This window comes from Platalea leucorodia (assembly GCF_965183815.1).
Source record: "Platalea leucorodia genome assembly, chromosome: 3".
NCBI classification, from domain to species: Eukaryota; Metazoa; Chordata; class Aves; order Pelecaniformes; family Threskiornithidae; genus Platalea; species Platalea leucorodia.
This window is the reverse complement of record NC_138825.1, coordinates 10,687,704-10,809,599: the sequence shown is the minus strand read 5'-3', so window position 1 is coordinate 10,809,599 and position 121,896 is coordinate 10,687,704. Positions and strand designations below refer to the sequence as shown.

The following is a 121,896-nucleotide window of genomic DNA, read 5'->3' as shown; positions in this document are numbered from 1 at the left end:
CTCTCAGTTAATCTTCGGACACAGTGACAGGAGAGATGACCTTTGGATGAAGATGGTGGTGGACTTGTGCTCAGGATACTTGTGTCACAAATTCCCCATGTGACATTATGCAAGTCATTCTAACTCTCTTGGACTTACTGATTTTCACAACAGGGATAAGTCAGTTTTGTCTATTTAAATTACAGCTCTCAGAGTGAGAAAAACTTTATTACTGAGCAATTAAAGGAGGCCAGGTGAACCCTCCTCATGCAAAATTTCTGCCCCTGAAGGTAACGTGGGCTGCTGCAGTCACTCCTGAGAAATGCTTGACATCATTGTTATCGTGGTGCCTTGCAGGAAAACGGGGCTGTTGTAGCTGAAGAGACCCACACTGGTTACCCCTCGCAGTTGCCCTTCCATTCCCCCTGCAATTCCTGACCCGATACTGCTTTTATGAGGAGAGGCTTCTTGGAAGTATTTGTAGGTTTCTTGAGTGAGCACTGCCAAGAAAATCCTCTCCTTGCCCTCTCTCTCTTCAGTTTCACAGGCTACAAGGAGAAAAGTTCACAAAGGTGGGACTGCTGTGGTAACATTTGTCTGAACGTAAGGATGCCTTCCCAGGAGAAAGGCCTACGGGTGAACTGGGCCAGCACTGCTCCTGCTGCCAAAGCAGGGAAAGGAGAGGCTGGGAGAGCCATTCTGACCCGGGCAATGGTAGCAGCACATTTGGTGTCAAGTCTCTTTGCTATAAAATGCCAAGCTGCATTTGTCAGGGCCTAAAACTCAGCCTGGGTGAAAGGACATTATTCTAAAATGCAATCTGCATTCCATTTACTAGTGAAAATTTCTTTTTTTTTTTTTTTTTTAAAGCCATAAAATATTCAACCTTGTTTCATATGGTTGTAAGCTTACAGTATCTATGTACTCTCCAAACTCAACCTCCTTGATTGGATCTTGCCAAGAGGACTGGATTGTACCCATTCCAGATGATCAGTGGCAGTAAGCCTGGGACCTCCACGTTGATTAGGCTGCAGAAGGTTGATTGCCTTCCATGGTGCCTTGTATCTTGGTGGTAGTTGGATTTTCCAGGGATCTGGGGTCCAAACGTACCATTTACTCATTCGATTTCAAAATCTCCAGGCATAAGCAACCCTTTTGATTCACAGACCAAAGCAAGAGGACATTGCAGGCTGCAAAAAGATACATGGCTTAGCCAGGCCTTCTGTGGGACAAGCTGAATTCGAATGGCCAGGGAACAGCGCTGAAGTCTTCCTGCCATAATGAGTCAGGAGAGCACGATGAACTGTAAGCAACAGGCCATCGGAGTCCCGTTGCCCTCGGCTTGGCCACGGATGGAGCGAACACCAGTGCAGACCGAAGGATTTTGTGCGCAGCAAGAGTCCTCCTGAACACAACACCTGACCCCCAGCGCATCTGCTGCTCACGAGGCCTGCAAAGTCTTCTTTAGGAAAAATTTATAACAAATACACACTTGTATCATAAATGTAATCAGCAATCTATGTTTATATGAGCATGTATTTCTAGAAATACACGAATACAAATACAAACCAATAAAAAGCGAACGTGGACTCAGGATCTCAGCAAAGCTGTGACAAATTCAACCACTGACGTTATTTATGCAGCTGGCATGTCCCACCGTGTGCCGGGTGGGTGCGAGCGATGCAAAGCGCTGCCGTTGCAGGGAGCAAACCTTTTACCCAAGGGCGTGTATATGTGCGTGTGCTTTGCCTCCCCTCTTACACGCCGCTCGAGCCAGCTTCGTTATTCAGCAGCAAAACAGGCAGCAGCACACAGGAAAAAAGGAGCAACAGCTTGGTTGTGTTATCACTTACCTACAGAAAAAGAAAACTGGGCTTTTCAGAAGCGCGTGTTGTTGGCCTGACTACCTCCCATTGGAAATAACTGCAAAAATTCAGATATACTCACTAGTTTTCCTCCAGTTTCCTCAGTCAATCGGCGGCAGCCTGGTGTCCATTGTAACTGGATTATTCCTCTTCCATCTTCCACATTAAACCTCTCCGAGCGGGGATGGCAGCGCCAGCCGCCCCAGGTGTCTCTCCTCAGCCGCGGCAGCATCCAGCCAGCCCTGCAAACTCGCACCGCGCGCCCTCAAAAAGCAAGGCGGCCCTCGCTCGGCAGCCATGTCTGCCGGCCTTTCTCTCTGCTTTCCCCTTTTCTTTGGGGCCACTCTGCTTGTGTGAAAGAAAATAAAATTAGAAACGTCCCCACGGCGTATTTGGCCCAGCTCAAAGCAGCGCACGGGATGAGGGCCTGGGGAGAAGAGAAGGGAGAGCAGGAGGGAAACCTCTGCTGCTGTCATGGCCGCCGGGGCCTCCTGAGGCACAGTGCCACCAGGCTGGGCCACCCTGGGGGCATCCACCCCAAACCATTCAAAACACCTGAAAACCTCCTAAAAAATACTTGAAAAAACACCTGCCCCCATGCTCCCCACTGCCTTTGGGTGAGTATGGCCCATGTCCAAGGCTAGCAGCCACTGAAAAACATAAAGTAAATCCATTTTTTTCCTCAGAAACCCTGACGTCTTGGGGAGGAGGCTCCAGTGATGGCCCCATGTTTCCTGGCACCATTTAGTTTTCCTCCTCATTTTCCAGCCAGCCGAATAACAATAAACAGTGTCATTTTGATATGATGTATTTATATTTACATGGTACATTTTAAAGCAATAGCTACACTGATCATACATATTAGAAACAATAAAAAAAAGAAGTTAAGAACTAAAATGTACATCATACACTTGTATATATATTTTTTTTTTACACAGAGGTAAAAAGGCTTATAAAAATCAATACAACAGGGTTTTAACTTTTAGTATATAGATACAATAATGATGAGGCTTCAGGCACTTTAATTTGTTAACGTGAGCAATAGCTTGGAAAAAAAACAAAATAAACTTTCCACAACAGAAAAAAAAATTTGGTTAATGTTTTGTTACCACAGATACAAAAATAAAATCTGAATAATTTCTCTCAAATGATTGATGTCAGTATTGCAAAGCTGACTGGGAGAACGCTACACACTGTTCAGCAGCAGTGTGGAAATTAAGGAGAAATATTTACAAAAAAACACCCATTTCTATCATTGTGCCCTTACACCACTGCCTTCACAAACCAAATAACACACGCAGCAAAATCTACAAGTATTACAAAAACCCAAGAGAAGAGGGAGGAAGGAGGAGGGGAAGAAAAAAATAAAAAAAAAAAAAAAGAGGGATTTTTTTTTTTTTTTTAAAACTTTTATTTCCAGACATACAGAAAGGCTTGGAGTATGTCTACTTTACTTAAATAAATAGGGGCACTTCAAGACCGGACAAAAAGCTGTAAGATCTTTTTGTAGTGTTGTGCTTTATAGAGAGAAGATCTTACAGATGTTTGTTTACATGAAATAACTTTGAGAACAGAAATAAAAGGAAAAGGTTGTTCCATTAATTTTTTTTTTTTTTTTGAGGCTGGCTTGATGTTTACTAGACACCATTGAGAGATTTGTCAACTGCTATTAGGCACAAAATATTTATATTTCATTCAGCAAACCCAGACACATCACCCAGAGTGTAACACTCCATCCCTTTTCCACTATCATTCATTTTTTTTTTTCCCAACCGAAAAAATCCCCAGCAACTGCTACGAATTAAGCCTACCAAACTCTATAGTGTATAAGCACATTGCATACTTAATTCATGGTTGACTGAAAAGCTGTGATTAACTCTCAGAGGAACCGTTGGGACATTCCACCAAGAAAGAATGGCAAGCGTTCCTTTTACATTTATTTGGCAAATTAATTTAAAAAAAAAAAAATTCCTCTCTTTTAAGACTGATGTCAATGTGCAATAGAGGGAGGGAAAGGACATGCGCCCACTGGCAATTTACTGCAGAAAGAAATTATGGCAGGAACAGCAGTGCCAGCTTTGACAAGCCAATCCCTAGCTGCCTCAAAGTATTCAGATTGTACTATGCTAGTTAGAGCTCACTGCGCTAAATCTTTTTTTTTTTTTTTTTTAATAAAAATTATTTGGCTATTCCTTGTAATATATTAGAAAAATACTCTTTTTCCAAGCTAATTACAAGCCTTGTACACAAGACAACATGACATTTAAAAAAAAAATAAAAAAATTAAAGTAATCTTATCCTGCTGTATGCACCTTATGCATCCACTTGATAAATCTGGGTGGTGAACTGGGGAGGGGAAAGCCAGGGAGACGCTTCGGTCTGGCTCCTGCAAAGACTCACATGCTTAATCCTACACACAGACTCACAGAAACCCCGGCTGCGCGCGCAGTATGTCGAGACATGTGTAAGCATCTGGAGGACCGGGACCGCAGGTCAGGAAAGGGAAGTGGTGGTTAACATCCTGGCTTTTGATTTTAAATACCTGTTTAGATTGCTAAATGTAGTTTCTACCGTGGACGCGTATGTTCTCATGCTCATGTATTATACAGAAAACACACAAACAAATACGATTTTCCATATAATCCACCACTTAATGCAGCATTTCCCCAGAATTGCCATAATAGTGCTTTTGACATTGCATTGTTAGTAATTCTTTGCATAACAACAATTTTCCTCATCCGGAACCTTAGTGTTTTATTCACAGATCATTACATGGCTGGCTAATAAAGAAGTTCCCTTTCTTTTGGGCAGAACTCTGAAAACACAGTTTTATTTTTCCAACGTTATTTAGGGAAAAAAGAAAACCCTAAAATTTAAGTTTCCCTTTCAAGTAGTGGTCTGAAATGATTACAGGTAAGGAGAACTACCAGATTCTCAATGGTTATGTGACTATGGTAACTGAGCCTTGCTTTCTGTTCACAGAGCTTTACGAACAGAGAAATAATTTAAGCTGTTTGCTGAAGGAAATGACGATGGACTCTAGAAGAGAAACTGCAGCTTAGATGGCTATTTTGGCTTTGGAAAACAGAACAAAAAACCCAAAGAAAACCAGTGACAGAAATACTGTGTTGTGGTACAAGTTTGTTACTAGCACACCTTCTATACACACACAATAACTTGACGGCAAGTTAAAATATCTTCCAAGTGAGATTTCATTCACTACACCACCCCGTTTCTAGAAATGCCAAAGCTTGCTAACACGCTGATGGTACCGCACAAGCGGAGGCAAGACGGACACAACCTGGAGATGTTCTACAATCCACCACCATTTAAAGCAGTTCTTTTCTCAAACTCATTTTAACTGAAAAAAAAAAATAATATAAACATGTACAAGACAGTCTGTTTTGATTACAGATTAATAATACAAAAGTCTATGCTGTAGGTTAGTTAGTTAGAACACTTGATGAGCAAATCAATGCAGTGTGAGCCCCAGACGACTGAATGTAAAGTGATCCGAACTGGTGGTTTCTGGATGCTGTTGGGCACAGTGGCTGCATCAAAATGAGTGATCCAATGCTCCAAAACCAACGTGTTCCTTGAACTACAGGAAAAACATCACACTTTGAATACCTCTGTAGTCATCCAGCAGCTTTGTGTTTTCCACCACAGCACCTGCACATGACCCCACAGTGGTAACAAGCCCGAAGCGGCAAGTAACAGCACATACATGGAGCAATGAAAGACAAGGCGATAAGGGCCATCCACCGGAGGCAAAACATTTCATCACTGGTGTCGCACGAGCAAGGATCTGTATAGTCTCCTTCTGGATCGGACATACAGTGATAGAGCATAGTGTCTGCGCACCACATACAGCTCACTCGATGGATGCAAGTCTTGACACGGTCTGGAGCATCCTGGCATTGACCCCGTTTGTTCTCCTCATGGTTGAACATGTCCCTGCAGTACACGCACCGTGACCTCTCACCATCTTCCTTCCGCCTGGGCTTGAATTTGACAGGTTGAGTCTTTATCACAGCACCCTTGATATCTTCACCCAGGTCAAAGTCCGAGTTGTCTACATAAGGATAAGTATATTCATGTTTTGAGGCCTCGCTTTTGGCAAAACGTACGTAGGAGTCCATGTCATCAGGATCAAAGTTCTTTCCTCGTGCTGGGGCATGGCGATAGTCCTCGTATCCAGTCATCCAAATCTTTTCCCGAGGATTGATACGCACTATCTCCTCATCATCATCTGGAAAGTTGACATGCCGATAGGATCGCGGTACTGACTGTGGAAGTAGGGATGGAGATGAAGATAAAAGATAAATAAGCTCACTTTGCTATCAGCAATCGCTGTCTCCTTGCTTAGTGAAAGGCCAATATTTAATAATTTTGTCTTTCCTTCTTTGCACACCCTTCACCGTGACCCATCACAGAGTTTCAGCCTTTGGCTCAAGAATGAGTACAACTGTCACAAACCTACAAGGGTCTGTGTGCACGTGGTACAACATAACAGAAACCCCTTTTTTTCCCCCTTTTTTTTTGTGTGTTGTTTTTTTTTTGTTTTTTTTTTTTTTTTTTTTAATAATTGGAAGCCATTTAAAGCTAACTGAGAAGGAAAGGGGGAGAAAGGAAGGGGGGGGTCCTTCAGGGATGTGGGGGGAAAACCAAACACCAGTCTTAGCTATGGCAGACACAGCCCTTTAGGTGGCAACACTGGGATGAAACCTTACTTGTTCTAGATGGTAGTGGTCAGAGCTATAATGGTCGTGAAGGTGTCCACGAGTGCAAATTCTTCGATGTTCGCAGGATGCAGGAGAAGCCAGAGTTCGCACAGGCTGTTCCCTTTTTTGAGAGGAGTTAGAGGAGCTATCTGTAGCATTCTGTTTTAAATAGAAAGGGGGGAAAAAATCGTCATACGTCCAGCTGTTACTGCATGTGGTATTAAGAGAGATGTTTTGCTACTCACTGACTTTGTGCACACCTGCAATATTGGCAACACCTGACAGCAGGCGGCTTCATAAAGTTTCACATAAAATACTTGAAAGAGGCGGATCTGTTGCCAGGCCATAAAAGCTGTCACCACACACATGGAAAAATAATATGCCATAGCCTACCCGTGACATATTCACCAACACCACTTGTATTCGCTTGGCATGTTATTTGTTATACTGGGCATTGCGGGACGATGAGCGTTCACACTGGAAGCTACCTCTGAAGAGCAAAGTCAAATGACGCAATTGCCTACGTCCTGCGGGCAGACTCCGACAGACCATCTGTGTGTCCAGGCTGTACCCCACTAGTAACCCAGGCTACAAAAATACTGGCAATTTTGTTAACCTGCAGGCATCCCATTAAGCCAAAAACTCCTTTACACATTCTTCTCCAAACACTCACCTAATTCCAGTGCATCACAGGCTACTTGAATAATCAGCTTTCCTTTAAAAACTCCAGTTGTTTTTTTTTTTTCTAGTTTTGTCACTGATCTCTAATGTGAAATGAACGTTACTTGTGTTTTTATACGTTCCTGGCTCACGGTGAGCACTTTCTTTAGGTTAATTAGTTACATCATCACACAACAACGATCATGAAAGGGTGAAATATCATGCAATAACATGCTGCTGCCAATACCTGCAGCTTCTTAATATATGTATTTCTCCTCCTGGAGAAATATACAGCGGGGGTACCAGTCTTAGCCATCCTCTCTCCATAGCCCTTCCTTGGTTAAAATAGTTTTCATACAATATCTAGACATTCAGAATTTTGCCCATTAATTCTTTTCATAGATTCATTGGGCTTTTTCATATTACCATGAATATCAGAGGACAGCTATTAAATGCACTAACAGATCAGAAGCAGGAAAAAGAGCCTCCACGTGCAACGATCAGAAGAGCTGTAACAGTGCACGTGCCTAAATATTGGCGCTTTGAACTAAGAAAAATCTCCATCCCCCTCCAACTAAAAAGCTGTGCTGCAGCTACGACAAGTCCAAGGGAAAGGTTTCCATTTGGCACAACGGTTAGCTAGACACACAACCTCAAGAGTGGAGAAAAGTTGCATCGGTAGTGGGAGAGGACTGGTTTTACCTGAAAAACCTTCTCTCCTTGTCAAGAATGTGCTCTCTAAATATTGTTTTCCAATGAATCGTACCAGACATGTCTCTTACTCCAAGAATACAAGAACGCTCATTGTGGATATTTGTTTATTCTGAAAACAACGCTCTGCAAGACTCTGTCCAAAGGTGAGCACACCTTAAAGCATTACAACACAAAATAGATGTTGATCCTCCTTAACCGGTATAACACTCAAAAGCACTGAACTCCCAACTTACTTTGGTGAAAGCAAATATACAGATCTGTTTGCAGTGTGATGTAAAGCCAGGCTGGGTTATCTGAGAGGTACAACAAGCAGGATGAGTTTTGAATGGCTGACCCACCCATTAGGAACAGACTTTTAATGCGTTTTTTTGTTTGTTTGCTTGCTTGTTTTTCTTTTAAACAAGTACCTAGAAGCAGAACAACTCTTAAGATAGTTAACAACACCTCTAAAATGTAACCGCGCTGATACTCAGGCTCTTTTTAAAAAGCCTAGGTTTCATCAGCCTAGTCTTCATAACTTAGTAGACAAAGGCACTTCAAATCTGGGGTGCCTGTAATTTTAGGTCCTACACTATCTAGCACATTTTGGGGACATTTCAAAAGAAAATGAGCAGCTTCTACAAGCAAGTACTTCATAATAACATTAAGCTTCCAACCTATTTGGAAAACCTGAGAAGAGTTAGGATTTAGTTACAACAGCCACCTCATGCAAGTACCTTTTTGCAGGGCTGTTTGCGGTGCAGACCCAGATGCCGAGCTGTAATTTAAGCTTCTCAGAACAACAACAGAAAGGCACACACCCCATAGTCCGGGCAGCCTCAGCCTGCAGCATGCTCTCAAAGTTAAATTTTGACTGGCATGAACCAAAAAGGAGGCAGGGCTTTAACACGGTGCCGTGCCAGCCAGCAAGACCCTTCACCTTCACTGGAACCGCGGCCGAGCCCTGCTGGGACAAGCCTTTCATGGATAGGCTCCGAAAACATCATGGGTGCGCATGGTCAAAATAACGAAGCCTGGGAAAATTACCCAACTGGAGGAGGTTGCACATACTGGCCTGCAACCCCCTCACCCTCCTAGATGAAAATAAAAATCCTAAACTGGATAAAACTGCTAGATAATCTCAGTGGGGCAGCTGGGAGCTATAACCAGCCCTCCGAGCAGCGTGCTATTTGCTGCCTCTCGGGGAAGGCAGTATTTCTGCAATAGGCAATTAGAAAAGAGGCTGTAGTGATTTTTATCTTGCCCGATTCTTATCTACCCTTGCTTTCCTCCACACCTTATTCTCCTTCAGACCCGGCAGGGCAACCAAGCCTCTCCTCCACATGTGTTGACATGGCTACAAAACCTGTCTGCAGCATACCACAGAGGCTGCGACTCTGGCCTCCGCTTTCACCTTATTAAAAATTGCTGCATTTCCACATTCAATGTCCTCAGATTAGAGGGGCAGTCTGCCAATACAAACACTTACTCGAAGCACCCAGAAAGGGAGAAAGCAAGCTATCCGAGACTAGGTCTCTGCTCACTCATCCGTAAAAAAGTTCATGCTGCCTCCTGGTTGGTGACGCTAAAGGCAACTGGTTGACAAAGGCAGTGTCTGCAGGGTTACCTTGCTGACCATCGGCTGGGATAAGCACTGTTACTTTCCAGCAAGGTCCCCCATCGAAGCTTCAAACTTCCGTAGGAGAAGAGAGAAGGCTCTCGACACATAGGAATGAATGGTTTGAAGACTGGGAAAAAAAGGTAGAAAATAACCCCCTCCCAAGCAGAAGGTCACCAATGAACCCCACAGGTTCCTCACGTGTGCCGGTGAGCATACTCATCAAGGACCTGAAGAGAGAGGTGAACAAGACGACACAGTTTTGTGATGAAACTGAAGCTATTCAAGGGAGTAAAAATGAAAGCTGACCCTGAAAACTTGCTTAAGAATCTCATAATGCTGAGAGACTGGGTGTTAAAAAAAAAAAAAAAAAAAATCACCCCTCAAGTGCAAAGTGATGGACACACCTTGATCTGACATGTACAGTGATGCACTCCGAGCCAGCTATTGCTGCTGAGGAAAGAGGTCTTGGGGTTAAAACAGACTGTCAGCTTGGTGGCTCAACAACAGATTAAAAAAAAAAAAAAGCAGCAGCAGCAAAGATGATCATCAAGGCATCGCAGGTATCTGCTGTGCTTCCCCAATCTGCGGTTCTGGCCCCCCTCACCCTGTGTCAATAAGGGTATTTCCACCATGGCAAGCTCACAGAGCCATGGTCAGGACAATCAGGGACACAGGACAGCTTCTCAACAACAGCTAACTAAATAGTCTGTCTTTCTCCAGCCTGGAAAAGAGATGATGGAAGGGACCAAGATGGGAAGAGAAGTCTACTGAATCGTGAGTCCCATAGGAATGTGAGCAGGAAGAAATTATCCTTCTGGTATCCTTCAGAAGAGAAGATCGTGAGGCATTCACTGGAACAGCCTCCGATAAGGTTCAAACAGAAGGATGTATTTCTGAGAGAGCCCAGAGTTAAAACGTGGTTCAAGAAGGCATATGGAAACCCTCAGAAGAAAATAAGTGACGGAGGATCAAAGGCATGATGATGCTCAGGCCTTCAAAAGCGTACTGTTCTCCTAGTACCACTCCGCTGGGACTGAACCTGGACCTGGTGACTGGTGAAAATCAGGCATGTTCTCAAAGAAAAGGCGCTCTCATCTTCAGCCAAGTGCCACCACGAACAAATGATGGCAAGACTTCGTCAGTGATGGAAGCAGGGAACAACTTCCATCCCCCACGATAAGACTGGGTCTTGGCTGGGATTTTCTACCACCAGCATAGCAGTGAAAATTTTGGAGAGGATGGTGGAGGGGGGAGACATGAGAGGTTTGTTGCAGTTCACCCAAATACAACTCACTCGCCTACAGGAACACACCTAGAAAGGACGTGGTCTCCAGAGCCAGGCTCTTTCACTGATGAAAAAACATATCCCAAACCATCGATCCACTGTCTGTCAGAGAAACACTGTCTTCCTCTAAAGCCTGTTGAAACCAATCCAGCTCCAGTATTTGTTTTTGAGAGGAAACTATTGAAAACATGCCTGGTAGCCACATAAGAGAAATGAACCCAAAACTAAAGTTGTTGGAACAGGGAGTCCGGTAAGGAACTCTGCTTCAACATGCCCTCAAATGCTCAATTACAGAAATTTGTGCTGCACGTACTAGAGCCTTGCGATTGCTATGGCGGTCGCGAAGTCTTGTGGTTTCACTGCTTGGATAACAAAATCATTAATCATGACCGTAATAGTAATTTTATAAAACCCGTGCAACACATTGCCTTTTGCAAGTGAGCTGTACATATCTGAGCGAGCACATGTACCGCACGTTTGATATGGCTGCTTTGAGAAACAACACCGGGCTTCTACATGTAAATGCTTGCACTGTGATCATGTTAAAAAAAAAAGTGTCCCTGTTTCCCCCTCAGATTTTCAGAAGTGATTCATTAAATTAAAAAACCCTAGTCATTAGTAAAGAAGATTATGTTAATCATTTACTGCTGTTTACTTCTCATTGAAATGGATTTGTTACACAAGAACGGCCGGCTAATCAGGTGCCTAAGTAATATTCTGAGATAAGCATCTATCATAAAAACCGATGAGAAAAAGAAGCCTTCTCCTGCTCCTGAACTGGACTGATCACCTTGCCTCTAATGGCTTTACAGAATAGTTTCACCCCGCGTGATGCAACATCCAAGGGTGACTACGAAAAAGAAGAAAGATTCCTCTCCAAATTATGAAGCAATACAATCTGTGGCAGCTTGTCAGACATCGATCGCCAGAGGGAAATTACGGAGCTCTGTCACTTGTAACTTCCAGAAGTGCTCTCAGCCAGCTAAAGCATTCGCAAGTAAGTTTGCTGTCAAAAATAATTGTGGGTCAAGCAAGACAAGATGGGTTTTTTTCCCTCTAGGATTTTAATGGTTACATGAGGTGGAGAGGACAAGGGGGAACAGACATACGATGTTGAACAAGTAGTTTCACAAGTAATGGTCCTAAAGGAATCAAAAACCTGTGCCAGCCTGGCCTTTGCAAAGCACAAGCCCTCTTTGAGCCGACCTGCTCTCTGTTGCCATGCTCCACTTTGCTCTTCTCCCACTGCTGTGCAAGCCTGCTCACTGCATCACCCGTATCTGAGGGGGACTGTCGAATTGCAGCATGGAAATGCAAAACTTGGTGGGGGCTCAAGGTCTCATCTTTACCAAGGCAGCCTTCTGCAACAGCCAAACCTCCTCGCAGCGGCTCCCATGTTCACTTTGGGAAGCCTGGACGCGTTAAAGAGGAGCCCATCGCCATCTTGTCGTCTGAAAAGACATCCCCGCCGTCCCCAGGACAAGAAACCCAGCTCCCTCACCAATTCATGGGTTCAGGATGAGCCTGGAAAAATGACAACCAGCAAGCTGCATCCTCCCCCTGGCCGTAGCCTGACCACCTCCGGCCGAGACCCGCGCGATGAGCTCCCCGCAGGCAGCCGGAGCCCTCTGTTTGTGTGCTCTGCCCAGGTGCAATCCCTTGGGAGCCTCGGCACAAGCCAGCTCTTCACTTGGCCCTTTTCATTCACTGGAATAAGGGAAAACACAGCTGTGCTATCAATAAAGAAAGGAAAAATGATAAAGTCGGAGAAACGGTACGGCAAGCAAGCAATACTGAGCTAAACACCAATCTGAAGTTTATCTGTAGAGCCTCCGCTGTTTATGAACTTCACAAAGAGGAAGTCTGAGAGTTATTTCAGATGCATAGCAAAGAAACTGCCACCTTTCCAAAGAAATTAAGATAAAATATAGTGTCCCAGAACTCCCTCAGCTCAATCTTGCCAGAACAAGTCCTTCCTTTCCCCTCCAGTTTTTTTTTTTTAAAGCCTAAAGCGATATAGCACTTCAGAATTTCACAGAGAGTGAAACAGCAAAAATCCTAATTTTTGTCTCAAAACACCTTTTTCTCTCTATTCAAGAAAATTAGAAAAGGAAACAGTTGACATTCGCCATCCACCCCTAAGTGTGCCCCATATACTCAGGACAGTCCATTTCAAAGGGGGCTTAGATTATCTAAGTATTAAGAAAACGGTTCGGTGTGAAAAATCTTTTAAGATTTGAGACTCCTGTCCCCTGAGCACAAGCTTTTAATTTGTCATGGCAAGATAAAGCCACAGAAGAAAATGCTTTTGTCAAATTTATGTTTTGTTTCCTATCACTGAAGACAAGACAAAAATCGTATTGAAGAAAATCGCTTCCATACATTTTTGAAATGTTTTGACACTCTCATCCACTGAGGACTGCTGGAGCTGAATCTAGTTCTCCCTAGCAAAGAGTCTGAAGGAAAAGCTTCATGTTAGATCATATTCCAGTACAGTTCAAAGACAAATTGGCTGTACACAACCATTACAATAAGCATGGATTCAGATTTTTCTAAAACCAGAACAGGACTATAATTTCTCAAATGCTTGGACTGTTTCCTAGTCACCACTTACACAAATACCAATATAAAGTGCAGAAAGCTAGCTAGTTTTACTGCTACCTTTTTTATTTTTAAGTTTTGTGGTTATAGCTTTTGGTGCCAGAAAGATGCTGGTGGCTGTGCTGTCTTAAGTCAGCAAAACTTAAGGAACATTTACAAGGATTCGGTGCACGGGATCATCTCCATTAAGCTAATGCTAAACCCGATTCTGGCATCATCGGTCAGTTCTGCATGGACCACAGATGTGACTTAATGGCTCACTTCAAGGATTAAAAAGAGTATATGAGAATCAGACACGGTTAAATGATATGGCAACCACTCAGATGTGGTAAGGGGGAAAACCTCAGTGAGATTTTCCTGTTTCACTTCTTCCCAGCAATACAAGGCACCAGACACATCTTTGCAAAAGCAGGCGTTTGACCAGATATAAAGAGAAATGCCTGTGAAAGTTCGGAGGACGGAAGCGACACATCACCCCATTTTGCTCGGACTCAGCCCAGGACCAGAGGCTGTGAGCAGGTCCACACAACATTTCCTACCCACACGATAACCCCTTGCCTTGCCCTTACCGCGCCACTGGGCTAGAGCACCGCCTCCATGGAAGGAAAAGCCTGTGCATTGGGTACTTACAAGGGAAAACCAGAATGTTTTAAGGGGAAAAAACCCCAAACCACAAGCCCCAGTTACTGGGGCTGCTCCCAGGCAGCACAGCAATCCCATGGTACAGTGGTGAGAGTGGGATGGCTCTGCCTACCCACGAGGCGCTCGTGTCCTCGTTGATCTGGAAAGCCTCTCCTTAATAGGACTCCTACGTTTCCTTCTTCACTCCTGTAACTCCTCCTTGCTGTGGCCCAACTGGATTTCTCCGTGCTGAGATGAGCTACATCGCTTCAGCAGGATCTTTTTACCTAAACCTGGGAACCAATTGCTGAAAACCATCTAGGGACAGAGGCAGGCTTTTCCTTTTTGCATAAAGGGCTCCGTTAATCTGTTTATGCCTTGGAAATGACATCTCGGTGTGGACTACAGCATTGTCGGGATGATCAGCTGCCCAATATTTGTGTTTGTACAGCTCCGTGAAGATTAGCAAAGCCTCCCTCATCTAACAAGTAACATTAGCCACGTTACCACAGCTGTCCTCTGCTAACGCCACGAGAGACGGCCACCGAGGTCCGTACCACCCTGGGGAGGTGACGGTCCCTGCTTCTCCCTCCCACCGGTTCCATCCCCTGCTCTGCGCGCGTGCTTAGGTGGAGAACCACAGGAATCCAGCCCCAAATCATTTTAGTATCAGCTCCCTGACCCCAGTTGACCACCTGTAGAGGCTTGCGCCCCAATGGCACAGGAGGGTCTCCAGGCGAAGCAAGAGGCAGAGATGGGGGGGGGTCTGGAGAGGGAGGTGGGTGCCAGCTCCTCTTTAAAGTCTTCCGTCTTTGACCCGCTTGTCATCAGCATAGCTGCAATTAATCTGGGAAGCACTAGCTCCTAATTTTAAGGCGCTAACAGGGAACTTAGCACATCCAATGCTGCTGAAAAGCTTTCCTTTTGGAAGACAGGTAGGGATGCCAGGAAATAAAGGAGCGAAGCTCAGCCAGGGGGTGTCTAACACTGGACGTGCACTGGGGATGGCAAGAGCCTGCGCTGCTGCTGAGCGCAGCCGGGAACAGATGGCTCCACATAGCTCAGCACTGAATCTCAGCTCTTCTATACAGAAGATTCCAAGGGAGGGGGGAAATAAGATTGCAGAGGAAGAAAAATGCTAATGAAAATTAGATTAGCTAAGCTAAAAGAATCAGTGCATCTAATCCATCATTAATGTCTTTGCTATGTACAAATTCAACACTTCAGCCTCTGGATTCAATAGTGCGCTCCTAATGTACCAGGTTACAAACGGAGGGGGAAAACCAGTTAAATGCAAACTTCCCACAACAGGCTGATACAACATTTTAAGAAGTCAGTTAGGGGTCATTTATTCACACAGTTACGAGCATCCACGTTATTTTAGCTGGAATTCATCACCAAAATAGTATCCAACAGCTGATGCAAACTTTTAAAATACCCTCTTCACATGCACTGCAAATATGTCAGGCTCCGCTTAAAAATGCAATGGTACTTATTTACTTCTGCCTTTCCTTCTCCTTTAGCAGACAGAACCAGAGACAGATGAACTGCTCCCTGTAATCACTTCTGATTTAATTTTCGTAAAATATTTACGAGATACAGGGCGAGCAGACCCTTGACAAAACACATTAGGCAGGTGAGGGAAGGAAGCAGGGCTATTTAGATGCAGTTGTTTATAATGCATTTCTGCACTGGGCAGAGGTCCATTTTGAGCTCTCCAGATTCATGTATTCTGTTGTTCGTCCTCAGTTACTACCAAACACATGCCTGGGAGCGGGAGGGGAGTACCACCCCTGCAGCATTTTGTCAGCCAGACGTTTGCTTTTTTTTCTTTCTTTAAAGGGGCAAAAGGGGGAGCCTACCACTTTAAAGGAAAATCATTCTCGAAGCCTCATGTAAAAGCACATTTCATTGTTTAGCTTTACCAAACTCCTCCTTTTCCTTTCCAAACTCTCCAAAAAAAGAAACCCCAAACAAAAAAAAAACCAACAAAAACATTTGAGAGGATGCAACCAAATTACAGTTAGACTAGCAAAACTCGGGCACGCACTCCAAGTGGCCTGAAGTCTCTGTGTTTTGGTTTTTTTCTTCTCTTTTCTACCTGTTACATGAGACAACCGACTCAAACCAGATTTGCCAGTGTTTAAACAGCACGTGGAAATTATAGGCTCCCTCATGAAGAGCAGGGCAACATAGTCATTTGCCCTGCGGTTCTGACTCAGCCCCCTTCATATCACTGCCAAGACGGATGCTCCAGCTTGGCACCAGGAGCCAAACGCTTTCCCCCCTCTAAATTATGCAGAGAGGCTGGGACGCCGGGGCCGAGCACGGCTCTGCCCGCTCACTCCAGACCTGCGTCCCTCCGGCCCCACCACCGCCGCTGGGTTATGTGCCGGGCAGTGATTCCCTAATCCTTTCTGCCGCGGTGCGGGAAGTTGTCAATCATCGCTCTGTCCCCCGGCCAAGGCTGCCTCTTTCCAACTGTATTTACACCCCGGGGTCTGCTCCGCCTGTCACCTTCAGAGGCAGCGCCCGGGGCCAGGCAAGACACCCTGAATCCAGCCGGCGTCCCCGGTGCCTCCTACTACAAGTGCCCCGGGACAAAGCATTTTATTTGAACACAGCATCAAGAGAGATTGCAGCTTACAAATATAGCTACTTGCTGAAAGCGACTTCCTTAGGTTGTACATTAAAATAATAGAAAAGGCCACTTTCTGTCTTTGCAAAGTTTTCAAGCACCCTGCAGCCGAAAAAGGCCTATACACTTCAAAGGCTAACTGCATAGCCCAGATTAAAGAAGGAACCTAATGGAAAACTACAGTAATATACACTATTTATTTTCAAGTAAGAGCATAACATTTGGCCATAACACACCCCCATCAACACCACCTCAGCTATCCTGTCGTCTCCTCCTTGCCTCAATCAAAGGATAAATTTGTCAGTGGCAACATGAAGGAGGAAAATGCCATAAATACTAAGCCAGGCTCAGCCATGTGTGCAAGAACCACCTTACTTGTACCACAGGCACAAGCACAGCAAAAGTCTGCAGTGAAGCTGTCTTGCAGAAGGCGGTGTATCCACGGCCAGGCAGTATGCAACAAATTTCAGGCGGCACGGTGAATATTAGTGGGGTGGCGGAGTTTTTTGCCGCCCGCTTAGCCCATCACTCTTACAGTTTCCCTTGAGCCAGCACTTCTGCTTCTCTGGCCCTACAGCGAGCTGGCTCGAGGAGCTAAACCACCAGAAAAGTATTCGCTTTCTTTTATAGGGCTAGTTTTTGGTTCACTTCCCCGGGCTGGCTCAGTGCAGGGTCAGTCGTGCTGGTGAAAGGGGGACGGCAGGAGCCCCTCTCCGCTCCACTGGCTCTCAGCAGCGCTGAGGCTGAGGATGCATCAGTCAAGTTGCATCCCTTGGCTGTGGTTTCACATTCGGTGCTAAAATAACCCCTGCAACCTCATTCCTGCTCCCCCACGCCGGCTCCGCTCTTGGCACGGCCAGGCTGCAAAAGCAAGGTGGGGGGAACCGAGTTGGAAAATAACTTGCTTTTCACAGGCGTCTTGCCTCAAATCAGGTCCCCCTTACATAATGCTTAAGAAATGCCTGGGGAACCACAGCTGAACAAAAAGCAAGGCCAAAACGAGAAGGCCACAAACCCAGTCTGCGAAGCTCCATTGACAAGCCGAGGTAGGCAAAACCGCCGCACTGCAAACACGGAAAAGACGAGCTGTACTTGCAAACGCTCCTCCTGGCTGAGGGCGAGGGATCAGAGCTATGCAAGGGAAATTGCAAGGGCCACGGTGGCTGCTTTTGGAGAGGAACAGCAAAGCCCACCTTCAGCAAGGGGTCCCAGGGATGGCTTCATCGGCAGCCAGCGATTCAGGCTCCAACTCTGGATGCTCACCCCCCCTGTATCCCCTCTTTATCTGGGCTGCTGCTTTCGCCCGCGGGGCCGTGCGCTAAGTCCAACTAGTAAGCTGATCCAGGTTAAAAAATAATCCTTTAAAAAAAAGTAAAAAAAAAAAAATCTCTTCCCCCTCCATTTTACTGTACATTAAGACAGGGCAATTTCATCTTGGCTATGTTTTGTTTCTGACACATTTGTGCCTTAAGCACACAAATGCACTAAAGCATTCAGCTCCAGATGAATTAAAAGGGAACACGCTCATAAACAGCTTCACACTTTAACTCATCACACAGTTTAAGTACATTACTACACAGCCAAATTATTTTTGCGGAAGACAAACATGCAGCTAGCTGATTTCAAGTGTGAAATGGGGCTACAATGCACGCAGATCACAAATTCATCAGCTAGAAACTACAGTTAGGAAGGCACCAGTCAATTCACCTCTGGACAAGGAATCCTACAGGCAGGTTTGCTGGTGACCCGTCTCATCCCAAAGCCTCAGGTGACTGCGTGTTACAAGAAAACAGGCTTTCAGTAATCTAAATATTGCTTAAATTAATGCAAGTCTGGTTATACATAACAAAAATAATTAAATCGAGTATAAAACTGAAAGAGCTGGCACATCAAAATAGGCCACCATATCATCATTTAAGCACAGGAAAGAGGAAAACGGGTGTTAAAAAGAAACAAAAAAAACCTGACAAAAATCTCCTTTGAACTGCTGGGGCAAACTGAACAAAACTCAATACTTAACTGGTGCACAAATTACAACACTGACAAGTTCTGGCAAGATATAGCTATAAGGAAACTTCCATCACAGCAGAAGATCAAATTTCAGTTTCCTGCAGGATATATCCCAATCCCAGTGCAGGACCAACTGTGTTTGTATGTGGGAACGGTACAGAGCCAGAAAATACACTACGAAAAGGGTTTTGAGAGGAAGAATTGTGACAAGAGGAATTGCTTACCCTCAGCAAATTAGCTCAACACATCCCAATTGCTGCTATAATTAGCTACGTAAAAAACTACACAACAGCAAGACTTGGAATATCTGATAACAATACAGATATTTTCTGCTTAATAATTTGTTACCAAACAGGAGATGCTCCTTGCCTTGTCTTCACACAGGCACCCCAAACACCCCAAGCTCTCAGTAGGCTGGTATTTGCAGGAAAGGACTGCTTCCCATACTTGGGCTGCTAACGTGGGGGGGGGGGGGGGGCGGAAATCACATCCTTTGTTTTGGGTCTGGTTTTGTGACAGTGAACACTTTTCTGCCTCCTCCACAAAGTACACGTGGGCGCCCGTGACTGACCGAATTTCTGACCGCATTCCCATCATCTCCCCGCCGGCGCGGCGGTGACTGCCGGACCCTAGGGAAGCACTGCAGCGCTGGTTGGGTGATCCCATCCTTGCCAGGGACTCAGGAGCCTGAAGACTGTGTGTGGTAAAACAACCAGACTAATACAGTTTGGTTTAAAAAAGAAAAAAAAAAAAAAAAAAAGGTTTTATTGTTTTAAAGCCCTAGACTAAAGTAGTGCCAAAGCAACTGAAGTTCAATGTAGCAAGAAAAGCCTGCTTTGCCCACCAGAGATTGACCTAAAAGCAAAATAATACAATAAATACAATAAAGCAATACATAAATTGTGCAAGACCTCGACTTCCCCCTCCTTTCTTTTAAAGCAAGCAAATAAAGCTTCAAATCTACCCCACAGTTCTCTCTCCTATCAGTTCCCCTTAGCTCTTCACTTGATTTACATCTCATGAATCTGTTCTATACGTAAGAATAAATAGATTTTATGTACTGCCTATCTCCACACCACAGTAATTTTCATATTTCCTTCTGTCCAGATGACAGGCTGCGAGTGAGCAAAGATAATCTATAGGCTGAAGTAGACAGGAATTGCCCCTACAGTTTTGAAGTACTTAAAGAAAAGAGTAGCTGCCACTCCAGATCACAGCAGCAATACCTCTGCCTCAGCGACAATCGTATTAAATTATCAGAGTGAGTATAGCTTGCTTGTAGTGGCAGAAAGAGTAAGAAAATAAATGGGTTAATTTCCAGCATCATTTAAAAGAAACAGGAGGTCCTGAAGGAAAGGGAGAAACACAACACTATATAAAAACCTGACAGCCAGAGAAAAACTTTCCACTTGACTTTCCCTGCCGAAAAATCTCTTTTAGCGTTGGCATCCATTCCCATTGGGTGACATGAATTTGTTGCAGGCAAAGATAACCTGAAGAAAGGCAGGAAAAAAAAGGAATAAAAAGAAGCTAGCATTAAAATAGCTGGATATTCAGGACCTTTTCACGTGTTAGTGGCATCTCTCCTGGCTCCTGACCCCTGGCATAAAAGCAGGAAGAATTCCACTGAGAAGCTGGTATACCCTGGTATTAATGGGAGGAAGAAAAAAACCAATTAAACTACAGATAAACCAATTACTTCAGACTCTGGGACTACCTTGGTAGTCAGTCTGCTGGAACAAATCAAGGCAGATTTCACAGCACTGAAGTGCGAAGAGTGAAAGCCGTGTTCAGACATGACGAGCGCTGGCTAAGTTGGTGTTGCGCTGACTGTTGAAGTGTGGGACGAGGACGCCCAGAGCACTGTCTATAACTTGAGACCCAACTATGAAAAATACGAATAAATCTTAGTCCAGTTCATTGCTCAAAGCCAGGAAAAGCTTCCCCCCCCCCCCTTTTTTTTTTTTGGAGGGAAGGATTTGAGCCTGCTGGTTTCTGTGTGTGAATTTCTCTCTTCTTGGCAAGTACTTTTTTTCCTTTTAAAATCTGAATTAGAATAGCTGTGGTTTACAATGCAAGCCCAAAATCCAGACATCAGAGGATGTGGCTAGCAGCAATGAACCCTTCGGCCGTACATGCACAGCACAGCTGGCTGCTGAGTGGGAAGAATAACATAGGTAAGGCCATCCAGTCCTATCGCTGTGACAATCCCCTCATCGCTTTGCTCAGGCTCACGGAGCAAAACAAGGTGGATTTGCTCACGGTGACAACCTAAGCACCGCACCCCACCACCCCCATAGAGAGCTCTGTTCCTCCAAAAGGCATTTTTCCTTTCTGTTACTCCAGCTTAGCCTTAAGAAAAAGGAAATTGCAGGCTCTTGCGGCTCCTCAGTCCCCGAGTGCAACTCGTGAAAGAAATAAATCTTGCAACTCAGTGCTCCTCTACTCTCGGCCATGTCATTTTCCATGGAGGGGTGGGACGAGAGATGCTCCAGCATCACACAGAACTTACAAACATATTCCAAAGTAATTGGACTGGGTTTCTACATGTCTACTGTAAAGAAAAAGAGCTACAGTGGCTCTTTAAAAGAACTATCTCAATGTGAAACAACCAAGCCAGCAAGAAAAATTAGATTTAGTGTTTATCTAACGAACACAAATCTTATAAATTTTAATAGTGAGGCTGTAACACGCTTGAGGCCCACATGGGAGATGAAAGTAGGGAAAAGGTTTCGTGGAAAGGCAGCAGGGAGAAATCTGGTTTTTTAATTAGGGAACCAGAAGAGATGCAAGGAGGACTGCAACGTTAACATCTGCCACAATCTGCACCACTGTGGTGGAGAACGGGTAATTGTGTCTGTCTCTTAAACGACTGTCAGCAGTGTCCAAGCCACATGACAAACTTCCCAACTCGAACATCCCCGAGCACAGGAGTACACGTTCATGCTGAGAAAAAGGCACGAGGGGCACAGGAGAGCTCCAAACATGCAACTTTGTGGTCAAAACATGCGTCTGAAGACTTCTGCTGGAAGCCCAGGAAGAAAAGTGGTGGCAGTGGTGGCAGCAAGATCTGTCCATGTCACCTTAGTGATGAGGAAGAATATTTTTCCCCCTTCTTGTAGTTGGGGAACCAAGGCAAACAAGCTTTTAGCTAGGAGTCAGCAAGAGAAGCAATGGATTGAGCCCAGGTGCCTTGAAATACAACCCTGTAGCTCAGCCGTGCACCTCCAGATCGTGCCTGCTCTACCTGCAAAATTCTGCAAGTCTCATTTTGAACAAACACTAGGATGTTTTAAAAATTATTATTGATTACATGAAACAGCTATGATTGTAACATGCATATCAAACTTTGTAAGGTTGAGTTTTGTTGTTTTTTTCCCATATGTTCCCATTAACCCAGAAGGGGAATGCAGTCGTTTTTAGGTTCGCAAACCAGGACTGACTTGGGAGATGTTGCTCCTCCTGCCAGTGGGTGTCTTGTCTTTAGCACTAAAGCAGGCACAAGGCTGTGGATTTATCTGAAAAACACATGAGCGGCGTTTCAGCTGAACTAGTCATAAGGTTTCGGAATAAACACCTCTGCTTTTTCAGATGGGTTGCTAAAAGAGACCATTTCAGGCACTCTGCAGACTCTGGAAGACATTGACCTTTCTTTCCTTGGACTCAATTCACATTTTTCACTTCATGGTCATGTGGGATTATTATCTGTAATTGAAAGTAAAAGTGTAGATTAAGGAAAAAAATTTGCACAAGAACTCAATTATATGGCAAATTCTGTGGCTGAGGAACTACAGAATATATTCAGTCCTTATTAAATGTTATTTCTGAAATGAATGTTAATTAAAGAAGGCTGAAGATGCAGGCTGGATGGATGAAGACAAACAGAACAATCTCAGACTGTTGCAATGACAATGTTTCCCCCAACGGAGACAGAACGGATGGCTAGTCTTACTCAGATTGCATCTCTTGAGAGGACGATTTATAATGTACAAGACAGGAGAAATTTATTTGCTAACATATGGAAAACATTTATGGGCTCTACTGAGGATCTGGAATTAAAGAAACACAACTATGTATTGTTAAAACTTCTAAATGGAGATTTCATTTTAGAAGTAAGCATTTTCCCCCTCAAGTCAGTGACATTTATTTCTATATACTTTTGCTTTCTGCGCTGTCGGGTATGAATTTCGGAACAGGGGTTTGTATCGATTCATCTAGTTGCTGTAGGTCTAATCCACAGAAAAATTATTAGATGGCAAAGTCCTGTTTTTAAAGATATAACCCATGCTTCAGAACAATGGATAGGGAGCATACGCCGTAGCAAGGCACTGCTGCCCAAGTTATCGTCTTGGCACTGCAAGTTACAGTGATGGGAAGAGAAAAGGCTACTGACACCAGCGATGCTTCTCAAGCAAACGCTCATGCAGCCACAGCTGCAGATAATTCACCCCCTTAAAAACAAAAAACCCCCCACCTTCTGGTACAAGAAAATGATCCTCCATTAAGCCACACAAGATCATAGCCTGAGGGAGAGCTCTACCTCTGGGGCAAACCTTCTCTTCCCCATGAAAATAACTTGCTGGATGCCTGGAAGGGTTGCGTGCTGGCTGACGAATAAATGAACCGCATGATGTACGAGCTGCACGCACAAAAATATGCACAAAGTCATCATCCCATGGAGCAGTATCGAAGCTAACAGGATCAGGGACAGTATAAAAGCCCTGTGTCAATCAATATCCAACAGCTGTATGAGGGTCAGTGCTTATATGTACCGAGGGTGGTTGTTTTAAAGCCGGTACCATTACATTGGTGCAAACACCAGTGCTGACATGCAAGATAAAGCTGGGGTGGCCATCTGTAAAGCAGCGTAAGAAATGTGAAGTTTTGGACCGCTGTGGTTGAACAGATTGAAACCTCTTCAAGGAGGAGCAGGACCTCGGGCCAAATATTGGAGGCAGCAGCACAGCAGCAACGGCTGGGATTTTCAGAGATGGGTAAATGACTGATTAAATGACTCAATCATGCAGATGCTTTTGAAAATTTTGCTGCACGCAGTTAAGTTTATTCATGCATGTGTGGGAGAGGGGGAGGACTGTGAAGATTTTAATAACTACCTTAGGAAATAAAAATGAACAAGTGTACTTTCTCTTTAAAACAACGCAAAAAAACCTCCAAACCTGAAAAATCCACTGCCGTGGCTGGGGAAAAGAGTTTACAGCAAAGTTGTAAAGAAGTTTGGTGTGCAAGGATGACCAAATGCACTACGATACACAAGTCAAAAAGAAGTGTAAAGAAAGGATGAAACAGAAGGGTAAAAATAAAACATATCACAGCCCTATCAATTTCTTCCAGCCTAAAACCCCTCCACGCTTCAGTCTGTTATTTCTGGCTTATGCAGACTTCATACTCCACCATCACCTACCAGATAAATGGGAAACTGAGAGCTTCAAAGAGCTTAAGGACTGCAGGAAAAGGAGAGATTTCATCCCAGGAAAGCAAAGAAGAAATACTAGGGTACAAGATGCTCCTAAAGCCTGATTTTTGGAGTATGACAACACACCTGCCCCGATGTGACAGCTTGACCAACGGCACCACGCGAGCTACCACCATTGGTGTGGTCCCTTCTCACTACTCTGGAGACCACGCAACGTGCAAAGAGAGCTGCCAGGCAGGGCACAACCCCAGTGTGAACGTCCCCCCTGGACCTCAACAAGGTGTCAACCGCAGCTGAGGTTTCCCTCCTTGCTAATGCTACCGAGTAGCTTGCTCCTCCTTCTCCGCCAAGCATCCTACCCATAAATATCTGCACGGTGGGGGGTTATCTGTCACCTCCCCGGGGTCAAGTAGGGGGGAAAATCTCTCACAGTTTTGGCTCTTCACTTTGAATGCAGGAGTTTGAGTGATTTTGATGCAGCTGGAGCACCGTTCATCCAACTTTCCCAATGTAAAGCAACACCTACTTAAAGGCAACAACTTCTTCCTCCCGGTAGAAAGCACCCTATGAGTTTAAAAATCAATACTCAACCGCAAGATTGAGCTTGTGGAGAAATACAGGAGCACTCCCAGGTCCCTAAACGTTAGCCAGTTGGATTTTAGCAAAAACATCCTTTCCTCTTTCCACAGGCTACTTTTCTCTGCTTTACCACTGAGTATTTCCACGTCTAACCCAGCGAGAGCTGGCACGCGCCCGCCCCAGGTACATTTCGACGGTCATCCCCTTTCCGACGAGCACAGAAGAGCTGCACGCAAGTCCAGCGCGACATCCAGCCCCAGCAGAGCACAGCTCAGCGGGCGAATTCGGGGACAAACAGCAAAAATTGGTAAACTGCTCTGGCTCCAGTGGTGCTTCCCCCCAACCCGTCCCATCCCAGCGCCTATAAATCACTTCTGGCAGGTAGTTGGGAAGCAGCTGCTAATGATAGTTTTGCTGCGGAGCGCAGGAAGTCACCTTTTAACCCTGCCTGCTGTTGTTTGTCTCCCGGAGCCGTGACAAAAGGACAGATGCAGACAACATGCCAGCCGTCGGGAGGATCTGGTCAAAACGCGGCAGGGAACCCGCCCTGGGCCCATACCAGTGAAACATCAGCCACCCTCAAAAACACCTTTTGGCTTCGGACGCTTCCCAGTGACCGTTTTCAAACAGCTTGATGCCGGTCCTCAGTTTTCCCTCATTCACCCTAAAGATGCAGGGAGGCACCTCAAAGATGACTTTAATTGAGTTTGCTGCTGCTGCGCTGAGGACGTCCCACCTTCCACCCTCCTGCCATCCAGTGCCCACCTGCACCACAGGACAAGGAGAGCATTTATAATATAACCGGTGCACGTACATGTGTGCATGGGGGTTCACGATTGGAGCTGAGCAAATAAATGTAATAGACAAAGTATTCGTTGTGAGTGTCTTGTTTTCAGCCCATGGAATATCCATGATCGGATTACAATTTCATGCGACAATTTTTTTATTTTTTTTTCCTCTTTTAAAGCGTTCAAGTGTAGCGGGGACAGTAGCTGCTTCTGTTTCAGAAAAGCTCCAAACACATTTTAGACATTACCACAAATTAAATACGAGCAACTCACTCCTACTTAAGTCACCGCTGATTCAGTAGATGGCACGCTACTGTTCCTCCAGCTGAAAAACACTTGTTTGAACTTTCTACATTTCATGCATAGGCAAAACACCTTTAAAGTTGGCTTTTGTTAACAACTACAATTCAAAATCTCATTTCCTTGAGTATGCACCTGAGTAGCAGCCATCTACTCTAGCTTGCGGGAAGCTTCTTAAGGACAGAGAGGTGTATTAAGAAGTATTAAGAGGTGTGTGCACCACTCAGACGAAGCCATAGGAAACCTGAGAGTTATTATTCGCTCACTTCTAGCCCTGACAGCATCTGCTCTGCCATGCTTTGCACGTGGCAACAGGAGGCCAACAGAAACTCAAGGCTTTACTATCAAATAAAACACACCCACCGGCCCAAACACGATGACAGCTCGAAGCCAATCTCGAGGCATAAAAAGAAAACCCCTTTCCAACCTGACCACATAAACCGGAGTGTAAAGGAGAATGACCTCAGGTGAGATGTACTTACAGTGAAGACATCATCATCGCCAACCTCGGCCTCGTTGTGAAGCGTTGACGAGGAAGTTGTAGACCCTAGAAAAAAAATAAACAGCTTTTTAAACACATGACATTTCTATGCAACTTTTTTTTTTTATTAGGCTGGTAAACATTTGGATTCTCGTTCGTATGTTGTAGATGTGTAAGAGAGTGGCTCAAATTAAGGAAGAAAAACCCATCTACTGGTAGCTGAGGTGGAAAGGTAAAATCTGAAAGTGTTTCTTGACATGCAACTGCATGGCTGCCAATGCTAATTAACTATGATAAAAATAGCAGTTATCATTTCCAACTACCGAAGACTTTCATTTCTGAAGAACGGTAAAGCTACATACTAATCAACACTCAAGACTAGATCCTCAGCTGTCAAGAAACCATATACAAGTTATTCTTCACGTATTCCCTGAATTTTTGTTTCAAAAAAAAAAAAATTAACCTCACTTTGACAACAAAGCGTTAAATTGGTTTTTTTTCTTCTTCTAATTTCAGAAGTTGTTATATGTTGTAAAGGTTTTCTCTGTTATCAGCTATTTCTCAGAGAACCACCTTGCCCCATGTAAACAAAGTATTCGAAAGGAGCTGAAATGCGTAAAACCATAGACAAGAGCAAAGTACTGGGGTGCAGTTCTCATGAATTACAGGGCAATCATTTGGAAAAGTGGGAAATCATATTTAAAAAAAAAAGCTTTCTCCAACTTCTTTCCCCATCCTGCGGGTGTCCCCCTTCGGAGCCGCTCGAGAGCCTGGTCAGCACCCGCATTGCAGAAGGGCAGCAGGAAGGGTGGCACACACCATCGCTGGACTTGGCAGTACATTTATGCTGTGGCTAAAAAGGGGTGACCCCTCTCCCTACCCCCAGCCAAGGATCCTGGCCCCCCTTCCCAGCTGGCTTCACCCCCCATAGGGCTGCTAAGGAGGGTGGGTGCAGCAAGATGCTCTCATGGGGGGAGAAACCCTAAGTCAAAGGCTTTTTTTTTTTTTTTTTTTTTAATGTAAGCCCACTGTTATACTGAGTTAGGGCCACATCACCTCCCTAACCAAAATAGTTGGAACGGTTTGTACCAACTTCATTCTGGAAATTTTTAAAAATAATGTGTTTTATATAATGCTATCCGCACCAGCCTTGGCTGCTCTCAGTTGCATCATCACGAAGATGTGCAGAGCTAAGTGCGAAAGCCCACTTAAAACACTAAGTAACATGAAAACATTTGTGCCGTTTGCGACATTAGCTTTGAAAGTAAAAATCCAGACGCTCTACAGAGCTGCACAGGAGTCCTGTACTTGTGCACAAAACTTCTATACTTCTGATGCTACAGGGAACAAACCATCGGTTAAATATTAATAACAGAGCAGCGATCTCACAAAGTGAAGTTTCAAATACACAGTTTGTTGTGCTTAATACAACTTGCTCAATTTGATCAATTACGTGAACAAAAAATGAACGATAAATGAAATCCACTGCCCGACACTATGTGTGCACGAGCCAGTTATTGTTTTTCATTCAGAAAGCCTTATTTGGAAGTTAAGGAGGAACACATTCATGAGGATCAGTCTGTGCTGTTAATGGGATAAATATAGATTTGCTGATTTTGAAGTATCTGAGATACAGCAGAACTTGATTTTAAATACTTCCACTGTAAAATGGATCAGAAGGAACAGAACAGGAATTGCCACGTACTGGCATCTCCAAAATAATACTCAATACAGCTGAGTTATCTCCTCGAAACTTTGCACAATCCCGTGCCACTTACATAAAACATCACTTTTATGACTCAAAATGCTTCCCAGTTTTAGCAAGCAAGAAAAAGAAAGCAGAAGGCCTAGCTGTGACTTCTTCAGGTTAGTGGCACAGGAAAAAGCAAACGAATAACTAGTTGAGAAGATCCTTCCTCTAACTGATGAGGTATTAACACTCTCCCAGTATCTACCATTTCCATGTTAAAGCAAGGACAGGGCATCCAGAACGTTAAGCTGTCTTATGGAGCGAATGTCCTCAAAAAGAACACACATCTCTATATATATTTGAACTAGTATCCTCAAAAAATAATACCATCTGTATATAAAAATATCCTGGTCACACTGGGTGAGAAGGAGAAAGGCTTTGGGCCACTAAGTCCCTACATAAAGTGGCATGGTTAAAAAAAAAAAAAAAAAAGGCAAAAACCCCATGAAGATTCAAATTTCATTAAAATAAAGTACTATTGAATTATAGCTGTATTATGATGGCCTGATTGCAATGAAATGTGAAAAGGAAAAATTTATGACAACTTCAAAGCACAGGCAATTCAAACGCATTTTTTACAGAATTAAAAAAAACCCTAAAACACAACAAAGTCTTCAAGAACTACCATTCAACTAAGAGGATGCAGACAAAACTAATTACTGCAAAAAAACCCAAAAACAAAACAAAGTTTTATTCAACGCCAGGCAGGAATTCATACGACGATTTAACAAAGACTCAGTAAGACGAGATTCGGCTGCATATAAAGAAGAGCCTGGGCTGTTTTGAGTTGCCATCGCTAGCGTGAAACCCAAGCCTATCAAAAAAAGGCAGTAATAACAGACTCAATGATAATTAAGGGTGGAAGTCTGGACAGACCAGGCCAGACAGGATTGGAAAATACTTGGACTGAAATCCCTTCTCTCCTTAAGGGATGAGAAAACTCAGCTCTTAAAAGTAAGCTGGGGCTTGCTCCGTGGAGGGTAAGCGCCCAGCTACATTCAGACACATGCACAAGAGACGTCCAAGCCCAAGAACTGATTTTAAACCCATCCCACTCTTCCACGGGTTGAAGTGGCCGCCGCCATGTGCCACGGTACCTTCAATGAGGTCCTCGATGGCTTTCCTCACTCCTCTGTCGAAGGCTCGAGCGTCGGCGGGGCTTTGAAAAGTGAGCCCGAACTTTCTGTTGTCAACTTTCCAGTGGTGGAAGGTGGGGTTCGCCTTCGTGTACACCAGGTCCTTCTTCACAAAGCACTCCAGCACCACCTGGGAGGGCGTGAGCCCCAAAAGAGGAGCAAAGTCACTTTTCCCACCCCAAGGACACAGCCACCACCGTCTCAGCCCAGACCCAAAAGCAAGCCAAGTCATGCCTCGCGTAGGGGAACATCCTTCCCTACCAAACGATGACTAATAAACACCAGACACTGTAATTGTTCTCATACCCATTGCACATTCATCTTTTGCTTGTGCTTTCAGTAGGCGCTTGCTCCCTACCCCAGGAGCCTATTTCGGACCCAGACCCAGCACGGCACAGGTTACAGCTGGTGGGGGCTCAAGTGGAGGGAGAATCTCTTCCCTCGATAATTTTGCTCAACAGAAATTTTATTCACCAGCAGATTTAGGAGGTGCTGTCACACTCCCCTCACTGTTTTTTCCTCCCTCACCCCCAGCCAGGCGCTCATCTCAAGCTTGGCTGTGCCGAAACCCATCGCTAGGGTGATGCTCATGGGGAACAGGAATGGCTTGCAAGTCTTACCCCATCCCCCAAAACCATAAGCATGGCTCCAAAATAGGGTCAAAAAAGCATCCTGAACAAAACAGTATTGCAAAAGACAAACTGTACTTGAAACAGCTTTAAAACACCAGAGTTTCTGAAAGCAAGATCATTTCTGACTGAAATAATGCAATTTTTGCCCAAACACTGAGTTCGCAGAGCCTGTGCAGGGAGCGTATTTTTAAGCTAGCCCATCTCTTCACAGGAGTGAATTTCAGAAGAATCAAATATATAGAAATGAGATAACCAACTGTAACATCTAAAACGGACCCTGGAAATAGGGAAAAGGCTTTATTAATTTGATTTGTGCAGGGAAAGAAGAGAGCTCCTTTTTAGATAAACAGCTACCAGGAGAAATGGAGTGCGTCAATTCATAAGAGACAACTTGTCTTCATATTCTCGCTCTGCTCATTCAAACCTTGAACGGCACGCAGCATAAATAATTCATGGCAGTTCTAAAGGCTTGCACTGCATTACTCAGTGCAATGTGACTGGCTTCATGGGTTCTTTACACTTCAATTCACTTCTCACTTACCCCTGCTAGGTCTTAGAAAAAAACCCACAGGCCCTTTTTCAATCATCAAAGGGGGCCTTTGCACATGGATGTCAAAAATTTACCTGCTCCTTCCAGGTGGCGGCATGCCAACCTACATAGCAAAAGATGGCAATTGTAGATGAGAATGGGTTTGTTTTGTCCAATCTGGTACTATTTGCACATGCCTGTTTTTTATGTTTTAAAAAAAACTTGCACAAGAATACAATAGCAATAGATTTGGGATAATTCTCATTATAAGAACAGAAAAAAGTTGAATTAGGGTCTATTACCAGTTTGTCTTTCTGCCTTTCACCATGGATTAGAAATCCACTTCTTCCATTGCCCTCCGGGTATGTGACCTTGCAGACGCCAACTCTACTGAGACCGCCTCCTTCTTGCGGCAACCATCCCCCACTGGAGTCATCTCGGGTCATAACCACAGCTTTGACTCGCACAATATAGCTGTCACTGCAATGGTAACAAAACAAAAACAAAATCTTTTGTGAGCATCACACAGTCTCATCAGAGCTTTTTTCTTGAGGGCAATATTTAGACAGCACTGGTCTGGCCCCAACACAGAGTTTCTACCCAGGATGGAAGTCCACCTCCATCATGGATGGCCCTGACCACTCAAGCCACCATACGAAAGAGACCCATCAAACAGCAAGGAATGAACCCACTGGGTTTCCAGATGTCAACAGACAGATCAAACAACCCATGGTCCCAGACACTCTTTCCCTCATGCAGCTGGGGACAGGGACCAAGAGAGTGGGGTGAGCCAGGCAGCATCCCAAGGCCACCACCCACAGCGGATGCATTGGGGCATCAGGTCTCCGAAGCGTTGGAAGAACATGTGAAGCTCAAATAACCCACGAACAAAGTGTTTAAGGTTTCTGTGATCAAGTTAGTGAAGTGGACTTGGGAAGATGACACTCAAATTTCTTTGCAACTGGGACAGCCTTATGGGGAAAAAACAAACAAACAAACAAACAAACCCAAACAATGCACAAGTGGGGCTCCAGCTGGTACCTCAGACGAAAGGAGATAGGAACCACCTCAGCTCAGGTCATCAGGACCACACCACGTCCCTAAAACAGCTCCACCAGCATTTCAAGGTGCTTTCAAAGGCGGCACATTATAACCTCACAAGAAGCTATTCTGGAAGCACCTGAGATTTGGGAATAATCCAGGTGCCCATCGCAAGGGCTCAAAAGAGCCCCCACAGTGGGAGGCTCAGCTCCCCCAAGCCTCCTCCCATACCCTTTCCACAGACCAGTTGCTCCAGCATCTCCTGGGGACATCACCAGGGAGGGGGTCATTTGGGAGCAGAAAGGCCACTACAGGACATAAGCAAAAGCCCTGCACCTTGCATGGGACACGCAACAGACTCCAAGCTAAAACGGGTTGTCCCCACCCCAGAGCTGCTGGGAAATACCCAAATTAGCTTTTCTGTCCTCACGCTGCCACTGAGTCCCAGCTCAGCACAACCCATCATGTGTTAGACATCAAATAACCCAGTGACTGCTCAGGAACAGCGCTGACGGCTGTGCCACCCTCACAGGGAGGTCACCACAGCATGGTTAGATGTCAACCACTCACAACCACGGCACTGTCGGCTGCAGAGCTGCCGAGACACCCACCAGCACCTGCAAAGGTGCTGCAGGGCACTCAAACCTGGGCAAAACTGGGAACATCACCAGGGGCCAAGAAAAAGGATGCACAAAGAAAACTGCCCAGAAATTGTCCATCTCCAGGCCACCAGGTGAGCTCACGAGAAGGAGGAAGCTCAACCCGTAGAGGGCTCCAAGAAGAGGCCTTTCAAAATGACAGGTGTCATCCTTTAGGGAAAGGCATTCCCCCTTGAGGAAAGCTCTGTATCCAGACATTTCCTCAGCATCCTGTACAACATGACAAGAGAACGGGCCCTTTCTATCCAAAATTACAAGCAGCAAGAGCTTTCTTCATCCTGCACCAAGTAAAACTGCCTCTTGTTTTCAGACATTATTTTTGCATCACTTTTGTAATCCAAGTGCTAATACTTGAAGTCTGAGTTCCCCTTTCTCTAACACAACCAGATTTTATTTAGTACCTAAGCAAGCAGCCTCACGGATCCTACTTGATGGCAGTTTTAAGGACAGACCAAGGGAGGCAGCGAGCATCTTCTGGGCAGAGGCGCCTGGGACCAGCTGATCTCTTCTGCAGCTAGACTGATTTCGCCAAACACAGGCTGCGATTTTCCCTTCACTGGCTTTATTTTATGGATACACCAACTTTCTCACCGACCCTACATGATGAAGGCAGTACACAGATGCTTATGGTTCATCCCGTATTGGTCTGAGGACTTTGCACTGGCTGATAGAAAGCTTTTCAGCATACTCAGACACACAGCCCATACCACAGCTGACACACACACGGCATTCACAGAACTTGGAAACAACATTTTTAAGAACATTTTTGCTCTTGAGTCCTTAAAGCAGCATCCTGGTACAGGAAACAGAGCAAGCACGTCTATAAACAGATCCAGTTACCTTTTTATTTTCTAATGAAAACCGGTTTCTAGGTTTTACCAGGGGCAACTTTAATCTCTTGGCTTCCTGACACTCAGAATTAAGCAAAATACTTCAGCTGATTTCCTACTGTGCAAAAATTGAGCTGCTTCCATCCAAGATAATTTTTGTTTTCTTCTCTGTACCTTTCCCATATGGTCTATAAGGATTAGCAATTAACAGATAAAGAAAAAAGAAAGGCAAATATATGTTTCTATATAGTTCTCCTGTTCCCCAAGGATCCTTTCTGGATTTATTTTTAACTATTCTCAGGTCTGGGGAACTCCCATTAAATTTCAAGCTCTCTCCTGAAGTCGGAGCCCACTCAATACGACTTTCCTTCCCATCCTCCCACAAAAGTCATCCATACAAACTGCTGCTGCTTCTTCCACACTTGAACATTGCCACTGGCAATACAGCTTCCTGCGGGATTTAGCATTCACTTTTACGGCAGCAGCCGGAGCCTTTGGCTGTCCGAAAAGTAATGTTGTCTTCAGTTACTTTGCTGTAGGAATCGTCCACTTAAAGGAAAATTAAGAAAGCAGCAGCTACTCAGTACTTTTTGATTTCTATTATTATTTGCATGTTTCCATCACCTCTTGGTGATTTCTCTAGGCTTCTAATTATGCCTGAATACTAGTGGATGCCTACACATTAAATTTAGGTCCCTTGACTACTGTCCCTGCCCATTATAATCACAATCTGGAGGGGCACAGAGCCATACGGTTTTCACCTTCATATCCACACTGATACCGTGACCTGTGGCTCCTACAACCTCTGGCACCAAGGCCACTTAATTCACCCACGTGCCAAGAGAACATCACATAAACTCATTTCTCCCATCTTGAAGAGCTACCTCCTTAAATACACCAAGCCAGAAAACCTAGTTTCCATCCCTCTCGCACGGCAAGAAGACCTCTGCTCCCCTATTAGAAAAGGATCTTGTCCAGCAGAAGGGTTCACCTTTGGCAAGGTAAGCAGAGCTCTGCCTCCGTTAACGTAAAACCTTGGCACACTTTCCTGCATGACCAAAAGTCAACGGTGACGTCCTCATCCCTGCTCCCTCGAGACTCCAACCACAGGCGTACGTTTCCCAACATGCAACCTACTCCAAGGGACTTAGGGGGGGGGGGGGGGAAAAAAAAAAGGAAAGAAAGAAAGGAAAGGTGTTTAAGGCTTCTTAGGTCTTGACATCTTGGTTTAGTCACTGGACTAGGACTCAGAAGCTGCACGCTGAGTTTTCAAGGCTACAAACCGCCTCCTTTGGTTTTATAGGTCAAAATCTTGCCTGCCATTCCCATCCACAAGCCTAGAATAGGCAATGCTTCTTTCTCTCATGCCAGTGTTGATAAATACTTGGGAGGTACTCGAATATTTCAGGTCCATATAAGGACCTTGCTTCCTTAGCGTAAAAGCTGTTTATTTTCTTTGCTATTTAATTTTATGTGACTGCACCAAGGCTCTGGCTGGCTGCAGGCTCAAAATCCTCCGGAGCAAAGGAGCAATCTGCAAATCCCACGTGCATGTCACTGCTGAAACCTTGGTGCACCGAAGCAGCGAAACAACCATGTTCAAGTCATCCATCTGCACTTTTATCATGGCAACTGTGCAATTTGGCTATTTCAGGAGAAATGGTTAATGAGGTACGTGAAAATATTTGGCCCGTTACCATTAATGAGATACCGACTGCCACTGAGATTAGATAACACAAGCCTTTCATATAGTTAAAAATGAAACAGCAAAAAAAAAAAAACCCGCAGCAGCCTTAGTTCTCCTCATTTTATTGGCTTCTTAAACTTTAAGACTGCTCTAATTGTCGAGTTTATGGCCTACGCGCAATGCGTTTCATGCAAACTATTCTTAATTATGCTCTTAAATGGAATGCTTTGCTATCTTAACCCTACAGATTTGTCTTCAACAGCTTTAAAAGCTCGGGAAGAAAGTATCTGCAGGGATTACCCAGCTGCATGGCAGCCGGCCAGCGTGTTCCAGGGCTGCTTCAGGTTGTACGCCTGCCCCACCCAGAGCAAAAAACCATAATGAACTTGGGGAGTAAAGGTAGCGCAGAAAACCACGTGCTGTTTTCATTGGAAGGAAAAGAGCTTTAAAAATTATAGCTCGTGGGTGTGCATATATATATATGTAAAAAAAAAAAAATTAAAAAAGAGTGCGTGTATAATTGCTACTCTGAAGGATATTGAGAATTTTCCTAAACAAGAAGTGACTGAATGATTACCTTTGCGATAACTGAACCACGGCTGCATTACCTATAGCCTAACTTTTACAAAGCATTTGTGTCTAAGAGACAGGCAACGTTTAAGCGGATAAAAAAGTGCTTTCTTCCAGCATGCATGAACTGCAGTGTAAAATGCAGCTGACACCATCCAGCGCTCTCCAACATGGGCCACGTCACTTACAGCAACCGCACTGCAGCGAAACCCATGGGGGACAAAGCCCTGAGCCTCGTTGTATGCCTGGCATGGGCTTACGGCTGCAATCCCGCATCCAGGACTAAACGGCAAATAATTCCTTCGTTTGTTAAGGCTTTCATTTTGCCAGTGTCTTTGTAAAAGCAGGGCTGCAGCTGAAGTCCACAGCTCCCTTCCGCCAGCCGCTCTTTTCCACTTTGCTTCAAATACAGCAACTGCAATTCCATGTTTGAGATGTCTTGCAGCTAAAAATCCCAAGGGGAGAAGAAGAAGGAGGGGAAAAAAAAAAAAGTCCAACCCACCACATTCACTACTTTCCTTTCAGTCACATTTAGCATCTAAAACACTCCCCAGACACCTTCCATAATTCAATAATATTTTTCCTCTAGCCAGGCTAGTTGACCAAAATATAAACTTATAAACTTCCATGCAAATGCAGCCATACAGCACTTCAGTATTTTCCTCTCTTCTCGACTTTCCAGCTTACAAGGCCAGGAGAAAGTCAGGCCTCAGACAGAAAGGTAATTGCATATAATGGGTTTCAAAAATATGGACTGCTGTCTTTAATGCCTTGACATTCCCAGATCGCAGATTTCAGGGAAGAGCCAAAATAACAGCAGGAGGCTGCTAATGCAACGGCGGCACAGGTCAGGCTGTTCAGCTGAACTGAACTGCAGACACCGAGTGCTTAAACACAATTTAAACTATTTGGATCCATGCAAATTTAACTTTACGATTACTGGGACATAACCTGTCTTTGGCTGAACTGGATGTATTTCACAGTGCTCCTACTTTGCCCTCCGCGCCCAGCAACTCCAACAGCTGGAGTTAAAGCCATCGGGTTCTGCCCTGGTGATGGCTGGAAATCATATTGCGGGGATCCTCTCTGGAGTTCATCCCCCAGCTGGAAAGCAGTGGCATTTTGATGGAAGTCACGAAAAACTGCTATTTCTGGAGTCCCGCTTTCTTGATCTGATGCTTGGTTGAGGAACCTTCTAGCAAGGGTGAAATATCTGCAGATTATAACCAGCATTTTCTTCTTCAAAACCCTAACTTATCGCTTTGTTAGAAAGAAAACTTCTGAGCGCACGGAGCCACAGCAAAATAAAGTTGATATTTCAATACCATTTAGATTTCTAGCAGGTTTGAAGCTTTTTCATTAAATACCAGCAAGGAAAAAAGCGCCATCTGCACCATTCTGGTCAGCCCCAACGTTAAAATAGAGCCTGTATAAAACCATGGAAAACCGCCCAAAAGTTTTTCTTGCCCTCACCTCTGCATCACACCAGGAACACAGAACCACCGTATCTGTAACCCATCTCTAGTATAGCAAATTTGCAACCTAGATTTTTCTGTCTTTCAGATCAAATACTGACAGAATAAAAAGGTGTTCTGGGAAATTTTGGGTTCCACCTGGCCAGAGTAAATACAAGACAGTTCAATCTCCACACACCTTGCTCCAGCGATGCTGGCTGCGTCCGGCAGTGTATCTGTCCTGGGGCACTTCACCTTAAACCAATATTAACCTTACAAGCTCAGTTTCAGGACATTTCTTTCTCTCAACAGAAAGAGAAAACTTTGCTAGCATTTAGCATTTCCTCCCAGCTTCCCTCTGAAAATGGAAAGGATTTTTCTCTTCCAACTCCCCAATTCACACCTGGCTACTGAACTGAGTTTGGCAGCATGTTTTCAGCTTGTACACTGACCATTTAATGAAAAAATGGGAAAAAAAAAATTCCATTAACTCCAAGAACACTGTTAGCTGCAGCAGCGCAGAAGGTGGAAGAGGAAAATCCTGCCCCGAAGGAAGCACTCGTGTAGGATTTGGAAATCACTGCCGGGAAGTTATAAGACACGCGCAGCCCTACCTGCACATCCCATAAAGCAACCCAGAGGAGTAGTTTTGCACGGAGGTTATTCAATGCTGGGGCTTTTCCTGCTGGCTGAGTGCTGCCCAAAATCTTGTTGTGTGCAGCAAAAGAACCCCAACCCAGCAGGGTGATCACTCCGAGGGACTGTGAGGGGCCCGGATGCGGCAGGGATGCTCGAAGGCTCAAGTGCCTTCGACCCTCAAAAGCTTGTCTTCTTATATGACACATGGCCTCATGCAAGCAGCACAGCTCTGGGAGGCTGGGGCAAACCCAAAGAAGTACCTTTTGACTTTATTTTTCATTCCTTGCTGCCTTTCTGGGTCTAAAGCATCCCCAAAGGCAGAAGAGAGGGGCCAGGTCCTCTGTGGCCAGGCTATGCCCCTTCCCCAGCAAGCCTGGGTTGGCTTCCAGCACTGCAGCCCATCCAAAAAGCCTCCATAATAAAGATTAATAGCAGTTTTGTTTGTTTGTTTTTTCAGAAGGAAAAGGTCTTCTCAAAAAACCAAGACACCTGCAACAATCCAGCCACCCGCCTCCACATCTCCCTTAAACTCCAAGGCAATGACAAACAAAGGAACCCTTTCACCAAAATGTTTGTTAAACGTTTAAGGCTGATTTTATTGAGTTTACGAGAAACAACTCTATCCTAAAACTTGCTCGAATGGGATTTCATAATCCCATAATTATTTCAGATCTTTCCACGAATTATATGGAAAACTCATTTTTAATATATATTTTTATATATAAAATATACACACATAATATATAATGTAGATATGAACATTTTCTTATATTAATTTTATATTTATATATATAAAATTTTCATACATATATATATAAGATTTTTCTGTTTTGTGTGTTTTTAAGTTTCTTTTAAATGACACACACAAAAACATCAGCTTCTGCCGTGAGAGTAACTCTCGCAGGGCATTTTTACAATGCAATGTCCCAACTAATTTGGATGCACCAAACTAGGGGATGAGAGCAATTTTCTTCTGCAGACGGGGCCCTCGGCCCTCGCTTCTTATGGATCTGGTGTTAAAAACCAGCAGGGTATGGCACAGGCAGGGCAACACGACGGCTATTCACACAGCTAGCTGTAGGGTTGGGTGTTTTAGTCCTGCATGGGCTAAACCTGTTTTTTCGGCCAGCATAACCTCTCCTCCTGCACCAGGCTTGCCCAGCAATCCCCACAAAGTGCTGCACGTGTGGGCAAAACCCCAAATGAACCGGCAAGCGGCTTTTTAGGGAAAAAAGCAGGCTTGCAAACACGCTGAGAGGCAAGCGAAGATCCACTGATGCAGCTTGAGCGCACAGATTTTAAGGGCTCTCCCCAGAAATTAGCTTACCACACAAACAATATTGAATTAAAATCAAAGTCTAACTGCATCAGGGGCAGATTAATTTACTACTTGTGGCCATATTGAAGCATCTATGTAACATATTGTTGAAACCGTGTTAGAGCTATAGAAACCCACAGCAAACCTTGCTACAAAAATACGCAAAAAGACAGCCATGACACCACTGGAACGCATACTAATGACAAAACTTTTAATGAGCTACCATTTAATGAAACCTCTTTAAAAAAAAAAAAAATACCACAGCAAACCTCTATCTCAATGGAGAATTGAGTTACCTCAGGGCCAGCCTCCTTGCAGCTTTGCATGGCGGCTGCTTTGTCAGTGATTGCAAATTACAGGTTTAGGGTCTATTAAAAAAAAGAAAAAAAAAAAGACAAAAAAAAAAAAAGACTTTTCTTCAAATTTGTTTAATGGATCAATTCTGCAATAAATCACTATAGCTGTACATGATGGTATGTCTTGGAAAGTTGTAAGGAGCAGCAAAACAAAAAAAACAGTTTAATAAGATAATGCATTTGAATAATTTACCCTGCAGCTCATGAAGCAGGCATGCAGTACAGGCAAGAGTTGCACACTCAAGTCCTCCTATTTTCGTGCAAGGGTACAAAATATTAACAGATTTCAAGGAAAGCTAATTAGTATTATCATTTACTGTAATGAGAAAGGAAGTTGTTACTGCATGACAGATGGTATTTGTTTTATATCACATGCAAGATAAGCAAAAGGCACATAAAAGCTTAGCCAGCCAAACAGGTAGTTGCATGAGATCTGCATCCTGAATTGATTTTTCCCCCCTTGAAAAAAAGCCACAACCAAGTTCCGATTTTTTTTCTAACATACACTGACCATAAACACTCCGTTACTGTTATCCTATGTTAGCTAATGAATGGCGACATTTAGCGAAAGTCAGAAATAAAACTAACAAGCACAGCAACTGCATTCCAGCTTCAGAAGCTTTATCGCCCTCCTTATTTTGTAAAATGAAACTAGAGTTTTGATACCGCTCGCCAAAAATTACAGAGGAATGTAATGGAGAAATCTATTCAATTCACAAGACGACGGGATTTCCACATGACCCTCTTCCCCATCCAATGAGTTTTTGTTGTCACACTGTAGACCGTCACGATGCCCATAATGCCACCAAACGTGCTGGCCAGACAAGGCACCCCAGTACCCCCATATAACACCACATTTTGCAGATTAAGTGCTACCCGTCCTAATGGAGCCTTATTACAACGCGAGAGAAGATAATGCAGGGTGTGCTTAAGTTCAGCTACAGAATCAACAATACTCTGGAACATAAAAATAATCATGTATGCACACACACATATACATAGTATTTCTGAAAAATTCAAAGTTTACAAAGAAAAGAAAAAAAAAAAAAAAAACAGAAATTGCTCACCCTAAGCAATTTGCATTTTCCCCCACTCTCCTCCATTTTGATGAGTAAAGAATACAACTATATTTAGACCCCTGTAAACATCCTCCCTGACATGTACCATACAACTACAAAGGATAGACAATATTTTGCAAATATAAAAAAATAAATTTCTGTGACTCAATTCCAGCTGAATCTATTTCAGAAGAGGGGGGAGGGAATAAGCACGATAACTGTGGTCTAAATATAAAGGCTTTTTATCTTTTGCCAGGTAAATACATTTAAAAAAAAAAAAAAAAGAAAAAAAGAAATCATTCTTAACTACATCAAAACCAGCATGCCCATTGAGCTTGCCTTCCACCTCTCTTTAATCCTCCCCAACCCCAATAAGCATCCGTGGAGAGGGACATCAAGGGAAGCAGCTTCCCAGGTAGCACCTATTTTCCTCTTGGTATTTAAAAGAGGGTGCACGTTAAACCATTACTTCTGAAAAAAAATTGTATGTAATCATAAAAGGAAGCCTGTGTTTCACAGAAGAAGTCATACATATTCACTGAAGAATTATATGCTGATTTAGAAAAGATTCAGAAGGGCTGTGGGGGCAGATGGGGGGAGGTGAAGAAAAAAAACAACCCAGAGTAAAAAAATATGAAATTATACACAGCGAGAGCACACACACATACCTGCTGGGGGATGCCATTTCCTCTACATTTTACACCCAGATTGCTCCGTTTTACCATCATTGCCACTACCAGCCTCCTGATAAAATGGACTGGCGTTGGCTGCGCCACGTCCCAGCTGGCAGCAGCCAGCGGCTTCCCCCCATGCGTGATTCAGTCTCCTTGAGGGATGTGCTGCATTGTACGGGTGAGTCATCCCAGAGGTATTCTGCATATTACAGCCCCGGCCGGACCATTACTCATTCGCAACATCCTCCCGGCTGGGAGAGCACAAGCGCACGCACTGACCAAAGATCCTTGCTTCCCCACCCCGGTTATAGGCTGGGGAAAAAAAAAAAAAATAATCACGATACAACCACCATAAACTAATAACGTGGGCGTTTAGCAGCGGCTGATGGAGCAAACACGCTGCCGAGAGGTTGCACCAGACCGGCCGGCGCGTCACCCACTCACCCAGGACTGCAAACAGGTCCAAAGTTGAAAGCAGGCGTCATCTCCTCCGGTAACCCCGGCTGCACTTTATTCCCCAAAAGCTGCTAACGCAGCGCTGGGACCAAGGGTCCGAACAACTCAACAGGCCTGGGGGAAGCACTCAGCCTTCCGACGTGCCTGTCTCCATCACAGCTTTTAACAGGATTTTAAACACTTCCAGCGTGCAACAAGTTAGCATTTATAAATATCAGCTATAGGTCCTTGTATACCATACCTTTGCAGGCAGCTCATGCAACCGAAGTACCAACACAGCAACATCCCTTCGCACGAGCTTTGTTTCAGCCAGTTGGTCTCAAGCGCTCCCTTGCTGCTCAAAAACCTGCAAAACCACTTTAACTCCTTGCTCAGCCAGTGTGTCTGTTGTGCCCCCCCCCCCCCCCCCAAGTTATATGATCATCCCTAAATGCCCTCTCATTTTTTTAAAGCAGAGATGTTGCTCAAGAACTGCCTCGGCACCAATGACATGAATAAAAATTGTGACACTGGGGCTCTGAAAGCAGCTTCTAAAAATACTTGCCCGGTTTCTGAACTAATCTACACTGATGATTAGGCAGGAGGGGGGGAGAAAGCTAATTTAAGTGTTTCCAGGCTCAGCTGCTTCTGCCTGCCTTAAATCCAAACTGTTTTAACCTCCATTTGTGACAAAAATCCCTTTTTCCCAGGATGGAGAACAGCAGCCGAGGTGATGCTGCCTGAAAGCATCCTTTAGGAAAGCTGCATCCTCATTTTACAGACATAATAACCTAAAATCACACATGCTCCTGAAAACTTCAAGCTTGGACCACGGAAGCACCGAGCTCGAGACTACCAAGGCTTGAACCCAGTTTCAGCGCGTGGACACCAGGCTGCATGGAGGATGCTGAGGACACCCCAAGCGCCAGGACAGAAGCGTTTGTTCGCTGCTTCTCGCCAGCGCCCAGCGAGCACGTGTGCAGGTGTAGCTGCAGGCACCCATTTGCAGCTTGGCTGGATTTTGTCATGACAGCAGAATCAAGCTACAGTCCAGAGCCACGCTGAAGGCAACGGGCAGCTTTTTAAGTTTGTTATAGTGGGATCGAGTGACAGCTGTGTTTACCCTATTTCAATATAAAACATAAAAAGGTCCTTAATTTAATGGGCAAAGGGTACTCCGTTTTGGTAGAAGTGCATTTGCGACCATGGGGCAACTCATTAGCCAGTCAGAGCATTGTGCTAGCCAAGTAATTTAAAAAGTTGGGTTTGTTTTTTTTTAATTGCACATCCCCAGTCCACAACTCGTCCTACCCAGATGTGCCAGGATTTGCTGCCTTGCTTTCCTCTTCAAGCTCTGCAGCAGCACTGCTTTTATCCTCAAGTGCTTAACACGGTGCCCATCAGCTCTGTCCTCAGCTGTCTCCAGCAAGAAATCAGCACACAAGTCCAAAGCAACGTCAGCCAGAAAAATTAAAGATGCCTGGCCCTTTCTGCTGCAAGTCCATTTTCTAAAGTTTTTCTCCCGAGGGATGGGGGAAGATTAAATTAGCCACCCAGTGTAAGACAAAACTATCTTTGAATAAGCTGTGTTGTAATCGTGTTTTTGAAACAACAGCTTGAGTGGTTACATCTCCCCAAAGCTTCCCTGTTTTCTTGCCTTCCCACTGGTCCTCTTAGAAACTCAAAGCACAGCACACGGTGAGACTCGGGACTGAGCACCAACATAAAGCAGCTTACGGGGGACCAGCATCAGCAAACGCGATTCCAGCATTGCACATCAGAAGATGGGTTTACAGGGAAAAGCCATCACGCTGTAAAGCCGACACAATCTCACAGCTGCCGCAGGGTACCTCTCTGCTCACGTGGCTGGGCTGAGCCGTGACTTGGGTATTTTCTGCAAAGTCACCTGTTTGGTGGTGTGCTGGTATCAGGGATATGTAGGGAGAAACGCTCGGCGTGTGAAAACGTAAGACACAGAAAAGCTCTCCATTATAAACGTTAGCGTGCTCTGTCCATATGGATGCAACTGAAGCAGGTCATGCCCTGGCTCTCCGTCTACACTGAGAAGCTGTTGCATCAGTCAAGAAGAACCACCACCACCTAATTCAGTTGGCTTCAAGCCCTGCTCCCAAGGGTTTTCTCCAAAGGGAAGCGGATATCAACTCACTGGAGAGTTGTGAGCATCAACTGAATCACTGGCTGAGTTCTCGCTTTTGCAAATGTTCTTTAAACTTAAGGCTAAGCTAACAAACCTCAGCTCCAGGGTTGGCAATGCTGCTGCACTTTTTTATTATTATTATTTTTCCCCTTAAATACTGCCCTGTCCAGTGTACACCTTAGCACACTCATCCCTACTAGCTTGGTGCTATAGTGAAATATCCTCCAAAGCTTTCATGCATTTCCTAGCTTGAACTGGTGAGCAGCTGCTCTAATACATGAACATTTTTCCCAGTTTCCAGCGGGATGCAGGCTGCTACAGGGTTTTTCTATTAGAAATCTAAAGTAAATATTGCAACTGGAGAGCCAACAAGGCAGTGGATCTGCTTTCCACTGCCTGCCAGCCAACTACAAGCACGGTTCAAAGAGCCGAGCCTGTGGTCAGAGCAAGAGGAGCCCATTTTCACTGCAGCTGCTGGAGTATTTGTGATTAAGAGAATGAAGCTCAGTCACCTCGTTAATGCCAGTCGTATTAATGGGCTGAACTTCTGTAGCACAACATTAACACAGCACACAGGACCAAGCCCTGACAGCTTGTGAACCAGGCAAAAAGATGTTTCAGCACGTAATTTCAGTGCAGTGTAGGCTTCCAAGTATCTGCAGCCCCAGGTCTGTATAGGATGCTCCGAAACTTGGAATGTCTCATCATCTGTACTATTCAAGATTTGCCATAGCAATAATGCCTAAACATTGCTTACTGTGCCTTGTGAGGAGTAAAGAAAGTTGCTTTTCTCCATTTTTTGTTTTAATAAAAAAAAAAAAAGCCAAACACCAAACCACAGAATTTATAGACATGGTCAGTGTAGCTTTTTGTCCAGCACTTCAGAGACACTCATTTCATTCATGCTGTCCTTGTTGCCCACAAAGTTTTCTTGAATACAGCGTTCATTCAAGTCACATTGTAGAATCATAGAATCACAGAATCGTTAAGGTTGGAAAAGACCTTTAAGATCATCGAGTCCAACCGTTAACCTAACACTGCCAAGTCCACCACTAAACCATGTCCTCAAGCACCACATCTACCCGTCTTTTAAATACCTCCAGGGATGGGGACTCAACCTGGGCAGCCTGTTCCAGTGCCTGACTACTCTTTCAGTGAAGAAGTTTTTCCTAATATCCAACCTAAACTGCCCCTGGCACAGCTTGAGGCCATTTCCTCTTGTCCTAGGGGAACAGAAGGGAAGAGCTGGAAGTATAGCAGAAATAGGAAAAAAGGCAGAAAAAGCTGATCCTTAGGAATGACTTCAAACTTTTTATGATGTGCTTGTGGCTGCTGAAGATTCAGGAGCACTGAAATGCTCCTCCCTACCTACCATTACCATATTTTCCCTATTTTCCATGAAACTGGAGTAAGGCTCTCCCATGCTGCACACCTCTGCCAGCACAAAAGCAAGGTATTATTAGGAGTATAGCTGAATAGCGCTTCAGCAGTTGAGGAGTCTGCCGGGGGATAGATGGTCCATAAAAGCCCACGTGGGAGCAGTCATGGTCACAGCACAGCTCGATTCTGCTTATGCATTTCTCAGTATAGACTTCACCCAGAGGTCGAGCATCAGAGAGCACGATGCTTTCTGAACACAAATGCACCCCGAGTACTCCACTAAAACTAAGGAAAGAGGAAAGCTGCAGTATTTAATCTCTTGGAGACATCATCTGATTGGAAATAGAGAGGATCCATCCCATTTTCTTTCTGCAGTTGGCTCCAGCAAGCTGCAAGCCACCAGCACGGTGGGAGCATCTTGCCATTAATGCCCGGCAGCAATTGCTTTGCAGCTCAGGGCCCAGGCTGGGAGGCCACTGTGCCAGCTGGACTAGTGCAGGCGTCCCTTTGGCACCAGATCATTACATATAGTACAATCCCAGATCCTAGCGAAGGCACAACCTATTTATAAATTACAGAGATGCTAAATGAGCATGGCAAGTCAGAGGCGGCATTTCTTTGCTGTTTCAAACCGTGCAAACCGAGGCAACTCTATATATCGGTTTAAAAAGTCCATCTGCGGGTGAATGACAGCTTGCAACAACCATTTTTCTATTCTGGGTGTTTTAAAGCTTAGCCTTGGACAGACACGTCATTCTCATAGATGAATGGACCTTTCTACATATGGATGACAATAAAAAACAACCCCAGCATCAATGGGTATTTCCATCCAGGATGCAGAAAGGTTCTGGGTGGAGGCCATGTGGATTTAATTTTCCTGCAGACAGATCAAAGGAAAGCTGCCGAGAGCATCTTACTCGACTTCAAATAAACATCCATGACCAGAAGAGAGGTTACACAAATGACATGCACTGAGCTCCTCCGCGCCGGAAAAGCCTCGTTTGCTTTTCTTCTAATTAAACCCTTCCTCCATAGCTCCTAATTGATACCTGGACAAACAGCTGTAATACGCTCCAGGAAATCTAACCCTGTACTTTGCACTCGTGTAACATGGACTTGATCATCACAGGGTGGGCCGCGAATTTTGATTTTCTTGATTAAAAAATGTTAAAAAAAGCTAGTAAAACCCTAAGACCTTCCTTTTTCCATGCGTAAATATGTAGTTCAAAGGAGAGGTGCTCTTGATGTCCTGCCTGTCCACAGTTTGCATCTGAATTTGCATTTTTCTTGCACCAGTATTGGTATCTCCTAGATTGGCCAGATGGCAGAGCTCAACCACCCGAAGAGCTCCTTGCCTCTACGAGCCGAGATCAATCACTGCCACGGATGGATTCATACCTCTGACCCCTTGAGAAAACCAATCGCTCATAACACAAGATGAAGAGCTTGACTTGGCTGGTCGTTCCTAAATGAAACTTTTGTTTCATTTCAGCTTTAATCTAGACTGTCTAATCTAACAGATGCTTTACTCCAGTTTATCTGCAACAGATCTCAACTGATGAAGAATCCACAACATTCCTAAGAAAAAAATTGCTTTTTTTTAAGTGTGAATCTTCTTAACTTCTAACCACTGCATCTTTGCTTTCCCTTTCTGTAGGATAAAAGTTTTTCCCATGCAAGTACTCCCAGACTAATTATGTGTACCCCAGACTGTGTATATCCAGTTTCTTGTCTTCTCCAGTATCTTCTTTCTAGATTTCAAATCCCTCTTGCTGCTCTTTCTGAGGGTTGGCGCTATCTTTCGCAAAGCCCTCCTGCCAGGACTCAATACTTCACGCTAAAAGCCCCTGCAAAGGCAGCAAGATACAGCAGACGACGAGGCAAGCACCATGATTAAGACAACCTTCATCCACCTACGTTTCTAAATCCACCGAAAACTTCCATAAAACTGTGCTGACCAGCTCCAAGCTCATACACTTGAGCTGATGGTGACTGCACCTCCTCTCAGCCAGCTCCCTGATTTGCTGGGGACTGACTTAATCTGACCAGTTTAAATTTTCAACATCATTCTGCCTCTCCTCTAACAGTTAGTAAAACATTATCTTGCCCTTAAAATGTACCTTGTCCAGGTCTTTCCACTGCTCTTGGGAACATACTGCTATTTTACAGCCTTAAAGGAAGATGTTTGATGCTTACGACTCTACCTTGATTTTTAGTAGTGTGGGAATTATTTTATTGTTAATTTAGGGTACTGATCCTTGCAGTCTGCCTCTTTTGGAGCACAGAAATGATACAGGGCATGTCTCCCCTTCTACACAGAGTATGCCGGCCCTGTATCGGGATGCCTGGCGTTAACCATTGCACAGCTTTCTGATGTTATTATTTAAATCCTATAGCGACCAGAGATTTCTCACCAATACCTTCCGTTTCCCGCAGCCCACTGTGCACATCTCCCAACCTCTACTTTGTTCTCCCTGCAGCCAGCTTTCCTGTTTACATCTCTGCCGCCGCTTCCCTTGCAAAGCAGAAGGGCTTTGGAAAAAGCACAAACAAACAAGCGTTTCCTCAAGCCGCAGGGAGTTGCGTGCATCTCTTCCTACCACCATCCGTCACCCGGTCACAACTGTCACTCCCATTTAACAGCTTCTATTTCCTGTGCTCTGTTTTAATAGGCAGATCTTTTAAATGCTAGAAGATAGGGTGGTGTGAAGTGCCCACTGAATATATCACTGGCAAGAGCAATTTTGTTCACATATAGCAGAAGTCAATCAGTGGAGATCACCTCGGGTTCATCCCATATTCTCATTTTGATGGGTAAGGATGAGTTGTTCAATTGCTGCGCGTTCATGTTTTCATGCCAATTCCTTCCAAAAAGGTTAAGTTTTAGGTGTGTCTGCCTACGGACAGGCGGTGTCCTCTGGCATATCTGAAGGTGACTGAAGCCTCCCATGGTCCTTCCCTTGAGGAGCATAGATGGTGAAGGAGCTTCTCATCCTGTTCCCATCAGGGTTTTCGGTGCACTCAGTATCAGCTGGGAGCTGCAATCTCAAATCTTCTGGGTTTAATCAGGGAATACCAGAACATCAATGCCCCACACAAGACCAAGAAAACGGCTAAGCTTAGAAAATACCCAGTAACAGCTTATGCAAGTCTATTCATTTAACAGGCCACAACACACTGTTTAAAAACATTAAAAAAATGAATACTGAAGAAAAGCACAATTATCTTCTTGCTGAAGATCTGCTAGAAGAAAATATTTACCTCTTATCTTTGGGCAAAGCCCCATCTATATGTTGCCCACCCCCAAGAAATTAAGGTAATGTCCAGGAGGGAGGAAGAAGATACACCCTGATTTTTTTTCCAACTTCCCACTTGTTTTTCACTGTCTCAAGCTGTGTTACAACCACTCTATGCGTGTTCAGCAGATGATAATCAAACCGCAAGTGTTTATCTCAATCCACAACAGCTTATTTTTTTTTCTCCCCTTAAACTCAGATTTAACTAGGGTTTTAACTCCTGTTTACCAAGGACGCAAAATTGACAGGAGGAGATGTTGAAGGATAAGCGTGCACTTCTAACTTGGTTTTCTTTTTCCTTGAGGTGGTTTCATCCAGTTATATTATGAGTCTCTGGCTTCCTTGCTTAGGATTTACCTGCCTCTGCCGCTATGTCCACTAATATCTTGGAGCAGGAGAAATTTTTGAAACTTGCTCTGAAGACGGGTCTCCACTGCATTCATGCAAAGGGAGGGCAGCTCCGCACCCAGCACTCCGGCGGGACGTTCTGGCTCCCAGACAAGACGGCAGCGGAAGCACAACGTGCCAAGACTGCCCTGCACAGCCTTGTTGTCCGGTAGAAATTAATATTCAGAGACAACAGTGACGGTGTTTCGGCATGCTAAGGGAGAGAAATATGCGCGCATTGCTGAAAAGCAAGCTCAATATCAGCTTTGCTAAACAATTCGCACCATGATGGGAAATCACAAGTTGTGTTAAAAAAAAAAAAAGCCAACCCCTTCACCCTCAGCTTTTCTAAGTGCTGTTTAGCACTTAGATCAAGTGCTAAATAGCACTGATCAAGTGCTATTTCCAATATTAATTCGCAAGGTGGGGCAAGAGGCAACTCAAAAAGTTACTCCCTGAAGGACCCGCAAGCTGCTTCTTCATCCAGGGATGCCTTTTTATTGATGTTAAGCACCATGATGAGGCAGGTGCCCAGCCCATGTTTCCTCCACTGTGGGGACAGCCCTAGAGGAGCCACCAGGCCAATGCTGTGAAGACGCTGGGGATATTGATGCAATCCAGCATGTGTCATGGAAACCCGAGGTGGTGCCAGCACGACTGCTGAGTTACAGGCAGCGTAACAGACCCAGCTTCAGCAGATGCAGTGATGGAGTTGGATGATGACAGCTCCATCCAAAATCAAAAGCCAAGGTGGAAAGCCAGCTACTTGCCCCAATCCAGTACTCTCTCTTGGAGATGCATGGATGATGCATACCATCAATTTTGAGGTAGAAGAGAGAAACCGCACCCTCGCTTCAGCCTGTCCAGATCTGCTCGAGCTATAACGAGTCCATGGAGAACTTGGGAGTTGAGTCCCAATCCACCACGTGCATGCATGCACGTTTTAGGAGGAATATATTTAATGCATGTATTTAAAAACTGAGCTGAGATTAGCTAAAAGTAACAAAAGTCAGTAGTGCAGTGGCTGAAAAGATTGCCTCCATCCCGTTATAACAAGGCAATGCAAGAGCTGGATGTAGAAAACAGGCACTTGTCTGTTGACTAATAGCCAACGTTGCTAATAAATTAGGTGGAAACCCGTGGCCGTCTCGAAACAAGCTCTAGATGTATCGGCATCCCCCTTCTAGGAGTCTAGGTAACACTTGGACAGGAGACCTCCAGATGCACTTAAAACAAAATAAATGAAGTTTAGCTGAAACAATGCTTCGCCAAAACCAACACAAAGACAGTGACCTCTGGAATTTGGGGCTACTTGCAGATGTCCTAAAGGATGCCATCGACTAAGTCATACAAAAGGTACTTTAACCCCTGGCAGTGATTCATCTTGATATTTTTTCTAGCAAAAAGCCTTATTACTGGGGGAGTTTCCTATTATTTGCAGGAAAATTCTGAAGAGAACAAGTAGATACTAATTTGTTAAAGAGACAGATAAACATGTACAGGAAATACTTCTATGAAGGTCCTGATCCTCTGAAGATTAATAATCTACAGTACTGGAGACAAAACCATGACACTGAGGAAATAAGCAAACTATAAAAACAGGAAGAAGTGGAAGTTTATTTTTTTTTTAATGTTATTTAGGGGGAATATTTGTTTTTCTGAAGCTTAAGATACCAGCAAAAGCCTCCATCTGCAGGTCACACTATTCTCTATACAAAAGCAGCTGCAGAGAGCTTCCTCACCCAGGTCCCCAGAGCTGACAGTCCGGGGAGGCCATCCTGCACGTTACGGATTAGCTGCCTCCCTAGCCAACATTGTTATTCGGCTTTCACCTCATTTAAAGTCATTACAAGTCACTGAAAGGGCTGTCGCTGCGTGGACAATGTTCTGTAGGCGATACCAATAAATCAAGTTATTTTGCTGTTGCGTTTCCCCCCACAGCCACAGGACAAAGGTGCTCCCTCCAGATACATATTTTGGTATATTTACTGTAATACTCCATGTTAAAGTAGTACTTGTTGGAAATGAAGGGTTCTGCCACAAATAGAAACAACCAAAAAAAAGCTGTTCTAGACTCTCCTCCTTGGTTTTTGTTCAAATCAAAATAAAACTACTGTCACCGTGAATTACAGTCCCTCCAAGGATGCAGCGGGGATGTGCTGAAGCCAGCCATCGCTTCTGCAGCGACTTGGTGGCACAATTATTTTTGGACCATTGCAAGTCACGTAAGCTGAGCAGACACAACCACTTCGTCCAGAGGCGCTAACCTTTTCTTCCATCTCAAATATCTCATGCTAGCTCACGGTGGCATCACAAGGAGCCCTTGGACTCACGTTGTGTCTTATGTATAAGTTATCTTACTTCAGTGAGCCCAGCTGAGGCACAGCGCTGCTCAGGGGTCTTCTGCTATTAAAGGAGGTGGAGAGCGTAGGAGACAAGAACACATCAATTTGTCCCCATCCAGGAACTTTTTGAAGCAACTTCTCCACCTCCTTCTTGCAAAAGCCTGCAAAAAATCTAGATCATTCCCATTGCAACCAATGCTACACAGATGTACTGAATGCCACTCTAAGACCAGAATTAAGCTCACATCTGTCCACAGAATTCCCAGAGCATGGAAAGCCATAACTACAGAAATGGAGTTTAACTTAAACTGAAAGAAAGCTTTGTTTAAATATTTATGCTTCTAAAATGTTCTCGTCACGTTGCTCTTTAGTACCGTATACTGTTAAATTGTTTTTGTCCACTGGAAGTGATCCCTTTTAACAAAGGCATTCATCACTTAGGAAATGTAATTAAATTTCCATGTTAGTTAGCAGATGTTAGTTAACTATGGAGGACAATGATCCACATCAAAAAAAATCAAGTGCAATACTATCAACCCAGCTTTCCACTTGGATTTGACCTCTACCACAACTGCACTGAAGAACTAGATGTTATTTGCATGCTTACTGTATGGAACATTTGTATAGATATATAAACATCAAATATTAAGCATTTGCTATTTGTCTGACACAGAATATACCAAACCACATGTTTTCTGGTTTTGTACGTATCAACTAGGACAGCAACCAACTATAACAACAGTACAGTCAACTAAATTGCAGTAAAATCAGAGAAGCAAAGATCTGACTCTGAAACAATTTAAAATTTCAGTTCACACAAATTATTCCTGTCTATAGAAATGCCGATGCTGCTGCAGTGTTGTAGAGCGCACTGACATGCTCCCCGATGACAAGGGATAAGCAAAGGTCTGTGCTCAAAAACCCACCTGAGCCAGCCAGGCTAGCTAGTGGGTAACTGCCTTATGCCAACCCACATTTCCTTTTCAAGCGATTACTTACATCAAAATCCTGCCGAATTGCTTCACATCCAAGTAGACCAGCTGTTAATCTTTTCTAATTTTTGTTTTCGTCTCCCACGTGTGTTAGCGTACCAGGGTTTTGCACAACAAAATGTTTTACACCACCTCGTAGCTCCTCGTGTTAACTGATGGTCTTGGTAATTAAACAACTCGCATCAATTACAAGCAGAAATTGGAATAATAATAACAGACGCAGACAGAGCCCTTGAGCACCGGCTTCTAGGAAATCGCTATCGAGAGCGCTGTTAAAGTTCACGCTCTCCGGCTAATTAAGTATTTGAGGTGGTGGTGAGAAGCTGCACCTGTATACAGCACTTACCAAGGTTCCCCGTGCCTCACACCCTGAAATGTCACTCAGATACATCATTTGAACCCTGAAATGACACCCAGATATTCTGGCTTCACCCCTTCCTTGCTCTAGATGAAGATCAAGGAATGAGCTACCCAAAAAAAATGGACAATACTTCCACAAAAATACCAAACTTTGACTCCTGCCATTAAGGCAGTTCATCAAGTGTGTGCCAATCAGCAAAATACAACAGTTTGTTCTTCTCCACTGTCTGCCAATACCCAGGAGATACTTTCAGAAGTCACAGATTGGCTCTTCAAGTCCCTTTCTTCAAGGCATATAAAAATAATATGAAGCAACAAACAAAGCACAATAAAATGGTGGGTGCCTTGTCCGAAGCAGCCTTCTGAGCTTTGGCAGCCCTGGTTACAGAACACGCGGTGCACAAGGACAGCTGTAAGCCAGCTGATGCTGAAAGCGACGGACGTTTCTTCTGGGGCATCTCATGGCTTCTTGGCTTTGCACAGCCCATGGGGCGTTTTTGTCTTATCCGTTAAATCAACCAGTGTTTGAGGTCCACGGGTGCTTCAGCAAGTCAGAGATGCATGCCAATGACAACAGAAAGAAAATAAATAATAATAAAAAAATCAAGCACCTTTAAAAATTTCCATGGAACTTACAGACTGTGGACTCTCCTGCCAACCAAGGTAGCAACGGGGAAGGCTGGGCTCTGCTGCCAGGGACCTTAGACGCCCATCATGCCTATGATGACCAGCTGTTGCCAGTATGGAGGATGGTACGGGGACTATTCCAAAAATCCCACTCCTGGATAGCACTCAGGACTTCCTCATGACCCTCTGCCAAGGAAGCGGCATCAAGAGCTCCAAGTGGCTCCTTGCTTGCTTTCCTCAAACGCTGCTGTGAAATGGGCACAGGCAGCCCTTATGAGCCTGGCGACGCCCATGCTGTTTCCACATAGCAGATTTTATTGACTTTAACCTGCTAACAGCTGGCAATGCAATAACCCGCATTCACAGGCTGCTGAAGGTGCTACATCCCAGTTAGATTTGTAAGACTAAAATTAAACTTTTCCTTTGATAGGGAGTAATTTTTGCTTGGTGTCCCAGTGCGTGTTCGAGCAGGCTATCTATTCACCTGGGGCAAGCGTGCTCTTCAAGCTTAATTAGGTCATATCCCAGGCTAAAGAATTTAATAGTTAATTGAAACATCATGCCAACCTATGGTGTGCTCTGCATGTCTCTCATGCCTCACATGGTGGAAGTCCAAGGGTGGGAGAGCAGCTTGGGGTGGGGAGAACATTTAATTTTAGCCGAAAGGAAGAACATGTTCAGCACACTGCCTAGCTAAAGAAATAAAAATAAATTAAAAATCCACTCTGCCGCAATCCTGCTCCATGACACGGGCAGACTAATTTATGCATGATCCATAATACAGACGAGCACTAAATGGCAAAGTGTTCACAAAACTAGAGCTACAGTCATAGACGATGTAAGCCAAGACCGCTGTGCTTTGCAACGTGAGGAAGAAGCCTGCACGACGCTTGCAGCTACCAAAACCTTGCAGCTACCATGCATGTCTGCACCAACACGCTGAGGGACCCCATCGCAAACCTCATTCTTGAGCTGTCGCAACCAAAGGCACGGCCTCGCAAAGGCTGCCACCGGCATTTGGGCAGGACACTGTATCTGCAAGCCACCTCCCGGTCACCAAACACACGGGAAACACCTTATATAAACAGGTTTCTTGCAAGCTTATATATCCCTGTGCCAGGTGGCTGTGTGTTTTTGTATGAAAACCCACAAAGACCAATCTCGGAGAGATTTTTTCCATGTCTGCCTGCACACATTTGATCGGAGGGAAGACCGTAACCGCCTTCTGACCTTTACAACAAGCCACTCTTGACAAAATTAAGGCTATCCTGCAGAGGGAAATTACCACATACAGAAGCAAATATCTTCCTTAAGCACAAAAGAGGTTAGTATATTTTGCATTTTAATTAGATCATGAATGACAAAGCCGCATTCCTGCAAAAAAGTTCCTGTATTCAAGATGTTCCAAAATAAAATGAATATACAGAGACTGGATTTTAGCCTTTACGTATTTCCTTCCCCATATTTAAGGTCTACAATTTTCTGAAGTTAAATATAAAATAGCAAGAACGTGTACAAGCTGTGAACACGCACAACCTTTCAACTTTTTATTCAGTTAAGCAAAGAAACTCTTGCACAGCAGTGTTCATGTTCCCTGCAACCCAGCACCTTCCAACAAGCCACATTTTCCCCTCTCTCCAGTCTTGAGTTTTCTCTGGGTTTTAAAAATTTAACTTTGCTGTCAAGGGAGTTTCTAAATCCCCTTTATGAATTATACAGCAAGAGATCCCTGAACCAGGTGCTCAACCAAGCGCATTCCTATTGGAGCCATCCAAGGAAAACCCTGCTTGGTTTTCTGCCATCTTGCCAACCTAGGGCATCTCAGGCAATCTACAGGCAGGACTTTCCTGGACCTTATATTATGCATCCTATAGGAAAGGATTTTAAACTTCCAGAGTTTTTTTTCTGTCCGAATGTGAAGCTAACCATCAAATCAGCGAGACACCCCAATGGATTACGTCCTCTCATTGATGAAGAGTTATCGTTTTCAAGTGTCTTGAAATGCACGACACAACAGGAAAATTTACCTATATATCGAAGAAAACCTTTCTGCATTTTCTGTAGTTGTTGCAAGAGACCTCGAGCACAGCTTTAGGCACCAGACAGTTTTCTCCTAACACAACACCACTTCTGTAAAACGCGGCACGGTTCCCTTTATTGTTTGCTTTGCACCGTGGACTTCCACGCCGCACGCCTTTCCTCGCCAACCACAGCCGTCCGTCATGCTTCAGTCAACTCTCCCTGGCTATTTACTTAAGGCTGGGTACGGCCAGGAATTCCTTCGCGTAACAAAATGTACAAACGTGCTTTTATACGGTGCATTTCAGCGCCGGAGAGTGCTCTCAAGGAGTTTCCCTCTTCTGTCCTGAAGAGCTCGTTTTACTCCGAGGTTCAGGGAGCAGCAGAAGTTTCTTCCTGACACAAGTCACACGCAGAAGCAGAGGAAGGGGGCTGAGTATTTATTCCTTCCACCTAAGGAAACGACAGCTTAAAGAGTGGTTGGGTTATTAGTTGTTGCAAGTCTCTTTCAATTCAAGAACTAGCTAAACCCAAAGCACCCCTCTCACTCGGGCTATTTTGCAAATAGGGGCTCAGCGTGACCTTGTGCTCCCTGCTGCTTCACGGAAGAAAGCAGAATTGGGCTTTCCTCTGCAAACCTTATAGCAATTCGGCGCTGCCAAGCAAATGCATAAAACTGCTGTCACTGTACCTCTGGAGTCACCTGAAGCCGCATGGGCATCACGCATCGGGGTGACATCGAGCGCGCAAGGTGATGAGGATGAGCCTGAACTAGCAGTTGGGGTTGATGCCAACAGCACGTCCCCCGCTATCCTGCCACGCTGCTGGGCATCTGCGCTCTGCCAGGAGCCGCAAAATAAGACATTGTGCTAGGCTTAAGGGGTAAGAAAAAAGCCAGGTGCTCTGCACCTGGTAAGAAACAAGCCTCTGAACGATAACCCAAGGAAGACGCACACCATCTGACACGAAGACACTGTCTGCAGACATGAAGAAGATTCACTTCTGCTGGTCAAAAAAAAAAAAAAAAAACAAAACAAAAAACAAAACAGTCACCACCTTTCCATGCCGACTGTAGCAAGGGGTGACCCAACTGGCCCAGGTTCACTTTGTGGAAAGTTCATAAAACCACAAACTGGAATGAATCAGTACAAAAACCATTAGTACTTTTTCTGCTGACCTATCACCAATCAAGTCAACAAATTTCTCTGCCATCCCATCCTTCCCTTCTCTCCCCACTGCTCCCATTACACGCAGGGACATTTACTTCCATAGACGCCGCAAAAAAATCCAATACTAACCGTACTCAAAAGAAACACTGGTAGCTATTTACCAAGTATTTTTTTTAAATGCATCCTAATATTTGGACTGTCACTTTCATAAAAAGATGCGGGAGGATGTGAAGGATCTCTCTTCGATGCTCGGTTCATAGCTAAAGGCCAGCTAATGTTAACCATCTGAAGAGACAACCTCTTCCAGGCACAGGGATGCTCCCTGCAACCAACAGCAGCAGTTTTCAGCTAGATCCCTGGAAGTCCACTGAAGGAGTCCTTTATAGCATTAATTGTGACAAACAGCATATGTCATATATTGTCTCCAACTGTTCCACAGATGACGGGTCAGAGACAACAGATCCAGAAGTCCCTCGCAAAAGCAGCTGTGCTTTTCCACCCTTGCTTACAGGACAGGGGTTGGCTTACTGTTGGACGAACACGGCACCTGGCTGCTTTAAACATCTATACCATGAATAGGTAGCCAGGGCTCACCACCCCTGACCCAAGGTGGATGATCATCTGGAGAAGGTCCAACCGGGGATGCTCATTTCTAGTCCCACCTCTACCATTCATACCGCAAGCACAGAAATCAGAGCAACTTTTTCCTTCTTAAAACACATATAGGGAAGTACTACTTGCAGTCGAGTATTTTGAGAAGGGTACCAGGCTCATGTAGAACCACAGCCTGGTAAATGGTCTTGTGAAAAATTATCCCTCCTATTCCTGCAGCAGAGAGGAAGCAGAAGAGGGAAATAGTCTAGTAATATTTAACTGGTTTTTCTTGACACAAAGTTTGCACAAAGGTATGTGTTTTACGGAAATCTCAAAATTTAAGTGCTGGAACAAAGGACACATTTTCCTCTGTTATCATCTTACCCCAAATCAACACACAAACCTTAGATACATCCATAATCCAAAGAGAACTGATTTGCAAAAGCACCTAGTGATTTTATTGCTTAAATCACTGCAAAACTTGGAGTACTTTTTGTCCAACAGAGGCAAAACCAAAGCAGCAAGTGCTCTCCTGCTCACTGCTATTCCCCTTTGGTTTTGTTTCTTTAAGTCAGCGCTGAGAAAGCAAATTAAGCTTCCGACTCTCAGCTCCTATAATCACATGAGTTATATGGCACTGACTCCAGAAGTTTATATATTTTCTTTTTAAAACATGAATGGGAAAGTGTACACAAATACCCTTCTTTCCCCATCCCTTCCTTCCCATAAGGAGGAGTGTTTGTTTTTTTATTCGACCTTATGAAAGGTTGGGGAAGCTATTCCACCAATACTCTGATAAAGGTAGCCCGCGCTTCCTTAGAGATATAGTAAAGGGAAGGAGGGAAAAAAAACACACCACCACCCAAACACCCCCACCAGCAACAAAGCTGCTAGAAATATTTTTTAATGACTTTTGTACAGAACAGCAAATTATATCAACAAATTAACCCGGCTTACAATTCACCTAGAGCTTTCCTGACCAAGAAACATAGAGGTACGCGGGTACAGAGGCACTAAGCACAGCAGAATTTCGGCGCTCCATAGCCAAACCCTCGTGCTCAAGATAAAAATGCCTCAGATGGCGCTTTTTGTGTTTCAATTTATAGATCTTCATGATCACCATTTCTAAAATAATCCATGCGGCTTCTAACTTTAGGGAACAGTCTTTTTTGTTGCTAATGGGGGGCTTTTCTGCACACCACGGAAATGTATTTCAGGGACCTTGTTTAAAGGCATGCATGCAGAACAAAACCAAATGAGTGGCTGGTGGCAGACTTCGTTAAGCTGTAATTTTTTTTCATTCACAGGCTGTGATTTCGAAGGGCTCCTTAACCGCTCGCTGTGGGGCGATCGGCACGGCTGAGGTCAACAGCCGCACCGACCGCTAGCTCCACACCCAAAAACTGGGAGACCCCAGCTAGATCTCAGCCTCTGGGTACACAAGCATTTCTGGGACCTAATAATAAAACTGGGAGAGAAGCAAGATTTTTAATGTGCAAACACAGGAGAGATGTTGGGTAAAAACATCATTGTACCACAAGCACACACATCACGAAGCCCAGCATCATGCAAGACAGCCACAGCAATCCCAGGTCCAACAAACTCTTTTGGAGTTCAATCCAAGGCATCAAAATAAGCCTATGTCTGCCTCCCCTTTAACTGCTGTCCGTTAATCATTTCTACACGTAACAGATACATAATAAGCACAATTTTTAGGTGGGGGAAGACCCCCACAAACATGCACATGTGAAATCAAATGGATAAAATCACCGACCCTCCTTCTGCCTCTGCCCATCCGCACCAAGCCGCGCAACTCTGCGTTTAGAAGGTTTTTAACCAAAAATGGTCACTTATCCAGACGAACTGACCTGGCAAGGTTTATGACTTCTGGGTAAGAGTGAGAGAGATGCAGACTTTTTAGTAACTGATAAAAGCACGGACAGACCTGATGAACAGCTAAAAAAAAAAAGTTGACGTTTATCACATAACTTGTTTTAGGAACTACTGTAAAAAGGCACATTGCTGACCTGATAAGATCTTTCAGACCAGTAGAGTTTATGTACACATAGGCATAGGGGGAAATGGTTTATTTGGGCTTTAAGGTTCTTCCTGTAGGACGCAGTGTTTATAAAGGGTATTTCTAGAACTTCCTGACTGCATTTGTGAGACCGCGCTCTCCGTACGCCTCCAGCTCCTCTCCACACCAGCCTGCCTTGTCCGCAATATTTATACCCAGCGCCTTAGAAGTAGAGAGGCTCTTGATGCTTCACGACAAGTCCCACGGTTCAGCACGACCGAGCTCCAAGTCACTAAGGTGGACAAGATACAGGACAAATATAGTTCTTCTGGATGTGTTTTTTCCCAGAAAAATCTGCAAGTTATCCTTGTCTATAATACACATAATGGCGTTTGGGTTTCTAACTGCATATTTAAAATGCATTTAGTCCCCTTTCTCCCCCTTTCCTATCACTCCCCCTTTAATTTTTTATTTTATTTACTGTTTTTAACCAAGCTAGCTAACTCTCTACATTTCACTTCCTTCAGACAACAAGCAGAAGCTCATCTCCAGCATTGCTTAATTACTTTCCAGCCATTCAACATTTGGGCTCTCATGCAGTATTACAATACCGAAATGCTAAATACTTGCAGAGAAAAAAAAAAACAGGAAATTTTTCTCTTAAGCAGCTCTAGTGGTTTAGTTGTACTGCAGCCTTTTAGTCCTGTTTTTAAACACAGAAAACAAGCTCTGCACTAAGTTTTTCCTCTAGTTCAACTAAACATCAGATGCCTTTTTAAAAACACAAGGTCATTCAAGCAACGCAAGTATCAGAATTACTATTTTACAAAACCATACCATTTCCTAACCTTTCTATCTTTACAGCCACCAAACTGCATACATCCAGTAACATGTAAAGCAATGACGGGCTGCAACCAGCTTAACACCTCCCGTGCCAAGTTTCAGTCAAGGATGAATTATGTTGGCAGCACTATAAATCTCCAGCGATAAAAGTTTTTGCTGTAATTTCACCAGTATTTAAAAAAAAAAAAAAAAAAGGCACAAGCATGCTCCGCTGACGTATCAGTGGCTTGTCTGTAATTTATACACACACTTTAAATACATGGAGTGTAACAAGCTCTGAAATAGAGGGATTTATGCTGCGGTCTAACAGGGGTGGCTCTACCCTGGCTCTCCATCCCCACTGAGGCAGCGGGGGTTTTTACTAAAGTTAAAAAATACAAATAAAAACTAAAAAGAAATCAGCGCTAAGGAATCAGGCACCTTGGGTTTTAGGAAACATAATCAAATAAGGCGGCTGCATTGCCAAAACCATGGGGAAGATGGTAAGAAGGCAGGTCAAGCCCACACTTTCAGCAACATGCTCTCCATGAAGCTCTTCAGCAGCCAACCTGGCAGCAGAGGAGGGTGGATTTCTCAGCTTGCCAGCATCGTGAGGACCCACTGCACTGGGCATCTAAGGCAAAATTAGGCACTTGGCTCCCCATCATGCTGCTGGACTTCTGTCCTCGCACCCCTACCCATGCAGTACGGACAAAGGATGGAGAGATGCAAAGGTCCAAGCGTGAAAGGAATCATGCTATTGAACAAAAACTAAGTTAAACAGCTGAAAAAACTCAAAGCGTGCTTTCAATTAGCCCAGGTGATACTTTCTGATCTCTACGTAATTTTTAAGAACCAGACTGTTTGTAAATAACCTGCAACCCCAGACCCAGAAGCCCTGCAGCAGCAGCCAAGTTTACTTGCTGGCTCCGCTGATACCTTCCAGCAACTCATTATGGCATCCCTTTGATTTCTGGAAAACAAAAAAAGTAGCTCTCCAGTATTAACACCTGGATACTACTTCTTTTCCCAGCCCTCAGAGATCTTGTAAAGACACCACAACCAACCATCCTGGTGGTACCCTCCTGGCACCCCAGCCCAGAGGCCGGGTGATGGGCTGCAGGGGAGGAAGGATGCGCATGATGAGCTGCCTGGGCCGCCGCTTGCTATGGGAGCACGAACGCAGCTATTCACCCCCCCTTCCCTCCTTTTGTCCCAACTCGAGGCAAAACACACGCTTCCCTATATGCTGCAACTTGAAGCATTAGTAACCTTATATCAGCTTGGGGGCATACCTTTCCACTCATAGAAACCACGTAAACAGCCAGCTTGCCTTCCAAGCACTTAAAAACCCAGGCGGGAGTGTTTGGACATGTCAGCAGAAGCAGCGCAGCGAGCGGAGGTGAGCTGAGCTCTGGGCTTTCAGCGAGCACAAGCGCCTGATGCAGAGGGGCGAGCGTGACGGGTATCTTTTGGGGAGCATCCCCCTCACCACGGGGACTTGCTCAAGGTGCTACGGGTGGAGTCATTTCAGCTGCAGAAAAATGAGCGTTGCCCATGTTTAAAGGGAGGAACCCCCCACCTAGAAACAGATATACACAAGGCTATGGGAGAGCCTTCTTTCACCCTATGTTCCCCCCCTGAAAAATGCTTTCCACCACCAGTATGTGAATTAATAAATAAATAAAAAGCATAAACGGTCTAGCGACTCAAAAAAGAAAGAGAAAAAAAATATGACACAGATGCATTTTAGCTCAGATGCTAATTGCTGCTAGTAGCATCAACTTATCAACTAATCCTAACCACATCATTTAAGAAATGTTGTCCTTCCGCAGGCGAGTGGAGGACGAGGAAGGAGCTGGTAGGCGAGACCGTGGTGCTGCAACAGGCTCCGGTGCTCAGGGAAGAAGCTTTGTGATTTCCCACAGCGTTTTGAAACTCTGACTGCTGGGCAAACACCTTCAGCGTATTTCAGCTATTGCAAAGGAAACTAATCTTGCTCCTAACTACTTGCCGAACAGGCAAGCAATGCTCAACATTTTAATGTACAGTGCAGGGAGGGAAGCTCCCTAGTCTTCAGGCCCACTTTTAACTAGCAAAAAAAGAAGTAATGGGACTATCCAAACAGGACATATGTATAATGCAATTAAAAAAAATATATATATAATCTAAGTGTTTCCAGACCTCCTCGGGACTTGAGTGCATGTGCAGAACATGCTCCTGTCCTTGCATGGCAGCACAGGTCCTTACAAGCAGAGAAACATGTTTCCCATACACTAGATCAAAAGACACTATCAGGTTTTACAACACATCGCCCAGCGCCATCAATGCGAGTCTCACAACGAGCAACGGCAGAGGTGTAATAGCGACCAACTCAACTTTCCTATTAAAAAAAGGGGGGGGAAGTGGCTGCTCTCAACAAGAGACACACTTTTGTTCCTAGAGAGATGTGCACAGCTAACAAGTCCTAATGTTACTTTCGAAAGGCCATTTAATACACACGCAAACAAAAAAATCCATTTAATTGCTTAGGTAGTTCACTAAAGATGCTATTTTTGGCTTGCATTTTGCCTAGTTTCTGTAGCACCTCGGACAAAAAGCACTAGCTAGCAAGGAACGAGCTCCACCACCTTGGTAGTCTTCAGGCCATGAAACGCTTTTCTCCTTGCTAGGCACTGCTGCCAAAGTCCAAGCACTTTATGGAGGGGGGCAACTCTGCAATCTCACTTTTGAAAACACCACAGATGGGGAAATCAAGTAATTTTGTTAAAAAGCCCTACAACCCCTCCCCTCCTTCCCCACACTTGCCAGTAAGAAGTTTCCTTCCTAGCTGGAATAGCCATCAGCTATCGGGCTCAGCTGATAGACTCAAGATCTCTCCTCCGATTACAGCATATGTAGGAGTTGAGAACAAAGGGGAAGGGAAAAAAAAAACATAAAACCCAAAACATAGTCCTTGAAGTGCGAGTTGCAAGTGAAAAAAGTCAAAGAAAGTTATTCAAAGAGCCTAAGAACAACAGAGACAAAAATAATAATTTGGGTTAAATCTCACTTAGGCCTACTGCAACAGGTAGAACCTGCCAGCTATTGGCCTAAAGATTTTTAGCAGCCTTGAAAGCACACTTTGTAATGCTGCTTTTGATAAAACACAGCTTACTTCCAAGGTGAAGCATTTACTTCTACTGCATGAAGCAGAGAGCGTTTCGCTCCAATGGCTACATCAGGTGTATGTTATGGGAGACCACCTTCCCCTGATGCTAGGGAGAAAATATCGCCAGTGGAGACAGCGGGGTTTGGTTTGCACCAGGAGCTGCAGTGATGGCAGAAGTCCTGCTTCCAGACAAGAGTGACATGTGAAGGAATAGAAATAAAATAAGAGGCAAAAAAAACCCCAAGAGTGCAGGCGAAAGGAAACGAAAGAGCACAAAACAAGAACCGAAACGGAGAAAGCAGGCAGGAAAGCACAGAAACCCAGCGGAAGGAGGGAACAGCCCCTCATCTCCAGCTCTGCACAGAGAGCTGCTCCAGCCTCGGATGGAGGCAAAGCCACATCTCCCGCACCGGAGAGCCGGGCAGCGGGGCGAGCCCGCTTCCCTGGGTGCGTGATGGGTACAGGGCAGGGCAGGGAAGAACCACCGGTGACTTTGCTAGAGGAGGGACAGCAACGAGACGGAGTGAAGACATCCTTCTGGACTTAAAGGAGCTGCTCTTCCTCCACCCGCGCAACATTTGGTTGACATTGAGCTGGACTAGAAAAAGAGGTGAGGAGCACCACTATGGTATTTGCAGGTGCCAACACGGATAGTCACGCTGATATGATAAAAACCTTAAAAACAACCACGCCAGAGGGCAGAAGCGCAGTATTCTGGCATTGCTTTGCTATTCTTGCTGCATTAGCAGGGCTCACCCCTGACTGGGTTTCTGCAACCCGCCACCCTCGACTCACCAAGCGGAGGGGACCAGCAGACGGCCAACCTTGCCGCGCGAGGAAACGAGGCATGAGAAACTACGCGGGCAAACCCAACCTTTGCTCCGAAAAGCTGATGCAAAACCAAAGGTGAGGGTTAGGTGCAAAGGGAAGGCATCAAGAAGGTGGCCGGCGGAGCCCAGCTGCATTTCTCCGCAGCTTCAGAGCTTCGGGTTTTCAGTTACTGAGCGAGCACCAGAAAAATAAATGATTAAAGGAAATTTGACAAGGAAAGGGGGTGGACGTGGGTAGGGAAAAGGGAAGGAAGAAAAAGAAAACTCACAAAATCTTGGCAGAAAACCAACAGGGTGGAAAAGAAACAAAAAAAAAAAAGGAGCATTAGAAACCATCAGCTACGTTGACCCATGGCCAAGGTGGGAAGAAAGGGCCAGTGCAAATAAGGTGCTGGGAGATGCTGCACCGCTCTGCTTGCTGGCAAGCTTGGAGAAGACCTCTCTTATACTGCTGGGATTTATATGACAACAGCTTCTCACTTGCTTTCTGTAGTCCACAGAAACGGGGACCGCCGCGGCTCGCATCTGCTGTCAATCTGTCGATCAACTCCGCAGTCTATTTGTGCCTTTTTTAGTCGAGTGACCTTTTTTATTTCTTTTTAAATTTCTGCATTGCTTCAGAAGTTTAAGTCCTCCAAAAATCAAATGCTCCACTGAGCAAACAAGGCATATATCAAAAACACAGTCTCCAGAGCTGTACTTTTAGTTTTACTCATCTCTGTGCCCTCTCCACTCCTGCACATCTCTTGCAAGAAGGATTACCTCCTACTGTTAAAAAAGGGGGGAAGAAAAAAAGGAAAAATAAAACACTTTTTTCAATGAATTTATTGAAGGGAGCAGTTCCTAAGCTGGTCCTAAGAGCAGAGAAAGCAAGCGGTGCACCTTTGCCAACGAGCCACAAGATCTCAACTTCTGCAGAAACAGAGCACTGCCATTCAACAGGCTCGATCAGCGTGCAACCCTGCTCGCGTCAGGATGCGGCCAACTGCCTGCACCCTTTCGGTACTCAAACTTTCCAAGTACATCTCTCCCAGGTTTAATACCTCCGGAAGATCATTTATTCTTATTCTGCTGGAGGGAAGGAAATTGAATTTACCCATTCCTCAAGCATGCCAGAATATAAGAAAGCAAAAGGAGGTATTGAAACCAATAGTTAAGTTGTCTCTTGGTCCTCAGCTCCTATTTTCCAGCCTGGTCCAGAAGAAGAAGGACAATTACCATCATCTCCCTGTGGTTCAGTGGCTGACAGGAAACAATTTTGTGGTTTAAATCCAGCTACCAGTGAACCGAGTCCACGTTAAGAGCGAGCCTCGCCGCACAACGTACTTTTGTTTGCAGCCTCGGGATTTAATTAAAACGGGCAGATAAAGCCTACCTTTTAACCCACGCTCGAGGGTGCGCCCCAGCAAGATAAAAAAAACAGGCTGCAAAAACAGGTCGAAGATGATCCTATTGCTGGTGCAGCATCTGCACCACGCTCGAACGCCGTCCCACCACGCGTCTTGCCGACGGGAGCCTCGCTGAAAAACCTCACTTTCTGGCCCAAAGGCAGGTTGTTTAGGTTTCTCCTCTTCAATGCAGGACCGGGGTTATCCGAGGGCTGCTTGCAGCCGTAGCATGGACTAACATGCTGAGAAATTCAAGCCCAGCTCCCTCTTGCTTGTGGCGACTCTCTTCCCACAGGTCTCCCTTCCAGCTGTCTGACCAAACACCCCCTCCACACGTCTTCCACCTACAGCTCCTTTCCAAGTCACTTTCAAGACAGAAGTAGAAAGGGTAAATCCCTTTTTTTTCATCCTTCATCCAACAGAGCTATTATACCCTTACAAACAGCAAATTCTCCCAGTAACCGAACAAAGCAGCCACTTACATGTCATATTTTAAACAGGCATTTTTTCAGGCCAAGAAATAAACAGTTATATTTTGGCAATCCTTCATTTCCTGTCCTATTTGCGAGCAATAATGTCATGACACAGAGCGTGTCCCATGCCTTCCTCCCCAGCTCAAGCTTGCAGCAAAAACTTAGCTGAATGAGCCACTTATGACAGCTACAGAAAAATCATCAGTATTGGGCAAAAGCATGGTGAAAATGAAGAGGAAAAAAAAAAAAAAGAAAGAAATTAATTTTTCAGCATAAAGGGCAAACTGCAATATTGATAGACTCAGTACTCAGAGCAAGCGTCACTGGCCCCTGCTCAGCGATGGAGGGAAGCGGGATTTTGGGACCAGCGAAAGGACAAACGAGCATGAGTCAAGTTTAATTTTCTTTCCCTGGAACGGGAAAAATGCATCATCCCGAAGCATCAGTGCAATTTCTCGCTGCATTTTGCCATCCCATATGACACTGCAACACCCCCCTACGCTGCCTGAGACATATCCCACTTAACCCAGCTCCTTAAAAACCTCCGGGGGACCGGTCCCACTTGCAAACACTTGGCACGCGCGCTCCGGGCTCGCTGGAATAAATCAAGCGCGCGTTCGCCGAGCGGCGGGGACACCCCGGGGACGCAGCCGCTGCCGGGCTCGGGCAGGGCGTCGCGGCTCCATCCCAAGCAGCAAAAGGCTGCGGACCAACACTTCCTCGTTCTCTGACCTTTTCCATTTAATTACTTCCTGTGACTTTCTTGGAACCGTGCATCGGAACGAGCAGGCGGCAGCCTCCGGGTGTAACCGAATCACTTTAAGGGTTCAGCTCCATCCTCCTACTTACAAGCAGAAAGACGCCAGCAGCCCACCCGGGAGCTGTCGCCTGCGGAGAGGGCACGGCTTGCAGCGGGCAGCTGCCCCTTCTCCTGGGTGCAGGCAGCGCTGCCCAAAACTCTCCCACCACTTATGCTCAGCACCACAGCTTCGTGCCTCCGATTTATTACCAGGCGTCCCCGTTTTTTCCCCCCTCCCGCGATGTGCAAAGGAGAAGCGCGGCAGCATTGGGGAGGGGGGGGGGAAGAGGAAAGCAGAACCAAAGGCTGAGATGCAGAAAGAGGCGCTTGCTTTGCAATGACAAATTGACCTCTAAGTATCGATCTGAAATGGTGCAGTCATGAAGGGACCAATGAGTTTCCAGCATCCTAAGCCCTATTTTTTCCCCTCCTTGGTTTTATAAATTGTTTCAAAACTCAAAATCTTATCGAACTGTTCTCAAGGAATTAAAAAAAAAAAAAAAAGCCAAACCTGGGGGGAAAAACCCCTCACAGTTTACTTGAAGAGGGTTATTTTAAAATGCATCCTGACAGTGGTCCTTTTTTTGTAATCTGGCTGTTAACATTTGCTCACAGTGCACTCAGTGAAATGAGAATAGCTATGCAAATTAAAGCCAGATATCTAGGGCAAATAGCATGCTATACTACCATTGTTCTGACAGCTTGAGAAAACTTATCAGGAGAGCCTGTCCTTATTTCTTTTAACACCATATATATTGAAAAAAAGAAAACAAAAAAATCACTTCACCCACCACCGAAATGAAAAACAACCCATGAGTCACCGGCTTCAGCGACGCTATCAATCAATGCAAGGCTGGAAGTGAAGAGCTTACGAAGGAAACCATGGCTTACCTAAAACACCTCACCGTGCCCTGCAAGGCGAAGGCCTGGATCATGCTGCAACGAGCCCAACTGCAGCCTCCAAAACAGCTGCTCGGGATGCGCGCCGGGGTCAGGACCACGGTGCATCATTTACCCTGAAAGCCAACACATCCAGCTGCCAAGAAAACAGCTACCGCTGGCCTGGGAAGCGGGTTGGGTGCCAGCTCCCCGTCTTGCAGGGACCAAAGCACAACTTTGCTGGGTTGAGCGGTGACCCCGGGAGAGGTGGCGCGACCGGAGAGCCTCCCTCCCCAGCCCAGGTAGGATGCATATGAAACCCGTTAGCCGAAGCCTCCCTCGGCATGGCAGCGCGGCGGCACGTAGAGGAAGAATTTACTCCAAAACAAACTGCAGCCTACAATTAAGGAAAAAAAAAAAACAACAACCCAAACATCAATGCCGAGCGCTCGCTGTTTTACACCGAGACTCACCTCCACACCGAGCCCTGCAGGAAAACGCGTTTGGAGCAACGTCTTCCCGCAAGATGAAGGTTGGCGAGCACCAGCTTTCATCCACTGCATCGGGTTAGGTTTGCCCCTGCGCTCCCCAGCCCAGGGACAGGGACCCACCTCTCCTCCTCTTGTCCAATTTGAGAAATGAAACCAAAAAAACCAAACCAAGAACTGTCGGGTTTTTATTGGGAATGAGTTGGCCACATTTTTCCAGCCTGCGAGGTCATGGCAATCCGCGAGAGAGAAACTCAACTTTTTTTTTTTTTTGGAAGAACCATACCAACTTCAAAATAACCACAATTTCAGAAGCTACATATAAACACATATTTATAGTCTCTTCATTAAGAAGTGCCAAAATAACAATTCCTCTTAACACACACGTTGCAGGCAGAAGCCATTTCCTTCACCACTCACATTTCTCCAGTAAATTGCCTTAAAATAAGTTTGACGTTAGGAAGGTGTAAGCGCAGCACACGCCGCCGATCATGATTTTTTTCGGACTCCAAAAACGGAGCCGAAAAGTTGCACAATTTTGACGCCGCTTTATAAGCCCAGAGAGAAGTCATTTTAAAGCGCGGTACATCCTATGGCACTTGGCACGGAACCAGTCCTGCACGCAAGTGAGTCATTTTTCTTGCCTGTCAAAGCCCAGAAAGAGATAGCCAGGAACAACCTTTGGGCCAGCGCGGCTCGTAAAAGCCTCGCCTGTCATTTCGCTGCAATATCTTTATTTTGGGGAAGAAACATTTAAAAAAAGGGAAAAGAGCACCGTCAGGCATTTTGAAAGCCTCGGTGCGGCCTCTCGGGGGGGTTTATTCTGCGGGGGTGCTCCCGAGCGGGGGTGCCTTTGCGGGGGGGGTGCAGCGGGCACCCGCAGCCCCCCGGGGCGGGGCGGGTACGGGGGGGGTGGCGGTGAATGGGGAGGCCGCCGGTGACCGGGTTTATGAATGCGGCGTCATGTGACGGCGGCGGCGGCCGCCCTCCTATTCACAAAACGGCGGCGGCGGCGGCCGGGGCGGGGATCCGCGACGTCGTGTGTCCCCCCCCGCTCCCGCTTCCCGATCCCAACCCCCCCCCCCCCCCGAAACCCCGGGGGTGCGGGGCGGGGGAAGGGGAGCCACCGCCGCGCTGCCCCCCCCCCCCCGCTTCCGCCGCGGGCCGCTCCCGCCGGGCGCCCCGACCCCCCCAGCCGGGGCGGGGAGAGGTGGCGGCGCGGGGTGCCCGGGGGTGCGCCCCCGCCCCCCCCCCCGCCCCCCGGCCTCCCCGCGCCTCCCGGGGGTTTTTATGAATGAAAAGGCGGTATGCAAATGAGCGCGGCCCGGGGGGGAGCGCGAAATGGCGGATGCGCGGGCGGGCAGCGCGCACACGTACGCGCGTGTCCGTGTCCCTCTGTCCGCCCGCGGTCTGTCTGTGCCTGTGTCTGGGGGGGGGGGAGGGGGGGGGAGAGGGATCCGCACCGGCTCCCGACGGGGCAACAAAGGGTGGCCCCCGCCCGCCGCCCCCGCCCGGCCCCGGCCCCGCTCACTCGTCAGGGTAGGCTTCCTCGGTCATCTTCTCCCCGTCTAGGCTCATCCCTCGCCGCGGGCGGCCGGGCTGCGCCTCCGCATCTTCCTGCGCTTCACATGGCGGGGGAGGCCGCGCCGCGGCGGGCCGGGGCTGGCGGCCGCGCCGGGCCCGACGGCGCGGGAGCGCGGGCGGCGGCGGCGGGGGGTGACGGGGGGTGGGGGGGGGGGGGCTACGGCCGCGCTCGTCGCCGGGCGGCGGCGGCCGGGGGCGGAGGAGGAGGCGGCGAGGCGGCGGTCAGCGCGCCGCGGGGGCGCGGCGGGGCGCGGCGGCGGCGGCGGCGGCGCGGGGTCCGGGCCCGGGGGAGCGGCGCAGCGCCCGGGGGCAGGCGGCGGCGCCGGGCCAGCCCCATGGCCGCGCTCACGCCATGGCGGGGCGCCGCGGGTGGCGGCGGAGCGGGGAAGGAGGGAGGGAGGCGGGCGGGGGGGGAGCCCCGGCAGGAAGCGGCGGCGCTGCCGAGCGGCCGCGGCCGCCGGGAGCGGGCAGGGCAGCGCCGGACCCGGGCGGGAGGGAGCCGCGGCCGCGGCGGCGGTGAGGAAGGAGGAGACGCGCCTGGCAGTGGCGCCTCCCCCGCGGCGGCGCGGCCCGCCCCGGCCCGGCCCACCGAGCCCCCGCGGCGCAGCGCCCGGGGTGCGGCCGCCGCCGCCGCGCTCGCCTCCGCCCGCCGGCGCCGCCCCCCGCGCCGCAGCCCCCGCGCCCCGCCCGCCGCCGCTCGGCTCGGCTCGGCTCGGCCCGGTTCGGCTCGGCTCGGCTCGCCTCGCCTCGCCTCGCCTCGCCTCGGCCCGGTTCGGCTCGGCTCGGCTCGCCTCGACTCGGCTCTCGGCTCACCTCAGCTTGTCCCGCCTGGGTTCGGCCTCACACAGCCCCGCTCAGTCCTCTTCAGCCTGACCTAGTAAGGCCCGGCTCAGCCCGATCTTGCTCATCTCAGTCCTACCAGGCCTAGCTCGCCTCAGCCTGACCTTGCCCAGCTGGGCTGGCTTCAGCCCAACCCCAACCTAGCCTGGCTCGGCTCGGTTCGGCCCAAGCCAGCCTGGCTCGGCGCAGGTCCTCGTCCCAGCTGAGAAGGCCGGTAGGAAGGATTTACGTCCCTGTAGGCAACCGCGCAACGCCGCGTGCGCACGAGGGGTTTAAGAGCCTGTTGGCAGGAGAAGAGCTCAGGGAGGCTGCGTTGCCCCCACAGAGCCGCGTCCTGAGGCGACGGGGCTCCTCTGCCCGTGCTGCTGGGACCTCACCACCCTTGTGCTCTGCCCACCCCACCTTGCCCTCTACGAGAGCTCAAATCAGCCCTCGGAGCCACGCTCAGCAACGCTATGGGGTGAGCGCAGGCATGCTGGTAGCATCGCGCAGCTTCATTTGTAGGTCAATACACAGTGCCCTAACTGTAAACACTCCCAACTCGTGGTGTGTCCACAGCTACACCGTGACATCTTCGCCTGCCCTGGAAACTTGCTTGGTCCACAGAGGAGGGGGTGACGGGAGCCGACTTTCGAAAAGAAAGTTTGGCCCATGAAGCTGAATAACTAGCAGAGAGGTTTGGTTTTGCTTTCTCCATCAGGTCCTCTGTGACCGGGAAATCCTGGGAGAAGAAATCTGTCTGTCCCACCCAAGCACATCACCTTGCCCTTCGGCCTCCGCAGGCTCCTCGGCTGCAGCATCTCCTTCCCATTGCGGGCAGGGAGATGTCCCATCCCTGCTCTCACTGCACAGGGGTATTCAGACACCGTACAGCTGTGATTCCCAAGGAAGCCACCTACCAATTTATCTTTCAAGTCTAGTCTACGGGATTTAGTCTTGAAGGGGCCTTCAGATTTTGGGGTGGAAATGGTGTTTCTGCTCTGTTGCGTTTCAGTTTCTAAGTGCTGTAAATTTTCTTTTCAGGGACAGAAGTGGAAACTTGGAGAAAAATCTGTGGACTGCTAGTAATGTGATGGAGGCAAGACCTGATGAAAGCTTTGAGGTCTTCTTTATGGGAGGTTACCCCCGGGGAGAAGCAGCATGTCCTTTGGAGATGGTACCAGAATCCACAGCTTTGGTGGCATTGCAATGTTATACTAACGCACTTGTCGTTGCTAGAGGTTCGGCCATAACGCCGGATAACGTGTGAGCGTGCAAGCCCTCTCCCCGCCCCGTGGCAGCCTGTGGCGTGCTCGTTCGGGCGGCAATGCTGCCTCTCTCCCCGTCCCCTTCTCACCCATTCATTCCTCTGCAGAGCACAGTTTGACACCCCCTCGGCTGTGCTAATGCATCCGCCCCCGTTGGGGAGTTGCGCTGCTGGATCTGCTGAATGGTCCCAGCTAATAATACCCCCCCAATACCTCTTTATTTTGGAAAGTTATTCAAGGATCCAGCTTGCAGAATGGCATGATAAACATCTTGGCAAAGCTGAGCTGGCAGCGAAAGGAAGTGTCAGGGCAGGAGTAAGTGGCTGGGGGCAAGGAAACGGCAGGAACGTCTTCAGCTGCTGTACCATAAAAGACCAGATGTAATGATTTGACACACTTCCACCCATCCTATGTGTTTTTTTTTCCCCCTAAGCGATGCTGAGATTGCACAGACGTCTAACATCCTTAAAATCTTTCATGCCAAAAATCTCCGTGGTCAGCAGGAGCATCGACACGCCTGAAGTGGGGAGCGTGGCATTTAGCAGTTGGCTACTACAGAACCAGGATAAGGGGAGAGTTATCGCCACATGAAAAACCCAGGGTGCAATCATGTAATTAAAAGGCCATTATAATGCATATACCGCTGAGGAGGACTGGGTATTAATCACTGTCTGATTAATGCTTGAGAGCTTGACTGTATGATCTGGATGTATTTTTGTGTACTTCTGTTGTGTATCTGTATATTTGTCCCAATGGCACGAAGAAAATGTGTCTGAGGCTTGGAAGCTGAAGTTTTACTCGATCTAGTTTCTTGAGTCGTTTCCTGTGGATTTGCAAGATCTCACGTTTGATCTCTGCTTTCCCTGTCCTGCTAATTTGGAAGCTGCTAAACTGTTTATTCTCCAAACAATTTCTCTCACTGCATGACCCTCTTACTATTGTGTGTATGCCTTTCACACTGATAAATATTGAATTTTATTTTCCTAATATTCAGGTTACTGTGCCGGTTCTTGCGAGTAGCACTTTCAAGATGACTGACTTTTCTGAATGAAAAGGCTCTCAGAGGTGCGATTTCTGTTTGTGCATTGTACTGTTTGTATACAGAGCTTCTGCTTACAGACAGAATAGCGCTTCCCTGTGATGCGATCGTTACGGTACCTAGAATTAATTAGCCATTGGTGGCAGAGCTTCAAGACAGCAGCTTCTGCATACTAACAATTTGCGTGCTATGACTATTCTGCATTTTGTATTCAAAAGGAACATTTATTTTGCAGCGTAATATTTTAGTCATTGCAGCGAACGTGGTAAATGGACACTGTTTCTGCTTGGACTGAAAATGGACTTCCCCAAAGTGCAGTTACACCTTTAGCTGGCACTTTTTCGGGGTGAGAAGCGCTGGAATTTGAAGTGGCAGAGTTTAGGATGGCATTTACTGCAGGCTTGCAATGTAGCCTGCTCCCTTCACCCACTCTTGCTTTTAAAACCTATACTTTTGAGCTGAAATCTTCCACACTGTTGATGTAGGAACCTAAATATGAATGTTGGTACCTTGTTGACTGTGCTAGTTTCAATGACTTTTCCACTGACTCACGCGGTGACTTTGAATGAGTGAGGAGTAGAAGTCAGCAGTCCTGAATCACACCATCCTCCCGACAATTACCCCCCTCCCCGATAATTCTTTTGAGCAGCAATCATATTTTAAGAGCAATGATTGCATCCATGTTTTCCCCCGTTAAAATTGCTCAAAATTTAAGAGCTGCAGAAACAGTCTGCAACATTTGCAGTCAGCTTGAAAGCCTTCAGAGTTGACACATTTTGGGAGGTCACAGAGTTTGGAAATACAAAGCTTGTTTTCAGCAAGAGTGGGATTTCGGCCCGCGGTTTGGAGAATTGTCAGGAGGATTTCGGGCACCTGCCAGGGGAAGAGGAGGTGGAGGGCTCCTTGCAAGTCTTCCCAGGATGTCCTTTTGAAGGGCGGTAAGACCAGAGCAGGAAAGCAGAAAGGGACCCTCGCTGCCAGATGGGCTGCTTTGCCCAGGATCTGACTATCCCACTGTTTTCTCCATGTCTTGGTTTTTGTAACCATGTGTTTTACTGAGACAGAAAACGGCAACAAAGCTTACGCGATCTCTTCGCTACTGCATGCGTGCGCCTCTGTACAACTTTGAGATGCTGGGGCTGGTGGCTGGGGGGAAGAAGGGGAAGGGAGGAATGGGACAGGAGAGTAGAGATCTCCAAACTAACCCAGTGCTCGCCGGTTCAAATAAAATCAATGGCTGGTTAGAGGAATAGCTCAGTGCTTTCAGCTGAACACAGCCCTTTCTGGACACCACAGGATCCACCTGGGAAACTGCAATGTCCCAGCAGCCGGGAAGGCATTGACCAGCGCTTGCAGTCAGCCACGAGTCACATGTGTGGGACAAACCTGGCTTCATTCGTAGCTGTATTCATGAAACCATGCGCTCTCCTTCACCCTTTCCCAAAATAAGAGCAAGGTTTATTGAAATGAAGGGATTGTGAGGAAAAGAGGGCTTTTCAAAACCCTTGCTTTCCTACTGGGCACTCTGATGTCCTCTTAATTTTCAGCAGTAAGTGATTTATAGCCCTCCTGACATGATGGTTTGGTGTTTCCTTTGTGTGCATAACTTCCTTTTGATTTAAAGGAATGATAACAAACCCAAATTGTAATCTCACAAGCACATGACACATTGTCTTTGTGGTGCAGATAGCAGGAAAATGCTCTGATCTTGAGTTCAGCGCTTCGGCCTCTCCCCCACCCCCCCAATTTCACCCTGGTGACAGGGTGGCATTAGCAGGTTTAGTGAGACAGCAAGGCTGGTGGGGGTGATTCCTTCGGACGTAGTGATGCAGGATGGCGTTTTTTGGGAGTCCCACTAGAGTTGAGCCCCTGGCATGGACTCAACAAGAGATGGGTGCACAGCTGCTTCTTGAACTTCTTGCATACCTTTTTTGCTGAATTCTTGGAAGGAAAAATTGCTACAAAACCTTCACGTATCACTGTCGGTTCCCCAGCAGTGCTTTGCTTCTGTGCCTTCCCGGCTCAGAGCACGCCCTGGCCCATTGGATCGAAAAATAAGTGTGCACGAACTCTGCCAGCGTCACGGATGCACTGGCAACCTCAGGATTAGTCCTAAAGCTGGGCTACTTTTGGCATGAGGGAAGGGCTGCTCTCCTCTCAAGATGCTTTTCCACCCTTGAGAGGTTTCTGCATTTTTGATACAGCTGTTTCCAGGGCCTCATGGGAGCTGAATAAACAGATGCCAAATAATCTGTTTTTACTTCAGGGAGCACAAAAGCGGATGGATCTGGGAAAAACACTGGAGCTGTGCACACCTTTTCCTCCCCTCCTTGGGGATTATTTGAATTAGGCTCAAACCCTTAAGTGTATTTTAAGAAAGTCACTTTCTGATACCCAAACTTCACTCGATAACTGGCGTTCCTCCCTTTCTTGCACAGCTAATGGGAGGCCATCCCTTCTGAACACCCTTGTATCCTTTATTGCACAGCTCTTTGGTCGGCCTCAGCAGGCAACAGGATGAACTGTTGACTACTTACTTTGGCAAAACCAGTTTTCGTGGCTTGACCTGCTTTTCTCACCTAGTGCCTTGCTGTGGGCAGAGGGTCCTAGTGCAGTATCTGAGCAGTTATAATTGCGGGTTTACCCAGTCTAGGCCCAGCTGTGGCAGAAACCCCACCCCAGGTATTGATCAGGAAAGGCTTCTGGAGTTAAAGTAAGCTTTTGAAATATGGAAATGAGGACACGGCTGGGTCACGTTTAGTGGCGTATGGTACGCAGGGGAAATGAGTGGACAAGCGTTGTATGTACCCTGCCTGTATCCTCCTTAACCCAGCCCTCGGCTTCAGGGCTGCTCAGTGACACTGACCCACGCAGTCCTTTACAGATGCTCGATAATGTTTAATTTCAAAGGGTAGCAGTCCACCCTCTTCTCCAGGCAGATATTTTCCCTTGTGTCAACGTCCTCATAACGACTCCAGCTAGGCAAATATAGCACATGGCTTATGAGTGTCCTGGAAGGACTCGGAGGTGGAGAGTTGGAGCTAAAGAAAGTTCACGGTTAACCCCATGCACCGCTGGATGGCTTTGCCCGCGATAAGTCACAGCACACGATGAAGAAGCTGGGAGAGTTTAATGGTCCTGCAGAGAGCACCACCGTAGACAGCCATCCTCCAAGACGCTTGCATCGCTGTTCCCGAGGATTCCCATGGAAAATAATCATACGCTCCTTTTATGTCCTTGTAATCACAAACATATTATGCTTCCCTGCCCACTTCTAAGGAGAAAAGTAATTAGTCACCCCACACAAATCTTTTGGGACTGTGCATATACTCCAGTATGTATTTCAGCTCTCTCTACAAGGGAATGAAGATGCACAGCTCTGCTCTGTGCATGGTTATTAACAGACGCTGCCATTTGCAGAAACTAGGTGCAAGGCCTTTCACATGCTTACTGCCAGCCGCATCTCCAGCAGCGTTTGCTGCCAGGGTTAATGAAGCCCAGAAATGCAAGCCCAGGTTATGAGAGCTTCACGCCTGCAAAGCTAAAAGCACGGGCTTGCCTCCCCGGAGCTCGCAGGCTGCTCACAAAACTCCCTCGTTTTAGATATGAGCCTCTCCAGTCTCTTAGTGAAAAAAAAACGGGCTGGTTATTGCTGGGTGCGTGTTCTGACCTTAAAAGCTGAAAGTAAAAACAATCCAAAATATGGGGCGTACTGAAGTGGCAGCTGAAGGGCTTTTTTTTGTTCATTCTACAGTTAATACCATTGTGCTAAAATTGCAAGCAGGGAGGAGTGGGGGTTAATTTAGGGTTTATTGTGACAAAAAAGAATTATTTAAAAAGTGCTGGAAAACAGTAAATGAAAGACATTCTGGAAAATAAGCTTTGTTTCCATAGTCAGGAGTACTTGACTTATGGTGCAGGGACTGTGAAGGAAACCTCCTAGATCCATGGCAGGTAAACATTTGCCTTTGATTCTGGTTTTCTCTTCGAGTCTATAAACCCCAGCATTTATGCTTAAATGGATGTGCTGAAAGCTGTTTAGGAAGAGAATTTCATCCCCTCCTGCACGTACTTCTAACACGTGATAATTGTTTAACGGCAGCTTTACAAAGTATGGCTGGAGGGATGGTTTGTACAGGAGGAGTTACGCGGCACCGATGATAACTGCGTGACTCGGCTCCACTGAAGGCAGCGGCAGCAGGATCAGAAGAGGTGTTATATTTTAAATAGCCATAATGTACCTTCAGTGGCTTACGGCAAATTCCTGCCTCCTGATTTTGCACATTGGAGAGGTCCCATTGACGAGATGGGGAACACAGGTGTATGCTAGCACCGTGCGCCGCTTCAGTGTCACACGTGTTCAATGTGGGCATGAATCTCTGCAAAATTATGGGCCTCGCTTCAGAAAGGTTTTCAATTGCCCTAAATTTCTGGGGTAATAAAGAACAAGATTCTCGACAGCATCCAGACACCTAGCTTCCTATACATCCAACTCAGCAACACTGTCTGGCATTTTAAGCATTTTATCACCTTTTTTTTTTTTTTAAACAGGGAGCTAGAGAGCTTATGAGAAGACGTTTTGGTGGCTGATGATATTTTTTTTTAATGCCATCCGTTTTGCCTTCATCAGACCTATCACAGAGTCTGGGCCCGCCCTTTATTTTTCGCTTTCTGCTTCTTCTCTCCCACCAGATCTGTTCCTCCCATACAATGTAGTCCAAAACTCATCGAGGGGTGACAGAATTACCCTAACCGCATGGCCCATATGCATTACCTTGCATATAACTGCTGCTCCTCGTACCAAAGCCATCGCCACGCTACCAGTATTTAATTTATTATTGCATAAAATGCTCTGGATAACTGTGACATTGAAAAGCTGCTTATAAATTGGTTCCTGCTCAGCTCTAGAGATTTGGGTCTTCCCTTTGACGTTTCTGAGTCTAAGGAAGTAACAAATGTGAAAGCTTTCCTACAGGACTTGATCGGAGGCCTGGGAGATGGCAGTCCGAATTTCGGCCCTTCTCTTGTCTTGGGGTTGCAGGCAAACCAGGATAAGTCTTTGTCTTCTTGAAAGACAGATGGATAGCTGTCTTGTTTTAAAATCCTGGGAAGATGCAAAGCAGAGGTGATTTCACCTTGCTGTAGCAAGTCAAGGTCAACTCTATCCCCTCTGCAGATGGACTTTACCTGTGCTAGTAATGGGATGAACAAGGCACCCTTTGAGAAAGGGCACCAGAGCCTGCTGCCTTCTGTGGAAAGGACTTAGTGCCACCACTATACAGCTGTCACCAAAATCATGGCCAGAGCTTTACTTGACCGTAAAATCTGCTGTACCAGAAAGCCATGGAAGCTTTGCAGTAACTTACTTCGCTGCACACAATTACCCCAAAAGGAGTTTTGAACTTTTAACAATGGCACTTCATCGTATAGAATTTTCTTATATTCATTTCCCAAGTATCGGGGAGAGATAATCACTGAGGAACACGAGATCTTGAAAAAAGATAGTCACGCAGGTAATAAATGATATATTGTGACTTTTGATATAGTTAGTGCATCTCTGTAATCATGTCTGGTCTTACATACTAATTGTTGTTAGTATCCTTCACAGTTGTTTGTTAGGGTGAGGAGCGTTAGTCTTCCCTTACAGAAGAAGAAATGACAGCCCGAGGAGATACCCAGGTGTCAGGGGGAGAACTCAGACTCAGGAGCACTTGGGAGTCATCTAGGGCAGGAAAACAACATCCACTTGAGCTTAATTCCCCGTGCTTATTTACGCGTGTCCAATTGCTTGGCTGTAAGTGGTATTTAAATCACCTAAGCCCCTCTGTTCCCCTGTAATTTACTATCAGAAAGGACAGAAATAAATTCTAACATGTTTGTGAGACATACCAGAATTACTCCAAACTCATGAGCATTTTGGAGTAAAGTTAAATGCTTCAAGCCTAAATACCACACTGCTTATTCTCTTCTCACAGTTTATATCAGAACGGATTGAAATGAAATGCTGCTGTGAAGCTGTCCCATCAAACTGACCGTGGTTGTAATCGTTTGCCCTGTGTGGCCTAAGTAAAAGTGCTCCGGTGTGCATCTCCACCATAGGAAAATTCTTTATGCCCCGATTTCCAAGTTTGAAAATAACTCTCTACAGATGAAACACACTTTTCACCCTCCAAATAAGTGTTTTCACCTACAAATACTTTTTGCTGCCTAAACAAGAGCCCTTTCCTTTGCACTTGTGCCAACATGTAACTTGGATAAAGAATTAAACTTAGATTCTTAGTTATAATGCTTCCCCTGACTTTTTTCTTTTTTTTAATAATGACTCTAAGACATATGCCGTCTCTCTTCTGAATTTTAATCTTTCTAATGAAGGTGTGTTTGAAGAAGGCACGCCCTTCAGAAAATGTTTTGCGGTATCATATTTGTGCCTTTAGTGTTGAGGACCAGCTGCCTTTTCAATTTTAAATGCACTTTTCAGGGTCTTACATCAGAGAGGCCTAAATTAAAACACACTTACCATAAAGGGGTGCAGCATATGCATTCATCCTGGAAATTGCACTGTGACATGAAAGATATCCAAACACTATATGTAATTTCGAAGATGAGCAAGGCTTGGCCTTTCAGATGTCCCACGCGAGGGAAGCACCCACATCCCGCAAAATTGCAAGCTTCTGAATCATGGAAGTCAGATCATAAAGCCTCTAATTCCCACCGGTCTGAAGACGTGTGCGACTGCAAAAGTTGAACCCAGCGCTGAATCGGGGGTGGCCGACTGCCTGGAGGATGTGAGCCTGTGCAGGCACCCCTGTGGCCAGGCACTCCTGTGGCCAGGCACCCAGCGTGACCCAGGGAGCTTCGGAGCTCAGGGATGGGGTAATTCTCCCTTTCTGCCTCCCAGCTCCTCCTCCACATGGTTTTCAGGCTCAGGGGTCAGGGTCTGAGGGCTCCCCGTGGTGCGAAGATTTTGTGTAGTGGTTTGCAGGCTGAGAAGGGCTGGTCATGCTCAGTGTAAAGAATTATTTGTTTAGCTCTAGGTGTCTTTCTCTTAATTAAGACTATTCGAGAAAATTTTTCCTCTCCCGTATGGTGGTATAGACCAGGGCTAATACCACTGGTGCCTTTATTTTGGATATGTATACCATGGTGAGACCAGCAACTGGCCTTTAACATAGCTCCCTGAAGGTATGCGGCTATGGAGACCTTGCCACAGGCTGTGCTCCCCTGCAGAACCAGAGTCCTCCCTTCTGAGTCCGTATGGGATTGATGCCAAATTCGTTCTCCACCTCCATGGCTCCTGGGAGCCGAACGGGTAGCTTCAGAGAGCCATCAGCTCCATCGGCCTGCGGGTATACAGAGGGACCCCCCAAGCTCCAGCCGGAGCGAGGCTTCCTCTGCCGCCTTTATTCGACGGCAGCCTTTACTTGTAACTCACTGTTGGGGGGAAAGATTTTGCAATCCGTTTCAAGTATCAGACATTGGCAATCCCTCTCCTAGAGCGTCGCGGTTGGAGAGTATCCTGGGCTAATTTTGGAGGCGCGGTGCTCTCCTGTGTCTAGACATCGCAGAAAATGTTATTCAGCTGCCTGCGGGGTTACCGGGCTCCACACAAATGTGCTAGCCAAGCTCAAAAGGAAGAGGAAATATGGGAATATTCACCACCAGAAGACACTGCCTCCCTTGACATTTTCATCTGCAAAACAATGGCTTACAGAGAGTTTTGAACTGGAAGGTGTTGTTGACCTTTTTCCTTTTCCTCTTTTGACTTTTGTTTCCTGTAAGAGAGTCTCTGGAATTACTTAACGTTGTCATCGAGTCCTAGGGATTCCCCTCCCTGTCCTCTTCCAGTTGCGGTACATCTTCTGCGTTCCCCGAGAGGCGAAATTGCTGAGGGAAGACATTTCTGTTTAAACTGGAAGCCATGAACGCAAGAGCTGCTCCTCCCAAAGGAAATGTTGTTGTTCTTTTTACTTCCATGTCCTCAAATAAATCTTAAATCTTTGCTCTGTACCCGGGTAGGTCCACTTGGGACTTCCCAGTTTCCTATAAATTCTGATTTACTCTCTTGCTGAGTCCGTGGAACCAGATACTAAATCCGTCTTACTGAAAAAAAAAAAAAAAAAAAAGAACAATAAAACCCTAATTGAAATATTTTGCTGAAGAATGTCACAGTGTAGTGATTTTTGAAACAAAAGCCCAAGAAATATTTTTTGCTTTTCTAAACTAGGAAAAAAAATGCATCCGTATACCCCTTTGGTTGGAGTGGAACTGGAAAAGTCTGATAAGTCGTATGAAGTGCCAGCTTCAGGGAAAAGAGAGCCTGGCTTTGTGTTTTTAGGTGTATTTGTGTGTCTTTGTGATGAATATTGTAGGGTCTGTCTTGGGAAGTTTTGTCGTGATGTTGAGGAGAAGGTGGCTGTCTCAGGTACTAAGGTGGCTCCTTGGGAAAGGCTGAGATCTGGCTGCCTGCCCGCGGGTGCCCCTGAAATCCTCTATAACCTCAGTCAAACCGCGGGGGCTCCGCGCCCCGCTTCTCTCTGACTCAGGGTAACCAGGTGCCCAAGGCTTGCGTCCATCCTGGCGTCCTAACAAGCATCTTTGGGATATTGTTTTGTCCCAATTTTCGTTTCTGGATATGTTTTTTCTCCCAACAAGCCCTTCTTAATACACAACGAACGGACCTTATTCCATGCCAAGAAGACAGGATTCTCCTACGCCGGAGACTCATGCCTGACCCACCTCACCACCCTCCCCAACTCTTCCTCCCTTCACTGCTCCTTTCTCGCTTCAGAGTCATCACGCAACTAAGCACCTCATAACTGCCGTGCGTTTACACCCCTGCTCTCCCAGATCTCGAGGGATAAATTCCCTGTCGATCCCACACAGAGGGATCATTCTTCTGCGTGCAGTGTCTTTAGGGTGCAGCACGCAGGACCTCAGTGCAGGATTCCCTGGCTGAAACCCAGACGCCACGTTCCCCTCCACCACGTGAAAATGAAAGTATGCTTGGCCGCAGGAAAACCACAGAGCAGCGGTGGAGCCTCGGGTGTTTGGGGAGATGGTGTAAGGCGCCCAAAGCTTTACTTCAGATTTTCAGGGGATGCAAAATGTATGGATGTGTCTGTCAGCGGGACCCCGAGAAGGCCAAAATGTCACTGGGATCCCCGCTACAAAGAGCTGCCCTAAGGTCAGTGCCACAGGATTTCCGCAAGCTTGTGCTTATCTTCTAGACAAATCTCCTGGGGAGGAAGAGACAGACACACACACAGGTACAGTGAGCACAGCTGTCTGTTGTGGGGCTGTAAGGAACCGCCGGAAACCCGCGGAGGAAGATGCAACAACAAAAAAAAAAGTGAAAAGGGGAAAGGTGGGGAAGGAAGAAGCTGTTTTTCTCAAAGCTTGGCTGCCCTTGCAAGCAGAGTAACATCCCAAAAGAGATGCACACATTAGGCAGGTTTAGACCATTACAACCTTTCTGTATTCTGTAGATGCTGAAATAGAGGGAAAGAAACTTTGCTGCACAAGAGTGCAGTGGTTAACGTGCTGTTTTCAGGAGAGTGCACCCACGAGCAGGCACAGCAGCTTGCTGTGCTGATAAAGCTTGTTTCTGCTCTGGAGTCAGGGAAACTGAGCCATGGAAGCAAATCGACTTGCCAAAGCTGCACAGTAAGCGTGACAGAGTTAGAAAGAAGATTAAATATGAACAGATTCCCCTTACCCTGCCTGCTTCACGCACTTACACCAAGACTGTATCTGCATTGAGTGTTTTAGATGCTCCTGAAATTCATGAGTCAGACAGCCCAGATAATACCGACTCACTTCTTATGTAGAAGTTAAGATTGAGTAAAAACAAGGCAGCTGAGGATTTGGTTCGCCCCGGAGGAGCAGAGCTTTGTTCCTCGCTCTCTGTTTGCCCACGGACTGCATGGCAGGGAGGCACAAAGCAGAGAATATGCCCTCTGGAAAGACCTGCGAAAATGATAGCTGCCGCAGTTCAGGGGCTGAGATGGAAAATGGAGAGAAAAAGAACTGGATTGGGTCAAAGTGAAAGAAATGGCCACTCTTCTTCTTTTTTTTGTTAGGGGGAAATGAGAAAAAACCCAACGTGTTATTTTGGGTCAACCCGAATCGCATTTTGAATGTAATGTTTTGTTTTGAGGTTAGTTACCCCTCTTGCTTCTCACACTTTCTTTTATTTCAGGTCTCTTTTGAGTGGAAAATGCCACTTCAAAATAGCAAATCAAAGGGTTGTGTTTAAGAGGCATTGAAATAAAATGCTGTGGCATTTTCCAAACAAACTCTTTCTTTCAAGAAATGTAGATATGTATGTCCTTTCCCCCTATATTTTGGGTACAGTTGAAAATGTTTGCCATGTTTCATTCATTTTGGAAGCTCCAAAATTGCATGTTTTCGGTTTGCCTTTTTTTTCCTAGACATTTTTTGGGTTTTTTTGGCCTCATTCAATTCCTGCTGAGCAATTGCTTCTGCAGAAACAAGAAAAGCGAGGCGTGTAACCTGGGGAATGGGCGGTCACAGCTCATATTAGCAAAAGGCCCCGGGGGAGCGCTTGCAACTCCTGGTTGTGTCTTCAGGGCACAGGACGGGGCTCACACAGCGCCTGGGGCAGAGCCCCGGCTATGGCGGAAGGTAAGAGCATTACCAGCGCCCTTGTATTTCCTGGCAAAGATATTGAAGAAGCAGCAGTGAAGGAAGAATTGAGGTAACAGGGGATGGATGCGTGCAGCTTTACGGCGCTCGGTTCTAAACGGCTGTGCCGCTGGATGGTTGGTTTTCTAACAACCAGATTGCCAGCACCAGGCTTTCATCTCAATAAACTCCAGGTTTTCTCAGTTTGCTGCCCGGTCATACAGAGGTAGATGTGCAGGGTCACGCGAGAGGCATTGGGGGCTAGTTTTATTAGTATGTACCCCATCCCCTGTGGGGCTCTGCAGGGCTCTCTCCTTCAGTGGGTTTGCCCTGTTAGGGCTACAGGTATGGAGATGCACTTGGAGCCACCTCCCTGCTCAAGCCGGGGGCTTGCTTGCTCACCAGCAGGCAGGCTGGGGATGTACGGAGGAGCAGAATGCCTTGTGCTTGCTCCAGATAAGAGAGGTGATGCTGATAGGCATGAGAGAAACATCCCAAGCAACTGACTGAAGCAGAAATGTGGTTTGTCGCTCGAGTGTTTGCCCGACTTGTTGGCACTCTCAGGCAGGGGCAGGCGGGAGCTGGTCCAGGGGCACCGCAGCTGCGCTACGATGTCCGGCGGACAGTCAAGTCCTAGAGCTTCTCTCTCCAGCCGTAACATCTAATGTGAAGGCAGTAGCCCTTTAAAACCATACGTATGGTAACTGGTGGCTTTGGTGACAGGCATTTCCTTCCAGACCAACAAATAATGCTGTGTGCTTCGACTAGCAGGGGACAGAAATTCTGAATTCAAGCCATTTTAAGTTAGCAAACTCTTTTTTCTGATTTTCCCAGAGCTGGCCAGCTGTGGCCTTCTGTGGTTGCTCCAGCATGCGATGTTTTGTAATGAAGTGGTGGGGTCTCAGCAGGCCTTATTCTGTCACTGGAACAATGGAGCACGGACTTTCTTTATATCCTGAAGGGCATCAAATAATAGGAACAAGAAAAGTTGTCCAGCTGTGCTTCAGCTGGAATAGTTTTCTCTTTTCATTTTTTCAGTCAGCCTTAGTAGACAGCACGGCTGCCTGATTCACTTATCTTCCGAGGAGGATACTTAAAATGTAAATAGAAAACTGGATTTAAGAAGTGGCATGTGTCTAGCATGAAGAAGTAAGAATTACCCCCGCTGGAATAACCTTCCTTTTGTTGGGATTACATTAGGGATGAATTTGGTCTGCTACTTGGCAGCTCCGTGCACAAGCTGAATGGCGGCATCGTTGGCGGTCGTTATTAATATCTAGAAATTCGTTCCTAACCTTAGTCACCTCAGGTGATTTACGCTTGAAAAGATCACATAGCCTGGTAAATTTGGGAAGGATAAATGAAGGAATACCAACCCAAACTGCCTTCTGTCTGGCAAGGACTAGGGTTACTCAGGTTACTTGGCAGTGCTGGGCTATTCATTACTTTGGTTTACCCCCTGCAAAGTCCATGCAGAGGTGAAGAATTGCGGGCAAAACCCGCTGGCTGGTCCCCCGGCTTGGAGGAGTGCCCGGAGATGGCTGTCACAGCTTGCTGGGGCTCAAGGTGTTGCGGAGAAGGAAGCCAAAGCATCCGGCAGGCCCCCGCTGGCCTGCGGGAGATGCGCCCGCGAAGGCACAGGCGGATGTTTGCTGCTCACAGCCTGTCTCAGTCGCTTGTCACAGCAAGGTGAAAATGAGCCCGATAAGCGGCTTAAAGAGCAGATTTTGAAGGGAGCAGGTCGGGGAACCTGCAGGGACAGTGGCGGTGGGAGCGACTCGGCCAGCACAGCTGCAGCCGGAGGAGGAGGTGTATCTCCACCTGTATCCTCCTGCTGGGAAAGGACCTCCTGGGAGGCAAAGCCCATCTCAGCAGGGACCTGGGGAAATAGGTGGCGACAAAACGATGGGGAACGGCTCATATGTCAAGCCCATCATACTTGCTATTGGATTTTTTGTTGTTGTTGTTGTTGAAACCACTACAGAGAGCAGCACGTTTCCAGGAGCCTGGCTCCAGCAAGCAAACTTCCCTGTGGCTTCCTGCTGGCTCAGGGAGGATTCGTGGCCGGGGATGCTTTACCTCTTCCGTGCCAACTCGACTGGAGCCATGTCTCAAGATGGTTCTTTGATATCCTGTACAAAGGATTGTTCCTTGTGGCGTTTTTGTCATGAAATAATATGTTTCTGCAATGTTTAATCTGATTAAAATACAAAGAATTAGGATGGGGGACTGGATACGTGCAAAGTAGTATTTATGTATCTGTTTCTTTTGTTAATAGATAGGCCTGCCAGTCCCACAAAAACTTAAACATGCACTTAACGTTCCCAGTGGCTAATCCCATGAAAGTCTACTCCCAGCATATAGTTAAGCACACACGTACATCTGTATAAGGCACGGACTGCACGGCCCTAATACTGATGTGCTGGTTTAGGGCTGTTGCATTGGGAATGTTTGCGTGTCTGGAGCGTCTCATTGGACTCGGGGATGCATAAGCCCTCACTGTCTGGATCTACAAGGTATTAAGTAGGACTTGGAAAATGGAGGGCTGGCAGGGAGAGGCAAGACGTTACATTTAACGATGTGAAATAATGGCAGAAGCCAGGCACAGTATCATTAAATAATGGCTTTGGTTGTCCATTATTTACTTCAGCCTTCCTTCTGCCTCTGTGAGATGCTGACTCCTGCGCCGTCTGTCCAGCAATGGCACAGTTGCCATCACTTTTTTTCAAATGGACACTTCTGTTTAATATTTCGAAAGCAGGCCTAAAACGTACACAAGTATCGGTGTTAGGCAGAGAGAGAGAAAGCTCAGAGATAATGCAGTATATGCACATAGTAAGGCATGCGCCTTATCTCTCAGTAAAATTGCTGAATTACTATCAGTGCCGCAACAGCATTCTCAATTATGGCAACAACTTACGGCCTTTGATACAAGACCACCAGAATTTTTGTCTGCAATCTGATAAAAAGCCAACTGTACCAAAGCAGCAAAGAGATTAAAAGCAAAATAAACAATTAAAGGAAATGGGGGGAAAAAATAACAACAAATGAAAAATTACAGGCTAGAATTTGAATGATATGACGTATTTTATACTGAAAGCTCTCAGCATATATTACAGTACTGCCTTGAAGGCAGATCTGTTGCTCATGTGAGACCGGAGTGACTTACACCGGTGTGTGGGTACTGCCGTGCAATTATGGGATCTCTAGAGCATCTGTGATTGTGAATCCTTCCTTACTGCAAGGACCCCACAGACCTGGGTACCTGGGGAGATGTGCTGGGTTTGGCTTTCGATTTAACCTGAAGCAAAAGTCAGCTTGAGGCTGCCAGATTGTGCCTGGTTTCAGATCAAACCCCTGTGAAAGTAGTGAATTGAGTATGGTTTCCACTCAAAACCATAAATCGGTCTTGATTTGCTTGAAACTTTGCCCGTTTTTTTTTTTTTTTTTTTGCAAACTTGGCCTGTGTTCTAGGTTTGTAACAAAACCTAAAACAAACATCACTGGGTTTCAGGTTTAGTTGTGAAAGTTTAACACAGAAACCATTTTCCTCCGGGGGGAAGGGGGGATGCTGGCCTGTGCGCTAAGGCTGAGGTTTGTTTTTTATTCTTTTTGAGAATGATGGTGACAGTTTGTAACTTCTACCTTGAAAGCAGCTGGAGAAGAGGCTTTGGCTCAACATCTGATCTGAAGGACAGAATGGAAGAGGGTGACCATCACGTCCCCGCTTGGATCCCCAGCCTGGTTTTCCCATCGCTGTTAGCAACGGGGAGCGCGTTAGTGCAGAGAAGCCCCGCTGCCTCGCTGCTATGCCATTTAACTCAGACCAGCGCGGCTCTGAATCAGGGTCAGCATTTGATAGCATGGAGGCCAAAGATAGCAGGAGGACAGATTTTTGCCTGGCACATGGTAAGATCAGCAACTGGGAACCATGCCACCACAAGAGAAGGAGCTGTAAGAAACTGCAGCTTCCAGCTCACGCTGAATTCCCATCTCACCAGGAGTGAGGCTTGTCATGTAAGGAAGCAAGACACCATCCATTAATTGCTGGCAGCATTTTGTCTTTCTGTGAGATAGGAGCTTCCGATTCCTCTTATGTTTCTCCCAGCAAGCTGAGCCTCACATTTCGGAAAGAAAGTCCAATCTGGCATGCTACCCTTGCTCTGGTCTGCATGGCAGGAAAACCAGGACTCCAGCATTTTCCCCTTAGCCTAGTGCTCCATATGCTGTGTCGTGCAGTGTGAAACAGAGATTTTTTTTTTTAAACAAGATTACTACTGTGCACAAGGTCAAAGACTACAGGAGTTACTGTTTGCCGTGCTAAAACGTTGCTGCTCTCTCTGATGAGCACAGATATGCTGTGTGGTCCTTACAGCTTTTGACCCAGAGGCGTGAATGCTAACACCAGAGCCCTCTTGGTGTGCCTGGCTATAATCACAGGAAGCTCATTCATTACTCAGGTCCTGAAGATATAGCCGTCTTGGTAATCAGTTTGGATGGGAGGGGTAAATTAATCATTTCCTTTTACACTTGCTGATAGAGCAATTCATTCTGTCATGAGAAAATTTGGAAGGGGGGGGGGGGGAGTTTCAGTAAACTGAGAGTAAAACCTGAGATTTCAATCAGATGATGTGGTCCAGCTTTCCTGCTGCTTTTCTCTTTAATCTTACCTCCCCTGTCTCCTCACAACAGGGCCTTTTTCAGGCCTAAGCCATGCTTCCCAGAGCCATCCATTTGAGATAACTGCGACGGTAGATAACTTTTCATCCAGGGAATGGACTGGGAACCTAGGGAAGTGCATCTGTTGTCCCCATTCAGGGGACCCGATGAGATCCTGAAGAAAAATGCCCAAGGCAGTACAGCTACTATTATCTCCAGCCACCAGCAGCAAAAGCAGATTAGAGACCTCCTATGGAAAGTAGGAAAGGAGTGTCCTGGGGAAGCTGGGACAAACCCTTTCTGCCTCTGCCTGGCCTGTTGGGCACTGCTTAACTCTCCTGACTTGCTGTTACAGAAGGATCTGAAATAACACTCCTTTGGCTGCTGCCGTGGGCTAGCTTCATGGGACAGGGGAAGCAGTGCCCATCTCCAGCAGTCTGTGTCCTTCTCCTGGGTGTGCCTGACTCTTGCAGGGATATTTTAGCCTCTCCAGAGGCAGCTGCTGAAATATTGTTGAGCATAGATTTGGAAAATAAGGAGAACTGAAGCTGGGAATGGGTTTTTTGTTTGGGTTTGGTTTGTTTTGGGTTGGGTTTTTTTTGCTACATCAGGCTTTAAACTGCTAATTCTAACAATAACATTTCAAATCATAGTCCAATAATACAACCATCTGTTTTAGGTACATTGCTACCATGGTGGTTTTAGATGCTTGCCTAGGTCCTACCAATTTTGGTGGGGTGCGTACATAAGGGACCTTCACGCTGCTTCATAACACTGAGGTCTGAAACCAGAGATCATTAGCAAAATGTTATGTGTCAAATACATTTAAACATCTTACATCAATTAGATACAACAGTTGTCACAGGAAACGAACAGTACCTTTGCATGGCGGCTGTGTTAGAACTTGCTGCTTGTTTTGCCTAATTGCTTACCTGTCTGCTGCAATCTCCTTGCGCTAAGTATATACGTTTTTAAAGCTCCTTACAGTGGCTATTTGGTAGGGTGGGACTGGATGTTATTTACATTAGAACAGGGAAAAAAAAGAGCAATTAGTGTTTCCTGAGATCACAGAATCACCTTTCAGTTGCATCAGTGGGAGATAAAGCTTGTTAGTTAATTGGAGGGGCTGAAACCCCAAGGCAGCAGATGCCGTTGCATTTAGAGGCTGCAAAAGAAGACAGAACTGTGCGCTACAGGAGTTTTTAGTCTGCCAGGATTGCGTGAGTGTGGCTGCACCTTCCATTTACAAAACACAGCTATAATTGTTTTTATTAAGTTAGTACAGACGTGAAATGGTCTTTTTTAGACCTTTTCTCCTCAAAGCACTGGCGCTGCTTTATCTGTATTGAGGCAGTGAAAATGTTATAAGCTACCAAACCAGCCGTGCACCATGTTAGTTTATGGAGCTGACAAAGGGGTTTTAAGTTAATCCAGCTGATTTGGGAGTGCTCTGATACAGAGCTGACCTCTAGCTTCATGTTGATGACAGGCAGCAGAGAGTGGTCCCATCAAAGGAACTTGGTACTTTGGTGTCTTTAAGCTGATTAAGTGCTCCTTCTCACTCAGGTTGTATTGGTATGAGGCTTTGGATATTTATAGTGAAAGCTGTCAGTGGGCAAAACACCGCCCTGGGGTGGCAGAGACCTTGCCAAATCAGGTAGTACCAGCTGGACTGAGCTTGGAGCGAAGTGACGAAATGTTGGCTACGTAAACGCCTGTCGGTTGGGCGTTGGTAACCCTGCTGCTTGCCAGGACCCATTGCTGTAAGGCAGTAGCTGCAGCTGCTCGTTTGTAAGTCAATGGCCAAAACCTGTATTGATTGTGTCAAACCATTTGGCTTCTGCTCTTGCTCTGGTTCCTCATGTCTTGAGCGTAGCTTCTGCTCTTCAGCTCATGCTCTCTGCCTTGTATTCCTGCGTGCTGGTGCGTATCAGTGCCAGCGGCGGTCTTGTCAGCAGTTCATGTTCGGAGGCATAGGAGTGGGGAGGATTTCCCTGCTCTGCCTGGGTGGCTCATGGAACCTTTCAGTGTGCTGGGGAGCACCATGTCCAAAAGGGGTTTTGAGAGTTGCCTTCCTGAGAAGCTCAGGTCATAAAGATAGACCTTACTCTGGCAATACAATGCTTTTGCCTATGGGATTTTGGTCCTGAAATGAAGTGATTCTTTGCTGCTATAATTGTGCCTAGGCAACATTATTACTGACAAAATGATGTAGTTCAACCTTCCCTACCTCCTCATAGCACTGTAATCCAAATCGCTGTGTTGGTAAAACAAATGGCAAAGTTACAGAAGAGAGCTTGAGCTGATCTAATGGCAGATTACTGCTAGAAGAGGGGAGCATGTCCCCCTTTCCCTGTCCACCCCCTTTCTGCCCTTAACCGTGACTATTCTGCTTCCCTCTTTGTGCCAGCCTTCAGCCTGTTTGGGATCTTTCAGCTGAGTGCACTGAACCAGAGGCTTGAAAAGTGAAACCTAAAGTGAAAAAGTAAAAACCTAAATCCACACGCACAATAAAAAGCAGATTTTTTGACCACACTGGTCAGCAGAGGGTGGAGCCCAGCACATCGGAAGGGAAGGGACAGAACGCACAGTGAAAAGGAGAGCTGCAGTGAGGATGGAAATGGGATGAGGAAGAAAAGAGAGAGGAAGGAGGAAGAGGAGAGCAATGAGCTGCTATTTAAGCCCAGCCATTTGGTGGAACTTCACCTTCTTTCCGTAGCCCAAGTCTCAGGGTGAGACCTGTCCTCTGCCTTGCATCTTTGGTGGAGACCTTTGCCATTCGTTTGCAAATGGGTCTGGCAGCAGCAACGACAGCCGCAGCAGCCGCCTGTGTGCAGGAACGCGGGATGCACACCACGGTTCGGGACCCCCTGCTCCAGACATCCGGATTAAGCTGTTGGCCTCAGCTCACTGAGCACTGCTGCTGGACACATTTGTGCAGAAAGACCTGGGAAGAAGCAGGGAGTTAAGCTCTGAGGCAGGGAGGAAATGAGCTGCAATGAACGTAAGAAGCACTGTTTTCAGGCTGCAAGACATGTAATAACTAACCTGAACAAAAGCTCTCTATCCCAGCAAGGTGTTAATTATATGCCTTGTCTTTCTGGATATGTGCGAACAGGGTCTCTTTGCCCACTGGGAACAATAGGTGTAATTATTATTTAGTTGGAAAGAGAGGAAGCCCAGCTGCCTTTAATGCACAGGATCAAATGAAGGCCAATAAAGCGTATGCACACGTGGCCTGCACTCTGTGGCTTAGTGTAACCTACAGAGTTTGCCAGTGTAATTCTAGGGTGTGGAAAGAAATCGACTCCCCCACTGCTGGCAAGGCGCTGGTGTAGACAGAGCTCTGCTGACAGATGAGTGTTTCTGACAGTTTAGCGTGTCTGGGTACGTAGGTGGCGTTGCCGTAGGCTGAAATTCCCTTTGGTGGCACAGGCCATGTCTCTGCTAGGGGGTTCAACCCATGCTGCTCCACGGCAGTCGCTTTCACAGGACAGGCAAGGACAATTACACTTTTTGTTGTTGTTGTTGTTACTGCAAGCTATCTCCTAGCCCAGGACAATGTTTTTCATGCGTTAGTTTGCTGATGTTCCAGATGTATTATGGGGTACAGCGTATGCTTGTAACAGTTGAGCTCTGTGTTTCAGTCTCTGGCTAAGGAGTGCCGTAGGGGAACGAAATCTCTGAGGCTGAAGCAGGGAAGTATTTATGCCAGAAAACGATGCAGAACTGCTCAGGTCTGCTGGAGGGAGGCAGGGGGCTGCATCATGAGGACCTTGTAGAGACAGAGGACAACCCACTCGAGCCTGTGTATATGACACCCTCTCTCCTACCATTCCAGGGCTAAATTAGAAGATAAATCTCAAAAGCCACCATAAGACTATCCAGGTAGGGACTGATACTGCTCTGTCTCCAGCAGTATCTGTGCCATTCTCCCTGTGCCAGACATCCCCTATGCAGAACAATCCCGTGGCACGAAGCTGCCCAGCTCTGTTCCCCGCGACAAACCCTAGATGCTGCTCACCACCTCTCCAGCACACTCTTGCTATAGTGTATTCCTCCAGCCTGCTCATTTGCTCCTTCACTTTGGGAACCAGAGGATTTTCCCCTTCCTGGCTGAGCACACGAAGTGTGGACCGTTATGTCAACATCCACGCTGGCTCTGATTTCAAGAGTTGACTGTCATCAAGCATCAGTGTCACCAGGGAGCTTTCTGCTAGGTATGGTCCAGACAACTGCTTGGAGCGATCTTGCTAATGACTTATGTGCAGCTGTAGAAGAACATGGAAACCTTGTCTGCCAGAACGCTAGAGGAATTTCTAGGTTTAACCCTCCATGGAGTATCCTAGGCTTTGAATGTGAATAAAAAGGCGTCTTCTGGTAAATGAGATTAATTTTATTAGGAGGGAAAATGTAAGAAAGTTAGCATTAAATTTGTTCACAAGTACAGTAAGTGTTGGTTGGAAAAAAGCATAGAGACCACCTTATGGATAGATTAAACAACCACGGCTAACCGAAATCTGAGAGTGCAAACATAGAGCACAGATCTTTCTGCTACCTCCTCAAAGCGTAAGGACTGGGCAAAGAGGTGCTTTGACGAAAGTTTCTTTCCCTCTGCTAAATGCATGCTTTTCCTGAAGAGGTGCCATGTATAAAGAAGAAATCATGCTAAAGGCGTAATTTTGTTTTCCAAGTCAATGTTTCATTTGCCTCCTCTTAGAATATACATTTCTTTGCTTATGATCTTGGCATGGCTGTACATATTTTCTATTCTCTTCAGGGGTGGTTTGCTTTGTTGTCATAGCAATGCCTTCTAACTCCTGCACTCACCAGTTTCTTTTCAGGTTCCTGCAGGCTGCAACCAGTCCCTCATTGTGATGATCACATCTCCTAGCTTCTTTAATGCCTCTTTTTTTTATCTCCTAACTATAGGCACATTCAGTAGCACGATTCCAAAGAATTCTGGCCCAAACAGGTTTTCAGCTTGAAGTTAAAAAGAAAAAAAAAAAGGCAATAACATTGTTTGTATCTGTTTGGGGTTTTCGTTGTTCTGCTGATGATCTCATATTTCAACATTTTTCTTCATTCACCTTCTTAGCTTTTCTTGGACATGTGCTATAATTGACTTGGTGATCTGGCTATCGGAGATGAGGTGCACCAGGCTCATCAATGTTGCTTGAGGAGTGTTTTTCCCTAGGTCGTGATCACAATGGCAATGTGAGGCTGGGACCAGGCCAGCTCAAACAAAATTGTCCCATTTTCCTGTGCAGTCTTGCTCAACAGCTTTCCTTCCACAAAGCTCCACTTTTAGAGGCCCGTCGCCTCCCCTTGTGTACAGCTCCACCTTGAATGACTGGTGAGGCAGAGATTTTCAGCTGTTCACTGCGAAGCCAGGCAAGAAAGCGTTAAAGCTACAGGAGTGAGGGAGGCTAGATGAATTTCTTAAACTCCCTCACCTCATCCAGGGCACTCTTTTAATATGAAGTAGATCATCCCAGCCATGGGATATTGCTGGACGTGGGCAAAGTGGGATGGGGTAAGAACTCAACTTTGCGCTCAACCTTTGGGCCTAGCTTTGCTGCAGGCTTCCCTGTCCTTGAACATGTCAGTCCCTCCATCCTGCACGTCAGCGCACACAGGGCAAAAGGGAGACAACACTCTTTCTGCCTCATGCAGGAGGGCAATGTCCTTCCAAGCCCATCTAGGCTTAGGTACCCCCATGGAAGGGATGATGAGAGAGACTGCGTAGGGAGAGCATAGACTTTGTCATTTCTGCTCAGACCACAGCAGGGAGAACTGTGGGTTTGAAGGTACTGCTCAGCAGCTGCCCTGAACTAAGGCAGGGATGCTACTTTGAGCAACGTACCTAGATTTAAGTTGAAGTCCGACCTCCTTGTATTACACCTCTGGTGTGTTCTGCAGCTGCTCGTTTTCTATGTATATGGGAAACGCTTTCACAGGATGGGGTGATTCTACCATCTTCCACTGCACAGCTCTCCCTCATTTTGTTGATGTAAGCCATGTATCTGAGAGGATACATGAGGCTTCCAAAGTAGCGAGCCAAAGGAGCCGTAGCCTACACGCTCACCCCCAAATATTTTCTTGAGACAGATTATTACAGGCTTGCATTCCACCCTTACCACACAAAATACAAATCACAGAACAGAGATGGCTCCTGCTCCAAAGAGCTTTGTTCATCGCACAGTGGCTGTATGAGGTTGCTGGCTGATATTTTGTTGCTGTTGGAATTAGTTTCAATATGAATCAATACCATTTTTTTTAGCGCGGTAAGCGCATACGCTATACAATTGAAAGCAATTTTAAAGGAACTTGAGCTTTAATGAAACTCCTTTTGGGTTTCAGTTCCAAAGCGACTATCGGGCAGGATCATTAGTTATTTGCTGTCTTTGTAAACATTACATTCAGTTGGATTGTTGTTGTTGTTGTTGGTTTTTAAATCAAAGATGTTTGGCTTTTTTTTTTTTTCTTTTTCCCCAAAGTAGGAATATTTATCTTTGAATCCTCCAACAGCTTTGGAATGCAGCCTCCACACAGACTTTAATAGCAAAACCCACTTCTTCTGACTCAGGGACCATTTGATGAAATGTCTAGAGAAGCAAAAAGCAGCAACAAAAAAAGCTATACACAGATGCTTCCCTGTGACTAACAGAATGTCCACCCAAAGCGGAGAGAGTATAAGTACGTTTGTCATATGTGGGTGTATTTTTCCCATACATTCATTTTTAAAGCTATGCAGTAGAGCACTACAAAATTATAGTTTTACAAATAAGCATTATTTGACCGTCACTGGGCTGAGCTGATGACTCACTCTGTGACCTCCATGCAAGTCATTTGATTTTCTTGTTCCTCAGTAAGACTAGCTGGGAAACAGGCTGGAAAAAAAATAAAAGACAAACCCAGAAGACATTCCTGACAATATGTTCCCTACCTAAGCTTTATGTGTTGACTGGAAACACAACATTGGAAATAAGAGCTTTACAGCTGTTGGCCTGATGTCTGTGCCCAGCCCTGGAGGAATTGTGGGTGGCCAGTGTCTCTGAAAAGCATGCTCTAAATATGGGTTGTGGTGTCTGACCTATTCTAAAACATTAACAGTAGAAGACTTGCAGTCAGCTGCCAATATCACTATCGTGTCCCACCAATATCATTATGGTGTCCTGTTGTCATTGTGGTGTGTGCTGGGTCTTTTAGCAATATAGCCGTACCATCTCCAGATGCACTTGGAAACATTAGCCCTATAATGCAGAGCTTACAGGCTTCAGCATGTCTCTAGCCATCTCTGTCTTCGCTGTTTACTTTCTGATACCAGGTTTCTCTTTGACCTGAAAGCTACATATTTGCACATAAACACCTTTTTAATGAAAATAGTCTCATTATGTCCAGAAAGCAGCATAGTTGTGTAGGGTTTCCAGGGCCCAAACTATTAATTCATCCAACCCATGCAGTATTACCAGCATTTTGAACACTTCCTCACTGTTCAAAAGTTGTGGGGCAAATCTCAAAGAATTACCAGGTCGCTCTGGTTTTCAAGACCCAGTGTTTGCTAGCCAAATCTGGGTGCCTTTTCTGGCTTTTCTTTAAAGCACATCTATGTGATGTTTTTGAAGTCTTCTTTGCGGAGGATAGAAAGAAGGAGAAAATAACTTTCTTTAATGACACTGGGGACTGTATGCAATCTCCTGGCTCCAGGAGCTGGGGCTTAAAGGGTGAGGCTTGGAAAGGCCTGTCTGTTTTGCCTCTGTCTTTGTTTTACATATGTTTCCAGTTTATTTTCCTGTTGCTATTCATTGCTTTTTTGTTTGGCCTTCACTACACTTTTCCCTCAGTTTCCACCTAAGGGGCCTTGATCTATTTTGAGGAGGACACAGCAGTTATCTTAAAAAGAAATCTCACTAACTTTATTTTGACTCCTTCTTTCTGGCTACCAGTTACGCGAACCCCTCTTCCCAACCTGCCGTCTAGCGTAATAGGTACCTAGGAACAGCAATGTTAAGCTTTCCATACATACAGTGTCTTATTAGGTGTCAGCTGTGAAGCATCTATACCATACCTTGAAGGCACAAGCTTGCTTCAGAGCTGACTCATGACTGACAAACCAAATCTACTGGATTTAAGTGCCACAGCCAAAGAAATAGTTGCCCTTCTTAGTCTGTATTGCCTGTCCATCAGGTGCTGGCATTTCTGCAGCAGCGTTGGAGAGCGGGTCTTGTTTCTCTCCGTCTTTAGGCCCAGTTCATGCTCTGTCTTTTAGATTACGTGTCTGATGAGGATAGGACAAGGATACCAGGTAAGCAAAGCCAGCGTTTCCCTATGCAGCTGTCCTGCTAGCAGGATTATCTTGCTGGCCCCTGATGTTGTAGCTGTCCTTGTCCTTGTCCATTGTGGTCAGCTGCCTGGGACGAGACAGGAATCCGGGATGTGGGATGGGTGAGACCTGCAAAAGGATTCGTGTGATGGACAAGCCTGCTGAGCAATGGAGCTTATGAAGCGATAGCGAAATCAGCCCCAGGAGGGTGACTCCTCTCTCTTCTGAGCATGTAAGCTGCTGAAGCTGAGTCACAGTCCCAGCCATTCGAAAGGATGGGGGGCTGGAATGAAATATAGCAACAATTAACAAAAGAGAAATGCACTGAATAAGAGCCTCCTCCATTTCATTTTCCTTATGGATGTTATTGATTCATCACTCTAGCAGTCCTGGCTCCCGCCCAGGATGCAAAGGGCATAATATAGGTTGTCTGGAGGCAGTGGCTATGGAAGATAAGGAACATTGCTGTTCAGTACTTTGTACAGGAAATATTCTCGTACGTGTCCTACCCAAATTGCCTATGTAGAACAGCAAAATGTATCATGGGGAAAGAATCGTGCTGCTTAAGATTACTGTGCTATTTGAAGGTGGCTATTACCAAGTGGGTAGTATCAGTCACTGTGAGTAGTTGTTCTGGGAACAGCTGATGCAGTGAAAGCTGCTTCCTATGCATCTTTATCCCATGCCTCTGTATATACAACCCTATAACTACAGCTTCACCCAATGACTTGCACAGCCCCACACCACCTCCAGTTCCCCCCATCATATATGTCCCACCTGCTTTCCTATACCACAGCGACAGCTAGCCAAGTAGCAGACACTCGTGGTGGGGAAGCTCACGTAAGCAATGTGTAGGCTGGCTGGGGTGTGCATGCTGCTGGGTCACCCCGCAGCCGAGCCGGTGACTGTGGAACTACATGGTCTTTCCTAAAACAAGGGCATTCATTTGGGTATCTCTTCTCAGCCCAGTGCTGATTTTCATTAAGCTCGGTGAGGTTGCGAAGATATTATTTTCCTACCTCTCTGCCAAATTTAGCTGGAATTGGCCAACAGGTTTAAAAGCATTTGAATGGGGGAGGAGGGTGGGAAAGGAGAGGAAAAACAGACAGCAGGATCACATAAGCCTCATTTCATTAGGAAATGGATAAAAAAAGAGAGTTTAACTTCTAGCTATGAAAATTTTTGGATTTGTCTTGAATATTTAACTATACAGAGAGAGTTGTTTTTTATCCAGACCAGTTAATAAACAGGTGTCATCACTGGATATGTTTGAGAGATTGTTTTTCTGTTACCTATGTGAGTGAAAGGAAGAAGGAAAAAATCTTGATGGTTGTATATTTGGAAGGGGAAAGTGGAGGAGTAGAAAAGATTATGAGCAAACAGAGGGGGCAATGCTGATCATATACAGTTAAAATCATTTTTACCATGGTAACAAAAAATAACCTCCCGTAGAATGCACTTGAATCTACAGAACCAATGTATGCAAAGATAGCGGTGAAGTATGTCTTGTTTAGAACATAATTCATGGCAGCTCCAATGACATTCTTAATGAAGTATGATATTTTCCTCTTAAAAATCACTTTCTGAAGATGGAAGCTGTTAAACTCTTTTAATCTTCACTTCCAATGGTTGCCAGCAAAATCTGATCCAGGGAGTCAATTAGAAAGGATTCTTCTGTGCGCCAGGTTTAATTATCTCCTTGTGCCTTGAATCGCTATGTAAACTCTTCTCTCTAACTTCCTGCACAGAGTTTAGGATTGTTAAATCTTCTTTTCCAGAGGTACCAAACAAACATTGGATCGTACAAAGCTAGTATCATCGCGTCTGTCTTGTAATAATGAGCATGGTCTTGAAAAGGAAAGGGGATGCTTGGATTTAAACGCAGTCTTAGGGAAAACTTTCCCCCCAGCAGTTACCATTTGTGGGTGAATACAATTATGCGTAAGCAGAAACTTTGCTTGGTTCTTGTGTGGAAGAAGCTACGTATGAAAAAAGGAGTGAATCTAAACCCTAGAGTCTGTGTCTTACTACTCTAAGCCAGCTGTCTGAAAGGAAATGGTCAAAATCCTGTCAATCGTTAAGAATTTGTTTACCAGATGTTCATAATAATCCTGTGAATATTAAAAAAAAAGGGAAATCTGACTCCTTACTGAGGACCAGGGCTTGCCACTCCTGTTTCATTGACATCAGCAGGACTCCTCGTGTCAGAGAGGGCAAATATTTTCTGAGAGCAGATTCCTGTTCTGAACCCTCCTACGTCATTTACGTACACGCCATCATTACGGAATGGCTCAGAGGCTGCTGTGGGTGACCTCTTTCTTCCCGTCTCCCCCACGCTTACGGTCACATATGTGTGAGCCTCTCGGACTCAGAACTGGAGTACTAACCCATGTGGTCTGGACTGGATCTAGATGTTATGTATGGCAGGGATAGGAGGCATCCTCCAGGATCACCAAAACATCTTTAGTGAAAGATTAGTGGTATGTTTGAAAAGGGTCATTCAGCTTGGGAAGCCACCGGAGAATGACAGCCCAGAAGGACACTCATTCTCTTCTCCATCTGGATGGACCTTCGGAAAGATAATACCATTGTCACTTTGATGGAGTTGTCCGTCTAGCATGCACTATGGGCTTAAGGGAAAATCTGCTGGCTGAGCTCAGCCCACCAATTCAGACTGTTTGAGCCAGCCTGTCTGATTGTGCCTGAAGTGGATTAGGCAGCACTTAGATAAGGTGATCCCACCTACAGAGTCGGGAAGGTGGTAACCCTCTAGCAGGCAGGAGCTGACAAGTAAGCGGGAGGTGGATACATCTTCAGCAGAGCAGCTGTTTGCATCCCAGCCAGGTCTTTTAGTCCCAACTTGTAATTGCCTTCCAAGAGTCAACTGAACAGGAGCAGAGCTGAGCCTTGCGAGAGACCCATTTTAGGATCAAGTTGTTGCATTTAGGCAATTTAGTAAAGATGGTAGCTTTGCCTTAACACCGAGTCACCGTAAGATGCCGCTGCACGCTCCTAGCAACAGGAATAGCAGGCGTCCCCTTAGACTGCTGGCTTTGGGGGTTTGTCACTGCTCAAAGACACAGCTGGGCTAAGGGACCGTGGCGTCACAGGAGCGGAGCAGAATGAACTGGCCATGGAAAGGAAGAGTTTTCTAAAGCAAAGGTCCCTGAACGGCCACCCAGAGCAGGAGCCCCCCATGCCCCGGGTGCAAAGAGGGCAGCTGGTTCGAAGCCGGTGCTCGCTGGCTTTGCAGCAGGACCCAGCCTGCGCCCGGGGAGGCCCTTTTGGTCTCCAAACCGAGGGCCTAAACTCTCCCTTTTTCAGCCAGCGGGACTGAGGTCTCGGATCTGCGCGGGGGACGCCCGGGAAGAGGCAGCAGATCCGCGGGGCAGAGGGCGGGCCGCCAGCGGGCCCCGGCAGCCGTCTCCCCCTCGGCTTCGGAAGGGCGCGGCGGGGCGGCCGTCGAGCGGCTCCGCGACATGGCGGCCGCTCGCCCAGCGCCGCATTTCCGCGCCAGCCCGGCGCCGCCGCCGCCGCCGCCAGGTGGAAGCCGGCAGGTCTCGGGCGGCTCCGGTGAGCCGGCACCACCACCAGCCTGCGGCCTGCCCTCGCCTTCCCGCCGGAGCGGCGTCGGGGCTGGCCCTGCGGGGTCCCCGGCCGCCCCGCCGGCCCCGGCCCTGCCTGAGGGGAGGGCGACATCTTGTGGCGAGGCGCGCGCCGTCGGGGCCGCGCTTCCCTCGGGCCCCTCAGGGGAAGCGCGGAGGGCTGAGGCTGGCTGTCGCCCTGCGTCCCGTCGTGGTCCTTCATGGCATCTGCCCCGCCTCTTCTTGAAGGGTTGTCGGCGGTGGCTCCCCGAAGAGGTAATTCTGAGCTGCTGGTGGAAATGATTTCCTCAGGCGGGTCGTCCTTACCTGGAGGGTGGCTAAGCTTCAGCTGAGGCCCTCTGCTCCGGCCTCCAGGAGCGGCCCCGGCAGCTGGCACACACGCTGTGCCTTCTGCTGGGCCTGCCACATGGTTTAATGTTTCTGAAGATGGACGTACCTGTAAAGGGACTTGGAGTGGGAATCTGGCAGGTGTTGGCACAGCAGCATGCGTGTGCAAACCTACACCCTCAAGAGTGGGAGCTCTGACATGTTCTTCCACTTGTGATGCAGTGGGAGACAAGAAAGAGGCGGCAAATTAATGAGTGACTGCAATGAGGCTCCCTTTAGGGAGACAGAAGCAGCACTCTGAAGTTACTCGATTGGGGGCAAGTTGTTCAAAGCCTTTCCCCAGCATTTCCTACACGAGGTCGTTTCACTCAAGTCTAGTATGAAATTGCACTAGCTTTTCTTCATGCAGAAGTGGGTCCCTGTTACATCTTTGTGTCTTGAGTTGCATAAGGAAGAATGATTTGTGGCAGAGTGTCCTCCAGTGTGGTTACATCCCACCAGGTTTCCACATGGATTCTGATGAAACCACGATGTGAAGACCCACAAGTAAACGTTAGTTATCAACTGCCGTTCCCGTCCTCCTTGCGACAGAGGTAAGGCTAAGGGAAGCTGGCGATGGACTGGGGATTAGGAAACCTTGCTTATATTCCTCTTTCCACTACTGAGTGGTGAAAGGACCTTGGATAAATGATATCACCTTGTAAGGCCTTGGTTTCCCATCTGTAAAGTTAATAGCTGTTCGTTACAAAGCACTTCAAGACCTTTCAAATAGGATAATAGGATTTCTCATTACTGAATTGTTTCACAGCCTAGAGAAGCCTTGTTTTTTAACAACTGTTTCTGATTGGTTCTTTAATAATTTAAATGAATTAATTAATTTTCAGAGATGATGGCTTTTCTTTTTGTTTCAGTGTTGAGATAGCAACATGTATTTTCTTTCAGGGGAGGGGGCGGTTTGTGCGGTTTTGCTATTCTATATATTTTTGGTTTACTAAGATGGATAAATAAGCAGATGGTTCATTCTGATACTAGATTGCAGTCAGAGTTTTACAGGCTATGGATTAATCCTGCACATAAATATTTTAAACATTTCTTCTTTTTTTTGTGTATGTGGAAGTAGCTCCTTTACAGTCTTTTGTATCAGAGTCCATCTTCATTCCAAATAGCACTGCTTAATGTGAAATATTATCACTTGCTTTCCTTATCTGTATATTGGTATATAATAAAATGCATGCCTAAGGAGAGAGATCTGTCCTGCACAGGTGCTGTAAGCACCAGTACTTCCCACTGAAAACAACAGGAGCAAGGCTGATGGTCCTGGGCAGCCTGCTCCAGGTGACCCTACTTGAGCACAGCGGTTGAGCAAGCTGACCTCCATAGATCCCTTCCAGCCTCAACCATTACACGATTCTGTGACACCTCTGAAAGTCAGGCCGTGGATTTGCCTGGCTTTTCCACACCGGGGCTGACAGTATTAGCCTGGGAAAACAGGATTATGTTTTTGCTTTACCCAGGCATGTTACGCTCAGGGGAATTTGAGAATACCTGTTGACTGACAGGATGCAAGTCACAAGCTTTGCTCCTGTCTTCATCCCCAAAAGAGGCGTATAGGCACAAAAGTGCTTGACAGAAGTGCTGAGGTCATGCAGTGCATTCAGCTTGTCTGGTCCCCATGTACCAGAAGGAAGTCACTGCCGTAGAACAGATTCATTTGCCTTAGAAGGATCAAGGAGATGGGATATGATAAAGTTCCCCAAATAAGGAATAGTGTAGGAATGATGGCAGGAATTTTCTCCTTGTTCTGTCATCTGTGGAATATAACTTGCTGGCACATCCTCTGCAGTAGCAATGGGACTTGTATCTTTGAGTCCTTGCACATTGCGCCCTGCTTTCATATATGCCTGTCTCACACTTCCATGACTCGGTCCCCCATTCACTCCTGTTTTGTGAGAAAGAGTGCTGATTAGCCTGACCTGTAACCTGCCCTCGCTCCAGCTTGAGAGGTGGGTCCAGTTGGGTCTCTGATCTTTAAGGAGATGTGCTCCTTGCTGATCATTTAATGGTTTTAATAAACTGATTTGCAGGGGGGCTACTTTTGTATTGTAATCATCATCCTGTGACACGGGTCCAGCCAGGAACATGCCCTTGTCCTCTGAGGTCCTGTAGAAGAATGAAGGAAGCAGAGATGACCACAGAGGCATACTCACTTTAACAGGAAAACTTCAAAGCTGCTGATTCCTAGATTCACAGCTGCCCCACGGGAATGCATCTTCACATAACATGGAATTAGTCCATGGAACTCATTGCCCCTAGATTACATTGGGACCAAAACTCAGCAAGAGACAGAGAGAAGAAATCCTCTTTGTCTGCCTAATTCAGATAACCAGTCTCATAACAGTTTATGCTAAACATCTTTTTTGAAAAAGATACAAAACCTGACGGAATCAAGGTGAAGTCCAAATACAAGGATGGGGAACAGATTATTGTTGATCTCTAGCATCCTGTGTCTTTCTCTGAGATGACTGCTGCTGTCTGCTTCCCCAGCTGGAATTGGGCAAGATTCAGTAAGAAAGTTCCTAGGGGGGACTGGGGGTTGTTCAGGTGTCTGCATAAAAGGAGCTGGTAATGTCAGTCAATCAGCCATTTCAGCCATACATCTCTCAATAGTCATTGCTAATCATTAGCACTGTCAATAGAGTCATCAAAGAACTAACAGGCTTGGGGATGGCCTCTTACCTTTTGCCTTTCGGATAGCTTTCTCTAGCAGCATAGTGCAACTTCTGGTCAGATAAGAGTTGAATGGAGAGACTGGCCTTTAGCATTGGAGCCTTTTGCTTTGCTATTTGAAATTTTGCACACCTAGGCAGTAATGGACAACTACTGTGAATGACCCCCAAAACAAGGAGCCAGTGGCAGTCTGGTTTGCACTGGAATGAAACCTGCTCTAGAAGCACTGTTGCCATCATTAGCACATTTGATAGGGAGATAATGCTGAGGAAGACTTTCCACTCTCCTTGTGAGGGGTTTTGCTGTTATCCTCCATGAGATTATGAACGGTCCAGTCTGTTGGTCTTTTAGCCCCTTCCGTATCCTGTGTTAATGGGGATTTCCAGGGACCCCACAACTTCAGAAAGATGCTCTGTCCTCCCCTTTATAGAGAATGGAATGATTTTCCGTAATTGTTCCCAGTCAGTCCGTCTCATTCTTCTTGGGGGTTCTGGATCTATTCCCTTGACAGCTTCTTGCCAGACTGCTGTTTCTGAGAATGCTCCGCCTCCCTTGGGCTGTAGTCTTTTATTCTAACCACTGCTAATCAGTACATACATAGCTGCAGAACATGAAGTAGCTGCTCAACACATTAACTCCTTGGTGGCTGGGTAAGTGTGGGGCTTGAACTCGGCATTCTGCTCCTCAAAGAATATGAAAGTATGGAACTTCCTATTTTCTTCTGGGTGGTCTCTCTGGAAAGGAAGCACTTTGCTAAAGACTAAAAGAGAACCTGATTTTAAGGAATTGCCTGAGGAATATAAGTTCCCATAGGAGAGGACAGAACAAATTTTCAGTCTCTAGTCTCAGCTAGTGAGTTATTTTGGGGAAAAATTAATTGACTACATGAATAATCATATATAGCATAATAGAGCAAAAATAACAATCCTGCACATGGACATCCTTCAGTCCGCTTCATGTTTTTTGTCTTCTTTGTGCTTAACAGGAAAAGTTGAGCAAATCTCACAGGAGTGGCAGAGGTTAGCTTCATCAGCTAGTGCATTTTGATGGAAAAGGTTTTAAGAAATGTGATTCCTGTATTTCCCGGGCAGGGATGTATGTAGCTGCATGCTCTCCTCCATATTCCACTGGAACTACCCCGTCCCAAACCCTAGAGCATCACAACAGTGGAGGAGGATCTTCAGCTATTTCACACTAGCATAGCTACATCAAGACTGATTCATGGCTGTTGAGGATAAGTGCCATGGTACTTGGTAATCTGCATCTGACTTGGTTTATGCATTTAATTATTATGAAGGCTTTTGGAAGCCATCCTTAGGTCCCTTAGGTATTTCAGTGTGATCATGATTTTCTCCCCAGTGCAATTGTATATCCTCATGTTGTTTCTTTTCCTCTTGCTTTTTCTAAGTGATCGAAAAATTCCACTGCCAAGAAGAACAAGAAAGATGAGGCCTATATTTTCCCCATTCTTTGATCTCTAATAAATTGGAGCCAGTAAATTATATCTGCTAGCAATTCTTGTGTGTATCATATCTCTCAGGAAACCACACTGAGACTTCTATAACAGTTTAAGGAGACAAGTATGCTGAAATTAGCCTTTCATTGTCTGTATTTGATCAGGGAATATATGGCCTAACATTTATTTATATTTTAGAAAAAACAAATCAGTGGCTTTTCAGATCCCAAAGCAAAAGGAAGAGATAATACAGAGAATAACAGGAAGAAAACACGTGAGCTGGTTTTGTTACTCTATGTGTATGTGTGTATGTTTATAGACAGAATCAACAAGATAGTACTGATCCAGATTGACGTGTGACTCTGTTAAGGCAGAAACGGAAGGCCTTCTTTCAGCAAGGGGAAAAACAAGGACAAATTCCACAAAACCTGATACTGTGGGGAGAAATAATTTTCAGGATACAGAGACTTTGGGGTGGTAATGTCTGGTGCTTAGGCAGGGTGAAAAACTCACAAGAGATACTGCAGAAAGTCACATATAAGTGGATCTCTATATCTTTGGCCAGTTGCCTACAACTGACTTTGTAGCAATGTGTATATAGGGGAAGAAAAAAAAAGACTGGACCCTGGAGAGGATGCTCTGTTTGTGTGTATATATGTATTTATACACGCGTACGCATGCACGCACACACATATATGTGCAGTTATCTACATACAAATGGACTGAACACATACATGTTTACAAAAGAAAGTTTGCCTGCTCAAATTGCCAAAAAAGAAGTGTGCCACCATAACTGTAAGTTTGAAAAACACTCAAACAAGTTTGATAGAGATTGAGCGTCTTGGGCCAGGAGTGGTAAAAGATGCCTAAAGAGCAGTAAGAGTTGGATTTCAGAAGTGCCTGTCTGTGGAATCGCTAAATTTTATTTGCTTACATATCTTGGTCATTTAAAAAAGAGTGCTGGGTACCTACATCCTTTGGGCTATAGAAAATAACTGCATTTGCTTCCTGTCCTGGAAAATCTGCCATTGAATCCAGGTGCAATGAGCAGTAGAGGAGGCCTTGCACTGTTCAGTACCTATGCTGGGATGTTTTGTTCTTCTTTGTGCTTAACAGGAACAGTTGAGCAAATCTCACAGGAATGGCAGAGACCAGCTGGCTACGACTGACTGTCGTGGTTGGTCTTGCCAACTCTCCATGTGAATTCAGGAAAGGGAAGCGCTGTGTTGGCCCTAGAGCTGAAGGGTGGCACAAAAATGATGCTGCAAGAGCTACAACCTCTATGAGCTTTCAGTTCCTTATCATCCTACGCAAGGAACTTGCTGTTTCTGCTTAAGTGAGACTTGTAACTTTAGGAGAAATAATCCTGTATATCTTGGCAACAGCTTAGACTTCCCCTGAGATCTCAGTTATACAAGACCCTGTTGCTTCACGCACAGCATTGTCTGTGCTTGTGTAGGAGTGTTAGGGCTTGAGTATTCTCCAGGTTGCGGTCACTAGATGGCAACATGATCACACACAGAGGCAGGTTTCCTATTCCTTTCCTCGGAAGACACGCTCTGTGGAAGGGCTGAGAGGACCGGAAGATTGCATTCCACTTCCTTGATGCCTCGAAGCTTTCTAAGATGGCAGTCAGTGAATATAGCCTTATAGGAGACGTGCTGTGTCAGACACAGCATCTGCAAGTTACTTCATATTGCCAAATTCTTACTGTGTTCAAAGGGTCCCATCAGCTGCCTTTAGGGATTTGTAGTGAAAAGAGGCTCTAGTCAAATAATTTTTTTTCATGGTGGTTCTCAGCACAATATTGTTAAAACATAATTTTCAACTTTCTGTTTAAGTGTATGCATGTCTGTGTGCACATGAGTGCATTTATACAACCATTTTTATCTTATGCCCAGCTATTTAGAAGAGCAGTCCCTCTGGGCATCAAGACAAATAGGATTCAAGTCTTCCTGTAGGCTTTTGGTACTGCGTTGCTGAGTTCTAGCTCAGCTCGGGAAGGTGGACAGCAAGCCTGGCACATCTCATTTTCACCTGCAGGTCAGCATTTCCCCCAGAGTCGGGGCATCCTGTTTGCTGGGAGAGCTGCACAGTCTCAGATCCTGCTAAGTGGACATTATGAGTTAGCAATGGCCATTGCTGATGGTGGAAATATGTAATCCACAGACTGACACAAAACTGCCACCAGAATTATGCAAAGGTTTCCATAACAACTAACAATTTTCATCTACATTGGTCTCGGTCCTCTCCTTTCCCAAGCTATGGGGTCAAAATATTTAACAACTGCAATGTTCAGTGATAATGAAATTAATACATTGAAGCTCCTGAGATAACTCATGTCTTTGTACAAGATTAGCATTATTTATTTGGCTGAAGGCATTGGTGCCTCTGTTTTAACATGTGCCAGAATATTTATCAATTTTTGGAGTACTACATACCTGCTAAACACTCTTAGATGTGTCTCCACTTTCCAAAAGAATCATCAAGGGAATGAATATTCATTAGCTGTACGTTTACAGTAAGTGGATCACAAAATATCGGCAGGGTCTGGACATTCGTGTGCCAGCCGACTTGGGAACCTTTGGTGGCCGAGCCTTTCAGAGAGATTGAGATTGATGGGAAATGATTTCAGGGGCAGGACTCCTGTCTAAGTCTGTTATCAGCTGTAGGAGCAACATCTTCCAAAGGTGAATTAGTCACCAAGTACAGATAACTTCTCTGTGCCGATACCCTGCCGTCAACCTGCAGGGTTTTGTAAAGAAAAATGTCATCCATATTGTGCAATGGAACACACTGATTTCTCTCTGCTAAGTTGTTTGCCTGAGACGTTTCTGCAACTTCATTGCAGACAAAAGACATGATTGGTTGCCTGGCCGTCAGTGGGAAGTGTAGGTACAAAACAGTTACTGCTCTCAAATTGTATTATTCCAGGTATGTGAGAAATCTTACACTTACAAGGCAGTCTTTCTCTTTCACAGCTGCACGTTAGCTTCTCATTCAGCAAAGCACTTCTTTGTGCATCCAATTAAAAGCATCCGCATACATTCTCTTGAAACCATGTTCTTAAGCATTTGGTCCTTAAAGACCTGTGAAACTGAATCAGTTTGGTTGGAAGTCATTTTATACTGCAGATCATTTGTTTCATAGTTTACTGTGACAAGGTCACAAGAACCTACTTAGGAGCTGAAGGGATCTGATGGAGGCAGTACATCTGTTTTACTATGCTCCACCAGTGGGCCACAACTGAGAAAGGTCAGGAAAAAAACAGCCACCTGGATGAAGACTCTGCTGCCTGAGCTATTGGCAGTGAGTGAATTTCTGTGGTTATTCCTGGTCACACCATTTTGAACTACTGACGTGCACAAACATTTCCTGGTGCACTGGCCTCAACCAAAGACATCACCTTCATGTGTAGCCTGACGGAAAGACCCTTCGGAGGGGATAGATCCCCAGCCATATTACTCACTCACCTCCCGGCAATACGTTCATCCTCAGCTGATCCTTCTTCCACAGTGACTTGAGAAACATAAAGGAGCATAAGGAAGCATAAAGGCATGTGAAAAATACAAAGTCTGTCTTCCTCCTCCTAGGAGGATATCTTACGTTAGGGTTGCTGCAATGGAGAATTCAAAGACTGTATCTTCTCTTATTCTCCTGAGCAGCGTCCCTGAAAATTGTTTCCTATGCCAGCCATTCTTTGGGAGGAAGGACTACCACCTGTAATCCAGCTGCTATAGCTAGTCAGTGTGCTGTTATTGCCTGTTCAAGTTATTTGATCTTTTTTCTGACATCTTCACTCTGAATCACCTTATTCTTGTCTCCAGCTAACGATAATAGGAATTAGTAATGGAGAAATGAGTTCTTTACCCCTCGTACTTTCCCGTGCCTTCCAGGCACAATACTAACTTGGTAAATCAGTTGGAACCTTGTGCAGGAGGGCAGAGTTAAAACCTGAGCCAGAAGTCCCTATTTTTATTTTACTTTATTTATTTAACATTTCATTATAGCCCCTTAGGGGTAGGCGCCTGATTGACAGAAACTGTGAATGCACGGATCCAAATTCTCCTTGGAGGGCTCTATTCTGCACAAGGTGTTCAACAGCTGCATGACCACAATATCTGTCTGGAGTAATCCCACTGCAATAAATGGAATTACCTGGATGGTGTAAGTAAGAGCAGAATCTAGCCCGGAGGCTGCTTGCAGTTATTTTGTTTTTTATTGCTGGCCAACAGATGAATCCTCTTTTTTTTTTTTTCCCCAATAGCCTGCCAATAAAATAGGACCGTTGTTATGATTCTGGTATTTTCCTGTCTTAATTAATTGAAACTGTTATGAAAATTCAGTGGTCATCCAGACAATGCCAAAGTAATTGGGAAGCCTTTTTACCTCATTTTAATTGTCGTCAGCGCTGTCCAAGGTATGCGCTATAAATGGGAAAACGTCTGGTCTCTTTCGTTTAAATCTCAAACTGAAAAAGCTTGCCTGATGCTCCAAATAATAATAATAACAACAACAACAACAACAATATCATGGCTATTTATTTATATCATGTAGGGGTCTAAGAATTCATCACGCGTACTGGTCAGACCTCCTTCAAAAGGAAATAGTAAAGCGTCATCTGCATTTGCTAGTGCATCTCTTTTTAGCTGGATTCAAAGCCTGAAAATGATTCTCAGCTGTACAGATGTGTCTCCGTGACACAAACCCAATCTTTCTGGGTGTTGCATTTATTAGAGGAATTGCTCAGTAGACTGCAAGAATGACTGCAGGAGCTTCTCCAAAGTAACTTAAGGGAAAATCTTCAGTATTTTCTGTATTTATTCAGAAGAACACAAGTGAACACAGCAAAACATTGCATTTTGTCATTCTCTTGTGCCGTCAGGTACATGCAGTGTACAGTGTGAAGGAGGAATACATGTTATTTTAAAGCTGAATGTTCCAGAAGTGTTTTACCGGGAATAGTTTAGATTTTGCTCATCCTGGCCCCAAATGGGTTTATTTCAGAAATGTGAACAGGAAGAAAACTGGGCCCTAGGTTTCAGCTAGCTGTTCTTAACCTGTACTTCAGTGTTTGCATGCTTATGTGTCTTTCCATTAAACTAGCAGGGATACTCCGAGGTAAGCTAAATTCAAAATGCTGAGGGTTTTGTATTTTTTTGGTAAGTCTGCGTTTCATGGATAATAAGCTTTCCTCAGGCTTTCATTTTTGGCTGTGAAGGTACTTCATCCAAGAGGGAGCCCTGCTAGTACTGTGTGGAAATCAGCTTCAGAGCTCACCGGTGCTGGGCACTTCAGACAGGCTTTTCGTGTGTGAGGAGCTGATCTGCTTATGGCCTACACAGCTACTCCTGACCTACTGTGCTAATGTCAGAAAGGCATAGGTTCGGTGCTGACAGTCAGCAGGGATGGTGCTCAAGCTGCTTGCCTCAGTTTCCCCATCGGGGGCACAACAATTTCTCTGTCCTGCAGAGGCTGTGTGAAGTTGTTCAGTATTTGTAAAGCAGTGTAGGGAGGCACATTCCCATCCTCACCAGGCAGAGGAGCATTAAAAGGCGCTCAGTCAGCCTAGGAGTCCTGTGCAGCATGAGGAGGCTGGGCTATAAAAAAATACTCGGTTGAAGCGGAGTGGGAGAGCTGTGCCCTCGTGGGAAGGAGGGTTCTGGAGATGGGGCCCTGTGTTTGAGGTGCAGCAGGATCCTGAGGTTACCGGGCAGCAGAAGCTGCTCTCTGAAGGGTGAGTGATCTGTTGTTAACTCCACTGGCTGTGTTGGGAGCTGATGAGGATGGGCTTGGTGGTGGGCAGGGGGGTGTGAGGAGGAAGCAGTGGGCGTTATCCCTTCAGGTGCTCCAGGTGAAGCTGTGGTGCTCCTGGGGCAGATGAAGCTCTGTGCAGGATGTTGTCAGGGTTCTGTGAGTGGCTGTCTGGGTTGTGGGTTATACCTGGGCTATGGATGTGGGGCGACCTGAGCTTGCTCTATGCAGAGACATAGGGTGTGTTGGCTCAGGTGCAGGAGTAAGTGAGAATAGTTATATGTCTGTCAGGAGAAGCTTGACGCCAGAAGTGGTGGCATTGTTGTTAAGCAGCCCTTGAGCAGTTAGCTGATAGATCTGGGTGCCTCTAGAAGTGGGAGCACAGGCAGAGACAGCCTGCCCCTGTGTCAGTGGGGCTGAAAAGCCTGGTTCAGCATTGACTGTACTGGACCTGACCTATGTCTGTGTACTGTCACATCACTTGAGCTATTGTAGCCCCACCTGTACAGTGAATTGTCAATGATTCCAGTAGCTGGCTTGGGACTGGTGTCGTCGTAGGGGTCAGGAGGCCTGATGGATCTGAGCTGAATCTGTGTAGTCAGTTTGTCAGCTGTGTGCTCCCTGGCATACCCCTTATTTCTCATGTTATCTGGAGTTCGCCACTGCTGGGTCTTTGTTAGGGGAGATATCCTCATCCTTTGTTACGCTAGCTATGTAAATTATAGTGTATATTGCAATACGTAACTATGAAGATATATAATTCTACAATCTTTCTTCCTACTTTAAAATAGTAACCCTCTGCCATTAAGCTGCTTAGAAAAAACATAACTTTTCATGGCAGATCTTTTCCTAAAGAAACCTCAGTTATTTCTAAGACGTGTGTTCTTTTAAAGTTGTCAAGAGCTAGGGCAATATTACATAAATACAAACAAATGTATACTCTATTTAATACTTGGGTGTCTGGTTGTATACTTAAGTAACCTTATGAAATATACCTGTGGAAAGGCAAATTGACTTTGACATGTTAAACATGTTGGATAAAAGCTTATCGGGGGCTGTAAAGAGTTCTGGTAATAGCAATGGGTAGTATTATGAATAATCAGTCTTGTTTCTAGATAGCAGCTTCATTGTTAGGCAGAATAAATGATTTTGCTCTGAAATCTAATACCGTTACTGCACTTTCTTCATCTCTCTCTCTCTCTCTATCTATATATATCTCACATTGATTGAAAGCTCTGATGAATTTTACTTGGTTCCCCCACATGGTAAAAATTCACAATGGTATGAAAGTTATGGGAGAACACTTTTACTTAAAGGAAAGGTCTGAATGATAAATGAATTAATTGACAGGCAGATGAAAATAAGTCTTCTGGTCATCTGAAAAATGATATGCTATAAAGGCAACTGTAGTGGCTTTTAGCAAATGCCAAACTAATATGAAAAAATGTCTTTGGGCTAACTTCTTGCAGCTCTGCAAATACAGAATGCAGGCTCCAGCATTTTGCTTCCTCTTAGCTGAAGGGTAGAGTGTATTCCATCCAGAAAGAGGGTACCAGAGTTTGCAGTCCTTCTCTTAGTTTCCAATGCAAGTTTAGGCTCTTGTCCTGCAATCCCATAGGAGCTTCCATGCTCTTGTGAACACATGCAAAGTCATACATGCCTGTAGGAGACTCGAAAACCCAGGAGTGCTTCTGTGTCATCCACTTCTTCCGCTGCCTGTTGGTGGCAGTCACATCCTGGTCCCAGGCTTTGATTGCTTGAGCAAGGAAGGAATTTCCCAGATGTCATGACAAAGCTAGGAAAAGTAGTTTATCTTGCCTCTGTCACAAGTCCCAGCCTGAAACAGGAGTTGGGGTGACTGAAGTCCATAGTCCGTAGACGTGGAGGTGACAGAACTGGAACAGCCTCAGGGAAGAAGGTTGTCAGACAGAGGGGAGGCGGGAACGGGATTTATACTGGTGCCATTCCTGCTGCTAGGGTTTTTTTAGAAGACATGGTAGTTTTACAGAAACCAACTACCTCTGCCTTTCTTCTTGGAGACAGTATCGCACTCATTGCTCTGTATGATACTGTGATACTGTCTCTACTATTGCTCTGTGCATATTTTGGATCATCTGCCGTTTTTATTTAACTCTTTGGACAGAAGGTGTCGAGAATATTGTCTCTGTTCCAGCTGAGAGGAAGAAGACAGAAATTTCTTTCTTCCTTTCCATTATAACTCATCCTTTCTTTCTGTCCACTGAGTTTCAAACATTTCTGTGTTTCAAACCAAGTTTCAAACATTTCAAAGATAGCTGTTTTCCTAGCTCCTCTCATGTCTGTTTTTTACCATCTACAAACTCTGGCTTGTTTTTAGTTCTATTTTCCTTATCATTTGAGGACAAGACTGGACACAACCAAAATTCCCTGTGGCATCCCCTGAGACACATCCTCCCCGCTCACTGCTTGTAATCCTTTGTTTATGGTATTTCAGCCAATTCTTGATTAAGGATCATGTGACAGTGTTTATATTCAAACTGAATGCAATTAATAAGTGCCAAGACGTCATGAAATGCTGTGTGAGTTGTGTGCTAAAAGACAAATGTTCTATATCTAGGCCTTTCCCTTCAGGCACTAATTAGATAATACATGTTTGAAAGCGTTCAGTCTGTCAGTCAAGCCATAGATCTGTAAATCCATGTTGAAATTCATATGGCAACACTCATCAAAACACTTAAACATGTGCTTAAGTCCTTTCTGTGTTCAATCAAGTACATAAGCATGTGCTTAAGATTTGGGTCTCCAGGCAGACCCATTGAAATTAATGAGAGAAATGTTTTTCATCTCTATGCACCAGATCTCCATCTTGCTACCAGGAAAACTGAAGCCTTCATTTACCAAGAGCAGAGTCATTCTGAATCTGACACTTCAATAGATATTTAGTGCACTTATTTAAAGCACTGGAGTTATTTAAAATAATACTTAGGAATGTAGTTTCTTTCCTCTCTTTTAGAAGTAGTTAAGCTCCCTTAGTGTGAGTAATAGGACTCATCTACAAACACTTATCAGTGGCTCTGTTTCACATCCATGAATGTTTGTGGGAGTCTTTTCCATTGGCCCCAAATAGATTATGGTGAGATCAACGTGGTCTCTACTAAAAGACCCGTGAGCCAGAAAATGGGAAGCCCTGACCAGCAGCATGTCCTTCTGACACGGTAAATTTGCAGAGGACTCCTCAATTCCCAGAAGTATTTGGACACTTACCTGGAGGCAAAGTATCAAAGGAGCTTTGGATATTGCCTGTATTGGAAGCAAAGGGCAGCCTTGAGGCACTCAAGACCAAACCTGTCTCCTCTAGGGGTAGCTGGGCCTGCTAGTGCACCCAGCCAAGACTACAGTGCTTGCTTAGATAGGCTGCCTCTGACACAGCTGTGTAGATGGTGGGCAATTTGGTGGCAGTGTCCAGAACATCCTGCACTTTTGCGCAGACTGCCCTTTCATTGTTCACAGAAGAACAACGGCTTCCTGGCTATAAGAGCTACAAACTGACTGACTTACATGCTTTTTTTGGCCTGAAAGTAATGTTTCTTTTCCTCCAAAAACCTGCAGGCTAGAAACAGCCGACGTTTTTTCTGGGAGAAAAGAGTAAAAAGTACATTAGGTTAAAATAGGTAGAAACAAATTTAGCTGTTCTAGAGGGAAGAAATGGAAAAGGGAGCTGTACTGGGACAAAAGCTCAAGTTTCCAGTGAAGTCAACTAATTGTAACTCCTGAATAAAGGCGGAGCTACAAGTCCTGAGCAGTTCTGGGAATTGGTTTTAAGAACACCAGTTTGAACATGGTGGCCCACATCTGGAACGCCTTTAATTCTTTAAGCTAAACTACTATTAGAGGACAACAACTCTGAAATCTTAGCTCCTGTTCTGCCAAGACTCACTTGCATGCTTCTCCAAACAGCAGAATTAATCCATTTAAAGGCAACGGGCACTACTTGGCCTGCCAACACAGCCTTGAATGCTATTAGAATGAAGCTGTAGGCATTTGCTTCTGCTTTCCGGTAGTTCGGTATTTCTGCCAAAGGGTAGAGGGCACCAAAAATGTGTAACAGGTAGAAATGAAAGCAAGTTCCAGATCCTCTTGGTAGTCCTTTACAGGGACTGTCCATATTGCCTCCAGGGTGCTGGCATTATAGTGCAGACAGAACGGATAGTTTAAAGCCTAAGGGAGTGCAGGTTTGCATCCTGCAGAAGCCCTTTACTAAAACTCTCAGAGGAAAATGTATTCATGTGGTAGAGTGCTATGCTGTGACCAGACGGGAGTTAAAGCGCTCCATAAGAGTTCAAGAACCCATCAATCGAGACCAAAATGTGATGATTGTGAAACAAGAAGACAAAATCTATAGCCCACATTTCAGAATGAGATGACAGGGCTCAGTTAGATCGGAGTGACCTCTAACATAAATTAAGGGCAAACCAACTGTGATCGGTGGTGTAAAATCTAGTGGGTGAGTCCACATCTTGGTTCCTCGCTCCAGCGCTGGCTGTTGTAGCCTGATACGAGGTTGTGGAGTTTGACCCAAGGCCTATGTTAGCCAAGACAAGCCTTTCTAAGAGCTCTGAGCAAGCCCTCAGGGGCATACCTGGCTTTGCAGTGTCTGCTAGTGGCCCAGCATGGTCAGAAGAGATGTTGTTATGTTCAGTTGAGGGCTGTTAGCAGCAAGGCTGGAGAGCAAACTACCAAAACCCTTATGGCTGGGAAATAGGCAGTCATTTGGCAGAGGCTTATGAGTAAGTGCAATTTTCAGCATTGGTTGAATCTGCACTGTTTGGAGGCAGGCCCATCTCATGTGATGGTGAGTAACCCAAAACGATTTTCCTGGCAAGTGGTGACTCGATGCCAGCATTATGAATTATCCAGGGAAAAAAAGGGTCAAGTGTTCCGGTAACACAGGTGTTCTTAAATAATCCATGGACCATGAGTAGCTTTTGTGATTTCTCACCTTCTCCCCCCCTCCCCCCTTTTTTTTCTGTTGTTTTCATACTTCACACACGATCTCCCAGCTTCCAGGTCTAGCTCCTGGAAACTGGAAACAGCCTTCTCTATCATGCACAAGTGGACTTGTCAATGGACTGTCAAAATGGATCAGCAAGTTGTGTTCTCATCCTCCTTAATCATAAGGACCTACTGTATTTCACAGCTTTTCATTCTTGAGCGTTGGTAGCTATCCCAACAGAAGATATTGTAATTAGCAAGCAACACATAGGTGGCTTTGTTTTTTTTGGTGCAGCAGCAAACAATAAATGCAACCTAGTGTCTAGATCAGTGCAACCTCCACCAAGAGCAGGACATAGGCAAGGAAACCCAGCCAAGTGGCATCATTCCTGAAGCAACCACGTTGCAAGAAGTGTCCTACTTAATCTATCCCGTTGGGCCAACTCTTTTGTTCTGAGGAGGTGGCATGGTCTTGCACTCAGTTGGTGACCTGGCTGACTTTTATCAAACAGTTTCTCTTCAGACTCTGGAATGACACTATTCAAATCACTTCAAATCAATTTACTGTCAAGATAAATGAAAAATAACTATGCTAATAAATCCATGGGGGATGTGAGGTGATCATCTTAAGGCCTGGATAAAATTCTGTCCACACTTAGTTGCTGAGCTGAAGTTTTGTGGATGTCATCGCTCCTGAAAGGAGGGAAGGCACGTTGACATAATGCCTGACAGGAGGCATGTTGGAGGCCACCATTCTGTCCAAAACACACTGTGAATGATCATGGGTTCAGGGCCTAACACTTGATCTGAGAAGGTGGACTGAATGTTGAGGCAATGCATGCAAAGAGATCCTTCTTCCATATCCCCACACTGAATTTCAAAATCAGTTGTAAAGTTAATCCTATGGGCCTTATGTTTTGCTACTTTATATTTTTCCTCCTTTCTGCTCCATGGTGATCTACCTTGGTCTCCTGAGCCCTCCCATGTCTTCACATTCTTCTCTCAATGTGTATTTGGGCTAATTCCATCGTTAAGCAAAAATCAGGACTTGGGCAGAGTGAAAGACTATAAAATCATCTGTGGGAACATGGGGTGAAATGACAGCCAGAGAGATGCTTCCACTGCCTTCACATTTGTTTTGAATAATGCGTTGTTCAGCCTTCATAGAGTTCATCAGACCCAAAAGCAGTTAACTGAGTTCTGAGAAGGAAGTGTTGGTTTTGGTTGAATTGGGGCAGGTGGAGAAAGAGGGGTAACATCTTGATGTGAATAAATTATTAGAAGCCAAAATTTGCAGAACCTTTCTATTCCATAGGGAAGAGTAGAAAGTGTGAAACTTTCCTCTGTGCCTTAGCTGAGTTAAGGACTTACCACGCTTACTCTTCCTGTTTCTCTTCATCTTCTTCCCGTTCCTCCCTCCCTTTTCTTCTGTGCTATCTCGTGAGTCAGAGTGGGTGTATCACATGTAATTAGTCTAGATTGCTGTTCATGTTGGAACAGCTACCTTGCAGAACTATCTTTCATCAAGAAAAATCTGCCAGCTGAATGACCTGCAGCAGATAGCTAGGTGACCTATTCCCCTTGAGAGACTACTGTGCAGTTTGATGCTTGTTGGATTAGGAAGTGTGACCACAGCAATTAGCAGGAAGTTTCTGGATCTGGATACAGCACGTTAAGTCAGGCCGGCCCTTAGAAAAGTCTGACCTTGGTAAATGAGAGTGGGCAGGCTGGGCCGGGGTGCAGAGATGAGATGGGCAGGAGAGGATGCGAGAGAGATGGATTTGATGTCGCGGAGCTTGTCACAGGCTAAGGCTGGGCGTGCTTTTTTCAGAGGCTGCAAAAAGAACTGCTTGCAGCTCTGTGAGAGAGAAGGGTATGAGTTAAAACTTCCCTCCTCCAGCACACACGTGCTCCTTAAATACCAGGGGAGTACAAAGGGAGCAAGTCTTTAAAAAAAGATTTGTTCTATAGACTGCAAAGATGTGCGATTACTAGCAGTCGTACAATTTATGGGAGGCAAATGTGCATGTGGGGCTTTTATGAAGTGCAAGTAAAGCAAAAAGATAGAGGGAAGGAAAAGGCATGCTCTCCAAATGCCCATCTTTTCTATCAACAAATGTTGCCTTAGAGGCAAAAGCTTGGGTGTTTCTTTTTCCCTCGGTGTTCTGTGTGCTTGTATTAGTCACACCCATTTATTTTTGGCATAATTCATGCACTATTTGAAACTTGGCAAGAGTGGGGATGTTATGGCCAACAGTCAGTCTTGCTTCAGGAGTTTCTATGAATATGAATGCCTGAAGTTCACGTAAGCTTACTCTGTTGCTATAGCAACAGATTTGTTGTGAAATCCTTGTATTTTAAAGGCTAGATTCTGTAAATTAACTTCATCTTCAGTAGGATGTGTGATGCTAGCGATTTCTACATGTATTGTTTTCAGTGAAGTTGCAAATGTTAGGGGAATGGGTAAATTGGAGGATTTGATGAAATTAGATTTAATCACAAACCATTCCAGCACTTAAGATCAAAGTAACCTAGTTTTGTGTCCCATCCGGAGAGGGGCTGAGTGCCCTCCACTCTAGCAGGGTTCAGAAAGAGTTGAAGGTGCTGAGTAACACAGCTCAAGATGCTGCAGAATGGTGCCTTGCACATAAATAATGCAGACCCCGCAGAGCATCCAGCACCTACAGGAGTGCGTCCAGTTGTAAAACAACAGGATAGGAAGTGTCTCATAGAAACAGAATATTCAAATCTGCTAGACTTCTTTTTTTTTTTTTTTTAAGGGGAATATTAAAATATGTTTTTGTTTTTCTGCTTGCTCAGGGATGTTTGAGTCTCAGTTGACAACGAGCCCTGTCCAGGCAAACCCCTGCACTGAAGTCCATATGTTCTGTGTGGAAACAGGGGTCATTGCAGGTTCAGGGTCTTACTGCCTCTTCGTGAAGGGCCATCAAATACACATAATAAACTAACTTGGGAGTGGAGAGGAAGTAGGAGCTATTTTTTTTTTCTTCCTGCTGTTTTCTTTCAGTTGGACTAATCATGGTATAATGTAACTGTAATAGGTTAACCACCCCAACCCCCCAAATGCAAAGGGGCTTTCCAGATAGATGGGATCCTTTTTAAAGAGATAGTGGAGCCTGATTTCCAGTTTGTCTGTAAGTCCCTGGGCCTCCCGGTGTTTGCAATTGTTGAAGTAAATGGAACCCCATGCGGTGTGTAAAGCTAAACCTGTGTTTGAGCCTTTGCAGGATCCAGGTCCAGAAATGGCTCACACCAAGCATCTAAAAAGGGAAATGAACGCCAAATTAATGGCTTTTCTTACTCTTTGACTTGGGTGCCTCTGGTATTTCAAGGGCTTAGAGGTTTATGGGATGCTGGGTCATTCCCGTTCTGCTAACGGGAGTGTGTGAGAGAAGGGGGCAAGTCCCTGCAGGCCAAATGACCTTTTAGCAGTAGCTTAAGGGGATAGTTCTCTTTATGGAAGTGGGCTGACTTGCAAAACTGTATTTTTATACCAAGCTGTTTTCGGTTAGACCAGTACATAAAAGTATCCGAAACACAAAACTTTGATTTTGTGGTTACAGTCTTTAAATATTTAAAAATGACCAAAATCCTTGTAAGATTTGTTTCACCTTTACCTAAAAATTGCTCCCCCAGTTCCTGTCAGGTTTCACTTTTTATGCTGATTTTGCAGTCAGGGATAAAGTAAAGCTGTGAGATTTTGGGGTGGGAAAAAAGAGGGTGCTGGGGGCAAGAGGATAGGCTTAAGAGTCTCTGAAAACTTTTTTTTTTAAATATATCTTTGCTGGAGGTTTTGCAATAACCATGTACAATAAGCAATGTGCAGTCTTGCCAAAGCAATTATCTGATTTCCCTTTTAGAGTACAAAACAAACCTATTGGCATATTCAACAATAGTCCAAATTACCAATGATATTTTTTCATTGCTATAGTCTAAAACAGGATGGTGGGTTGGAATAATCTGTCTTTTGTAAGGATTGCTGCTTTTCTTATAGTAAAGGGTGGATATGAACTATATTTTAAGGGCAATCAGAAGCTTTCTAATTACAGGATGGGCACCTGATAATTAAAGAAATATATGAATGAAGAAAAGTATATGCATTTCCTAATTCATACAAAGAAAGCCTCTTGAACAGTTTCACAGGGCACATTTGGAGCTAGAAAGGGAAATTGCAGATGAATCAGAGTCACTGCTGATGCTTTTGCTTACCATCTCTCTGAGATCAATGAATATGTACGTCTGTGCTGCAGAGCTACAGTGTATTGCAGAGCTCAGAGCTGGCCTTAGGTACACACAGCTTGCTGGAGGCACCCTAGGACTCTCCTCCTTTCCTTCTGTCCATCTGCCCCCATCTGGTTAAGCTACGACCCATCAGCTGACACAGGCATACTTCATGGGCTTAGCAAATATCAGGTTCACTTCTCACGTGGCCACTGCCTGTGGGGACAGTTCTACTGTACTAGGTCCATACCGCTTTGTTACATCTTTTCCATGGAAAGATGTTTCCCTCCTTTTCCATTCACGTGTAGTGAACCCATTCAGGAGACTGATCTGTCTGGAACTTAATCACTTCTTTTTTCTCTGTTTGGTGTGGGTTATTTTCAGCTGTGCTGACTCCTTAAGCTGGTCCACATGTATGACCACCAATATGTATGACTTGCGCTACAGAGATGAAGATGGGATCAAAACAGGCTTGAGCTTGAGCTATTGTGGAACCTTACCGTCGGGCTTGGATGCTTGAAAAGGGAGACAACTTATAAAAGGCAGGACAGGGTTGCAAATGGAGTTGAGCTCTGCAAGTAAAGACATGGGGAATTGAAGTCATAGGGTAGAGAGACAACCCACACATTGCTGGGGTCTTGGTTCGAGATAGGTCGGTTATGTTTTAGAAGCGGGAGGGGGGAGTGAGGGTTTGGGAGGGCAACCTTGTTTCAGGCCAGCTCTGGCTAAGATACTGAGCTAGCTTCTCCTTAAGGTTGCATTAGCTTGCACAGAGACCTGAGCTATCATGTCAAAGCAAGTATGCTTTGACACTCAACCTAAGTTTCAGTTCCCAGCCAGAAACATCCCTCAGAGTGCCAGAGAGATGGATAAAATGAGAGGATTTCAGTGTTGTTCATTTTTAAGCGGTGTCCAGCTTCTGTGTTCTTGGTGCACAAACGAAATCGGAGGTCAAGATGAGTCTAATATAGAAGGTCTTACACAAGCCTGCCTTTAGTCTGCCTGGTGTGTATCTGCCTGCCTCTGGGTGCAGGTAGAAGGCAGGTACTGAAACTTGGAGAGGCATCCCAAGGCATCCTTTTCAGCAGTGACTGCTTGCATGAGTTGGCTGAGAGCTTGGGGTTGTTTAGCCTGGAGAAGAGGAGGCTGAGGGGAGACCTTATCGCTCTCTACAGCTACCTGAAAGGAGGCTGTAGCGAGGTGGGGGTCGGTCTCTTCTCCCTAGTAACGAGTGATAGGACGAGAGGAAACGGCCTCAAGTTGCACCAGGGGAGGTTTAGGTTGGATATTAGGAAAAACTTTTTCACTGAAAGGGTGGTCAAGCATTGGAACAGGCTGCCCAGGGAAGTGGTTGAGTCCCCATCCCTAGAGGTATTTAAAGAACGGATAGATGTGGTGCTCGAGGACATGGTATAGTGATGGACTTGGCAGTGATAGGTTAACGGTTGGACTTGATGATCTTAAGGGTCTTTTCCAACCTTGACGATTTTGTGACTCTATGATTCTATACCTCACTGTGCTTCCAAAGCAGGAGCATTTGCCTCTTTTAGCCAGTACCAGAGAAGATTTGTAGTTCAGCCCTTTGCTGGGACAGACTGTTCCACATTATGTTGTGTCCATTAGGTTTCTGCACAGACAGAGAAACTGTTGGCTTTCCAAGGTGCGGATCTTGGCATTCCCTTGAAATGTCTTAATAGGCAGCCTGACCACATTCACTCAAAGATGGGGGGTGGCGTATGAGACTTCTGGCTCCCTTAAAGGAAACAAACGCAATGAGGCTTCAGTATAATGACAAATTACTATCAGTATCAGGAGGCAGGCAATGTTCTGCATACTGTAATGTGGCGTAAGTAGCTCTACTGGCTCCTATCTCTGGCTTATTTTGACATTTTCTGGCAAAGCAACACTGTGATCCCCCCCTCCTTCTTCCCCTTCCCCATTATTTGCTTTGTATGTTTAATTGGCAAATTGGAGCAAGTGTGGAAGCTTGGATGGTTGTTTTGCCCGAAGCTTGGCTTTCTAACAAACAGCTGGCCCCAGCTCCAGGTCCAGATAGTTTGTTCTAGACACTTGAAGGAAGTGCATACTTTGCAAGTGGTCCAGCACTATGATGCTCTGCAGAAATTCAGCTCTAATGAGGTTTGTCTGGTTGCAAACAAGATGAACAGAAAGCAGTTTGGAATTGTCAATTTTTTTTTTTTTTCTTTCCAGTTTGGGATGCTGAGCTCATCTCTTATTCTAACTTCATTTCTTAAGCACAGAGGTGTCTTGTCCTCACTCACTCCTTTGGATGACCAGGGAAATAATATCAGTTTAAGTGGCTTGCTAGATGTAGCTTATTGGTTTCTTTCTTTTTTCTTTGGGACAGAGAAAGCTCCACGGAAAAATACTGCTCACCTGTTTTAGGATATGCTATGTCTGTAAAGGGTAGTATTACACAGGACTTGCCATCACTGGACTTCTAGCATTAACCCTCGCTATACGTAATTATCCTCTGGGAGAGAGGTGAAAAGACCTCACTAAGGTTATGCAAAAAAAGAAGTAGCTGAGCAGTAAGAGGTACTGGATCCCGTTGTGCTGCTGTCCTACTCACTGAGCAAGATGAAGCAGCAGTACAAGGAGTAACTGAAAAGAAGTGGTGATCAAGAGCAAATGGCCTGCGAACACAATGCCCGTAATTAGGGAGACAAGCATTTTTTCACGACTGTTATTGCTAATGAGAAGAGTTATTTTTCTCCACTTCTTGAATTGTAAGTTTTAAGGGGGAGTAGAAGCAGCTAAAAAGTACTAATCAGTGAGCAAAGGGAGAGAGATGTTGTCTCTCTTAGGTGGTACAGGCTTGTTTTGTTTCTGGGTTCAGACTTCCCAAATCAAATTCTGGGCTGATACTGCCAGGGCAGAAGAGGCATGCAAGCAAAAACAGAGCCAGCAGCTGAAGTAGCACAGGGCAGGAGCCAGTTACCCATACTTGGCCTCTCAACACTGCAGGGAGGTGGCTGCAGGAGTTGTGGGGCAAGGAGTGTGACCTGTGAAGATTCCAGGTAGAGCCACTGCTACTCTCAGTTAAGAAAGGTGCTATCCCAGATGTCCCTTTACAAGACAGGTAGTTACGCTGGCTGAAGGAGTCTCCCCTCTTAGCTTCCCATCAATTTAATACCTGTGGGCCCAATGATAGGGGTCTAATTCCTTTCCTTCCCTTCCTATCTGCTGTCTGAACTGTATATGTGGTCACTGCCTGAACTGGTGTAAGTCCA

The 121,896-nt window shown here is 45.7% G+C and overlaps 1 protein-coding gene across 1 annotated transcript; it reads right to left on the bottom strand.

Annotated features, from left to right (window-relative positions):
* Window positions 1–2,692: 2,692 nt before the first annotated feature.
* On the bottom strand, window positions 2,693–68,829 carry SPRED2 (sprouty related EVH1 domain containing 2). Its single transcript, XM_082305834.1, has 6 exons — window positions 68,753–68,829; window positions 30,629–30,806; window positions 29,127–29,295; window positions 26,281–26,345; window positions 6,578–6,727; window positions 2,693–6,133 (listed from the first exon to the last, which is right to left on the bottom strand). Exons 1-6 carry the CDS (start codon window positions 68,797–68,799, stop codon window positions 5,483–5,485), a joined length of 1,260 nt encoding a protein of 419 aa, XP_082161960.1. The 5' UTR covers window positions 68,800–68,829; the 3' UTR covers window positions 2,693–5,482.
* Between the last annotated feature and the right edge of the window lie 53,067 nt (window positions 68,830–121,896).

Bases quoted from the DNA above. Each gene is read 5' to 3' on its own strand.
- SPRED2 (XM_082305834.1), bottom strand. From the start codon at position 68,799: ATGAGCCTAGACGGGGAGAAGATGACCGAGGAAGCCTACCCTGACGA. The intron at 29,296-30,628 runs GTAATAGACCCT...ACGCCCTCCCAG, and splicing joins AAAGGCAGAAAGACAAACTG to GTGGTGCTGGAGTGCTTTGT. The intron at 26,346-29,126 runs GTACCGTGGCAC...TTTTTTTTCTAG, and splicing joins CATCGAGGACCTCATTGAAG to GGTCTACAACTTCCTCGTCA.